General features: G+C 41.8%; 2 protein-coding genes across 3 annotated transcripts in view; both read right to left on the reverse strand.

Moving 5' to 3' along the window:
- Window positions 1-2,083, reverse strand: part of TKT (transketolase) — a 28,437-nt gene extending 26,354 nt beyond the window's left edge. The window contains exon 1 of the mRNA XM_024746353.1: window positions 1,889-2,083. Coding sequence (XP_024602121.1) covers window positions 1,889-1,995 — 107 coding nt within the window. The 5' untranslated portion in view covers window positions 1,996-2,083. The remainder of the gene's footprint in view (window positions 1-1,888) is intronic.
- A 15,878-nt stretch (window positions 2,084-17,961) lies between these two features.
- DCP1A (decapping mRNA 1A) lies at window positions 17,962-75,195 on the reverse strand. 2 transcript variants are annotated; one of them, XM_024746351.1, is made up of 10 exons: window positions 74,953-75,195; window positions 72,010-72,050; window positions 69,629-69,756; window positions 45,302-45,368; window positions 40,424-40,562; window positions 33,654-33,767; window positions 22,745-23,494; window positions 20,715-20,780; window positions 18,564-18,782; window positions 17,962-18,259 (listed from the first exon to the last, which is right to left on the reverse strand). In XM_024746351.1, the coding sequence occupies exons 1-10, from the start codon at window positions 75,085-75,087 to the stop codon at window positions 18,179-18,181; spliced, it is 1,740 nt and encodes a 579-aa protein (XP_024602119.1). In that variant the 5' UTR covers window positions 75,088-75,195; the 3' UTR covers window positions 17,962-18,178. The 2 variants fall into 2 exon arrangements, with proteins under 2 accessions (XP_024602119.1, XP_024602120.1); XM_024746352.1 differs by having other exon boundaries at window positions 17,962-18,214; window positions 74,953-75,104.
- Between the last annotated feature and the right edge of the window lie 68,984 nt (window positions 75,196-144,179).

Raw genomic sequence — 144,179 nt, forward strand, 5'->3', positions numbered from 1 at the left:
TGTAAATGTTATTTCATTTCTTTCCAAGTGCCTTCAAACTGACTGAGATCCCTTATCACTGTGCCTTATCTTCCCCTTTCAGGTTTCTCTCTGTATTCTGGCCTGGTGCTGCCTGCCTGCCCAAGAAGTCTTCTTGGTTAATGGGAGCCCCTCACTGGACAGCATGGAACAGCTACCAATGACCAGCTTGGGCAAGTCACTCAACACACTGGCCTCACTCTCCTCATCTATAAAATGTGGTATGACAGCATCTGTCTCATAGGGTTATTCTCAGAATCCATAGATTATATTAGCAATAGAGGATGCTCTGTGCCACACCAGGGATACTTATCGACCACTCAGGATCCCTGTAATTGTCTACAGGTTTTATCTAGACCTGTAAGATGCTCAGAAGTGTAACACTATTTTGTGTCCCTCCAGCTAGATCGTCAGGAATCTAGCTAGAGAGCTCCTAGCATACAGCAGGGCTCAACAAGGTTCTGCAGGGCAAATGATCCCCTGAAGTGGTCAAGGGAAGGGGATCCAGTAGTACTTACCAAGCGATATAGGTGTGCAGACCTACTGTGTGCCAGGCAGGGGAGAGGGCACCAAGAGTAAGCCAGATCCCTGCCTGGCCAAGGGGTACCCCACATAATCGGGTATCAGCCAGAAGCAAGAAGACTTGGCTGGGAAGGTTTCTGGAAACCATCCCCCACCCACACTTCAATATCATTTCATGAACCCATCACATGCTGTCTGGGCAGCCTCATGCCCCGCCCCAAAGGGCTGGAATCCTGAAAACCACTCAGTGTGTAGGCGCTACTACTGTTCCCATTTTACAGAGCGGGGAAACAGGCTCTGAAGCGACTCACTAGCTGACCCTCTCAACTACCCCACCTGATGCCTCCAGCTGCACAGTGGCCAGTTATCATTACTGTCCCTTGCAACTGGCCATCTTCAGAGAAGGCTCCTTGGGATGGGCAACAGCCTTTCTCCATCTTCTGAGCCATTAGGGCTGACGGGAAAGAACGCTGGGGGATGGGCCTCTGACTTGAGGAAAGTGCACCTGGAGGCTGGCCCTGTATGTTCACCCCAAGGCCCTGGGGCTTGGTTCTTGGTTCTCTTAACCTTCCAAGTCTCCCCTCTTCCACCCCATCCCCTCCTCCTGCCCCCACCCCAGAGGAGATCTTAGACCTTCCCTTCACAAGGGATGCCAGGGTTCTGCATCCACGTGGCCACCTTCCTCCTCACTCTCCACTCCTGGAGTCTCAGCACCCCTGCTCCAAAGCCAAGAGTGGCAGGAATGTGACTCTGAACAGGAATGTGAGGTGGAGAAGGGGACGGGTAGTTTGAGGTAGGGACAAGGCCGGGGCCCCCAGGCTCCTCTGCAAGATGAGGGGTTAAAACAGGTGCTCTCGAGTTGGGCAGCACGGGTTCAAATTCCAGATCTCGCCGCGTGCGACCTCGGGCAACTGACAAATTCGGAGCTTCAGTTTCCTCACATGTGGGTGGAACGTTACCAGTTACCAGGGAGGAAAGGGTCCTGGGGCCGCGCGTGCTGAGGGCACGGTACAGGGCTTGTCTCTCGGCGAGTGGGCACTAATGGTGGCCTTCCCGGCACGGCCGGCGAGGGGCCTCCGCAGTGCGTAGCCGCGCGTCCCCTGCGCCTTTGAGCAGCGGGGAATGAGGGGCCGAGCCGGCCTGAGGCCTGCTGGGAGCCGGGCCCCAGCGGGCGGAAGCCGGGCCGAGCGCGGGCGCGGCGGAAGGCTCCTCCGGCGCTGACCTGCGAGGCGCGCGCTCCGCCATGTGACCGCGCCCCCGGCCGCCTCCCTCGTGGTGGCACCGTGCAGCGCGACACGGAGCCGGCGTGCCCGCGGCCCCGGCGCCCTCGCCCTGCGCCCCCACTCACCCCGAGCCGGCCGCCGTGGTGGCCTGGATGGAACTGATGCGCAGGCGGTTGGCTGTGTCCTTCAGGGCCTGCAGCTTCTGCTGGTCTGGCTTATGGTAGGCCTCCATGGCGCGGCCGGGTGAACGGGCGGGTGGGGAGGCCGAGGACGCGGAGACGCAGCTCAGCGCAGCTGCCGGCAACTTGCTAAGGCTGGACGCAGCGCGGGGTGGCGTTAAAAGTGCCGGGAGCCGCCCGCAGGGGGGGGGACCCGGCATCACCCCAGGTTGCCCCGCCCCGCCCCGCCACCGGACCCGCGGAGGCAGCCCCGCCCCAGCCCTCCGGCGCTGTTAGGGAACCGAGACCGTCGGGAGCCTGGGAGTCTCTGGACCCAGCCCGATGCTGTCCACCCGCCTAACCTCTCCGTCCCTCTTTCCTTCCCTGCGGGGCAGCTGCGGGCTGCCAGGCTCCTGTGAGTCAGGCTGCACTGCCATGCCGGGATTAACCACAGACACAAATAATGTGATAATAACTGCAGGTTCTAGGCCCGGCTCAGGGTTCTTCTGTTGAATCGCATCTTCACTGCAGACCGCTCTCCTTCCTCCACAAAGCCCTGGAGTGAAACTGAGAGGGGAGGCTTCATTGATTGTACCTTAGTAAAAATGAGCAAACTGAAACTGGCAAGGTCAATTAAGGTCACAGGGCTGGTGCGTGCAGGGGGCTCTGCCCTAGCAAACACGCCCTATCCTCAAGCCCCAGCCCCAGAGAGGGACCCCAGGGCTTGAGGAGCCTGTAGGAGGATGAGGATTATGAAAATGAGAATACATATTAGTAGTAATGATAATATCAGTTAATGTTAACTGAGAAATTACTAGAGGCAAACCCTTCACAAGTTATTAGGGCCTAATAACACTGCTGACTCTTAGGGAGATCACTAGATTTGGTTTCCAGGCCTGTAAGGACAGGAGAACCCACCTCTGCTCTTACCAGGTCCCCTGGCCCCCAGGGGGACGAAGGTCCCCCGAGTGGGAGTAGGGAGGGGACCGTCATCACAGATGTTGTCGGTGGAGTTCACCCACCCCACATGCCCCAGGAGGCTGATACCCTTACCACGTCTTATACAGGAAGAAGCTCCATTTTACAGAGGACAGAGAAAGGTATCCCCTCAAATCAGTGGCTGAGGAGGGGGCTGCATGAGATCTGTCTGATGCTGAGCCCCTGAGCAAGCTGAGGGAGGCAAGCAGCCAGGCCTTCCTTGCCTGTGTCCCCTCTGTGTCTTTTGCCAACACTCAGAGCTCTGGGTCACGAGGGACAATGGACTGAATGTGACTGAGTCCCCCACCCCACTTCTGGGTGCTCCTTGGCTGTTCCTCTGCTGGCCTGGCTCCCAGATGCCCAGCCAGACCCTAAGCCAAGTGCATCTCATAGCACTTGGGTCCTGCTGGCCCAGCCCACGGAGGCCTGCCCACCCAAGGTTGGGTCCAAAGCTGGCAAGGGCTGAAGGCTGGAATGGAGTGAGACAGCCCCAGGGGTATGCCATGTCAGAGACCTGACATGTGCCTCTGCCCTCAGTCTGATAAGAAAGGACATACCTTTGAAACCCTTTGGAAGCTCTGTGCCTTCCAACTCTGGCCTTTAGAGCAGTGTTTTCCTGTTCCAAACCTCAATTTCTCCCTCTGCCCAATGGGACTAATCCTTGCCATTCTGCACCCACCCTGGTCTCTAATGGTGACACAGTTCTCTCCATGGCTCTGGGGATCCAGCAGTGATGGAATAAAATGCCCCTCCACCTGCCCCACTGTGGGGCTCTAGGGACCCCTGGGGCAGCTTCTTGTCATCCCAGGATTCCAGGTGAATAAGACCCAGTTTGGCATCACCACAGCCTTCTCCTCCTGCCCCGCTCCCCGACCCCCCTGGCCTACAAGGTCTGGGCGCCTTAGCTAAGGCACACTGCAGAGCCAAGGTCTAGCTCCTCCTGCTGCTCAGACCTGGGCACCCAACTAGACCCTTGGACATGAAGACCTCCACAGTGCTCGTGCCCTTCCACTAGGAACTCTGTGCCTGGGAGATGATGTTGAGGGAAGTTCCATGGGCAAGCATGTCTGCAATGGCAGCAGGCACGGGCTGGTGGGGCCCTACGTGGTCATTTCACCCAATCGGTGTGAAGACCAAGCCTCCTGAGAAATGGGGATACTCTAAAGTATCCCCATTTCTGACTTGCGGACAGAAATTGGAAGGGCCCGTGGGGAACTGTAGCTCCTAAGGGTCCCAATCACCAGACATGACAGTCCCCTAGTTGGCTGAGTCATAAGAATTGCCTGAAACAGTTATTCTACACACGAATCCCTGGTCACCACATCTAACCTTCTGAATCAGAATCCCTAGGGTGGGGCCTGGGACTCTGCATTTCTAAGAAGACACTCAGGCAATTCTGTTTTGGGGCTCTGAGAACTCTCCATAGAAAAACATCAGGGAGACCTGGACAGACCTGAGTTCAACGCCTCGCTGGTTACGCCATGGGGCTAAGTGAAGCACTGAAAGTCCAGCTGTGGTGGGGAGATGTCTGTGACATGTAAACAGAGTAAAGCAAGGTATAGAATAGCAGGTGGAGTGTGATCCAATTTCTGTCAAAAATAAATTAAAGTGTGCACACGCATGTGTGTGTGTGCATGCGTGTGTACCCATGCATGTGTGTATTCGTAAGTGTGTCTGGGCAGAACAGAGGCTGCAAGGACAGACTTCAAGCCATGGGGGACTTTGGAGGGTTGGACTGAGGGAGACTTTGGGTTTCTACTTTACGAATATCTCTTTGGCTGGAATTTAATGCTAGTGAACACTGTTGACTTTTATAATCCAAAAAAAAAGCAAAACAAAATTCCGTCTTGAAAAAAGCACTGTTGAGATTGGGAGATGCATTTTTTTTTTTTTTTTGCGGTACGTGGGCCTCTCACTGCTGTGGCCTCTCCCGTTGCGGAGCACAGGCTCCGGACGCGCAGGCTCAGCGGCCATGGCTCACGGGCCCAGCCGCTCCGCGGCATGTGGGATCCTCCCAGACCGGGGCACGAACCCGTGTCCCCTGCATCGGCAGGCGGACTCTCAACCACTGCGCCACCAGGGAAGCCCGGGAGATGCATTTTTTTAATTTTAATTTTTAAAATTAATTAATTAATGGCCGCTTTGGGTCTTCATTGCTGCGCGTGGGCTTTCTCTAGTTGTGGCGAGCATGGGGTACTATTTGTTGCGGTGCGCGGGCTTCTCATTGCGGTGGCTTCTCTTCACGTGGAGCACGGGCTCTAGGTGCACCTGCTTCAGTAGTTGTGGCTCGCGAGCTCTAGAGCACAGGTTCAATAGTTGTGGCGCTCGGGCTTAGTTGCTCCGTGGCATGTGGGATCTTCCTGGACCAGGGCTCAAAACCATGTCCCCTGCATTGGCAGGTGGATTCTTAACCACTGTGCCACCAGGGAAGCCCTGGAGATGCATTTTTATGAATGCGCTTTTTCTTGTAATTCTTCATGATTATGTAAAGCTGCCTCTGTGTTTCATAAGCCAGGCTGTTTCCTTGGATGTTTTTGAGTTGGGAGCAAACCTCCAGGCGGTGGGTGCTCACCAGTGGGAGGTCCCTCCTGCCCTTGCTCTGCTATCTACATGAAATTCAGGGCAGAGCTATCCTGATGTGCTTCTGCACATCCCCTGAGTGGACACCAATGAGGCGTGAACAGGTCCCAAGCAGCTGTGTTCCTAAATGACAGCACTGGGCATCACTTTGGCAGGTCTGGCCCACGTGCGGCTCCTGGGTCAGGCCTGGGCTAGTGCTGGGGGCCCTAAGTCAGCACTGGGCTTGCAGTGGAGGTAACACCCCAGTCTGGGTCTTCAGAACACTGTCTTTGACTCATATCCGGGGCTCAAAGCCTGTGGGGGCCTGGGATGGGTCCTTGTGTGAGGATGTGTCCAGCCTCGTGTCCACCAATGCGTAGCAGAGGGCCCACCCTTGGACACTCTCTAACGGGCTTGTAGGTTGATGAAGAATTCAGTTTTAATAAATCCATCTCTCCTCTCAATGCCGGCAATTTCCTTCCAGAGGCATTTTTGGGGTAAAGTTTCTTTTGATAATGTTGCCCCCAGGGACGTGAGATGACACACAGTTCAACTCACAGAACCTCTGATTTTTCTGATTTAACTTTTGTTTTTGTTCTTGTTTTTTAAAAACACTGCCCCCCCTCCAAAGGTAAAAGTAAAGTACACTCATTGTAAAAACCTGGAAGGTATAGAAAATTTAGAAGTAAACTAAAATTGTATGTAATACCACCCAAAGAGGACCACTGTTAAAGTCATTTGTTCGTTTGACAAATTTTTTTTTTGGCTGCACCACGCTGCATGCAGAATCTTAGCTCCCCGCCAGAGATTGAACCTGTGACCCTTCCAGAGGAAGCTCGGAGTCCTAACCACTGGACCGCCAGGGAATTCCCTCATTTGACAAATATTGATTTATTACAATTGTTTGAAGAAAATAAAACAGGGTCAAGGGTCAGGGAGAGGGGCTGGAGAGTAGAAGTGGGGGTCCCTTCAATAGGTGTTTGCTACTATAATTTCTTTTGTTTTCTTATTGTCAGGATCACATAAAATTTTTCATTTACAGTTTCCCATTAGCATTCCCAAATTCTTCAAAGACATCGTTTTTACTAGCTGTGTATTGTCCCATCATGGAGCTATGTCCTCATTATTAACCATCCCTCATTGATGAGTATTTGGAGTGCTTCCAGGTTTTCACCAAGATGTATTACCCTGCAGTTAACATGTGGTACCTAAATCCTTGTCCTCCTGGCAGCTTAGCTGGGAGTTTTCCCAGAGTTTTCAGTGGGAAACTGCTAGGTCAGAGGGTGGCAACCCTTCTAAAGCCCTTGATACACATTTGGCAGTCAGCTCTCCAGGAAGTCTGGTTGTGACTCAGTCACCTCTGCCTCTCAGCCATGTGCTTGGGGGAGAGGGCAGAGGGAGGGAATCCAAGACCTGCATGGCCTTGAGTGGATCCCTGCATGTTTCTGGGCCTCTGTTTCCTTACATTTGTAAAATGGGCTCATTCTCACAACAAACAGAGGTTTCTTCTTGTTTTCCCTTTCTCTGCCTGGGGAAAGCAAATTCAAGGTGGGGAGGCTACCCTCATTTTCACAGCTGTAAGCTCTTCCTGGCAGTGGTATGTAGGCAGCAGGAGGTATTAGACCCCCTTGGCCAGTGAGCAAAGGGAAAATCAATGAGAAGAGACAATTCTGAGATGAGTTTTATAGATGGTTTTCTCTAGGACACCTGCAGACTCTGGGACCGTGGGCACTGGGCAAGAGCCCCATGACAGGGAGGCAGCGGTGGGGAAAGGGAACCTGGACACAGGGGATAACTCACCAGCTCCTCGACTTTGCTAGAAGTCAGCTCTAACCCAGGTGCACGTGGCTCTCTCTCCTTCCTTTCTCATTTTATTGCTTTTTAAAAAAATCACAACTTGGGAATTCCCTGGTGGTCCAGTGGTTAGGACTCAGTGCTTTCACTGCTGGGGGACTGGGTTCATTCCCTGGTCGGGAAACTAAGATCCCATAAGCTGCGTGGTACTGAAACTGTGCACCTCAGATTGGGACTTGAATCCACATGCCGGGACTCGAACCCAGCTTAAACCCAGATTGGGACTTGAACCTACGCGCTGGGACTTGAACCAGTCAGGGTTTGCTTCTTTACTCCCAAATCTTCTCTCTGGATTCACTTTTCTTCTTGCAGAAATGTATCTTTTAATAATTTTTAAAAATAAATTTATTTTTATTTTTGGCTCCATTGGGTCTTTGTTGCTGCACGCAGGCTTTCTCGAGTTGCAGTGAGCGGGGGCTACTCTTCGTTGTGGTGCACGGGCTTCTCATAGCGGTGGCTTCTCTTGTTGCAGAGCACGGGCTTTAGGAGCGCGGGCTTCGGTAGTTGTGGCACGCAGACTCGGTAGTTGTGACGCCTGGGCTCGGTAGTTGTGGCGCACGGGCTCGGTAGTTGTGGCGCATGGGCTCGGTAGTTGTGGCGCATGGGCTTAGTTGCTCCACGGCATGTGGGATCGTCCCAGACCAGGGCTTGAACCCATGTCTCCTGCATTGGCAGGCAGATTCTTAACCACTGCGCCACCAGGGAAGCCCATCCTCTTGTCTTTTTTATTTTAACTAGCCTTGTAGGTGCAAAGTGGTATCTCATGGTGGTTTTGTCACTTACTGCTTAAAAAAAAATTATACAAATAACAACACATGTTCTTTGTAGAAAATTTCAGAATATAGCAAAATACTGTGATAGTCTGTTTTATATGTCATTCTGAAACCGTGCACCCCAAATTGGGACTTGAACTCACATGCCGGGACTCAAACCCAGCCAAAACCCAGACTGGGACTTGAACCCACATGGCCGGGACTAGAACCCGGACCAAACTTCCAGTCTTCCAACTGAGATGGCACACCTGGTTTCAGGACTTAATGAAGCTCAGGTTTTTGATGTCTCATTGCAGAAAGGATTCAGTGAGACAAAGTAATAGGTAAGAAGTGAGAAACACTCCACAGACAGAGTGTGGGCCATCTCAGAAGGTGAGAAAGGCACCAAGGTATGGGATTGTCAGTTTTTATAATGGTGGGTAATTTCATAGGCTAATGAGTGGGAGGAGTATTCCAGCTATTCCGGGAAGGGGCGGGGATTTCCATGAACTGGGCCACTGCCCACTTTTTCATCCTTATGGTTGGCCTTGGAACTGTCATGGCACCTGTGGGTTTGTCATTTAGCTTACTGATGTGTTACAATGAGCGTATACTGAGGCTCAAGATCTAGTGGAAGTCCACTTGTCCACCATCTTGGACCCATTTGGTTCTAATCCATTTATGTCATGTCCTCGGGCTATGTCATTCTTTCAAAGGTTGTGCCCTGCCTCCCTTCCCTCCTGTTTCAATTCAGCTAGGCTGTGTCCCCAATTATTCAATCAAACACTAACCTAGGTGTTGCTGTGAAGGTATCTTGTAGATGTGATTAAATCCCATAATCAGTTGATTTTAAGTAAAAGAGATTATTCTAGATAACTGGGTGGATCTGATTCAGTTGGTTGAAAGGTTGAAGAAGAAAAGTGACTTCTTCTGTGGCAGCTCCAGCCTCCTCTGCAGTCTGTGACTTACCTATCAGTCCCCTCGGCCCACCACCTTGGAGCAATCCAATTCTTTGCCACAAATCTTTAATATAGACCTACAGGTTCTGCTTCTCTGCTTGTATCCTGCCTGATACACAAAGAGGAAAACTTCATCCCCCATAATCCACCATCCAGAGGTCACAAAGGACAACATTTTGGTTATTTCCTTCCAGCCTTTTTTTTTCTTTTTCATCCATGAACATGAATATTTTAAGTAAGGTCATGATCCCTCTGGTTTATATCACCGTGCATCTTAAATGCTTTCCCGCAGAGTCCACATGCTTTTCTCCCCCAGAATTATTACTGGCGCAGAGGAAGGTCATCCACGGTCCCCACTTGGTTGGACGTTTACGTTGCTTCTGCGTTTATACTGTGTCAAACAATACTTGTGCTTTCACTATAGCTAGCACTTGCTTCTGGGAGAGAGGGCTTCTTTTCTGGTCATCACTGTGTGTCCTTGGCCAATCCCAGGACCAGATTGGGTGGTCGACCCTCTGAGTCAACCCCAAAGGCCGGGGCTGCAGGCACCTGGCACTCCTGAAAGGTGAGCACCAGCATGGAGCCCAGCGCAGCCCTGCCAGGCCTACTTTCTTTGCACACAAAGGAAAAGTGCCTAGTCATTGCAGCTTGCGGTTTGAGTAGCAGAGCCTGGGCACCTCCCTGGGTGGGGAGTAGGGAGCTGCCTCAACAGCCCCCATCAGTTCCTGTCTGGGTGTGCCATGCCAGGCGGGGCTTGGGCAGTGCTATTGACAGTCAGGGCACTTCTAAGGGCAGCCGGGCCCGCCTGCATGGCCTGCGGCACAGAGTGGGGAGAGATTGTCACCCTGTTCCCTCTTCTGGTATCTCCTGGTTTCCTTGAGCAAGCTGGGTGGTAGAGGTGGCTTTTGTTCCTGTGGATATTAAAGATGAACATTTTTGTTTTGTTGTGGGGAGATTAAGTGGATTTTCTCCTGGGCAGTTGTTGAATAGCTGAAGTGGTGGTTATTTAGGGTAGGGCTGCAGCAGTCTGGAGAAAGGCATGGAGAGGGATCCTTTCCCTGTTTAGAGCCACACGGCTCCTCCTGGGAAACATGAAGCCGTAACAGTGTTTGGCTGGGAGGAACAGTCAGCAGCCACAGGAAGTCCCAAACCCAGGTTGGTTGCCCTCCAAACACAATGGCTTTTTCTCCCCACCCCACCCCTAGAATTAGCAATGACATCTAGTCAGCCTTCCTTCTGGTGACTTTGATGAGGCCTCAATTGACCCTTTGATTCTCTCATGAATTCACTCCTTTGTTGCATTTACCAAGGCCTGTGTGCCAGCACTGTGCTAGATGTTTGGGGAAGAAGATGATCCTGTCTTGGTTCTCAGATCACAGGTCACAGGTCGGCAGGGGCCACATGGCCCTGTCCTGTGATCTGTATAAGGAATTGCCTGCTGAGACTGCAGATCAGGGAAGGCTCCAAGGAGGAAGTGACAACCGACAGCAAATTTTGAAATAACAGTATTCCCTGCCACCAAACTGTACCTGTGTCATGCTGGCATGGGTGATGGGAATTGAGACTATAAACGCATTTCAGATCTGGACCTCGGCTTCCCAGCTCGGCCAGTATCCTGGCAGGATGCCTCTGAGCCACTCCCACGCACCCCCCACCCCCCCCACCCCCGGCCTAGGGCTGAGAAAGCCCTCTGAAGAGCCATACCTGGGAGGAAGGGATAACAACAGGTGACTGGCAGCAACGCCACTGTCATTTCCAAACGTGCTTCAAAATTCTCCAGGGACCCGAGAGCTTTTTCCACGTTCCACAAACCCAGAGGGAGGTTTGAACGGAACACTTCCAGGTCAACTCTTGCCTCTGCTGCCCCCTAGCTGGGTGAACTTGGATGGATGGCCTTCGGCAAATCACTCAGTTGTCAGTTCCTTCACCTGGAAAACGAGGCAATGACATGTGTCCCCCAGGTGGTCAGGACGGTCAAAGTCACTCTATTCCACAGAGTGACGTGCATCCCTGCTCCCGAAATCGCAGTTTACCACGGAGCCAGGCTAAGGGGACAGGGTAGGCGTGTGTGGGGCTGTGCCCATAGTGTCCAGCACTGAGTCTGGGCCAGAATAGCTGCTACCCCCAGCCCCAAGGGTCAGATGGGGACCAACAAATAGGGTGTGTGTGTGTGTCTCTCTCTCTCCCACCTTCCCTCCTACCTTTCTCTGAGGTTGACGCACCGGCCCATCATTTAAGGGCTCCAAAGTCCTTGGGAAATGTTAATTAATAACCTTGCCATCCTGGGCTGGAGCGCAAACAGCTCCTCAGTCTCCTTTTGGGCAGGAGCCCAGTGAGTCAGGGCAGGCGATGGAGCGGGGCGGGAGCTGGCTCCCAGGTGTGTCAGCCCTGGACGGGCCCTTTGTGGGAGAGCGGTCGTCTTCTGGGTGAAGGGGAGCTGTGTCAGAGTGAAGACCAGGGCTCCTATTTACGGGGGCATTCTGAGAATTTGTGTAGTCATGCCCAAGCATTTCCATATTTAATATGGAACATCTGATTATAAATTACTTTAAAACTTCTCCTTTAGATCACAGTTAAGGTCTTATTTAAAAATTATGTAGGCATAGGTTACATTCTCTATGAATTCTAGGTCAAAATGGTAAAGGTGAAATGACAAAATATTTGTTTAAAAGGGGGTGAGGTGCCTGCTAGGGTGGAGACCACACAGGAAATGGGGGTGTTGGCCGGCAACATTGCTAGCGTCCCCTTTCCCATCAGGGGGCCTGTCGGGGTAAGGGTCAAACACGGTGCCAGCAGGACGGGAGAGGATGTCAGCCCTTCTGTCCAGGGGAAAGACCCCTGCCTGGGAGAGGCTGGGAGGGGCAGTCTGTGGGGGCAGGAACGTGTCAGATATAGAAACAACAAAACGGGGCTTCGTTAGCAAAATGTGTAGGGGTCCAGATTTTTGTACATGCTTCAGAAGCCAGGGCGCTATTGCCAACACTGAGAAATTCCACAGAACATGGCGGGCGGTTTGCTGGGGGTGCCTCTAGAGCTTTGCCAGGGCTCAGGCAGTACCAGACCCATCTTTCTGGAGGGGCAGGAACGTAGTAAGCAAGCAGCAGTTCCTGTGGACTGTGGCCGCCTTCTCAGCTCCAAATTCTGGGGCCCTTTTTAGACTGATGGGCTGACGTCAGTCTAACCACAGCCAGGGCCTCTGCCCCTTCCCAGGATGACAGGAAGCTGGTGTCGTGAGTGGCCCTTTCCCAAGGCTGCACTTTGAATGCCCTCCACCTCCGAGGGATGTGGGGAGGGTTAAAGAATACACATAGAGCACACAGCACACAACAAACGTCGGTTATGATTACTTGTGGGACTGTACTTCAAATATATTCCAACTTACGTGAAAGAAGTGCCTGTGAAACATGATGTGACTGTCATGCGGCCTTTGTATCACCTACTTCCGAGCCATTCTACCGCCGGGCATAAGAGATCTCTTAGTAGTCAGCTTTACTTTTAGCTAATTTGCCTGGTGAACCTGAAGAGATATATGTAAGCCCCATCCGCCCGCCCGCCCTGCCATGGGTTCCGTCTGCATGAGCGTGGCAGCAAACTTAGGTGGAGAATCTTGAATTGATCTAAGCCCTTTAGAAACCTGTTGGTGTCTTCCCATTACATTTGGGGGTAACAGAGACCCCAAAAGACACGGCCTGAAGGACAGAATGCAGGCTGGGCTCCAGCGTTTGCTTGGTTTAGTGACTGTTTCGCTGCTCTTCCCTTCAGCTTTCCAAGAACCTGGCTTCATCTTTAGAGGAAGCCCCATGGCCGGATTTCTAGCTGCTCATCCAGGAGAGACAAGCTGGTTCTTGTAGCTCTGACAAACACAGAAGCCTCAGCAATTTCTAACTCATACACTTACTCAAAGACCAGGTATTTTTTAAAATTAATCACTTAATTAATTAATATTTACTTATTTTATTTTTGGCTGTGTTGGGTCTTTGTTGCTGCATGCGGGCTTTCTTCAGTTGCGGAGAGGGGGGGCTACTCTTTGTTGCGGTACGTGGGCTTCTCATTGTGGTGGCTTCTCTTGTTGCGGAGCATGGGCTCTAGGCACGCGGGGATCAGTAGTTGTGGCTCACGGGCTCTAGAGCGCAGGCTCAGGAGCTGTGGCGCACGGGCTTTGTTGCTCCGCGGCACGTGGGATCTTCCCGGACCAGGGCTCGAACCCGTGTCCCCTGCACTGGCAGGCGGATTCTTAACCACTGCGCCACCAGGGAAGCCTAAGACGAGGTATCTTTTAGCAACAGCATGAACCAGGATCCATAAACGGTGAGTGAAAACATCATTAGAAACAACCAGGAAGCCTAAAATCCCAAACCCTACGGCTCTTGTTCACGATCCAGTGGCCTTAGTTTTTCACGAAATTCCAATGAACCTGGTTACCTGGTTTCCTAGGTCATGACAGCTGAAAAGCAGCACGTGAGTAGGTCACACTAGCTTTTACTAAACAGTGGTAATGTGTGACCTAAGGAATTATAGAAAGCAAGCTAGAATAATTTATCTTGGAGGCGATGGAGTCAAGAAAGAAGTTCTAGACCAGCCCTCTGGTCTGCTTGGCTTCAGGTCCCTAACTCAGTACTGGCTTAATAAGCAGCAGGCCCTGTCACTCTCGGCTTCAACTCCCTTCTCCCTAAAATGGGTTATTGCGAAGATCAGGAAAATAATGGACAGCAATGCTTAAGTGCTGGATGAGCATGCATTAATGATGACTGGGGTGTGTGTACAAAAGTCATAAAGCAAGGGTTAAGCATATGCTCTGCTCTAAAAAAGCAGGCAGGTATAACAAACATTTTAGAGAGAATTTCATTTGGAAACACACTTAATGTGAACAATTACTAGGGAGATATATGATTAACACTTTTTTCCTTTTCCCTATGTCCCATAATGATGACATTTTACTTTCTTCCCTCCCTCTTTCCTTCCTTATCATCCTAGATGCCTGGCACATATGACAACTCAACACACATAAACTGAGTGAATTTGGGAAGTGACCTGGAAGGTTAAGTCCCCTGTAAAACAGTGTTTTTGGTCATGATTAAACCTGTACCCTCCATCTGGGGAAAACTCAGAGGAATAAATGGAGTTGTTTTGTTCTCTCACCTCACTCCCTCTCAGCAGTAGGAGACTCTGGAAAAGTGTAGCAACTCATTCAAAAGTTCCTATTTCTGTAAATTCAATAAAAACACAATTAAAATTTAGTAGGTGCTAAAACTTGGTTTTGAACTTTTATTAAAAAAATATATTTGCAAACATATAAAATTTAGGATGAAAAATGCTCATCTGAAAACAGGTAATAACTTAATATTTGCAAACATACACGGATGGTATAAAATCCATACCATTAAAAATGTTAATGATGCTGTATTGCGCTCATGGAACAAAAATCTTGCTGTAACCCCAGAGCTTCTCATGCTCACATTTCAGGGTGCTGAGACTCTGGTACACTGAAGGTCATGAGAGCCACATGGCCAAAGCAGGAATACAGAATAAAAAACCATTTAGAACACATACTGCTAAAAACACGTTTCTTAAGGAATCACACAGATAAAAGGGAAACACAATTTTGCATTTTCCCCATTCAAAGTGAACGATATTGCATCATAGCATTTCAAATGAAGATGTCAAACACAAAACTGAGTGAAACATTGCACACATCTCTCCTGCTGAATTTGCTGAAAAACAGGCTCCTTGAGGCCCCGGCCCACTCAGGGAAATGTTCTCAAGCACAGCTTTAAAAAGCTCAGTGTAAGTTGCTTTACTTGTTTCAGATCTTAACGTTTTAGACACCTGAAAACACAGGGCACTATTGGTTCCAGAAGGCCCTTTGAATACAACTGAAGAAAACCAAAGACAAGTAAGAAAGAAACACGTGCTCAGCAGCAAACGCGCAGCAAGAATGCAGGACACACGTCCCTGTGATTCCTCGTCTTCACTCACGTGGACTGAGCCCACTCGTGCCTGTGCTGCCTCTCATTCCTCTGTGTTTCATTTTCCCCAGAGTTACAGTATGATGGCTAATTTTGTTTTTTAAGCAGTTAGGCACCTTCAATTTCATGTTGCATTGTTAGTAATACAATGGCAGTTATGGCCTCTACTACCAAAATGAGAAAATTTCAAACTACATTCTTTGGGGAGGAGAGTAATAAAGCTGCGTGGTTTAAAAATATTTACCTAGTAGAAGATTTGATGGGGTTTAAAATTTTTACAAGAAAACATGGGTGGAAAAAGAACAATTCTTGACATGCAAAATCGGGTCATATTCTAAACTTAGCCTGTGCATCCTCCGGCAGAGAAGGACCCAGGTCAACTTGGGCTCTTAACAAAACCCCACTCCCAAAAGCCTTCCAAAGTAAGCCATGGACACTCACATTCACATGCAGACGGCATGAATGCTTCTGAAACTGACAGTCACTTGAAAACCTAGGATTCAAAGTCACACCTTACAAACCTCGGGAGAGATGCACAATGAGGAGCTTCTTCCTTAAAGGAAAGGAGCAAGGCTGTTTGGGAGGTGGGAGTCCATTCAAAGACACCACATTAACTACAACCAAAGAAGAGTAGTGCCACCCACCCAGGTGAGGTGGGGGGCATACAGACAGTCACGGTGACCTAAATGCAGGTCACCTGAAGTTCTGCAAACCTAGCAAGAAGCATCTCTGTTTTGGTGTCCGTTTTGATTCAACTAAGGTTTAAAACTAAGATTCCAGTAAAGTCACTGCAGCAATGTAAACATGCAACCTAAACTAGCATGAGGTTCTGGACAGAAGCCTGAATGAGGAATAAGGCAACTGAACTGCGACTTTCGGGCCAGGGTCATCCAACTGCAACTGTTCAGGCTTGGCCTGACTTCTCTAGGGACTCATTCTGGCCTGAACTTCCTAGTCATCATGACGGGGGACTTCTGGCTTCTGAATTTTCAAAATGCTTTGAATACATAAATCTGGGAGTTGAAACAGGTTTACCCTTTTCAAGTCTCCATGACTTGGGCACTTAAAAATTTACTTTCACACTAAGGAAACCTTATCACAGATTCTCTTTACTGTCTGTCATATTCATTCCTTGGATTAAAGGGTGAAAATTAACAGATTTGATTAAAGACCCTCTTCAGGATATTCTCTCAACTCTCTTGTAATATCGTCCATACTCAAATCATCATTTCAATTCAAATGTCTATCATAACAAGAATCCCTCGATTCTTCCGCTTACCAAAGCCCACTGAGACTACACCTGGGATGCGAGCAAACCTGCCAGGGCAACTGTTTTCTGAGAACAGTCATGTGGCTCCCTGGACACCATCTCCTGGTGTCAGCAACACTTCACGTCTTACTGTAACTTTCTCTTTCCCAGGTGACACGCAAGCAATTCATTTTTGGTTGCTGAATTTACACACTACCTTTGAAAACAAACTATTCCTAATGGAGTATGAGAACTTAAAAGCTTCCCTGACTTCTGCGCAATTCACAAATAACTAGGTAAATGCAATAGAAGACACTAAACTGGGAAGCAGAAAAGTGGCCCAGGAAGCATGTTTAGATTAACAAAAGCCAATCAAGGTATTCTTTATGCTAAAAAACTAAGAGCAAACTAAAACAAGTATGTAATTCACAAGTAATTTTCTAAAATCTCAGCTAGAAAAAAAAAAATCTGTGGACTTATGATTGAGTTACCATTAAAGCTTAAATGATTGTTCCCGAGGAACCATTACATCTGTCAGCATTATTCACAGCTAATCCTTATGCTAGCTGGTTGAGCCAATTGGGTTTTACCCCATCATTAAATAGTGCTCAGAAAAGTAAGCAGTGCATCTTAATTGGTTAAATACTACAAAATGACCTGTATCATAGAAACGAAGACATTTTCATTCAAAGAATATCTTAAAATTACTATTGCTGAAATAAATCAAAATCTACATTAAAATATTACTAATCACCATTACATGCCATAAAAGAATAAATATAAATCATGGCAGATCAATAGCAGCATAACAAAGCATCTTTACATATTTTCACACTTCGGGCTGCAAAAGTACTCACAGCCTAGGAATACATTGGTAAAGTTCTGAATTTCACACTTTGTTTTTAACTCCATATTCTATAATAAAGTAAGGGCAGTGTGAATAACAGCTCCCTTTTCTGCATAGCTTTAAAACTATTCTCAGTAGACTTGAGGAATGGAACCAGAATGGCTTTGTCAGATTGGTCCACTGGTCCTTTTGTCAAAGTGTTAAGGAAAACAATTAACAATGACTTCTCACTGTGTTTAGACAGAAAAGGAAAATAAGGCTATGATTCACACACAAATGTAACATTTTCAAAACCACTGGAGAGTAACTTAAAGTGAAGATTTCTGATAGAATTCGGGCCTTACCAGTCCCAGCCTTTATTTCAAAGGTGTGCCACGCCTGCTCCCATACCATGACAGGGCCTGCAGGGCCCGATTCCAATGTATCCCCACACTGGGAGCCTGCTACATGGCAGCACTGGGGACACTTAAAAACAAAACACAATTAAGAAATTTCAGAACTTTTAAGGCCCAAGTGAGGCATTCATATAAAACATACTTCACTTGAACAAATCAGTCCTAATTTGCCAGCTTAAACTCTGACCCTTAAAACACGAAGCTACTTTGCACAGAGCTGACTTCTGCTCTGTTCTGAACTTGACTACCAGCCCAATGCTCACGTTTTTGGGGGGGGAGTGGAGGGGAGAGGGGTGCAGACTGGGCTGAACTCTGACTGCTGCAAGGCTGGTGACCCCTTTTCCCTAAGACCTTGAACGTGAAAGTGAGTTGAAAATCAGATTCCTTATTTCACAAACTTGCTTAGATCTGATGAAAACACCCACACAACTCAACACAATGGTCTTTTTTTTTTTTTTTTTTTTTTTTTTAAAAAAAAAGATTTTTTTGTCAAAACAAAGGTCTGCTGGTGATGCTTCACAGTGAAACCTCCATTATCACTGGGAACGTCACTTGGAAAACATTCTTAAGGAATGAGTCTCTTTCTCATAGGCTCAATTTCAGGATTCTCAAAACTCAATGTTCTGTTTAGAAGTTTCCATGATGAGGCCTATTGTTTCTGAGGTCGCCATTCTGCCTTCGGATAGACTCTGCTCCAGTCATAGGTTGTGGCTGTCTTTGTTCTTGGTCAGAACCTGCAAGTAGACTTCATGAAGCGTACTGAGGAAGCTGGAATCATTCTGGAAGAGATGGTAATGTCACATTCACCTCACTAGAGCTTACTTTCTTGATAACTGCTTAGGAAGAAGCTGTATACATGATTTGTATAACTAATTACCCAAAGAATCCCACCACCCAGAGATAACCATTAATATTTTGGAATTCACTCAGATCTTTTTCCACCTGGAGCATATGCCCAAGAAGAGAGAAACACTGGTTCTGGCTAGTCTTGAATTTTCTTTATGAGCTGATTTTCTAAGAAGTCATACAATTTTTTTATTTTTAAAGAATGAAATTCAAAGACGAAATTGATATCCTACATACCTTAATTAGATGTATTAATGTATCCTGGAGCTGAGACTTGCTGAGGATAATGGAAGGCTTTCTCTGATTTTCTGATGTTCCAACAGTGAGAGGAGAAGGGGAGCTTGCTTTCCTCTCAAGGTCTGAGGACCTTGTAACTGTCTGCTGGAAAACACTTGGGGACAGCAGGACTGAGGACACTGCTGAAGTTGTTGCAGGAACCAGTGGGGGGCCTGCCACCTGCAGGGGAACAATGGTCATTTTGCACCGAAGTGTGGAAGTCAGCAGCCACGTGGAGTAGTGGACGCCTGATAACAAGCATAAGCAGCAGGAGACTGGAGCCCAGAGTCCAGTGCTCACTATCTGGGGTTCAGATAAACATTCAGGAGCAGCATCTGGGCATTTTACGTCTGGTTAGGAAGCTTGTTAGCTGAAGGATAAAGAGTCCATTTACATGAGAAGGATGCCCTAGAGTTGTTATGAGAAGCCAGGCCCGATCATCACAGAAGGGGGACCTGATAAATAACAGCAGGGTATGCACAGTAAGAACAGTCCTGTGATACATCAAACATGTAAAGTTTTTCCATGAGGGGCACAGAAATGACTGGAAGAGGGTGTGAATGAACTTCCTGAGGTGATGGAAATGTTACATACCTTGGCTGGGTCATTACCCAAGGGATATATGTATGTTAAAACTCAATTAAAAAATCTGCATGTTATTATATATAAGTTTTATTCCAATAAAAAGAGAATTAAAAAAACCCAGTTATATGAAGCATTAGTTTCTTTCTTTTAAAAAATATTTATTTATTTGGCTGTACTGGGTCTTATTTGGGGCATGCGGGATCTTTTAGTTGTGGCAGGTGGGATCTAGTTTCCTGACCAGGGATCAAACCTGGGCCCCCCTGCATTGGGAGTGCGGAGTCTTAGCCACCGGACCACCATGGAAACCCTGAGCCTTAGTTTCTTTGGTGGTGTTCAACGTATTTATTATACCATTACAGGTATCAAAGATATATATATATTTTTTTTGCGGTACGCGGGCCTCTCACTGTTGTGGCCTCTCCCGTTGCGGAGCACAGGCTCCGGACGCACAGGCTCAGTGGTCATGGCTCATGGGCCCAGCCGCTCCGCGGCATGTGGGATCCTCCCAGACCAGGGCACGAACCCGTGTCCCCTGCATCGGCAGGCGGACTCTCAACCACTGCGCCACCAGGGAAGCCCCCAAAGATACATTTTTAAAAACATAAATCTAATACCTATCTCCTTTCATTTAGATGTACTTCTGGGCTAATAACGGCTAACCATTAGAATACACAAAAGAGTAATAATTAGTATTTTAAATAATTCTCACATTTTGATACAATCAACAGAGAGCTATATATTTTTTTCCTCCTATCTGTCACCCTCCTCATTTACAAATAGCCAAGAGCTTGCCATAGTTTTGAGAATGTGGTTTCTGGGTTCTGAGCCATTTGGTTTGTTTTTTTGGTGCAACACCAGGCTGAGAGCTTCCGCCAATCACCATGCAGCAGGACAAGCTACAGAAAAGACCCGTTAACAAGACCAGTCAGAAGCTGGCTATACTTTAAATTCTGAGACTTGAGGAGCGGTGTAAAGGCTCAAAGGCAAAAGGAATGTAAAAGTTTAAGAACTGAAAAAAATTAGTGTGCATGTCAAGGCTGGTAGGTGATGGAGGATGAGGGCAACTTTTAAAAAATGAGGCAGGGGAGACACAGCAAGACCCAGAGCACACAGGCCTGGGAGGCTTTGTCGTCAGAGCAACGGGAAGCCAATGAGAGCATCGTAGTGATGCTGCCCTCTGTTTACTGAGACACCACAGCTCTTCCAGGGCAAAGACAATCTCCTACACATAGGGACCAGGCTGACTTGCTCTCAGCAGTCGCCCATTCACAAACACTGAGTGAGTGCCCCTGCTGTGGTCCACCCTGCCCTCCCATACACACAGTCAGGGAAGACATCACTGCAGACAGATGCCTTGAGGCCTACAGAAGCCACAGCAATGAACTCTGCCTAGGGGAGCAGGAGGGGGCATCTAAGATGGGCCTAGGCTTGAAAGCTAAAACTTTTCACTCAAGTGACAGTGTTTTACTTCACACTCAGCAGAAGAACTTAAACATACTGTGCTCTTCAGAAAAAGGGAATCCTTACCGGGATGGCACTGGATAACATCAGAGGCTGGGCAAAAACTTCAGGATCCTGGTTTTGCTGCATAGACTGCAACGTTTACAAAGAAAAGATGAACAGGTGTAGCAAGTTTCAATTAAGATTTCTTAGTTACTGTGGAAAAATCCAGGTTAGCAGCAGTAAGGAATAGTTCAGACATGATCTGGTTCCTAGACTCCTGAGGGGAGAGGCTGACCAGAACTTGTGACGATGCAGGGTGAGAGCTCTGGGACAGTACCCGACCCCCTTCAGTTCCACCCGAGAACAGGGGTGCGTGCAAAGCCTTGAAAGTGTCTCTAAGGAAAAAGCTGAAACCTGTGTCTCTTATAAGAGCTGGGACAGCCCAAGCCTATTTTTGCTGTTGAGGCTGTAGAGATGCAAGATCCTGGCAGTGTGATACCTCCTGATAAGGTGATTTAAACTTTGGACAGGTGGCACTAAATAGTCTTCATACAGAGTCACAATTCCACATGTTAAATTTTATCCCCATTCACTGGGAGACAAAAAACCTCCTGTGCAGAGCAAATATATTGGAACTCAATAAAGCCCAAGGTCCTAAAATTCAATACTGCCACATAAATGAAAATGTACATGTTTATAAGCTTCCTTTGCAAGGAGGCATGCTGGAGAGCAGGGTGCCATCCCAGAGGGCAAAATCTGGAGGGGGTGGCATTCACCACTGCTGGTTGTACTTCCAGAACAACAGGAACAGTGGCAGCAGACACACTGCAGGGGTGTGATACCTAACTGTTAAACAGAACATTTTCTCCCCTCCTTATACTGCAGATAGAAACGGCAAAAAATGACAATTTAATGATGTAACCGGGACACTAGGTTTCCTCATTTTCTGTACAGAATTTCAATGGAATGGAAAAAATACTCCATTAACTAAGAAATAATATTCAATTATTATGATGGGCTCTTCTATATAATATTATTTGGTAAAATGTTAAGAGTTGGGGATTATAATTATTAAAGGGCATGAGACTAAAACCCTGAAAGGTTCTACCCCCTTTCAGTTCTGTGACCTTGCACAAGTCACTTCCAACTCTGACCTGACTTCCTCATTTGTAAACTCACCGACCTTATAAATTGAGGGACAAGCCTCTTCTTCACCCCCACACCCACTTCACCACTAAGTCCCACTGACCCTGCTTCTTAAAAAATCCACGGGTCCACACTCCCCAGTGCAGGCCCCCACCAGCTCAAGCCTGGGTGACTGCCCCAGCCTCCTTCCTGATGGGTCATTCTACTTCCATCTTCTCCTTTCCCGGCAAGCCACCCTTGGCTCAAAGCACTTAAAAGACTCCCCAGGGCCCTTAGAACAAACCTCTAACTCCTTGACACAATTTACAAAGTTTTGCTCATCAACAAATACCTGCTCCCCTACATTTCTTCCCATGTAGATCCAGCCACAGTGCAAGTTCAGCAAATGCCCTCTCATGTCCAGGCCTCTGTACGTGCTATTTTCCTTGCTTCCACATACTCTTCCTACCTCTAGAAGAGGTCTGGCTAACCTCTACTGAGTCTTCAGATCTCAGCTGAACATCAGTTTCCTGAGGAAACTTTATTTGACCCCAGACCTCCAAATCTGGGATGGTCTGATGGCAGCCCTAACGCTCCTGGCACAAGGCAGGCACTCAGTGAGAGGTACTGAGGGAGCCAGGGATGGAACAAAGATTGGGATAATCTGGATCCATGGTCCCGAGTCAAATAAGAACTTCTGGAACTGTTAGGCAAAAATAAACAAAAAACCCTAAAATGTACACCCGAGAAGGAAAATACAAATACTGTTTCTTAGTTTTTATCAGTTGAAATAACTTTGGGAAGTGAATTGAGTTACACCACCAGTTACCAATGGTCTGGCTGATCACTGCAGGGCTTCTCTCTCCTTTCTTCTAGCTCCTGACACACTCAACAGCTGTCTCTTTAAACAACTGTCTCCTGTCAATTAAAATCCAGGTCTTTGCAGTTTCATCCCATCCAGATACAGCCACCCACCCTCCTGCCAGTACCTGAAGGGGAGCAAGCACCATGTTGCTCAGGGAGGCTGAGGCTCTCGCTGCTGCTGTCTTCGTGGGAGGCTCTATGAAGCTCTCAGGCGTGGCCAGCTGGCCAGCTGCTGCAGAAAAGCTGGGTGCTACTGCACCTTTCCCAAGTGACTGTGTCTGTATTTGGTCATGCTGTGGGGTCAACCTGAGTTTCTGGAGAAGATCAACGCTTGGGAGGGATGTACTGGCTGTGTTTGTCACACTCAGCGGGGCCCTGAATGGGCTCTGGCTGGCAGTCAGACTGGTGTGGCTCAGCTCAGGGACTGGCTGACTCAGAAGTGGAGACCTCTGTCTAGGTGTGGTCTTCACTGCTTGCATCATGGTGGTGTTTCGGGGTAGGCTTGGGGGAGCCTGTCCAGTAGAAGCTTCTGCTGGTAGAGTAGGACTAAGCACAGGGTGCAACGGGATCGTATAGCTTGGGGCCTGCTTTTCGCTGGACTGTGTGATGGAGGCAGGAGTGATTAGCACCGGGGTGGTGACTTCAGGCTGGACTGAGTGGTGGGCAGCAGGATGGACACCCAGGTTTTCCGACTGAGGGGCCCCTCCTGGCTCAAAGGAAAATGGTAGGAACGAGCTGGGCTCTTTCTGGGAGGCATCTCCTGGCAGCTTCTCCACTTCTTCTGAATCCAGACCCAAAACTGTTGGCTGTTCCTTTGGCAAAGAGGTTCCAAATAATTCTTCCACTGTCAGATGTTTGTGTCCAGACGGAGCAGACTGAAAAACAAATCAAACCACCCAATGAAAGAAATCTCTTGCAAACAAGCGCATCTAAACTTCCTTTCCATCAACCAGAACAGTTTGCAGAAGCAAGGTTGGGTGGAGTCTGAAAATAGGAAATGGAACAAACTGAAGATGTCCTCAGGATTAAGGCCTAGGTACATCTATCTGGTCTCCCAAGGTGGTGGACAGAAATCTGCATTAGTAGTAAAATTCCAATTTTCCGGACTCTAGGTGGTAGCTTAGAATTCACCTTTTTTTTTGTTGGCAAACAGATATAAGGTGAAGGGGCAATTACTTTACTTCAAAGTTAATTGTGCCTAATTGCCCTATGTCAGTCACACATGGTAGGGAAATTACACTCAAGAGGACAGAGGGACCAAATGCTGATCAAGCAATCATACCTTTATTTTCATGACTTTTGACTAAAAGGTAGGCACTGCACCTTGAGGACTAGGCCTCAAATACCAGAAAATAAAATTAACTATTAAAGAAAATTAAAGTATAGCTGATACAACATTATATTAATTACAGGTGTACAACATAGTGATTCAATATTTTTATAGATCGTACTTCATTTAAAGTTATTATAAAATATTGGTTATGTCCTCTGTGCTGTACAATATATCCTTATAGCTTATTTATTTTATACATAGTAGTTTGTACCTCTTAATCCCCTACCGTGATCTTGCCCCTGCAATTTAACCATTTTTTAAATAGCTAGCCATTCCTCCTTCCTACTCCCGAATCACAGAATCCTTAAGAAAAAGCGAAGCATTTAAGCCTGAACACGTTACATTTACATATAGTTTAGTGATCTGGTTTATTGATGCCACTGCAACGACTCAAAGGAGAAATATTCGTGCCTCCCACTTGTGAGCTTTCCTGCCCCTTCCCTTCAAGGAGTATTGCTGAATTCATTTAACCTTCATTTGCTGAGTATGCACGGGGTGGCAGGTTCTGCTCTGACCTGGGCCCAAAGGACATACCAGGAAGTAATGAAAAAGAGTCCTACCCTGACAGAGCTTACATTCTCATGGGAGACAAAGTACTCTGAGAACACAAGCAGCCTCAACTTATGGTTTTATCCCTAAAGTGTATGGACTTCTTAGTTGTTTACATATATGTTTACATGAAAAAAAATTCACTGAAAACACATGATTTTCAGGGCCCCAGAAAGTCTATAAAGGCCTTAAAGTACACTGCATCTGAAATACAATGATGATAACACTATGGTATGATCCCATTTTTACAGGAAAACAAGCTCAGTTTTCCCCCAATGTTTGCTGCGTCCATTTGACAAATAATTAATGGTGTTAACCAGGTGCCAGGGGCATTGGGCTGTGAAGGGTGGGGAGAAGAAGAGAGAGGGAGCTTCTGGGCAGCAGGCTCTTAAGGGAAGGGGATTAGGGATCCCCTCTGTTGAGAGACAACAGGGAAGGGAGGACTGAGGATGCAGGGGAGCTTACACACGAGGGACAGAAAAAGTTTCAGGGGCGCCGCTGTGCACTTTCTCCCTGGTGTGAGGGCAGAAGCACCTGCTGGGTGAGACAGAGGTGGCCGGGAGAGCGTAGGTGGTGCGGAATAGCTGTTGTGGAGGAAGAGGCAGAAGCCTCCTCCAGTTGTAAAAAATTACAACTTCGTACCAAATTCATTATACCTTAGAAAATAGTCAATGAAGAGAATTCTATTAATATTAAAGCTAACATAATGTATCTTGGCAAGTTAATGTGACGAGAGGCTTTGTTTAGGTGAAGGAACTCTCACATGGCACATTCAGGCCCCCGCTAACAATGCTGTAGTGAGACTAGTAAGACTGTCTTGTCACAACACTTTCTAGCACTTCAAGGGATTTTCCAGATTCAGTCTCACTCTAAATACTAGGCAGCACTAACACCTCATCATAAACTGTGGATGTGAAGAACTGCAAAAGACTTTATATGGTTTAATATCCTTACATTTTTACTTCTGGAAAACTGCAGAGCTTAGGGTCTGAAATAACAAGTACCTAGGTTCAAGTCCCAGCTGTTAACTCGTAAAATTACAGCATTTCTATGTAGTGCGCTCATTTGAAAACTGAGGGCAACTGTGGCTAATTGCCTCACAGAGCTGTTGTAAAAATTAAGTTCTCGATATAATGTCTGGTGCCCAACAAGCATTCAATAATTGGGAGTTGGCTATTATCATCATTATATGAACCCAGATACAGTCTTTTTTTTTTTTTTGCTGCAAAAAGCTTTATTGTTTCCATTTGGTCCAAGGCTTGGGAGAGGGGGTCCAGGGTGGTTAAAAAGCTGCCTAGTGGCTGCAGAGACGGGCTTCAGGCAGAAGCCCTGACACCAGACGGGCTCCTCAAAGGCCACTGGGCTCTGGAGGCTCTTAATCATGCTTGAGGGTGAGCCTTTCGAAGAGATACTCGCCCAGCCCAGCCTGGGGACCAAAGAGCTCGTGGAGGTTGGTCAGGCGGTGACTCATCTTCTTCATGAGTTTCACCTCCTTATCTAGGAAGTGGCTCTCCAGGAAGTCACAGAGGTGGGGGTCTGGGTGGGCAGAACCCAGGGCATGCAGATCCAAAAGGCCTCGTTCAGGTTCTTCTCCATGAGAATGGCAGCTTCCAAAGTGTCCTGGGTTTGTACCCCACTCATCTTGAGATGGCTTCTGCATGTCCTCGAAGAGGGCACGGCTGCCACACTGGTTTTGCATTTTCAAGAGATGCTGGGCGCCCTTGCACTTCTTCCCCACCAATTCACAGAAAAAGTGGCCCATGTCCTCCAGAGCCACGTTGTCGTGGTTGAAATAGAAGCCCGGAGAGGAGGTAGGTGTAGGAGGCCCGCAGATGCATGCTGACCAGGCAGCTGATGGCAGCCTCCACCTTGGTGGAATAATTCTGACGAATCTGGGAGCTCAGGGTTGATCGGTAATAAGGAGTTATGCTCAAAAAATGGTGTTAGCTGGTCCTGGTGGCCAAGGATAGCTGAGTGGCTGATTCTGAAGGTTGCGACTGGAAAAAAGGTTGGAGGGTGGTCGGAGGCTGGAGCAAGAGGCGTCCCTGGGTCTCTTCCGTCCAAACACTGCTGAAGCAAGAGACAGATCTGCGGGACTGGTGAGCACATTGCCCCACATATACTCTTAACAGCAATTATGATAAATCTGTGTGTGGATATGTTTTAAAGAATATCAAATAATATGTGGGGATATTAAAAATCTATTAAATCCTTTTAGAATATCATCCCCTATAATGCAAAATAATAACAACAAAACCACTTGATGGGATATGGAGGCTGTGCTATTATAAATCACCCCATTGTTCCCTGAGGCAAGGAGTCATTAAAGACACAGCTGTTTGTTCAGAATTCACTGGTAATGTTTCAAATCCATTCAAAGTAATCCGAAATAGACAATGAATTCTGATATGGGACAGATGTCTCTTTCTCTCTGTCCAGACCACATAACTGTAGTAGAATGCATAGGTTCCAACCCCAGGCTGAATACTGTGATCTACTCACTTTTGGATCCCTGGCATCATAAATGTCTGCTGATGAGCAGAGAGACAATTCCTTCCCCCTTCCCATTTCTAAAAGTTATGGTAAAATATACATAACAAAAGTTACCAATTTAACCATATTTAACCATATTTATACCTAAGTGTAAAATTCACTGGCATTCAGAATATTCACAATACTGTCGATTTACACAAGTTTTTCATCAACCCTAATAGAAACTCTGTACCTATTAAACAACTCCCTATCTTCTCTCCCGGTCACCCCCAATGCCCCACCCACAGACCCCGGTAATCTCTATTCTACTTTCTGTATCTATAAATTTGCCTACTCTACCTACCTTGTTTAAGTGTAATCATACAATATTTGTCATTTTGTGACTGACTTAATTTCACCTAGCATGTTTTCAAGGTTCATCCATGTTGTAGCAGGTATCAGAATTTCATTCCTTTTTATTTTTATTTTTTTGGCTGCGCCTCGTGGCTTGCGGGATCTTAGTTCCCCAACGAGGGATCAAACCTGTGCCCTCTGCACTGGAAGCGCAGAATCCTAACCACTGGACCACCAGGGTATTCCCAGAGTATCATTCCTTTTAAAGGCTGAATAACACTCCATTGTATGTATATACCACATTTCGTTTATCCATTCATCTGATGATCGACAATTTGTTTCCACCTCTTGGCTGTTATGAATAATGCTTCATAGAACATTAGTGTAAAAGTGTCTGTTTTAGTCCTTGTTTTCAATTCTCTCAGGTACATATCCAGGAACAGAACTGCTGCATCATATGGCAATTCCACATTTTAACTTTTTGAGGAACCGCCAAACTGTTCTCCAGGGCTGCTGTACCATTTTACATTACCATAACACTTGGCCTTTTGTGTATGTTATTTGGAGAAGTTTCTATTCAGCCCTTTGCCCATTTAAAAAATTTATTTATTTATTTACTATTTTTTGGCTGCATCATGCAGCATGCAGGATCTTAGTTACCAGACCAGGGACTGAACCCATGCCCACTGCAGTGGAAGCTCGGAGTCTTAACCACTGGACTGCCAGGGAAGTCACCCCTTTGCCCATTTTTGAGTTGTGTTAATTCCTTTTTCACACATCATGTTTAGAACAAAATGGTGAAGACTGCTTGGCAAAAGAAGTGCTGGAAAACTACACTAATTCTTATTCATTAATGCAAATTATGTAGTTTTTTTTTTGCCATGCCACACGGCATGCAGGATCTTAGTACCCCAACCAGGGATTGAACCTGTGCCCCCTGCAGTGGAAGCACGGAGTCCTAACCACTGGACTGCCAGGGAATTCCCAATTACGTAGATCTTAACCACCATATTCTTTTATATATGTGTGTGTGTATATATATATATATATATATATATAAACACGCGCAAACCAACATTTAGACATAACTACTTTAAAAAACACAGACCACATTGGGACTATCTTGCAGAAACTTAAGAGTCTTTTCCAGGGAAGAATACTATTTTATGTTATAATAAAAGGAGCAATCAAACAATAGGACATGGAGACGCCTCACCATGAAATACACCTTAGGCTTCATAAATGACACGATCCAGGTAGCAATTTTTACCTATCTAGTGGAACACAAATCAACTTTTGAACAACTAACATTACCCACATTTACATGTGAAATGTTTCTACACTTACACTTAAAAACTGGTATCTCTAGGGACTTTCCTGGTGGTCCAGTGGTTAAGAACCTGCCTTCTGATGCAGAGGACATGGGCTTGATCCCTGGTCAGGGAACTAAGATCCCACATGCTGCAGGGCAACTTAGCCCACGGGCCGCAACTGAGTCTGCACGCCGCAAGGGAAGATGCCGCATGCCACAGCTAAGACCCGACAGAGCCAAATAAATAAATAAATATTAAAAAAAAAAAATCACCTTCCAAGATGATTAGAATGGTGAATGTCTTATGGGGCTTGATGATAATGTTTATTTCAGTATAGAAAAACAGGGCTTACTTTGAAGTATAAATTTAATAAATATTTACTGAATTAATATATACATCTAAGACTGTTGAAAAAAACTGGTATTTTTTTTAAAGTCTCTCTAAATCCTCCATTTAAAAAAAATATATATATTTATTTATTTTCTTTCTTTCTTTCTTTTGGCTGCGTTAGGTCTTAGTTGCTGCACACAGGATCTTTGTTGAGGCATGCGGGATCTTTCGTTGCAGCACGTGGGCTTCCCTCTAGTTGTGGTGTGCAGGCTGCAGAGCTTGTGGGCTCTGTAGTTGTGGCGCAAGGGCGGGCTCTAGCGTTGAGGCACGAGAGCTTGGTAGCCCCACAGATCTTAGTTGGAATCTTAGTTCCCTGACCAGGGATCGAACCTGAGTCCCCTGCATTGGAAAGTGGATTCTTTACCACTGGACCACCAGGGAAGTCCCCCAAACTGGTATTTCTAATGGTATGAAATCTACTTCATATTAAAAAATGGGACTTCCCCGGTGGTCCAGTGGGTAAGACTCTACACTCCCAATGCAGAGTGCCCGGGTCTGATCCCTGGTCGGGGAACTAAATCCTGCATGCATGCTGCAACTAAGAGTTCGAATGCCGCAACTAAGGAGTCTGCATGCTGCAACTAAAAGATCCCGCATGCCTCAATGAAGATCCTTCATGCCGCAATTAAGACCTGGCACAGCCTAAATAAATATAAATAAGTAAATAAATAATGAAACCATATGGTAGAATGCTGAACTCTGACGGCAAAAGCAGCAGAAAGTTTCCAATTTCTCCATGCTGCCTCCCTGCAGCTTCTGCCAGGCCAGAGACAGATTCTCAGACTTTCTCTGGAATAGGGTGTGTGGTAAAGCTTTAGGGTTTCAGAGGTATCTCACATGAGGCAGAATAAATGAGGTTACGAGAGCAATAAGAGTTATCATAGACAGAACGCTCATTACACATGAGGCCCTGTGCTACACACTTTACACGCATTACTCTATTAATCGGTGAGGGCAGTGTACTATCATTATTGCCATTTTATAGATGATGACCAAGTTACAACAACAGAACCAGACTCCAACCTAGTTCTAACAAGACAGTCCATGTTCTTAACCATTATGCCACCATCCTGAGATGTCCATCAAGCAGATGATAGATTACCTACTCAACTGAATGGTGATATGATCCTCTGGGGAACAGAGGTGCAGCTAAGACCTGAATATCTAAGAGGTGGATACAAGTCAAAAGGTACCAACTTTTGGACATATGTAACTGGCTGAATCAGTCGCAAGAGGCTGAGTAGGCAGAGCATGCGTCTCCACACAAACTCCCCAAAGCTTTATAGTCTCTGAGTTGGACAGGACCCTCTCTACACTTCTCTGCCTCGGACAAGAAAAACTGGCTGCATTCCTCTAGTAGCTGGGCTTATTTATTCATGGATTCATCTTCCATCATCCATAGAAAAGGTGAAATTTTATTCTTTACTCATCTTTAAAGACTGGATTCTGAGTTCTGTAATGCCTCACTTAAATCAAGTTTTAGTCTGACCATGCCCCTGGGAAATGGAATTCAATGAGTGACACCATGTATGGTACTCAAAAAAAATTCTAATAAACTGTATCAGGGGACTTCCCTGGTGGTCCAGTGGCTAAGACTCTGAGCTCCCTATGCAGGGCGCCCGGGTTCGATCCCTGGTCAGGGAACTAGATGCTACATGCCGCAACTAAACATCTCGCTTGCCACAACTAAACGATCACACGGGCTGCAACGAAGATCCTGCATGCTGCAGTGAAGATCCCGCGTGCCACAATGAAGACCCGGCACAGCCAAATAAATAAATAAATATTAAAAAACCCCCAAGAAACAAAACAACAACAAAACTGTATCAGGTTTTCCATTGTTCCTTCCTCACCCCATAGCTCTTGCTGTTTAGAGAACTTCATATTTCTGTTTGGATTTATTGTGTCCGTGTCAGATTTCCTACCTGATAGTGCCCTGGGCACACTAGAAGATACGATTATTGTTAACCACAGGAACCAAAAAAACAATACAAAACAAACTAGAGAAATAGTCCCAAGGGAATTTTAATAAGTAAATTATGAAACTGAAATAAAATTTAATACTAGTAAGGCTCGACAGCATTACTTGCTCCTCAGCACTAGATGGCAGTGTTACTAAACCAACATACAATCTGCATGCAGGGCCGATTATGGATTTTAGCTAATTGTAGACATGGCTCTGACAATATCCAGATCTCAATATTTTACAAAATGCTGTCACTTTGGCTATAAAATGGAGTTTCTGGGGGTCCATTTCTTCATTTGGATCTCACAGTAAGTCTGTGAGTTAGGCACTGCAAGAATCCTTAATCCCATGATTCAGAAGGAAAGGGGAAGTGACTGGCCCACTGGCTGATAAACCAGACCAGAAGGAATCTGCTCCTTCCCTTGCTGCCTCTCTTAACATATATTTTTTAAAAATTAAGTTTTATATAGCACTGCTTTTTTCTTTGATTTTTTAAAAACACAGCATTGCTTCTAATATATGTTTGACCTTTAGGATCCTAAGTCCAAATACAGTAAAAATGGAGCAAAGGAATGTGGTATACAAAATGTGGTTTAAATTAATTACCATCTACATACCTAAAAACTTTATAGACACATCGCTGACGGGAATGTAAAATGGTACAGCCTCTCTGGAAAACAGTATGGCAGGGCAGTTTCCTATTCAACTAAAACATGCAATTACCAAATTACCCAACATTTGCACTCTTGGGCATTTATCCCAGAGTAAAGGGAATTTATGTACAAAAACCTATATACAAATGTTCATGGAAACTTTATTCATAATAGTCCCAAACTGAAAACAACTCAGATGTCCTTTAACAGGTTAATGGTTAAAAATGTTAATTCCACTCAGCAATGACAGGGAACTATTGATATACATAACAATTTCAATGAATCTCCAGGAGTTATGCTGAGTGAAGAAACATAATCCCCAAAGGTTATATATTATATGATTCCATTTATAGAAAATTCTTGAAATGACAACATTACAGACCTGGAGACAGATTAGTCACTGCCAGGGGTTAGGGATGCCAGAAGAAGGCTGGGAGGGTGTGACATGTAAGTTAGTGCGATAACAAAAGGGCAACACAGAGGATTCTTGTGGTGATGGAAGTCTTCTGTATCTTGACTGTGGTGGAAGACACACAAAGCTCTACATGAGATAAAATTGCATAGAACTCAATAAACACATGCACATACACACAAATGAATATGAATAAAACTGAGGAAATGTGAAAAGATGGGTATATTGTATCAATATTCTGGTTGTGATATTGTACTGTATTTTACAACCTGTTACAATGGAGTAAATGGGTAAAGGGGACATGGATCTTTCTGTATTATTTCTTACAACTGCATATTAATCTATAATTATCTCAAAATAAAAAGTTTAATTAAAAAACTATGGTTTTCTGGGACTTCCCTGGTGGTCCAGTGGTTAAGACTCTGCTCCCAATGCAGGGGGCCGAGGTTTGATCCCTGGTCAGGGAAGATCCCACATGCCATGGAGCAACAAAGCCCGTGTGCCACAACTACTGAAGCTTGTGCGCCTAGAGCCCATGCCCTGCAACAAGAGAAGCCACCGCAATGAGAAGCCCGTGCACCACAACAAAGACTAGCCCTGCTCGCTGCAACTAGAGAGAGCCCGCACGCAGCAACAAAGACCCAACGCAGCCAAAAAAAATGGTGGTGAGGGACTTCCCTGGTGGCGCAGTGGTTAAGAATCCTCCTGCCAATGCAGGCGACACAGGTTTGATCCCTGGTCTGGGAAGATCCCACATGCCATGGAGCAACTAAGCCCATTCGCAACAACTACTGAAGCCCATGTGCCTAGAGCCCGTGCTCTGCAACAAGAGGAGCCACCGCAAGGAGAAGCCCGTGCACCGCAATGAAGAGTAGCCCCCGCTCATCACAACTAGGGAAAGCCCAAGTGCAGCAACAAAGACCCAACACAGCCAAAAAAAAATAATAATAATAAATGAATAAATTTATTAAAAAAACAAATAAATAAAATAGGGTGGTGAGAGAGGCTCTCACCTTTATGGAAGACACTAGAGATCTGAAGGAAGAAAGGAAGCAAGCTACTTCTAGGAGGGAAGTCTTCCAGGCCAAAGGAACTGTAAGTTTAAAGGCCTGTGCTGAGGCAGGGGCATGTGTGGCACATTTGTGGAAAGGCAGGAAAGCCAATGAGGCTGGGAGCAAGGCAGAAAGGTAGAGGATGAGGCCAGGGTTAGGGGGGCCAGATCAGGTAAGGCCTTGTAAGCCACTGCCATGACCCTGGCTTTTATTTGAGTGAGATGAGATACCACTGGAGGAAGGCCATGATCTAACTTATGTTATACCAGGATTACTTTGGCTGCTGGGTTAAGAATAGGGGAGGGAGTGGCAAGGGCAAATGCTGGGAAACCAGACAAGAGGCTATGGCAAAATCCAGATGCAAGATAGTTTTACATGGACCAGGGGATATGACATGAGAGGATGACATTACATTGCCGCTTGTACATACATACTTTGACAGATGAACAACAAATCAAACTTGTACTGCATTAAAATCCTTACAAAATGTTGACTCTGTTAGGTTACCTTAGGTGAAGTTAGGGCTTTAGCTGTACAAACCTTATCTTGGGACCCGGATGGCGTCTCTTCTAGAGTCTCGGTGCTTCCCAGATTGGAGATCTGAGTACTTGGCTGTAACCCAGGGCTGGAGATATTTGAATTGCCCATCTGATTCTTAAATTAGAAGGAAAAGTATATCAGGTGAAAAGCTTGCTATTCTTTGGCTCACAAAACAGCATTCAAGGTTACTAGAAATATTATTTTAAAAGTCAAGCATAAAATCCCCCCAAATGTTTGCTCTGGACCTACATGTAAATTAACCTGTACAATAAAATTTCTAGAAAGCCGAGCAACTGATTTTAGACAATAGTGTTAGTAACAACTGCTATTTTTATAAGCCCTTTAAGGAAAAGCAAATAGCATTACTTTATCATGTACTCTTTTCCATTTTATTTTTTAAGTTAATATACGGTGAAATTAACTTTTGGAGTGCACAGTTCTATCTGTGTACCTATCGCCACAATCAGGATATAAAACATATTGATCAACCCCCCAAAACTCCCTCGTGCTATCCCAATGCAGTCATGCCCTCCCTCCACTCCTGGTAACCAGTGATCTGTTCTCTGGCACTAATTCTGTCTTTTCGAGAATGTCATATAAATGGAATGCTGGCTTCTTTAACTTAGAATAATGCCTTTGAGATTCATCCAAGCTGTTGTATGTATTGGGCTGGCCAAAAAGTTCGTTTGGGTTTTTTCTGTAACGATCTTAAAGTTTTTTAATCATTTACCTATAGGAGGACATTTGTGTTGCTTCCAGTTTTTGGTGACTATGAATACAGCTTCTACAAACATTCATGTACAGGTTTTTGTGTGGACAAAAGCTTTATTTTCTAGAGTAAATTCCTAGGAGTGGTAATTCTTGGTCATATGGTAAATATATATTTTTTCTAAATTTTTGTACTTTTATTTTTTACATTTAGATCTACTGACCCATTTTAAGTTGATTTTTGTATAAACTGTTACATTTAGGTTGAGGTTCATTTTTTTGGACATATGAATGTACAAGTACTCTAATGCCATCATATATTTAAAAAATTAAATTAAAAAGGTCTTTAGGGACTTCCCTGGTAGTCCAGTGGGTAAGACCCTGCACTCCCAATGCAGGGGGCCTGCCTGGTTCGATCCCTGGTCAGGGAACTAGATCCCGCATGTATGCCGCAACTAAGAAGCGTGCATGCTGCAACTAAGACCCAGAACAGCCAAAATAAATAAATAAATTAAAAAAAAAAGTCTCTAAACATCACTATCACAGATGACAAAATATTGTAATAAAGTGTTTAAAAATTCCTGTTAACTTGTATCTTTGTTCTTAGAAAGAATCCTAAAAAAATGATCACTAGATGGACATGGAATTTTTAGAAACTTATGTATTTAGGCTATATAATCGAGCATCTAGTGAGCATTATCTGTGTCAAAATAGACACCAAAACCAGTTTAGAACAGTCAAGGGACCGGACTTTTTAAAAACAGAAGCTCCAAACTTTAGTTCAGAGACAGATTAACTTTCTTGACACCATATTATAAAGATATGTGCCTAGTGCAGGAGTAGGTACTGAATGTGAAATGAATGGATAATATGCATTTTTTTTCTATTCAAATGACTTAGTCCTTGTATTATTTCAGAACACCATTTACTCAATGTTATGCATTTAAGCAGAGGTGAAATAGTCTGTGAAAGCTTATGAACTGTCTTATCTTCTAACATACCTCTTTGTGCAACACCACCATCAACCAGTATCAACACCTTATGGGGAATCATTGGAACTGAATTGTATTAGAGAAAATATAATGGGTTGGCCCAAAAGTTCGTTCCAGTTTTTCCACAAAATGTTACGAACTTTTGGGCCAACCCAATATAAACTGAAAACACTGCTCACAACAAGTTCTTAAGATGGAAGGTGCAAATGTTCAGGAGCATCTTTAAAATTGGAAATTTTCACATAAAAATCCTGGCTTGTCATTTTTCAGAGAGAAGCTGAATAATCTGGCACACCAGCCCATTTGGTAATGACTAGTTACAGCTGAGCTGCAACTGACCAGATGACACAGGGACAGGCTCTCTGTTGGTTTTACTTCCACTCTGGCTCACTGTGGGCGCCACTGTGGCCCACGTGGTTTTGGGACATGTGAGTCTGCAATACTTACTTAACTGAACATAAGCTGTAAGAGGGGGTGTACTTTAAAAGGTTTCCAGAACTTCAAATATTTTATTACACTTATGCACGGCTGTTCTCGGAAGGTTTGTTTGTCTGTTTATTTATTTACTTTTGAGGGTTTATTTTGGGTTTGTTTGTTAATGATAGTAACCAGTATTCATAAGAATTGGGGGAAATGCACAATCACAAACGAACATTTTTTTTTTTTAATTTTGTTTTTGGCTGCGTTGGGTCTTCGTTGCTGCGCACGTGCTTTCTCTAGTTGTTGTTGAGCAGGGGCTACTCTTTGTTGCGGTGCACGTGCTTCTCATTGAGGTGGCTTCTGTTGTTGTGCAGCACAGGCTCTAGGCATGCGGGCTTCAGTAGTTGCAGCATGTGGGCTCAGTAGTTGTGGCTTGCAGGCTCTAGAGTGCAGGCTCAGTAGTTGCGGTGCACAGGCTTAGCTGCTCCGAGGCATGAGGGATCTTCCTGGACTAGGGATCGAACCCGTGTCCCCCGCATTGGCAGGTGGATTCTTAACCACTGCACCACCAGGGAAGTCCCACAAACAAACTTTTGGGAAGATAATTTTACAGTATTTGGTAAAAACCTTAAAAATGTCAAAATCCTTTGATTTACCAATCCCATTTCAAGTAACTTATCTTAAGAGAAAATTAATGCTAATTAATAACAAGACAGCTACCAAAGGTATACTTCTGAGTTCTTAAACAGAATTAGAAAAATCTAGGATATTGTTTATATAAGGCACAGAAATAAAAATATACAACTATTAACATCACAGTTTGCTTTTTCAAAAGCTTTTCATTCTACCAAATGAACTCTCCCAGGGACTCTCTGTGAGATAAATACTGTCACAAAAAGATACTGTTCTTTGGAAAAAAAATAGGTTACAAAAAAGTTAATGAAAAAGTAGTTTTAAAACTAGTTAATAAAACTGTGTACTTAAATATTATCACACACATTGGGACATATTTAGACAAATTTGTAGAAGGGTAAATAACAAGGCATTAGTAGCAATTATTTCTAGGTGGTGGAATTATTTTTTTTCCCGTTTATTATAATTTTAAAATATAAAGTTTTCTATAATTAATATGCACTGCTTACATAATAAGAAAAATAAGTGTTCCTATTTTTTTAAGAACAAAAAAATCCCTACCAAAATCTAGGATTACATCCTGTGGCTAGATGTGACTCAGAATGGGCCAACCTTAGTCAAGGCCTGTGTTTCCGCTATCTTTCTTTACATTAAAAACAGGAAAGTTGGGGGACTTCCCTAGTGGTCCAGTGGGTACGACTCCGCACTCCCAATGCAAGGGGCCTGGGTTTGATCCCTGGTTGGGGAATTGGATTCCACCCCACGTGCATGCCGCAACTAAGAAGTCCACGTGCTGCAACTAAAAAGATCCCACATGCCGCAACGAAGATCCTGTGTGCTGCAGATGGGACCCGGCACAGCCAAAATGAATGAATAAATAAATAAATGAATGAATGAATAAATATAAAAAAAACCCAGGAAGTTGGTTAAAACAAACTACTATAGGACTTGGGGAGAAAATGTTTATTATAAAGTGTTTTTATTTTCAAATAGTCTCTATTATAAATTCCTCACTCAAAAGTCTGAAATTTCCAGACTTCCCTGATGGTCCAGTGGTTAAGAATCCATCTTGCAATGCAGGGGACGCCAGTTCGATCCCTGGTTGGGGAACTGAGATCCCACATGCCAAGGGGCAACTAAGCCTGCATGTCACAATTAGAGAAAAGCCTGCACACCACAACAAAGCAGAAGAGCCCGTGTGCCGCAACTAAGACCCGACGCAGCCAAAAAAAAAAAAAAAAAAAAAGTCTGGAATTTCATTCACTGTATTATATACACTGGACAGGGAAGATTTAGAATTGGGATTAAATTCCATCACTGAGGCCTAGCTTGTACCCCTGCCCTTGAAACTATCAATCTCCCAAGTCTCTACCTAAAGATAAAGGGTCCATCTGGAACCATCGGCACCAGAGAAGAGCCCATCCAAACACTAAGATGTGAATTCATGGGCCACTGCTAATACTAACTCCATTTGATTAGATGATAGGCAAGTGCAGACAAGAAACGAAACTCTTGTTTAAGGACGCGCCACCTATTTATGGACTGTTTTCAAAAATAGAAAGAACATATTATGAAGTAAATATCACAGATTTAACTAAATTCCCAAAGGTTTAGTCTTAATCCAACCACAGAAATTTCATTTATTCCACACCATGGAAGAATTTTCTTTACAACAGTAATTACTGCACTTTCCATATTTTCTACTTTTGCAATGTTTATTAACTAGAAATCATGTCAGATTTTTTTTTTTTTTTGCGGTACACGGACCTCTCACTGCTGTGGCCTCTCCCGTTGCGGAGCACAGGCTCCGGACGTGCAGGCTCAGCGGCCATGGCTCATGGGCCCAGCCGCTCCGCGCCACGCGGGATCTTCCCGGACTGGGTCACGAACCCGTGTCCCCTGCATCGGCAGGTGGACTCTCAACCACTGCGCCACCAGGGAAGCCCCGTGTCAGATTTTTATTCTGCTCATGTGACCTAGAGTTCCTTTACAGCTCTGTGTAGAAAAACAAGGCTTTAGTTCTTTCTTTCCTTTGGAGATTACTCGCTTCTCAGCCTGAGGGGAAAGGCGAGCCATCTCCTGGAGTGTCTGCTCCAGTGTACAGTGCCTATACTTCCTATCCTGTGTGGCACCTTGATCTACTCATCACTGGGAAGAGGTGACAGAGCTCAGAACTTATTCGTTACTTGTTGTCAGAACACCAAAAGGTCTGTATAAAAACAGAACAAGGCATCTATGTAGATAACCCATATCTCATTAAGGATATGAGAGGGAATTTATGGTAATATATGGTAACCTAAAAGTTTACAAATGATTCTTGAATCTAATCTCATCTAGTTTCCGAAGAATCAAGGAATTCATTATAGAGATGACTGCTTTTCCTATATTAATTTTCACAGATCCACAAATTCTTCGTAATTCTCTATGAGACACTGAGGAATTTGGTACAAACTGAAACTTCTCATGGGCTCTCAGTACATTTCTCTGCCCAGGAGGTGGGACCTTTGGTGTCTGAACATAGAAGATTTGTTGTAGTTTATGGTGAATATGACTGTTTTTAATTAGAGGCAACTACCTTCTAGAGCACTGCTTCCAAAGTTTGTTCCCTGAACTCTAGATTCTTGAGATGTTAAAGGGCAGTATGTGAAAAATGGTCCTGTAGTCAAGTCAATCTGGAACTTGAGGTTACTGTTTTGTTTATTGTGGGACATCTCAGAGTCTTGAGCACTGTAACGCCCCAAGAAGATGGGGGAGGAGAAGCCATTCTAACAATGTTTTCTTAACTCATTTGACCAATTAGAACCTCTTTTCAAGGACCACCTGTTAACAATGTAGAGGCTAGTGTTAGAGAACTGTTAAGGGAGCTACAGTCTTAGTGTTTTTCACACCTTGTTCCTTTAACTTTTGGTGAGATGAAGATTAAACAAAAAAAGCTTAACTTAACCCAATGTTAGTAAAGAGTAAGATGACAATTACAATTCTGCTGAAACAAAGTGCAGCAGTGGAAACCTTCCACCTCACTCCAAGGAAGCGTGGGGCTTTGAAGTGCCGATGTCAGGAGAAAAGCCAGGACAGTTCCAAAGCCACAAGGTTTGAAGACCACTGAGGAACTGCCCACTGCTTGGCACATAGTGGACAGTTCATAAGTATGTATTGAATAAGTTAATGAATGCACCACAACTTCCATTTAATTCAACTTTGGGGAGAAAATGTTATTGATTAACTTTTAAACTAAAATACAGAGAGGGACTTCCCTGGTGGTCCAGCGGCTAAGACTCCGTGCTCCCAACGCACGGGGCCCACGTTCGATCCCTGGTCAGCGAACTAGATTCCACATGCCGCAACTAAGACCCGGCGCAGCCAAATAAATAAATAAATATTTAAAAAAACACAAACAAAACCCAGGGAATTCTGGTGGTCTAGTGGTTAGGACTCTGCACTTTCACTGCTGAGGGCCTGTGTTCAGTCCTTGTCGGGGAACTAAGATCCCACAAACCATGTGGCGAGGCTTAAATAAATAAATAAACTAAAATACAAAACAGAAAGAAAAAAAAAGCATTCTAGAAAAGCCTCTCATTTGGGTAATATTCCAAATGATGCTTAATGAGGGTTGTGCGCCTAGCACCAATTACAGACCATAAATTATACGCTTTGGTATTACAGGGTGCAAGTTATCAGAGTACTTTTCAAAAACTACATAAATTCCTAAGACCTAGCAGAGCCTGCAGGGTGGAAGAAGAGGCGTAAAACCTTTCCAGAACTACCTGCTACAGGCTAACTCCTGCAGTCCAAGATCATTTTTTCCCACAGTAATTTTACAGGAATAGAAAAAGAGCATTCTAAATTTTCTGAGGTAAGAAAATGTCTTTCCTTATCTTTTAGGCTTAAAATTATAAGACATGTTTTCTTTTTGAAATACTTATTCCCGCTGGCCCTGGAGGTGACTTCCCCAGCCCACGAGCCTCCCGCAGGTCTCCTCCTCCCTTTAGTTCTCCCACTCAGCATGCAGAGTCTCACCCTCTCATACTCATCCTTGGCTCTGCTTAGCATCTCCAGGATGTCGATGGGCCTGTGGTCACTGCAGCCGTTGGCCTGGCTGGGACTCTGCTTATCCCGAGCTGCTTGCTGGGACCGCCGTGTCTCCTCTTCTACCACGCTACAGGAGGAGAACCAGGTTTTAGAAAGACCTCTTTTGATACAATCTGACCCAAGAACTCTTTTGCTGTCCATCTTCCAAGGATACAGGAAGAATGCCACACGGTAACATTGTCCTCACAATACAAAACACAGAGCCTCGGTTACCCCATCCCAGGAGTATTCGACTACCTACTTCGCCACCTCACTCACAACAGTACCAACCAATATATTTCACTGTCAGAAGGCCAAAAATACAGAATTCCTTTCCAGAGTGGGTAGAAGTAGGTACCTTTAAAACTCTACTGAATTATCTCATTCTCTCTCTTTTTTAAAAGTATGTCAAAATCAGTCAAACTAACTGGTGAAGTAAATTTGAAAATGGACAATGCCACCAAGACCAAGGAAGGCTGCACAGTTGAACAACCCCTGGGGAGAGTGTGTATTGATAATGGGGTAGCAAGGAGAAAGATCAGCTTCTTGAAAACAGAGGTCTTGGTGAATCTTCAAAAGTTAACGATAGCACTACAAGCAAACAAAAGATTTCCCTTGTTCTCTCCTTAAAAAATCACTCAGTGGGTGACTGAGGTTAGGGTGACTGTGGTGATGCTCTTTATTTTGATTGGTGCTGCTTAAGCTAATTCTGCACTTGAAAATATATAAAGCATGAAAAGTCAAGGTCTAAGTCGAGGGTTGCGGTCTTCAAATCTATCTGAGGGGTTTCATTTCTTAGGAACATCCTCTCTCCCCTGCCGCATATTAAAGTCTGAAGCAATTATAGCAAAATGTGAGAAACTGAAAGCTGGGTGGTGAGCACATGGATATTTTATTGTTTCTTATATTTTTCTTCAAGCTTGAAATAAAAGTAATAAATTTTAATGAGGCAACTAGTCTTATTTTCTTTTAAAGATCCATTCAGGTTTCAATCCCAACTGTAATGAATAGGCCTACCTGCCATGGGATATTATAGGTACAGCCAGAACTTGATAATCATATTAATTGAGAACTTTCAGACAGTGATGATGACAGGCAATAAAACAATTCAGTAGCAAAAGGCTTGTTTTTATGGACTAAGAGGAGTAGAACAACAACAGGCCACCCAGTGTCAGCTTTACTGCTTTAAAACAGCCTGTCCAGGAACTCCCAGTAGTGTGTGTGGGATGGTTCTTTTATTTGAAAATACTGGGTTAAACAATATTAAACAGATTCTTTTTTAAACAGCAAAAACATTCTGAGTTTTTAACATGCTAAAATGTATTACGATTCTCCAAGGATGGGCTTATAGATTTCCCCAAATTTATTTGACTGTAGAATCTTCTCTTGAAGCAGGATTCTTATTTGGAAAGTGCTGCTTTAAGGTAATGGTGTCATTTCTCTATTTAGATTCTTACAGCTCTTAATAGGATTATTATTTATAAAACAAATGTAGAATCATGGACTTGATGGCAGACTGAAAGAAGACAGGCATGTGATATGAGGATCAGACCAATTAGAATATTGTTTCATTTATATCCATACTGGTAATCAACTCTTGGGAAAGAAATACTGTATTGTGACAACTGTGAGGCCTGTTGCAAAGGAAAAAAAGACTAGAGAGATCTACATTGGTTATTTCTTGACGGTAGATTACAAGCGATTTCACTTTCTTTTTTTGTACTTCTCTTCATTTTCCATAATTAACAGGCACTCTTTTAATAATCAGAAAAAAGAGTACTATTAAAAATGACTAATTAGTTAATACTCAGTCATAGGCCACATCAGCCTGAATCCACCTTCTTGCTCTCCTACATAGCTTCTCAGTTCTTATTAACACCTTTTGGAATAAATCAATTTTTTACTTGAAGAATTTTTATTATATTGTGGCTGTCAAAACAGTGATAAGAACTAGATTTAACAGAATGGGCAATAATGGGCACTTTTATTTAGATGCACAATATGCCCAAAAGAATTTTACCTGTATTTCTGGTTAAGAGAGGTGATATTCTGAAATATGTAGCAAATAGAGGCTGTATGCAGGCAAAGTTAGAGCAGAGAAGGATAAAGTAACCTTTTTATCTTTGGTGACCAGAACACCATTTATCACAAAGTTAATGTTAACATTAGGTATTCTCTTCAGCCATAAATAGGCCAGACACTTGAAAACTCACTATCAACAGTTTCATGAGGGCATTCACTAATCAGTTTCAATACCACCCCTGGTTCTAGTAAAACAAGCTTAAAGCTTAAGCAAATGTCCCTCTTTTGGGCATTTCTAGTGAAGGAACCCTGAATGTCCTTCTTTTTCCTTTTTGCTTCCTGTTTCTACTTTCTCATCCTATTTCTAGGCTCAATACAATAGTTTCAGATAGGCCTTCAGTCTTCTGCTTTATCTACATTCTGAAGTCTTGCCTTAGGTGCACCTGTCCTGAGAGAGAAAAAAGCTCAAAATGGTTTCCTGCAAATAGCTGTTAGTTCTGCAAGAGCCAGGTTCTCTCACTTTGGGCCCAAAAGCTCTCAATCTGCAGGAGAAAGTATATATATTAATATATTCCAAAGCATAGATATTTAAGAAAAATATTCTGGATTTCAGGACAACCAAGAATCAACAAATCTTTGTCTTCGAAGTTATCAGAAGCTGCCTTTGCTGTCACTTTCAGAACTACAAAATAGTCAAATAAATGGGTTTGTAAAAAAAAGTTTATCTTTTTTTTTTTTTTTTAGAGAAGAGTTGTTCTAAAAAGAAAGTCTGGTTCTAGAGAGCCAACAACACATTTTCAAATGAATGACACAAGTTCATAAGGAACAATGTCCTTGGGTTGCACACAGTAATAAACATGGCCTGCCAGTGGCTCATAGCTACAGCAAACAAAGCAGGAAGCAGATAAACATCCAATTGAGACATGTTAGCAGTCCTGGACTAAAACGTGGCCTTAGCCATGTGCACTTCTTTTAAAATGCAAATATACCTGGAACTGAGATTTTGGGCCTAATTATTTACACTTTTACAAGAATTAGTTTAAAATTAGACTGTTAAAAAGAAAATTAAGACTGTTTTCCCCCAGGCATGTAGGTAAAAACCTTGCAGGAGAGCAAAGGGAATTTTGATTTGACAGAGGGGAAAGAGAGGTCTGCATTTCTGAGGAGATTCAGGCAAAAATTGCAAAGGAAATATAAGTGCACCAGAACTTGCCGCCCACTGCATCAGTTTGTCCAGAGCTCTGTAGCTCCTCAGGCCCCTCTAGCACCTAAGTGTCTTGGGCTCCCAGAAACCAGAATGGCAATACCAGCAATACAGATAAGCCACATGAGGGGTGGCTTCTGTGGGCCAGTCTGAGAAAGCTCGATGAACCATCCCTCAGAACATCAATCCAATGAAAATTACTTTCCAAATTCCAAGATTCTGGTTTATAAGAACTCTCCTGGAACATAATCCATTAGAGGATTGGGGACTACTAAACCTAGAATCTGTGTCAAAAATAAGTTCTCTTAAAGGAAGTAGTCACGGATGTGTGCAGAAGTTCTCTATCAGTTACTGAACACAGTTCTACCTGCTACAGTGGAAATCTGGAGAGAACCTAAGTCAGATCCACTGCATGTGGTGGTTAGGCTGTGCACTGGATATGGAGGATACCCTCTGGAGCTAGGCAGTTCAATGGCTCTAACCACATGTTTAACAGTTAAATTATGATCTGTCTGCAGGACTGAATACAATGCAGTCATTATAAATACTAGAATGCCCTGGAAAAATGCTGTTGACATGAAAAGTAGGATGTACAGTATGATCTTACTTTTTTAAGTGTAAAGAAAAAAGTGTTGCTTGCCATTCCAGTTTAAGAAACATCAAGCCTATAGCTACTGCAGTTGCCCACAGAGAGTGTGCCCTGAGAGGAATTCAGTAATGGAGAAAAACAGGAAACATTCTGTGCTCTGGATATACTGGTCCTTAGATTAAGATGCATATCTAAGGAATCATTTCAATGACCCCAGATTCTTGCATCTTCTCATACATAGAAAAGCACTAAAATCATCAACTTGAGATGTCTGTTCTTTGCTATTGGCAGTAATCTTTTGATGCTTGACTACATGTTTTTCTCAGCAAAAAAGTTCATATATCCTCATTCTTTTGGCATTCCATTCTCTAGCTCCCTTTTTTTTTTATTAAAGTATTTTAAAATTCTTGTTACTATTGCTGAGGGTCATATTTTGAATTCTTTTTTTTCTTACCTTTTTGGTTTAAAAACAAAGTAGTCTTTAGCTGGTTTCAATTATGTAAATATATTTTTTCCTATGGTATTTTCCTCTTGGTGGTAACATCTTAAGTAGATGATTTTTTTCTGATGTATATATATTAAAAAAAAGTTCATATATAACTTGGCTCCTCCTTTACCTCCTGGGAGCAATTCCTCAGAGCTCTCTGAGAGGCTATCTCCCAGGCTATAGCGCTCAGTAAGGCCACTGAATAAAAATTAACTCACAACTTTTATGTTGTGCATTGTTCTCTCAGTGGACATAAGAAATAATCACACACATCAACCCAAGGTACATGTAAAGAAAAAGACTGGAATCAAACAGACAAAAACGGTAATGCTAGTAAGTAGTAGGATTATAGATAATTTTAGATTACTTTAAGCTTTGCTGCCTTTTTCAAAACGTTGACAATAACAGGAAATCAGGGGAAAATACGAGTTAGTGGACTCCAGTAACAAAGAGAAAGGGGAAAAGTCATTTTTTCATCTCCCATATATCACTAATTAAATCTATGGTGTAAACAGAAATACTTACTCGGCCATGAGTTTGGCTATGCGGTGACAGTCATTCTTGTCATAAAACCAGATACTGTATATTGACACTTGAAAAACAAAGAAAAAAAAATAAGGGGAAATGAGGTTTCAATACTTGGGTAATATGTAAGTAATATATTATCACCATAAAATGTCACAGAATTTACCATGAGGACCTCAAACTGTTAACAGTTACTCTAAAGAAAAAAAGAGCCTCCCCGCAAACTGTTTAATAATAAAATTATTAATAAAATTAGGACAGCTAAAATATTCAGATGAAAATTGCAAATATTTTTGGTTTTAGACATCATTACCAGATCTCATCAAGCTTAAGATGCCACTAAAGTACAAGATAAACTATTATTTTATGTATTATCAAGAAAAAAAATGCTGCCAATTAAACTAAGAATTAACATTGATTGTGTGGAAAGGGAACGTTGCCTACCATTCCAGTAAATATCGTATGTTGCCCTAGCCTGCCATCAAGCCACCAGCCACTGCAGCGCCCCCTACCCCTCTATGGTGAGCCCTAAGGCAAATTCAGGATGGAGACAAACAGCAAACATTGTGTGCTCTGGATACTGGCCCTAGATAGTTGCATATCTAAGATGCCTATCTAAGGAATAATTTCAATGGGCCCAGACCTTGCATCTTCCCATACACACAAAAGCACAAAAATCATTAACTTAAGGTATCTATTTTTTGTGATTAGCAGTAATATTTTGATGTTCAACTGCATGTTTTCAGCAAAAACTCCTACATATCCTGGCTCCTCCCTTACCTCTTTGAAGCATTCTTCAGAGTTATCTGAGAAGCTATCTCCTGGGCAATAGTCCTCAGAAAGGTCTCAATAAAATTTAACCTGCAACTTTTAGGTTTTGTTTTTCTTCACTTGATAATTGTAAAATACTTTCCAAATTGATAGTCAAATGTGGGGGAAAAGGTGTCTTAATTGTTGAAAAACCATGTTCCAAAACCAAACACCAGAACGTTTATGAGTCTCTTGAAATTTAAAAATATAAAATTAATACCACATTACAGTAAAAACAAAGCTTTAAAAAACAAACACCAACTCCAGACCCATCCTATGATCGACTCTATTCACACGTGAAATGGAAGTGCCCAGGCTGAGCTCCATATCACACTTCTTTTCCAATCTTTTATTCCCAGTATGGTGATTACCACTAAGAAAGCCCCCACAAAACACTGAATAATAAACAAGCTCCTGCTGTATAGCACAGGGAACTATATTCAATATCCTGGGATAAACCATAATGAAAAAGATAATAAAAAAGAATGTATATATGTATATAGCTGAGTCACACTGCTGTACAGCAGAAATTAACATCGTAAATCAATTATACTTCAATAAAAAAATAAAGAAAAACACTGGTGAATGGATAGATGAACTTTATAAAGATGACTAAATATAAAACTACTGTAAATACTTTTTAAAAAATATTTATTTCTATTTATTTATTTTTGGCTGCGTTGGGTCTTCCTTGCTGCACAAGGGCTTTCTCTAGTTGCGGTGAGCGGGGGCTACTCTTCGTTGCGGTGCACAGGTTTCTCATTGCAGTGGCTTCTCTTGCTGTGGAGCACTTGCTTTAGTAGTTGTGGCACGTGGGCTCAGTAGTTGTGGCAGATGGGCTTAGTTGCTCTGCAGCATGTGGGATATTCCCAGACCAGGGCTCAAACCCTTGTCCCCTGCATTGGCAGGCGGATTCTTAACCACTGCGCTACCAGGTAAGTCCAAAACTACTGTAGTCCAAAACTGCTTTTTTAAAAAAATTTATTTTCTTTATTTTTTATTTTTGGCTGTGTTGGGTCTTCATTGCTGCACGGGCTTTCTCTAGTTGTGGTGAGCGGGGGCTACTCTTTGATGCGGTGCATGGGCTTCTCATTGCGGTAGCTTCTCTTGTTGAGGAGCACAGGGCTTCAGTAGTTGTGGCACGTGGGCTCAGTAGTTGTGGTGCATGGGCTTAGTTGCTCCGCGGCATGTGGGATCTTCCCAGACCAGGGCTCGAACCTTTGTGCCCTGCATTGGCAGGTGGATTCTTAACCACTGCACCACCAGGGAAGCCCCAGATACTTTTTGAATTTATTTTTTTACTTGAACTTTTAATTTTTATACAATTTTTAAAGGTTACTTTCCATTTACAGTTATTACAAAATTTTGGCTGTATTCTCTGTGTCGTACATATAAATACTTTCTGGATAAGGTAGATATACTGAATACATAAGTCAAAATAAACATAGCGATAGGCATGGCTCATTGCTATCATGTGTACCCACTGTGACACAGCACATCCCAGGTTGCAGCCCCTTTCATACTTACTGTGACTCTCTGGCACAGGAAGGGCAGATATGCTTTTATTTTTTTTAATTAAACTTTTAGTTTTGAAATAATTGTAGCTTAACATGCAACTGCAAAAAATAAACAGAGATCCTGTGTGCCCTTTGTTTGTTCCAGTGGTAACATTTTGTAAAACTATAACATAATATCACAGCCAGACTACTGACATTGATAAAATCAAGATACAGAACATTTTGGGACTTCCTTGGTGGCCAGTGGTTAAGACTCTGCCCTCCCAATGCAGGGGGCCCAGATTCGATTCCTGGTCAGGGAACTAGATCCCACATGCATGCCACAACTAAGAGATCGCATGCCACAACTAAGGAGCCTGGAAGCCACAACTAAGGAGCCCACCTGCTGCAACTAAGACTCAGCAAAACCAAATAAATATTTTAAAAATATATATTAAAAAAAAGATACACAACATTTCTGTAACCACAGGGATCCCTGTTGCCCTTTTATTGCCACAGCCATCTCCCTTGGTACCCCTCCCCCATCTCTGACCCCTGACAAGAACACTAATCTGTTCTCCATTTCTATAACGTTGCCATTTCAAGAATGTATTATAAATGGAAACATAGAGAATGTAACTTTTTGCAACTGACTTTTCTGTCTCAACATAATTCTCTGGATATTCATCTAAGTTGTTGCTTGCATCAATAGTTTGTTCCCATTTTTTGCTGAATAGTATTTCACGGTATGGATGTACTAGTTTATTTAACCATTTGTCCACTGAAGGACATCTGGAGTGTTTCCAGTTTTTGGCCATTATGCATAAAGCTGCTATGTTCGGGTATAGGTTTTTGTGAACCTAAGTTTTCACTTCTCTGGGTTAAATGTCCAAAAGTACAGTTACTGAGTCACAGTAGTTCCATGTTTTTTAAAGAGAAACTGTTAAACTGCTTTCCAGTTTTACAGTGGATGACACATCTAGTCTCTGTGCATCCTTGCCAGCATTTGTTGTTCTATTTTTACCTTTATGCATTCTGATAGGTGCATAGTGGTAACTCATGGTGGTTTTAATTTACATTTTCCTAATGGCTAACGTTACTGAACGTCTTTTCATCTGCCTGTCATCTGTATATCCTCTCTAGTCAAACGTCTGTTTATGTCTTTTGACCCATTGGATTGTTTTTTAAACTGTTGAGTTGAGAGTTCTTCATATATTCAATATACCAGTCCTTTGTCAGACTTGTGGTTTGAAAATATTTTCTCCTTTGTCTGTAGTTATTTTTCATCCTCTTCACGAGGTCCTTCCAGAGCAAAAGTTTTTAATTCTGACAAGGTGCAATTTATGAGTTTTTCCTTTTATGGATTATGCTTTTGATGTCAAGTCTAAAAACTCTTTACTGACCCCTAGATTCAAAATTTTATCCTGGGCTTCCCTGGTGGCACAGTGGTTAAGAATCTGCCTTGCCAATGCAGGGGACAGGTTTCCAGCCCTGGTCCAGGAAGATCCCACATGATGCGGAGCAACTAAGCCCGTGCACCCCAACTACTGAGCCTGCGGTCTAGAGCCCGTGAGCCACAACTACTGAAGCCTGAGCGCCTAGAGACTGCTCTGCAACAAGAGAAGCCACTGCGATGAGACGCCCATGCACCGCAATGAAGAGTAGGCCCTGCTATCTAGAGAATGCCTGCATGTAGCAATGAAGACCCAAAGCAGGCAAAGGTAAAATAAATAAAATAAATAAATAAATAAAAATTTTTATCCTGTTTTTTCCCTAAAGGGTTTATAGTTTTACATTTAAGATGGTGATCCATTTTGAAGTTTTTTGGGGGAAAAAAAGGTTTAGGTTAAGGTTCTTTTTTTTCTTTTTGGTGCAACTGTTCCAGTATTATTTGTTGAAAATGCTCTCTTCTATTGAGAGATCTTTTGTACCTTTGTCAAACATGAGTTGGGCATATTTGTGTGTGTCTATTTCTGGATTCTTTATTCTGTCCTATTTATTTGTTTATCCCTCTACCAATACCACATCATCTTGATTACTGCAGCTATATATAGGCTTTAATATTGGGAAGAATAATTCCTCCACTTTATGCTTCTTTTTCCAAGATCGTTTTAGCTTCTAGGGTCTGTGTCTTTCCATATAAATTTTAGAATAAGTTTGTCTATGCCTAAAAAAATCCTTGCTGGGATTTTGACAGGACTTGGGAAGAGCTGACATCTTTAGTATGTCAAGTCCTTCAATGCACAGATATAGCACATCTCTCCATTTATTTAGGTTTTGATTTCTTTCATTTTGTAATTTTCAGCACATATACCCTGTATATTTTTTGTTACGTTTACCCTAAGTATTTAATTTTCTTTGTAGAGATTATGAATGGTATTGTTTTTAACTTGGGCTTCCACAGGTTCATTGTTAGTATGTAGAAGTCTGATTGATTTTTGTGTGTTGATCTTGTATCCTCAGACCTTACCAAACTCACTTATTAGTTCTAGGAGTTTATACATAGACAATCATGTCATTTGTGAATAGAGACAGTTTTATTTCTTCTTTTACAATTTGTAGCCCTCTTCTTTTTTCTTTTTTGCCTTATTGCAGTGGCTAGATCTTCTAGTGCTCTGTTGAATAGCAGTGATGACAATGGATATCCTTGTCTTGTTTTCAATCTTAGAAGGAAGACATTCAGCCTTTCACTTATGATATGGTGGATTAGAGTGACTGATTTTTAATACTGAACAAGCTTTACACATTTGGAATAAGGCCCATTTGGGCATAATTTATATTTCTTTTCTATATATTGTTGGCTTTGCTAATATTTGGTTAAGGATTTTTTTCATCTAAGTTCATGAGAGATACTGGTTTGTGGTCTCCTTTTTTTTTGTACTGTCTTTGTCTTGTTTGGGTATTAGAGTAAATACTGGTCTTACACAATCAGTTGAGAAGAGTTCCTTCCTTTTCTGTTTTCTGGAACAAACTGTAAAATTAGTGTTAATTCTTCTTTGAATTCTCCAGTAAAACCATCTGGGCCTGGAGATTTCTTTTTTGAGAGCTTTAAAATTATGGATTCAATTTCTTTCATGGCTATAGGACTACTCATGTTATCTATTTTATCTCGGTTGAGTTTTGCAGTTTGTTTTTTTCAAGAAATTGGTCCATTTCTTCTAAGTTGTCAAGTTTATGAGTATAAAGTTGTTAATAGCATTCTCTTATTACAGAGGATGTGTAGTGACATTGTAAGCAGATACGGTAGGAGGTCCCAGGAGAAAGAGAACCAGGCACAGCTTTCTTGACAGAAGAGAAGCCATTTTTGGACTAAGACATTTTGTGTTCTAAACCTGGCCACCATGCTTGCCCCTGAACAGGTCCCAGTAACTAATGATCTTAAGGGAACAAAAGAGTGCAGAAATAAGCTATTATCAGGCAAGAGAAGTAACAATAACAAAGATAACATATCAGTCTTAGACTCCCTGTTCTGTTTCAATGGTTAAGACTAGCCTGAAAAGCTCAACCACCAGATCAACTGAAACCTAAGGAATGATGATGTTGACCTTTTCTGACCCTCAATCAACTGTAGAAGCTTGGACTCTGTGAACCACTCAAGCCCCTTCATGAATATGCATGTATCCTTAGCTTAAAACTCCCCCAATTTTGCTGTTCAGGGAAACCCTGCTTTGGGAAAGCCCAGTAGCTCTTAATTGCTGCAAGTAATAATAAATCCTTCCGGGTTTCCCTGGTGGTGCAGTGGTTGAGAGTCCACCTGCCGATGCAGGGGACACGGGTTCGTGCCCCGGTCGGTCCGGGAAGATCCCACATGCCGTGGAGCGGCTGGGCCCGTGAGCCATGGCCGCTGAGCCTGCGCATTCGGAGCCTGTGCTCCACAAAGGGAGAGGCCACAACAGTGAGAGGCCCACGTACCGCAAAAAAAAAAACCCAAAAAACAAACAAACAAAAAAAATAAATCCTTCCTTCTACTGATCTTTGGCTTGGTTTTGTCTTTTGGCTCGACACCCACCAAGAGGCAAACCCAGTTTTGGGGTAACAACGTCCACTATTTCATTCCTGATATTGCTAATCTGTGTCGTGTTTTTGCTTTTGTTAGTCATTACTAAAGGTTTATCAATTTTATCGACTTTTTCAAAGAACTTTTTTTTTTTTTTTTGCAGTACGCGGGCCTCTCACTGTTGTGGCCTCTCCCGTTGCTGAGCACAGGCTCCGGATGCACAGGCTCAGCGGCCATGGCTCATGGGCCCAGCTGCTCTGCGGCACGTGGGATCTTCCCAGACCGGGGCATGAACCCGCGTCCCCTGCATCGGCAGGTGGACTCTCAACCACTGCGCCACCAGGGAAGCCCTCAAAGAACCAACTTTTTGTTTCATTGGTTTTTCTCTATTTTCATCTTTTCAATGTCACTGATTTTTCTGTTCTCATCTTTGTTCTTTCCTTACTTCTGTATGCTTTGAGTTATTTTATTTTGTTCTTCTTTTCCTAATTTCTTGAGGTGGGAATTTAGTAGACTCCTAGGCAGTGTTGCTTGAAGGGGTGAGAGAAGTTTCCCATGGCTAGGCCATCTGGTATGCCTTTAGTGGGGAGCCTCTGACCTTCAGAGATGAAGACTGCTACCCAGGCCAGGCTGGTTGTGATGTGACTCCTCCCCTGCTCCCACCACACCTTCATGAAAAGGAGGGAACATATTACCCCAGTGGCCACTTATTGTCAGTAGGGCTTCCAATCCTTCCTGCCAGTTTTGCTGGGATCACCTGGTATTGTTGGCAGGACTCCCATTTGATCTGGGAGAGGAATGAGCCTAACTGGGGCACCCTCCTTTGCTACACTGGAGGTCAAGAAATACCAGGCCTGGGTCCCCTTCTTCTGTTGGGTGGGAGGGTTGTAAGACAACATGCTGCTGTGTTGTTCTTTGAGTTCTGGGTCCTGCACCAGATCATCTTCCTCTTTCTACTGTTCAGAGTTTTCCTGATTGTCTTTTGTGTTACTTCTGGTTTTTACAGTTGTACTTAACAGGGTAGAAGCAAAGAAAGACAAATCTATGCCATTTTGTTTGGATCATTAGTCTCATTATGTATGCTTATGGATAGAAAACTGAAGCTCATGGAAAGACTACATGACATTAATAAATCAGAGAAAAATAGCCTTATAACTAGAACTCAGGTCTTCTCATTCCTAGGCCAATAATCCTGTCGCTATACACCCAATGCCTCATTAGTTGAAATAATGTAAAATATTTTGTAGAAACAAAAGAGTTAATGGGCTCCAATTATGCTTGAAGACTAAAGCAACACATAAAAGAATAAAGTATAAATAATTGAATAAGTTAAAAATTATACACAGACTTACAGAATATAAAAAATATAAATGCTAGCACAAGAAACTTTAAATAAATTAAAAATCCTTTTTTATAACTACGATTTGAATTTCATCAACACACATTAACATATATTGATATTACCAATACACATTCATTTAGGAAGCCACTGTTAATAAAAGCTTTTTTTTAAAAAAAATTAAGGTATAAACAACATATTATATTAGTTTCAGGTGTACAGTGCAATGATTTGATATTTGTGTATACTGCAAAATAATTACAAGGCCAGTTAACATCCATCAACCACACAGTTACAAAAAAATTTTTCTTCTTGTGATGAGAACTTTTAAGATCCGCTCTCTTAGCTACATTCAAATATGCAATACAGTACTATTAACCATAGCCACCATGCTGTACATTACATTCACATGACTTATTCATTTTATAACTGGAAATTTGTACCTTTTGACTTCCCTCGCCCATTTTACCTACCCACCTCAGGCAACCACAAACCTGTTCTCTATATCTATGATCTCAATTTTGTTTGATTCCACATATAAGTGGGATCATGCGGTATTATTTTTTCCATCTGACTTATTTCACTTAGCATAATGCCCTCAAAGGCCAACCAAATGGAAGGATTTCATTCTTTTTTATGGCTGAATAATATTCCATTGTGTGCTCAGTTCTCCCAATACCATTTATCAGAGACTGTTCTTTCCCCATTGTGTATTCTTGGCTTCTCTGTCATAAGTTAATCAGCCATACATGCCTGGGTTTATTTGTGGGCTCTCTATTCTGTTCCATTGACCTATGTGTGTTTTTATGCCAATACCATACTGTTTTGATTACTACAGCTTTATAATATAGTTTGAAATCAGGGTGGGTAATGCCTCCAGCTTTGTTGTTCTTTCTCAAAATTACTTTGGCTCAGCACTTCCCTGGTAGTCCAGTGGTTAAGAATCCACCTTCCAAAGCAGGGGACGCGAGTTCAAGCCCTGGTCAGGGAACTAAGATCCCACGTGCCGTGGGGCAACTAAGCCCATGTGCTCTGGAGCCTGCGCGTCACAACTAGAGAGCCTGTGTGCTGCAAGGAAAGATCTCACATGCCTAAACGTTTTAAAGATGCAATGTAGCCAAATAAATAAACAAAATATTTTTTAAAAAGGGGGGGCTTCCCTGGTGGCATAGTGGTTGAGAGTCCGCCTGTCGATGCAGGGGACACGGGTTCGTGCCCCGGTCCGGGGAGATCCCACATGCCACGGAGCGGCTCGGCCCATGAGCCATGGCCGCTGAGCCTGTGCATCTGGAGCCTGTGCTCCGCAATGGGAGGGGCCACAACAGTGAGAGGCCCATGTACCGCAAAAAAAAAAAAGAAAAAAAAAGATTTCTTTGGCTCTTCAGGGTCTTTGTGGTTTCATACAAATATTAGGAGTGTTTGTTCTATTTTGGTGAAAAATGTCATTGAAATTTTGACAGGGACTGCACTGAATCTGTAGATTGCTGTGGGTAGTATGGACATTTTAACGCTATTAATTCTTCCAATCCATGAGCATGGGATATCTTTTTTTTCTTTTTATATATTTATTTATTTATTTATGGCTGCATTGAGCCTTTGTTGCTGTATGCAGGCTTCCTCTAGTTGTGGCGAGCAGGGGGCTACTCTTCGTTGCAGTGTGCGGGCTTCTCACTGCGGTGGCTTCTCTTGTTGTGGAGCAGATTCTAGGTGTGCAGGCTTCAGTAGTTGTGGCACATGGGCTCAGTAGTTGTGGCTTGCGGGCTCTAGAGTGCAGGCTCAGTAGTTGTGGCACATGAGCTCAGTTGCTCCGCGGCACGTGGGATCTTCCCGGACAAGGCTCGAACCCGTGTCCCCTGTATTGGCAGGCAGATTCTAAACCACTGTGCCACCAGGGAAGTCCAATGTGTCTTCTTCAATTTCTTTGATTAATGTCATAGTTTTCAGTGTACACTGAAAGCTATTTTAATGGCGAATTTTTTGTTTCACCCTGAATTCAGGTCATTACATTCTATAAAAGACTTCGTGGCCAATCACAACTTTAACAGTTTCTTTTCAATGGAAATAAAAGTTTAATTGGCTTTTTTATTGCCATTGTAGAGTGAGATAAAACACTGATATACAGAGTAAGTGAATGGTTTCATTTTAATCAATGAAGATCATGAACATGGATTTTTTTTTTTCCCTACTCTGTTCACAAGGGGATTTCTCTGACCCCACATCTGGCCATGCGTCCTACCATGAGGCAGCTCAGGCTTGCTTTTGTTTCCTGAGCCGTCAGCCTGCTGTGAATAGTTCCCTGTGTTTGGAATCCATTTTCATCGCCCCTCTTCTGTGCACAGAACTTCAAAACACTACCAATGCTTCAAACAGAGTCAATATCCTTGAATAATAGATAATTCTGGAATATTTTATATGATGTAAGTCGACAGATTAAACTTACCTTTGACATCCCAATGGAAGAAGCACAGAAGCAACCCTGTTACAGAGGAGATAATTGCTAAGCATTATCTACCACAGGCTCTTAAGTTATGTTCCTTGCAGCTAAGAATTGCTCCAACATAGAGTAAATTGGATTGGGGTTCTGAAAAGACTTCATATATGGCAATCACACACAACTACCTTTCTCTAAATATGCCTCATCTGACCTTGGCTAAAGAACACACAAAATACAAGAGGCCAAATACAAAAGATACCAATATTTCTCTAATAGACAATCCCATACAACTTAGAGTGATGAGAAAAAAGGATGATATGCAGTACATCAGGCTCAGAGAGGAACACACAATATTACTGGGGGCTAAGCAGAGGCATTTAAGTATGTTTTCATAGGGGATTTGCAAAGCAAACTCTTAAGAAAGAATTCCATATCAATAATCAAAGTAAGTCCACCCGAGCTGTCAACTTACTTTGACAAATCTTTACTTAAGCCCTACCCCCTTTCCTTTGAAGAAATACACTATAATTTAGAAATAAGATGCACACTTTCCACGCTTGTACATTATCAAGTAAACGGCCAAAAAAGAGCCAAACACTTTCAAAGGCATGCTGCAGAAGAAATAAAGATAAGGAAGCCATAATGATAGCTTAATGGGTAAAGGATAAGAGTCACACTCGATTCTGCCAAAAGCAGACGTGTAGAGGTTCAGACACGCATCAAAGAATCAGCTCTGTCTGCCAACATATCAAATGCTCAGTGCATGCAACTGGCAAGGAGGCCCAGGGAGCTGCCACTAAGCCTGTCACTGTCACTGGTGAGGAAAGACAGACAAGTTCACCAGATAGCTAAAACCATGGAAGACCTTGTCTCTAAACCAAAGCTAAGTATTCTTCCCTCAAGAGAACTTACACTCTAAGGCCCAACACATTTTTGTCAACAATTTGCTTGCTGAAACATCGTGATTAATTATACCACAGAGGATTTAGGGATGTGGCAATACCGTATAATTTTGCTATGGTAAATAATAATGGCATCCTGCTTTATAAGTGGCTTTTATCAATATGAAAGCAAATTATTTAGTTATTGGACACCCATCACATATCATGGCTGTTAACCATTGTCCCAAGTAAGTCAGGCTGTTACTGAAGAGTTAGGGGGTGTGACAGGACATTTAAATACCTTTATGTTGTACTTCCATAAAAAATAGCAAAGTGCAGAAAAGTATATTCAAAATTAAACATTTCCATTGCTTTTCTTTTTTCTAACTTAAAAAAATTATTTATTTTACTTATTTTTGACTGCATTGGGTCTTTCTTGCTATGTGCAGGCTTTCTCTAGCTGCGGTACATGGGCTTCTCACTGCGGCAGCTTCTCTTGTTGCAGAGCACGGGCTCTAGGCACGTGGGCTCAGTAGTTGTGGCTCGCGGGCTCTGGAGCACAGGCTCAGTAGTTGTGGTGCATGGGCTTAGTTGCTCTGCGGCATGTGGGATCTTCCCAGATCAGGGCTCGAACCCATGTCCCCTGCATCAGCAGGCGGATTATTAACCACTGAGCCACCAGGGAAGCTCTCCATTGCTTTTCAAGTGACAGCCCTTTTCTTTTGAAAGTATGAAAAATACAATCGACAAAGATTAAAGTTATTGGATTGTTTAATACTGATAAATTTTAAAAAGCTGAAGGGCAAGACATCCATTTCCCTAGAGAGTCCTGTTTGAGGATCCAGGAGCCAATTATGATTTGATGTTATACCTCATTTTGCTTCTCATCTGCAGTGGCATATGGCACACACAAGATCAAGGAAACCCAAATTAATTTGGAGCCTTTATAAAATCCCTTGAGACTTCTAGAGATTCTGTGAACTGTCACAGAGCTGGGAATCACTCTCATGCACGTTGTCTTTTTATTCATTTATTATTTAGATCTGATCTACTTTCTAAAAGGATTTGAGGAGGCTGAAAATTTTCTCAGTATGGTGCCAAGCAGAAAAAGGGGTTTGATAAAGCTTTTTGGGGTTGAGTTATAAAATTATTATAAAATTTATGAAGATGACACCCACAAAGATCCCCTAGACCGGGGAACAAAAACAAGAAAATGTACTTTCAACATAACCAAAAATATTTACCCTAGAATGAGGAAGACCCTTCTGATTATAGAAGTACTGTTAAGAATGGAGTAGATGATACAAACATAAGCCTGCCCTGACAAGTGAAAAAGCAAATGCCTTGACAGATCATTTCCTTTAAGACAAGAATAAGCCTGGTGGCTCCTTATCAGTATCAAAAGGTTGGGAAAGAGAGAGAAGAGAAAGTCTCTGAGGTGGGGTGGGGTTTAGAACACACACACACACACACACAAACACACAGAGGAAAAGGGGTATGGAGACAAAGATTGCGGACCTGGGATTACGACTGGAGACTGTGGTAGGTGGCAAACAGGCAGGTGAGGCAATGCTGTGAATCTATAAGTAAGGCTGGTAAGTGTAACTGGGTTATGTCAGCAGCTTACCTTTTTTGGACAAAAGAACACACATATTAAAACACCACTGAACACTAACATGGCAGAGAAAGAGCACACCTTCTAAAATTTAAATTATAATGTCCATTTAGTAAACACTGATTAAAAGACTTAGGCCAGGAAATTAAAAATGCTATTTTGCAAGCTCTTCGGTTTGTTTCTAAATTTGGTTCCCCTCTCTAAATTAAATCAAGTCCAAAAATATTTACCAGCAATACTGCTTCCAAAGTCCCTTTTAACACTGTAATTTCAGTATAGGATTCAGACACATGAAATGACCACTGAATGTTTTGGGGGACTAGGAAAATAAACCCCAAAATATCACAACTGATGATTCCTATTTATAAACTTTTTATTCTTTAATGATGGGCAACCCTGAATAAAATAGTGAATCACACTAGGGTTTCACCTCTGCTGTCAGGATCTTTCACCACTATTGCCACACAGTACTTGCCACTCCCTAAGGCAGAGCTTCCCCTGAGCTGCAAGTGATTATGGGTGTGCCAAAATGTTGGATTCATCCAACCCCCACTAGTGGTCTATTCATCCCAGTGTCCCACACAAATCCATATTATCATTTTTATGTATCACAAGGGACAACAAAGGGTGGGAAGCATGGCCCTTGGCTTCCATGCAGCCAAGTTCCTGTTTCCTGGGCTTCTAAAAATCTACACTTAGGGGTTTGGGAAACAGGTCAGACAGTGGTGTAAGAAAAGGGGGAACTTCTTTTCTCTCCTTTCTCTAACTTCTCTCCTACATGTTTTTCTACCAATTTACTAAGAGATTATCCAAACCAGGGTTGTAAGGCAAATGCCGAAGGGGGTATAAGAGACCTCAGGGTGTGATGGATCAGCGAGGCTCCGGTGAGCAGGCCCTACCCAGCACTCTGCTGACTGTTAGTGCTTGCAGGAATGCAGGTGCTGTGTGGCCATACATGCCATTTTATCATAACAAGAAAAGGTAGAACTCCAGATGTGTGTGTGTAAAATACCCCAATTTAAAAAAAAAATTTAATTAATTAATTTATTTTTGGCTGCATTGAGTCTCTGTTGCTGAACGCAGGCTTTCTCTAGCTGCAGCGAGCAGGGGCTACTCTTCGTTGCGGTGCGCAGGCTTCTCATTGCAGTGGCTTCTCTTGTTGCGGAGCCCAGGCTCTAGGCACACGGGCTTCAGTAGTTGTGGCTCGTGGGCTCAGTAGTTGTGGTTTGTGGGCTCTAGAGCACAGGCTCAGTAGTTGTGGTGCATGGGATTAGTTGCTCTGTGGCATGTGGGATCTTCCCGGACCAGGGCTCGAACCCGTGTCCCCTACATTGGCAGGGGGATTCTTAACTGCTGCGCCACCAGGGAAGCCCAAATGCCCTAATTTTTAAAATGTTGGTAGCAAATGCTTATCCTATGCCTTCCTCTAACAAAAAGAAAAAGTTGAGCATGCCTAGAAGCAGTGACTTTGCAAGTAGCTCAGATCTGCCTGGACCCTCCGGGAGACTGAATGTCAGAGGGCTGTCTTGAGGTTTATTCTGCCCACTCCAGAGTGGCTTCAAATCTTCCTGGACAAGTGGTTACTCTGTTTCAATTTTTCACCTCCACAGTGTGCTTCCCTATATTAACACAAGGTGAAAACCTATACAACACATAGTAAGAAGTTTCTGCCACTTAGCTATAAGTAAATGTTGCTTTCCTTTTTGAGTTCTTGAAAGAGAAAACATTAATTACCTAAAAGAAATAAGTGGAGCATACATGGTTAACTTTTTAAATCTTTACAATTAAGATAACACTATAATTAAAAAAAAAATGATAAAAATTGCTTTTCCCCTGACAACACTACTTTGGGCGGGGCGGGGCGGGGGGAAGCCAGTAATTAATTAGGCATAATGAAAAGAATCTGCTTTGGAAATTCTGACACATTCACAGGCTCACGAAGTTAACAAGAAGGTACCTGATGGAGCTCTACTAGAATACTAAGTGGTGGCCTATGACAGGAAGCATTAGAGATTTTTGATATGTCTGACCTAACAGTGTCACCAGATCAGCCTTAGAGTCTAAGTCACTGTTTTCATGGTGTTTTTTACCTCTTCAATCTACAAAGGTGGCAACAGCAAGGCTCTTTATCTTGGTTCAGAAGGCCAGACTAATGCAGCGCCACAGATCCTTCTTCTTTCACTGATTGCAGAATCATACCAACCACAGCAGCTGCTGCTGATGGGGGAAGACTGCCTGCCTTTCTTCAGGCTAAGTAAGAAGCAGTGTGCTGGATTCAAAGATCACAAAGAATGAACTGTGTAACTTTAAAAACGGTTTATAAATTCCTCTTTCAGTCTCGACGTAGAACTCACATTTTCTGAGTTGACAAATTGTAAACTTCTCTTGCAAGGAAATTTCCTGCACTGTGCTTTAAGTCTGAAGATTTGCGCCAAATGCCAGCAGCCACCTAGCACCTCTACTGTTCCGAGTCTTGCCCTTGAACTGAGAAAGGACAAGCAGAGACCAAGAAACACACACAAACACACACTACAGTACTTCTCCTACTAAAACTTTCCATTTGGCAGCTACATTTTCAACGCTATGGAAATGAATCTCCCTGCTTTTTCTAGTGATCTAATTTTAATTAAAAATGCTGTATATCAAGAGACTGATGCCCGATATAAAGGAAAGGTTACAAGTGAAACGGAAACGAAGGGGTACTTCGCACAGGTTTTTGGAGGTAAGTTCTTAAAAATATTAAATAGCAATAATACTTTTATATTCAATTGTTTTGTTATGGTGATCTGTTGTTGTTAAGCTGGTTACAGAGTGAAGCTTTGTTGATTTTTTCAAAAGTACTTCTGGATTAAAAAAAAAAAAAAAGTACTTCTGGATTATAGAAAACATTTTAAAATGAAAAGTGGCATTCAGTGAGAGATCCATGCCTTAAGGTGTTGGGTGGAGGAAACATGGAGTTGTCCTTGTTAAAATGATTATAGTTCAGTAAAAAGATGTCAAGTCTAACATGCACACAAAGTAAGATAATTGCTTCTCTTCTGGCTAAAACCACCACCACTAACTTGTCTAAGGACAGAATAAAGTTAGGTGTGAGAAGAGAAAATCTAGACTGTATACTTCTAATTCATGAATCAGTATTGCTGTTAAAAATGACCAGGAAAAACAACACGTAAATACCCTCACAATCCCTCTGGTGGATCACATTTTCACTGTAACGAGCTTAATTATTCAAATTGGCAACTGTTAAGTCTCAAATCACAGATCTTAAATCATTAATTTTTACCACTAATTATCAGGGTTGTTTCAGGAATAAATATGCGCAGCATTGGGATTAATATAGTAGCATATTTCTTTAAGAATCTTGACCTTTACCAGAAAGGCAGAGGTCTGACATTAAAAGTTCTAACACAATTTAAAGACTTCTGCTTATAATTTTCTAATAAAACAGAATCTCAGAACTAGAAACATACATAAAATTCTTTAAAAGTACACAATACTGTTAATCAAAATGATATACCGTGTGGTAAAATGCTTAGCAAAAGATATTTAATAAACATTAATGAATTAAGATGTGCATCTGAATTAAATAATCACCTTGTTTGTTTAAAAACAAAGCAAAGGACAAAATAAATAGTTTTTGCAAAAGAAAATCATTAAATGCTAGAATCGATTTTACAGAGCTTAGTGGTACCACAAACCTTTATCTTAATATTTTCAATTAACCAGGTCATACTGTGAACTGTCTAGCTGTAACAAAGAAAAACCAGTTTTGCTTGCTTTCACTTTTTTGTTGATTCACATACCAAATTTTGGATTTAAAAAAATTGCTCAGAACCTACCTTACAAAATGGCCTTGGGGCATGTCATAATTAAGTCTCTCACACACACACACACACACACACACACACATAAATAACAGATTCCAGGTTGCCACGTTCATCCTGAGAGATACCCACAGAAGTGGAAATCAAAGCACCGCTGACATTGATCTTGGGGAAAAGAACCTTCGAAGAGAAACATACTTAGTGAGGCATGTTTCTTGTAGCAGGTGCTCACCAAATGCTTGAAGGAAGAGTGGATAATAGAAGCACAATTTCCTCACTGTGGAGATAAATGTCCTGTGATAAGATCAGAAATGTATAGATCGTATGGATGCTTTTTCAGAGGCCGGTTGCTATATGGAGAACTACTCTAGTACCATTTACTGAACCTGACAGAACATTCTTCTCAGCATTTTTTAAGATGTGATGGAAGAGATTTTAAACTACTGACCCAGTTATTTTATTGAGTCCATTTATTCCTGACTAAGTTTTGTTACACTGCGTTTTTTCCAGGAAATTGTCCATATAATCCAAGTTTTAAACTTACAGGCAGAAAGTTCTTCATAGTGGTTTCTTATTTTTAAAAAGTTCTTTGCAGTGGTTTCTTATTTTATTCTCTATCTTTAGTTGCTCTCTATATACAGTATATATTATTACTAGTATTGCCTATTATGCCTCTCCTTACTCTTTTTTTGTTGTTGGATCAATCAAGTTATAGGGGAGAGTTTTTTGTTTTGTTGATTTGCTCTACTGTTCTATTGCAATTCCTACTTTCTGCAATTAATTTCTACTCATCTGTATTTTCCTTCAACTTAAAGATTTCTTTTTTCCTCTATAACTTTTGTGGCTGGGTAGCCTACATATGGTATTTTTTATAAAATTCTATACAGACTTGAAAAAAGTGCAAATTCTTGAACTGCTAGAAGCAGGGTTCTTTATATGTCCATTAGATCAAGCCTAACTGTGTTGTTTAAATATCCCATAACCTTATTAAATTATCTGCCTTATCTGTCAATTACTGAGGTGGCCTGTTTAACTCTCCCATTATAATTATGGATTTTAAACATTTGATATGTAATTCTGACAAATATTAATACAAGGTAATACCAGTCTGGAATTGTTTTACCTTGCAGGTTATTTACTCCTTTTGTCATTATGTGGTAACTTTTATTCCTGATGATGTTTCTTACCTTAGAATCTATCATGTGTGATTTACATAGTTACATCAGGCTTGTTTGGTTAATAGTTACCTTATATCATTCTATCCCTTTACTTGTTTTTGAGTTTTAAGTTTTTTTTAAAACAGCATTTTAGGCAAATTCTGTATCTTTATCCAATCTCAGAATCTCTTTTAACTGGCAAGTACAGTTCACTTAACATTTGTTCTAAATACTGATTTATTTATTTCTGCCATTTTATTATAACTGGGCTACTTCCCATGGTTTCTATTTATGTTTTTCCTATCTTGACTTATACTGGCTTAAAATCAAGACATCCTATTTTTTGTTCTGCAGTGATTACCCTGAATCTTTTGGGTAATCACTTGGCTTAAAGTCTGTTGTTTGGGCTTCCCTGGTGGCGCAGTGGTTGAGAGTCCGCCTGCCAATGCAGGGGACACGGGTTCGTGCCCCGGTCCGGAAGGTCCCACGTGCCACGGAGCGGCTGGGCTTGTGAGCCGTGACCGCTGAGCCTGCGCGTCCAGAGCCTGTGCTCTGCAACGGGAGAGGCCACAACAGTGAGAGGCCTGCGTACCGCAAAAAAAAAAAAAAAAAAAAAAAAAAAAGTCTGTTGTTCATCAATTTATTTACCCTCTTCTCAGTCTTGGGATGCTTTATGTTTGGAAAGCTTTTATCTTATATTATTGCTGTCTAGTATTTTTGCTTCACTTTTTTTTTTTTTGCGGTACGCGGGCCTCTCACTGCTGTGGCCTCTCCCGTAGTGGAGAACAGGCTCTGGACACAAAAAAAGGCAGGCGTACTCTCAACCATTGCGCCACCAGGGCAGCCCTGCTTCACCTTTTTAATACCTCTACTCAAACTAGTCATTTTATTGTTTTATACAGTTAATGCTTATTTTGATGTACCTTCTTTTCTTTGCTCATTATGGTTGTTGCTTAAATCTCATTACTTCTGTGTTCAATCTCCTTATTTCTGAACTATAGCCTTTAGAACTGCACTGGTAAAATTAAATTAATTAAACTAAATTAAGAATTAATTTACAATTAAAAACTCAGTTGTACTAGGCACATTTCAAGTGTTCAATAGCCACATGTGACTAGTGGCTACCATACTGGACAGGATTGCTTTGGAAGTGTATACAACAAGGGTCTGGGGAGACAACAGTTCTGTTTTTGTTGAAAAATGTCTTTATTTTGCTCTCTTGAATTACTGAATTGTTTGTTTTTTCCTCAGTACTCTGCATATATTATTCCCGTCTTTCAAATTCAGTAGCTGCAATTAAATATGCTGTCAAACTGGTGCTCTTTGTAAATAATCAATCTCAAGCTTGGTTGCTTCTGTCTTGGCCTTTGATGTTTTACCATCTGTCCAGGTGTGTATTTATTTCTATTTACTTTGCTTGGGGCCTTATTTTACTGCCTAAATCTGAGACTTCTGTCTTTCATGGATTCTGGAAAATTCTCAGTCATAATCTCTTCAAATATTACCTCTCTCTATACTTTATCATTCTGAAATTCTTCTCTGTCATATGTTAAACTTTCTAAGACTTTCCTATCCTATCCTCTCTTTCAAATTTTCCATTTTTTCCCTTTCTGGAATGCATCCTGGATAATTTTCTCAGATGTCTCTTCCAGTTCCCCAATTCTCTTTTCAGTTGTTATAAATTCACTGTTGAGTCCAGGCAGAGAGTTTATTTCAATAACTAAAATTTTAATTTCTAGAAGTTTTACTTGGTTATTTTTCAAATCTACCTATCATTTTATTTTATAATCTACATCGGATATTCATATCCATTAAAGTCTCTATCTGATCATTTCATTACCCAAAGTTTCTGCGAAGGGTTGGCTGTTTGTTTTATCGTAACTTTTACTGACTGAATTCTTTCTTTGTATATATAGTAATTTTGGACCACGAGGCTTGTCAATAAGATGCCTGGGCAATCTGGATTAAGAATATTTCTCTCCAGAAACGTTTAGTATTTGCTTTTGCCAGATGTTCTAGAGTACTCAACAGCTGATGATCAATTTTATGTTAATTTTTTGGCCTGGGTAAGAAATTATACCAAATGAATGATATAACTTGAATCTCAAATCTGCATGAGAGAGCTCATGGTTACAATTTTCAGGGGAGACATTTTCCCTCTAACTCATAGCCTACACTGAGGTAGATTAGCTTGCCTGTCATCTCCCTAGGTTCGCGGGGATATCTCTGATATCCTTCTAATTTATTAATATATAACTCATTAGGGCACCTGGGTGAACGTTGGTATGTACGTCTCAGCTCCAATGAGCCACCTCGTGAGGGGTCAAGGTCTTGTCTCCTGATCCCATGTAATTATAATGGGGTCCTTATGTTAAGGAACGTTCCCTATCCCCAAGAACCCTTTAACCAGCTGGCAGCTGGTGTCAGCACACAAGCTTCCCACTTTGGCTTTCGGTTTTCACTTTGATGCTGACCCATTAAAATGCCCCCATTCCCTTTCAGGCTATACTATACATTTAATATTTTATATAGCATTTCTAAGTGTTTATAGGAGGAAGATTTTCTGACATCATATTGCTGGACAGGAGTTTTTCTTTGATATGCCTATGCCATAACTCCTGTTCGCAAGAATGGTTTTATAATCCAGTTAGCAAAATGGATTCTGTTCACAAATGAAAACAGATCAGCAGATTGGTAGTAATGCATATGTTTACACAGCAAAAGAATTATGATTTTTCAACTAATCACAGATAAAATGAAAACTATCATAAGTGTTTTTAAGGGAGATGTGTCCACAGATTAAAACAGCATTACATTATCCTACAAAATTTTAGCCAGGAGGGGGCTGTGTGTTCCAGCACACCATGACCCACTGATCAGAGTTTTAAAAAATTTGTAGCCTCCAAGATTTCTCATCTTTAACATATATTTATATATCTTCAACTTATCATACCGCAGGCTGTCTAGTAATTGCCCTTACAACATTTGAATGTAATATTTGTAAAGGTAAACAGAGTTCCCAGCTTGTCATGGTGCTAATCAGAAGGGATGGAAAGAAGCACACTATGGGCCTAGGTTATAAGAGAGCCTGTATAATATTAAAGCCTTTATGATTCTTTCACTAATAAGATCATTTGGCTTAAGTCCAAGATGGAGATAAAGTCTATAATATTTTATATTTGTAAGTGCCTGACAAAAAACCTTTACATATATGGTGCTCTCTTAAGATAAGCAGGTCAGATCAGTGGTTTAAGTGATTTATCCAAGGTTACAGTTGGTAAAATGGCAAAGCCTAGAATAGAATTCTTGTCTGCAAACTAAATTCCACGCAGAAGAATGTTACCATGGCAAAGCCACCCTCAGGGATATCTTCTGCAGCCTTTGTATCTAGAAATCATTTGTAAAATTTAAAAAGGAATTACTAAATGAGAGGCATAAAAATCTAATCTAAAGCTTCCCAACTGCTTGTTCAGTTCAGGTATGGCATAACAAAAGGGTGTGTTTCTGCATGGATCCATGCTTTAGACCTCTGTTGTCCAATATGGTAGCTACTGGTCTCGTATGGCTATTCAAATGCAGACTGATTAAATTAAATAAACTTAAAAATAATTTTTTTCTTGGTCACACCAGCCACACTTCAAGTGCTCAACAGTCACATGTGGCTGGCTGGTGATTGCTATACAAGACAGTACCCATATAGAATCTTTCCATCATCACAGAGTTCTGTTGGATAGCACTGCTCTAGAATGTGGATTGATGAAGTAATGTTATCATTGTAGCAGAGTAGAAAGAACATTGGTTTTGAAGCTCAACAGACCTAGATTTGACTTCTGCCTGTCACTTATAACCTCTGTGACTCTTGAGCAAATTTCTTAACTTCTCTGGGACTCTTGTTTCCTCATCTGTAAGTTGGGAATCAGAAATAAGGTGCTGGGAACATCATTTTTGGTTAATAACTACAGAATCTGCAGTCTCCACAACCCTCATTGGGGTCTTGTGGCTGCCCAAAGTCCTTGCACAGTATACAAAAATATACTGCTTCCAAAAGGTTCAAGAGAATCACCAAAGCTAAGCTTCTGGAAGGCATAAGCATTTCCTCTGTAAGATTTTACCTTTCTCTTGGGGTGGTGGGGCTAGGGTGTGTGGGGAGTGTATAAAGAAAACCTAGGGAATTCCCTGGTGGTCCAGTGGTTAGGACTCCACGCTTTCACTGCTGTGGGCCGGGATTCAATCCCTGGTCGGGGAACTAAGATCGCACAAGCCGCAAAGAATGGCCAAAACAAACAAACAAGAAAAACCACTCAAAAAAAAAAAATATAAAGCAAAACAAACAATTTAGAACTGGAAAAAGTTATAGCTCAATATTCTCTCAACTCTGAAAACTGATTTAAGTGGAACTAGATCTGAGGGTGTAACTTGAGTAAAATGGGTCAGGTGTCTTGGTGGTATTTTCCAAAAGAAAACAACAGAAGAGCAGCTACAGAATCATGTACAATTACCTGTATACACAATCAGACACTAATTAACTTTTTATTTAAAGAACAATCCCTAAACAACTCAATAGCCTGCTGACCTGACAAGACTACTTTTTACTTTTAAGACTAGGTAGACAAAACATATACTCAAGAGAGGCCTGAACACTCCCAGAATCACTTTATGCTGCCTCTGTCACTTCTCCCCGATACAGCTATTCCTTTAAATACTTTCCCCAAGCTCCTCCTCTGGACTGTTTCTAATATATCCACAGTATTGTGCTTGACCTTTTCAGGCTTTTCTTTGGTCTGAAAGCAAACTGATGTGCTCTTGAATTTCTAATTAGCAATATCAGAAACTGTAAGGCCCTTGACATGATTCAGTGCCTCAATTAACCGAGGAAGGGAATGACCTGGTTAAGTGAGTCTTCTGTTTAACTAAGGAAACCTTTGTTTCAACCTCTTGTTGAAAATCTTTCTAAAATAAAAAGCAGTAGTGCACTTTTTCCCTCAAGAATATTCTAATTAATATAAAAAACACTCCTGACAATTTAAGGTCTTATTACAGCAAATCAATCTATGACACTATAGTGCGGTTAAAGTTATAGTATTGATCCCAAGTAACACATGAGAAATTTACTAGATTTTCACAAAATAAAACCTAACATTAGCCTGTTTTTTTTTTACAATTTGCTTTCATTTTTTCCACACATGGACTATAGAAATAGTTCCAGATATTTTAGGCTCCGATTAAATTTTGTTTTATCAACACAACATTGTACATCAACTATACTCCAATAAAAATTAATTAAAAAAAATTTTGGTTAATCATGGTTCACTTATATTTGTGTTATCTTGCACTTTCAACTTCACAGGAAACTTTACTTGTTAAAGAAATATAATGAGATTCACTTCAGGCTTATGCTAAATGGTAATCAAGTCCATGGGCCTCTGATAATTTCCCCTACTGACTACTTTACTAATCAAACTTTTCTTAGAGGCAATAGCTAGATTAAACTTTCAGGTAATAAAAAGCAGAATTAAACCAATTTTCCTTAAAAAAAATTGGATCTGTGTTACTTTGCAGAATTTCCCCTTTAACAGAATGGTCAGCGTAAAGAAAACAGCTATTTGAAGTAATTCTACTGTAACATTAGTTTAAATAAATCCACTCAAACCATCTAAGAGAGGTAATTATCTGGACAAATAGTTTACTGAAAAGTCAAGAGACAGATTTTATTTCACTTAAAAGTGAGCTACAGAGAAGAATTTGGGGTTTCTAGCTTCAACACAGACCTTGTCATTTCTCATTCAGGGAATGAAGAGATGCATAATTTCTAGTAGTTTTTTACATTTTATACTGAAGACATTCCCCCCATACCAGTTACCTCCCAGTCAAGTGAAATTCAAACTTTTACTTAAGGAGCAAAGTTATCTCCAGCAATCTCCTTAGATGATGTTTACAGCACAATCACCTTACCACTGTAACCAGTTTTGATATCCCTACCATCAATGCCAAACAAATCGCCCGTCTTCTTTCCTCAAACACTCATACTTTCAATACCCATGCTGAAGTACAGGAACCAGGTATACTTTTTAGTGCTTTCCTTCTTGAAAGGGCCACTCTAGCTTTGCTGACCACACCCAACCATTTTTAGAGTCTATAAAATGCCTGAAAGGACCCTGGACTAGGAAGCAGAAAAAAGGGTTACAATCCTCACTCTTCAACTGAATAGCCGCCACTCACCTCAGGGTCTCAGCTGACTTAACTGCCTGCCTACCCCATAGGTTATTATATTATTAACATTAAAGTACAATAGCTCTTGGCCCTGCACTTTTACCTAACAGATACTCAACTAAATAAACAGATCGAAAAATACCACAATCAGGGCAAAGATAGTACTTTCTTTGTGGACAGAAATATCAGTATCTGTCCTGTGTCTCTTAAACTAAGTTCTGTTGCTCAGGGGCATGGCAGCCAATAATACATGTTACAACAAAAACAAAGGGTGAAACTTATGTTCAGAGAACAAACAACAGGAATATAATGTAATGCTATTATATGGAATAGTATAGTTAACTAAAATAATGTAATAAGTTACTGTATACAAAAGAGTGTTTCAATTTTAGAAGCCCAATTTAAAAGCTCTGATCTTACTAAGAGACTCATTTATAACCACAAGAGTATAGACCATATTTTTTATTGTACCTTTAATTTCCAAGAATAATGTGCTGACAGAAACTGAAGTCACTCAATTTTAACTGCAAACATATGCACTGTAGTTAACAGATAGATACTCACAGCTTGCATTTCTATATAGTAGAAATGGTTCATGGAGCTGAAATTCCAAGTCTTTATTCACTGGTTCAACTAGATTGTGCATATTCAGTCGATTCACAATGGTAAAACCATGGTAAGGTGAAGCTGACCTTAGATTTAATAGAAGAAAAAAAAATCTGTTATTGTTCATTTGCAGAAATGTTATCTACCTCTTTATTTCCATTTTAAAGAATGAATACAATATTGCATCATATAATATTATTGGCACTTAAAGTTGTAAACAAAAAAATCTAAGTCAGATCATACCCCTCCTCCTCTCAGAAGCTTTCTCGGTCCATCAGAGTAAAGACCAAGGTCCTATCTAAGGCCACCAAGGCCTCAGGTGATGTGTGCCCTCTTGACTTCATCTCCTATGCCTCTTCCCTGTTCCTCCTGCTCCAGCCACACTGGGCTCCTTGCCATTCTTCCTACAGGTATGTTTCCACCTAAAGACCTCTGCCTGGGCCACTGGCCTAGAATCTAGAGTTATCCCATTTTCCTCAAGCCTTTGGTAAACTGTCCTGTTCTCACTGAGGCCACTAGAGAACTACCCTTTTTAATGCTCCCAAACTCAATACCTCTAATCCTCCTCTCTCTTTTTCCATACCACTTATTATTTTTTGTATTTATTGTCCTTCTCCACTAAACTGTAAGTTCCATGAAAATAGGGTTGTCATTTTTTTAGATATGTCCCAAGACAGACATATAGTATATGTTTAATAAACATATGCTCAATAAAAATATAATTTATTTTAAATATGTTGCAGGATTGGTTATAATTATTGCCCACCATTACAATGATTTTTCTTACATCCAATGTGAGAACTATGGAAAAACCTGAGTTACAAAGAAAATGCTTCGAATCCTACAATAAGAAACACCCTTGGTTCTCATATCAGGATGATTCAGCATACGATCCTTTAGATATTTCTCACTTGTATACAACACTTTACGGTTTCTCACTTGTTTCTCTGTATACACTTGTTTCACTGAATTCTTTAGGTTTTCTGATTCCAAATCCAGGCTTCTTTTATACTAAGGTCTCTCCAAATCGACATTCTGACATCCTGGTATATATTTATCCAAAGTCTATAAAATGTTCTCACATTTCCCAAATAGAGTTTCTCTGGTCTCCTTTTATTACAATCAATACTGTGTAAGCCTCCATAAATTTCATTAAATCAAGTCGCTCACTAAACTAAATTTCATCTTCTATAACCAGTGGATCTGTACTCTACTGTAACAATAAGGCCAGCAAAGCACTTTCCAAGTACCAACATTCTAACAACAATTGAAGAGCTTCTAGACATTTATATTGGTAATGAAGACAAATAATGTAGGTGAAGGGTAAAGTGTTTTTTTTTTTAAAGGAGAAAGATGAATAACAGCAAACAAAATGTCAAAAAATAAAAAGTAACATCAAAGCATATACATTTAAAGGAAGAAAAAGATCAGTATTTTTAGACAAGATCTCAAAGTTGTACAGCAAAATTTAGAAGAATATTTGACAAATTCTTGTTAATAACCATCAGTGGAGAAATGGAGAAAGGCAATCCATAAAAGATAACTCACAATACACACACACAGGAAAAGAACCAGGTATCAGTAATAACTCCTGCTGAGTTCCCTAAGCTTTAGAAACCAAAGGAAGGAACCTACCTCAGTCAGAGCAAGACCTAAGAGGGATCCAGGAAAACAAGGAACTCCAATGACTAACATACCCTGTCAGCTGCCTTTAGGCCAAGAAAGTTGCCGAACAAAACACAAGCTGCATTTACAAACCAATCATTTTTTAAAAAATCATGTTTTAAGACGGTAATTCTCAGAAAAGTTAAAAATAAAAAATGTGCAATTATGAATAATCTAGGCTTTCTAAAGGACTCTCAAACTAAAAATACATATTACTACAGACACTGACAAAATCCAAAACTTTTGTGGGTAGATGGAAAGGGGACAGAACCAGAGTCTTAGAAGATAACTTTTTGTTTAGTAATCACACAACAGCTAGTCCATCTATTCTCTTTTTCTCAACCATTTTTCTCAATGTATTCTATTTTTCTTAATATGGGGGGAGGGAGAAAGGCAACTGCTTTAGACTCATTCTTTACTAGAAAATGTTTTCCATTTTGCTAGGTTCCTAAATAAATTCTAGTTCTGTTTGATTCTGAATCACAGGAAGTGTCAAAGAAACGACATTACTTGGTAAGGATCTCACAGCAAGGGATGGATGAATACTTGAAGGGTCAAGCAGGAAGGTCCCAAAGACAAATATACGATAGGGTTGAATCACTCCATATGACACCATTCACCATCAAATTAAAAAAAAAAAAAAAATTAAAAAAAATTTTTTTAAAAAAGCTTACCTTCGATATACAAATAAGGTCCCTTCTATATCAGTCTTCTCCTATAACAGACAATGAGACAATTAGTTTTTTTTCCCATAATCTAACCCCAAGTAGTCCCAATGGAGAAGAAATACTTCATGTTTAAGATCAACTTATTTATTTTAAAATTAATCACTTTGAACAGGTCAAGTAGGTCTTCTCCACAGACTACTATTACCGGTTTCTTTTGTATCCTTTCTATTCTACTGATGTGTATTAACTGATATGCAATGTTCTATCTAGCAACACGCCTGTATCTGCAGCAATTTCCCTTTCCTTTTTTAAAATTTAAAGGAGAAAAATTCTAGAATTAGCATTCACTTTTTAAAACTAAAATGTTTTAGCCAAATTTCTTAATTTTAAAGCCAAGGTCCTGTATAAAGCAATTTCTTCACCTTTAAAGTTTATCAGTTACTAGGGGAAGAAAAAAAACATTTTCTTATAGGGCACTTTGTTTCATCATTGGGGGATTTTGGTATATTTTTATGAGTAGCAAATTTAGTTAAGAGTTACTGTCAAACACAATTAGTTTGTTATTTTTAAAACTGTGTTGAAGAATCATGAATATTGAAACTATACTCTGTCTTAGTGTAATTCTTATAGGTCTTACAAATAATTAAAAACTGTTTTTTAGCTTAAAGTAAATGTTTTGATTAACAAAGTACAACTCATCATCCTTCATTTGCTGTGACAAGAGCGTATTTAGGTTTTAAACACAGTTACAGGGGCTTCCCTGGTGGCGCAGTGGTTGAGAGTCCGCCTGTCGATGCAGGGGACACGGGTTCGTGCCCCGATCCGGGAAGATCCCACATGCCATGGAGCGGCTGGGCCCATGAGCCATGGCCGCTGAGCCTGCATGTCTGGAGCCTGTGCTCCGCAACGGGAGAGGCCACAACAGTGAGAGGCCTGCATACCGCAAAAACAAACAAACAAACAAAACCACACAGTTACAATGTTTTTAAAAAAGCAAAAGAAAAACACATTAGTCTACAGTTCACAGCCCAGACAGGACCTAAATGGTTTAAGGTAATCAACAAACTTGGCAAACTTAAATGTCAGCCATATAAAATTGAATTTGCTGGGATGAAAAAATAATTTAAAAAAATATTTACCATCTTGATTTCTTCCAGGAGTATTGCCCTAGCTTAAACATCATAATGAAACTTTTCCTTACTAAAAATTCAGAGGCTTTTTCTTGCCTTTCAAACTTTATTAGTGCAAGAAATTGGTAATCAACAGTTCCACAATGAAAGAAAACTTGCCCAAATAAACCACTGTGCAAAGTTACAACTCACTGTAAAATAACAATGAGAGAAGAGACTTTGGTTATACTCCATGTGCCATGACCCAAATGAATGATGGCAGCTTATTTTTCAGTTCAGGTTATTATAGCTTGTATTTCATATTTAAAGGTGAACAACACAATTAAAATTCCAAAATATTGGAAGTCTGTGACAAACTAGAGATAAAAGCCTAAGTCCATGCCCCAAATAAGTCCATGCCCCAAATCTTCACCATCTGTCTGCAACCCATATTACAAAAATTCATACCTAGAGCAAGAAAAATGATTAAGAACGATTCAAACTAAAGCAATGTCTAAAACAGCCACACTTAAAAAAAAATCTATAATTTTGTTCTCTTTAGCTTCCCATACCTCCTCCTTCTCTTACAGGAGGTGAAGGAAAGAAGATAAAGTAAAGCAAGATGACTTTGAAAACTCTCTTCATATAAATTAACTGTTTATAAATGCCAAATGATTTTTCACAAAATTACTAATTAACTATAACCTATGTATCTGCACTATGTTGGAAAGGACATACTACGATAATAATCTTTCAGTTTTGTTAGTATAAAGATTTCAATTGTTACTGAAATGTTAACGTCAATCATTAATTCGATCCAACAAATATTTACGGATTATTTCCTAAGTAAAGCCTATATAGCTGAATGAGTTAATCAAGAAGGTTCAATTTTTTTTTTATGGGAAATTTTGTTACCTTTATTTGTTTGGCCACTTGCACGGCTTGTGGGATCTTAGTTCCCCGACAAGGGATCGAACCCGGGCACCCTGAAGCGGAAGTGCGGAGTCCTAACCACTGGACCGCCAGGAAATTCCCTAATTATGTTATTTAAACAACGGACGAAGCTTCAAACGGGCTAACAAGTCAGTGAACAAACTGAATGCAACTTTTCGGATCCTCTCCCGTGCAAAAAAGACAAAAAGTACTTAGTCTGATGGGTGCATTCAGAGGTGACATCACCAGCAGCATTGCTGAACAGACACAGGGTCTCTTTTCCAAAGGTTTCAAGGTAATCCAATTAACATGGAAGTCATTTTCCTAAGCGCCTTGAAATCTTTTCCAAACTCTGGAAATACAGTGTAGTTCGATAAATGCAGGACTTATCCCCAACCCCTCTCTTCCAATAATTGAAACTAACTGGATTTCAAGCTCTAAATCCAAATGACCTCTGAGAAGGGAGCCCTTATTTATGTCTATTGGGGGGAGAGAAGGAGTGTTTATTTTATAGATTATGTACATATACTTTATCTAATAACGCTCAAAGCTTCAAACACAATCTTTCAGGCATCTTTATGACTCCACCGGTCTCATATCCTCTAACACACCTGCAAAAAAGGCAAGTCGCCCACATCCTCGAACCGGACCCCATGGGACTGATCCTCTTCCAACCCTCCCCTCTATCAGCTTTTCCCCCGGATGTTTGGACCTACTTCTCTCGCTCCTCTCGCCCAATCTCCGGCTCCGCCGACACCCCTCAGGCGCCAGCCGGACTCTTCTCCAGTCCCTGGCCTCGCCCCTGCCGCCCTGGCTTCCCTCATCGGCCCCCACCCAGAACGGTCCCCGCGGCCCCTTTAAGAGGCGGCGGCCGGGCGGGCGACTTCAACGGCCTGGCTGCACTCACCCACTGGTTGGCCTTGGGGCAGAAGGTGTACAGTGCGACCTGGCCCGTGAGGTCTGCGATGCTGGTGATGTAGGGGTCGTGTTGCTTCAAGGCCGCTAGGCTCATCTCTTGCCCAGCTCGACTCAGCGACTCCATCTTGAATTCCGGAACCTAGCCCCTCTGGCGGGGGCGGAGTCGCGGACAGGAAGGTGCCATGGAGCCAAAGTTCCCCCAGCTGCGTCAGCACCCTCATCTTCCGCCTCTCAGCCGGGCCTCGCGGCGAGGCGGTACGTCAGCTATTATGCTCCGCTGCGCCCACGCCCGGGACGCTGGGTTCCAGTGGCGTCAGGTCCCAGTGGACCTACAGTCCGGGCTGGCGTATGTCGCCGCGTGGCCGAGCTGGTAGGCCGGGACTCAGTTGCTTCTTTTCCGCTGGCTGAAAGGTCCCGGCGCCCGGATGAAGGCTGCTCGGGAGCTTTCTCAGCGTTCCTGCCGGACTAGGCTCCCAGGGCCGCAGAATGGAAACCTCGCTGTGGCAAGGCAGTGCTCCACTGGCAGTTTAGAAAGCACAGAGAAGCGGAGAGGAAGGAGGGAGGGAACCCCGAAAATTACCCCAGATCTCGGCTCTCTTGGTGTTTTTATGAAGGAAAATTTTGATAAAAGCCAAACTAACCCTCCTGTAACTATACAAGAGTGTCTTTTATTATCCACGTTTACTTATTTTCCTCGTCTGAATCCCACGAAAATATTTCTATCCAGTCTTGGAAAGAGCCCGTGAAGGCTTGAGTTTGTCTTGGATCGTTTAAAGCTTTAAAACAATAACTCATTCTTTTAGCAAACATCTGTTGAGTATTTTAAGGCATTTTAAAGGGCCAGGTACTAGCTGAAGAGGAAAACAAGGCTTGTAAGGTATAGGGAGCTCTGCCCCACCGCCGACTTGTTAAAAAAACATTTTCTTATAGAAAAGATACCCCAATGGAATGGAAAATTTTTGACAGAAAAAAAAAAAGAAAAAGAAAAAGGATAGTTAGTTGTATTGTTGATGATTTTACATCCCAAGGCCATTTGTTAATGGAAAGATACTTCATGTCTTACATTCTTTGCAGAATCACGTTACGTATACAAATGCAGACAAGGAAACATGTATCATTCATTTACCGTTCATTAAGCAAGTATTTATTGAACTCCTAATTGTGAAAGGGTAGCCCCCTGGAAGCTTCAAAGACAACTTTCTAGCTCTGGGAGAAACTGAAAGAAGTAGGGGCAATGCTAGAGACCTTTCACTTGAAACCCAGATGATGGAGCCAATAACTTCATCTGGTCAGGAAAGTATAGGAAAGCTTCATGGAGGAGATGCTGTTTGAATTAATGTTTCAGGGATGAGTAGGAATTCATCAGAGAAGAAAGGCAAGGGCTTCCTTTCATCTCACAGTCTAATGGTAGAAATGTGTTCATCCTCATTTGCTGGTTCATTTAATTGAAGCTGGGTGGAGAAATCACTGGCTAGTTGTTCCACACTAGTCAGGGGGGATCTGGTATTAGAATCCAGGGACTACTGCCTGCTACCCCAGGGTCCTTTTATCCACACTATGGCTGCCTTTCTTCATAGTGGAGGCAGAGCCCTACATCCCCTCTACCTACTTTTTTTTTTTTTAACTTTTTATTTTATATTGGAGTATAGTTGATTAACAATTTTGTGTTAGTTTCAGGTGTACAACAAAGTGACTCAGGTATACGTATATATGTATCTATTCTTTATCAAATTCTTTTCCCATTTAGGTTGTTACAGAACATTGAACAGAGTTCCCTGTGCTCTACAGTAGGTCCTTGTTGGTTATCCATTTTAAATATGGCAGTGTGTATATGTCAATCCCAAACTCCCTGACTATCCCTCCCCCCCACCTACTTTCAAGGGAACATTTAAACAATCTGTACCCTAATTTTTTTTAATTGTATTTTTTGAATAAGTAATACATTCCCTTGTTACAGAATTCAAAGACACACCTGAAACAGAATTTAGGTGTTTTTAATTCTTATTTTTTAATTGAGGTAGAGTTGACATATAACATTATATTAGTTTCAGGTGTACAACATAATGATTTGATATTTGTATGTATTGTAAAATGATCACCACAATAGTCCAGTTAACATCCATCACCACACATAGTTACACATTTTTTTTCTCATGATGACAACGTTCAAGATCCACTCTCTTAGCTACTTTCAAATACGCAATACAGTATTACCTGTAGTTACCATGCTGTACATTACATTCTTGTGCCTTATTCATTCGTTTTTCTCTTATGTAGATTTCCTGAAATAATCTAGGACATTTCCTTTTTTATTTATTAAATATATATTTTTGATTGAACAGGGCTAGACTAGTGAAGAACACCAAGTTATTTTAGGGAGTTTTCATATTCAGAATAGAAAATTGCTTCGAAATGCATGTTTGCATGGCCCCAAACATGTTAATGTTGACTTTGATGCCCTATACAGCTCTTAAGATATATTAAAGAGAATGTGAGTATTTTGGAATTGAAAATCTTATTTACTTTGAGGCCTGACTTTGCCTTATATTTGTGAATGAAACCTTAAGACCTTTCCCATGTCTTTTAGACCAGGGGTCCCCAACCCCCAGGCCTCAGACCTGTAGTGGTCCAGGAACCAGGCCGCACAGCAGGAGGTGAGCGGCGGGCTAGGGAGCGAAGTTTCGTCTGCCCCTCCCCATTGCTCTCCATTGCTCTGAACCATTCCCCACCCCCCACCCCATCTGTGGAAAAATTGTCTTCCATGAAACTGGTCCCTGGTGCCAAAAAGGTTGGGGACCACTATTTTAGACGATAGGCTTTGAGAGGTCAGAGATTCCATCTCAGTCTATTAGGTCTCCAGTACCTAACACAGCCCCCGCAAAGAGTAGACTCTCAATAAATCCTGGTGAATGAATGTTGTCTTAAAACCCAACTCCCTTAAGGCCATGGAAGAGACTTGTGGGAGGGGTGGGGAGGTGGGTGGCTGGGATCATGTGATCAGAGGTGGGAAGGAGTCTTACTCTGCACTGGAAGACCTTTGGTAACATTTGCGTTGTGTTCCATGAATGAAAGTTTTTTAATAAAAATAATTTAAAATATGAAAACCTAAAACCCAATCAGTCCAACCCATGTGTCTCCCACTCTGAGTGGTTCTGTGGTAGAAAATAAAACTTGCCATTTAAAACCATGGGCTCTAGGTCCACGATGGTGGACAAGTTGATTTCCACTAGACCTTGAGCCTCAGTATACCCTCATTGTAATACATCAGCAAGCTAAATGACACACCCACAGGAGCCATGGGAGTTCTGAGGCTGACCATAAAAGGCCAATAAGTGGGCTGTGGCCCAGTTCCTAGAAATCTCTGCCCCTTTCCCAAAATTGTTGGAATGATCCTCCCACTCATTAGTCTATGAAATTACCCAACCTATAAAAAGTAACCACCCCCACACCTTGGGGCCTCTCACCTTCTGAGATGGCCCACATTTTGTCTATGGAGTGTGTATCTCCCTGAATAAACCTTTCATTTAAAAAAAATAAAATCATGGGCTGTAAGGTAAAGGGCACTAAAATACATCTACCAGCTGTGTAGCTTTGTCAGTCCCAGACTTCCCATTTCTCCAGTGTCAAATCCCAAGTCCTTGCCATGGCCTAGGAGGAGACATCGCTGGGCCTGGTCTCTTGCTTTCTTTCCATCTCCATTTTCTGTGAATTGCTCTTTCAAATTTTCCATCCCAGCCCACTGACTGACATGTGCTAAGTGAGTCTAGTCTCAGGGCCTTTGCACTTGTTGTTCTCCCTTTCTGGAACATTCTTTTTTTTTTTTTTTTTTTTTGCGGTATGTGGGCCTCTCACTGTTGTGGCCTCTCCCATTGCGGAGCACAGGCTCCGGACACACAGGCTCAGCGGCCATGGCTCACGGGCCTAGCTGCTCCGCGGCATGTGGGATCTTCCCGGGCTGGGGCACAAACCCGTGTCCCCTGCATCGGCAGGCGGACTCTCAACCACTGTGCCACCAGGGAAGCCCTGGAACATTCTTGTCTCTGATGTCCCTGTGACATAATCATGGCTCATTTCCTCACTTTCTTCATAGCACTTATCTGTGAGTTGTAGTTATTATATTCACTTATGTTTCGTCTGTCTCATCAGCTTAGTGAAGCAGGAACCATGTCTGTCTTGTTTACTACCACATTTTGACACAGAAGCCAGGCTTAATAAGTATTTGTTGGATTAAATGGAATGTTAAGTTGATTTCTATCTACCACATAAACCTGAGAGAAGGGATGGTTGTTTCAGCTCTACAGCCAACAAAACATTTGTTTGTCATAAGTATAAACAAATAATCATGATTGATTTACTTGTATTATTAATATAATTTTTTGTTTCTTAGGCTCTATGCTTATAGCTTTTAGTATAGCCCAGAATTCAGCATCTTTTCACTCTTGCAACTTTCTCCCTGTCAATTTTCTCTCCATCTCTGTCTCCTCTCTCTTTCTCTCCTCCCTGTCCCCTTCTTTCTCAGATTTTTTTTAATTTTTAAAATTTATTTATTTTTTGGTTGTGTTGGGTCTTCGTTGCTGTGTGTGGGCTTTCTGTAGTTGCAGCAAACGGGAGCTACTCTTCATTGCAGTGCGTGGGCTTCTCATTGCAGTGGCTTCTCTTGTTGCAGAGCACGGGCTTCTAGGCATGTGGGCTTCAGTAGTTGTGGCACACAGGCTCAGTAGTTGTGGCTCATGGGCTTAGTTGCTCCACAGCATATGAGATCTTCCCAGACCAGGGATCGAACCCTTGTCCCTGCATTGGCAGGCGGATTCTTAACCACTGCGCCACCAGGGAAGTCCTCTTTCTCAGATTTCAAAGATTTATTCTAAAAGTATCTGCTTAGGGACTTCCCTGGTGGTCTAGTGGTTAAGACTCCACATTCCCAATGCAGGGAGCCCAGGTTCGATTCCTGGTCAGGGAACTAGATCCCACATGCCACAACTAAGACCTGGCGCAGCCAAATAAATAAATAATTTAAAAAATAAATGAAAGTATCTGCTTATTACTGTTTACCTTTGTAGGCAGAGAAAGCAAGCTAACTAAATTTCCCAAGGTCCAATAATGATTCATTTGCTAAGTTGGAATTAGCATCTTCTAGCCTTGGTTTCCAGGTAGATCATGTATCTTGCTACTATTCTGCCAGGCACACTCTTAAATTACACTGGATACACATGAGTGAAACTTGTTTTCCTTATGCTGCTGTTTCACTGTTGATATTTATTTGACATGATTGATATCCAAAAGGTTGTGGAGTTACTATAAAACTCCTTACCTCGTCCTTGCCAGATGATTAGGATGGTACTTCTTTCCTTCAGTTTCTCCAGAAAGGCCTCTGACCTCTGTATTTTATTTATTTATTTATTTTTGATTTGTACTTTATTTTATTTATTATTTTTTATACAGCAGGTTCTTATTAGTTACCAATTTTATACATATTAGTGTATACATGTCAATCCCAATCTCCCAATTCATCCCACCACCACCTCCCCCTCCCCACATTCCCCCCTTGGTGTCCATACATTTGTTCTCTACATCTGTGTCTCTATTTCTGCCTTGCAGACCTGTTCATCTGTACCATTATTCTAGATTCCACATATATGCATTAACATACAATATTTGTTTTTCTCTTTCTGATTTACTTCACTCTGTATGACAGTCTCTAGGTCTCTAGGTATTTGTTGTTTGTAGATTTTCTTTTTTTTTTAATTAATTAATTAATTTTTAAATTTTCGGCTGCATTGGGTCTTCATTGCAGTGCACGGGTTGTCTCTAGCTGCCGTGAGCGGGGGCTACTCTTTGTTGCGGTGCTTGGGCTTCTCATTGTCGTGGCTTCTCTTGTTGTGGATACCAGGGAAGCCCTGTTTGTAGATTTTCTGACGATGCCCATTCTAACCGGTGGGAGGTGATACCACATTGTAGTTTTGATTTGCATTTCTCTAATAATTAGTGATGTTATAATAGTGGTGAGAGTGGACATCCTTGTCTTGTTCCTGATCTTAGAGGAAATGCTTTCAGTTTTTCACCATTGAGAATGATGTTTGCCGTGGGTTTGTCTTATATGACCTTTATTATGTTGAGGTAGGTTCCCTCTATGCCCACTTTCTGGAGAGTTTTTATCATAAACCGGTGTTGAATTTTGTCAAAACCTTTTTCTGCATCTATTGAGATGATCATATGGTTTTTATTCTTCTATTTGTTAATATGGTGTATCACATCCATTGATTTGTGTATATTGAAGAATCCTTGCTTCCCTGGGATAAATCCCACTTGATCATGGTGTATGATCCTATTAATGTGTTGTTGGATTCTGTTTGCTAGTATTTTGTTGAGGATTTTTGCATCTATTTTCATCAGTGATATTGGTCTGTAATTTTCTTTTTTTGTAGTATCTTTGTCTGGTTTTGGTATCAGGGTGATGGTGGCCCCGTAGAATGAGTTTGGGAGTGTTCCTTCTTCTGCAATTTTTTGGAAGAGTTTGAGAAGGATGGGTGTTAGCTCTTCTCTTAATGTTTGATAGAATTCACCTGTGAAGCCATCTGGTCAGACCTGTGTATTTTAAAATGTTACTCTATGAAAGTATTTTAAGTGGTGCTAGATGTTTTCTAGAATTACATTTCTGATATGTTGAACTAGTTAAATCTGTCAATTCTGGAGCAGAAATAATAATACTTTCAACTAGGGAGAAAGAAATGGCTTTCGCATACGGAATAATGTAGTGAGAATAAAAGAACATGGGATTAGAACAACATTTAGTTCATCCCTCTATTGCCAGGAAAGATTGCATTTAACATGGTGTTCTTGATAATGTTCTTTGGTAGAAAGTTCTATGTTGTTTACTGTTACTTTACCCAATGTAATGTTTCAAATTACCAATAACATAGCAATGTCATAAACAACAGCAGGATATTTAACTGATACACTGCTTATCCATGGAACTCAAAGTGCTTCATATGTACACTGTGGAAGGAAGATAAAAATGGAGTCGGTATTGCTAAGAGAGCTCTCTAAATTGCAGCAAGGAGGCCACTGAGGAAGTATGACTTATGCATGCCTCAGACTGTATGGAATCTGACCTTTTGACCACTTAGTGTCCTAATGCAATCATCCAGAACATCTACCAGAAACTCAAGATAATTATCAGACCCTTACCCTAAAATAACTCATCATTACTTAAGGGCAGATATTTCCCTTCTTGCATCAGAGTCAATCACAATTCTTGCCAGGAACTTTAACAACGTTGTGGCTTTTGTCTTTAGAAGCCCCTGACTCTTTCTCTTCCACAGAACACTCTTGGTTTTACCCATATCTGTGTCTCCGGAATTCTAAGACTTCAAATAAACTCTTTTCTTATTTGCAACCTTATTATTTATTTTCTTTCTTTCTTCTTCTTCTTTTTTTTTTTTGTCGATGATAAATATACACAAGCCCTCAAGATTGGTACATGGGTGTAGACAATTGTACATGAAGGAGCTCAGAGGCCCAGGATTAGTTGACCTGCCTCTGGCGGAGATTGTCTGCCATTCACCAACAATCCTTTTATCCATTTCCATTGACTGAGGCACAGCTAGGCTTCACTTACCAAGCTTCTTTGGCTTCCCTTTGCCTCTATGACCAAAATCAGGCCAGTAGAATATTAGCAAAAGTGCTGTGTGTCTGCTCTAGGCCAAGGCTTAAAGGAGAACCTTGCCCTTCCAGACTTTGTTTTACCCCTTCTATTGACTGGGTCAGGCCACTCTGAGGACCTGAGGAATGGCAGAGAAAAGGGATGAAAAGAGCTGACACCCTGAATCACCACACAAAGGACAGCTGCCTGCCTAAGAAGGTACCCTTCTCAGACTATTATAGGAATGACAAGCAGGCTCTGTTAGGTTTGCATGATATACTTCAGGGTCTTTTTGTTACCGGAGCCCAGCTGATCTGAACTATTTTACCATCCAGGTTGTTTAGAAAGTACCAATAACATTTCAATTTTCTGAAGTAGAATTAAAACGAAGCATATAATTTACCAGAACACTTCTTAGTGCTTTGACAACAAGTCAAGATTATAAAAGAATTCAAGCCAAAACTCTGCATTTACAATCAGTTATAGGCACAAATTTGCAGAGTCACGAAGTGGCTAAGGACTAAAATATTTTACCTTATACCATTAGAAAACTGATTTTATAATTCCATCATGAAAAACCTCTGAGCCAAATGGTAGACTGTCCTTATCAATGGGAGATTCCAAGGATATTCTCAGACTTCTTTTTTTACACCCTTATTTTTCTCAATTAAAAGGCAAGCATTTATATTTTCCTTGTAATTAGATTTTGGGTTTAAGTTTTTTATTTTATTTTATATTAGAGTACCTTTGATTTAAAATGTTCTGTCATCTTCAGGTGCACAGCAAAGTGATTCAATTATACATATATCTATTCTCTTACAAATTATTTTTATTCTATGCTATTACAGAATGTTGCGCAAAGAGCCCTGTGCTATACAAGGGGTCTTTGTTGATTATCTAATTTTAAAAAGGCAGGGTGTGCACATCAATCCCAAACCCCCAATATATCTCTCAAGCTGCCCACCCCCCAAATTTCCACTTGGTGACCGTAGGTTCTTTTCTAACTACTGAGACTTATTTCGGTTTTCAAAATTAGGTCATTTGCATCAATTTTTAGAATCCACATATAAATATGATATAATATTTGTCCACTCTGTCTGACTTACTTCACTTCGTATGATCTTCTCTAGGTCCATCCGAGATGCTGCAAATGGCATGATTTTATTCTTTTCTAGGGCTGAGTAGTATTTCATCGTAGATGTGTAGCACATGATCTTTACCCATCCATCTCTGGGTAGACGTTTCGGTTCCCTCCGTGTTGTGGCTATTGTAAATGGTGCTTCAGTCAATGGCAAGTGCATGTAACTTTTCCAATCCTGGCTTTCTGCAGATATACACCCAGGACTGGGCTAGCAGGATCACATGGTAGCTCCATTTTTTTGTTTTCTAAGGAACCTCTACACTGTTTTCCACAGTAGCTCTACCAATTTACATTCCCCCCCAGTAGTGTAGGGGGTTCCCTTTTCTCACGGTCTCTCCAGCATGCATTGTTTCCAGACCTTTAGAGGATGGCCACTGTGACTAGTGTGGGGTGATAGGTCGTGGTAGCTGTGATGGGCATTTCTCTAAAAATTAGCAAAGTTGAACAGCTTTTTCTGTTCCCGTTTGGACACAGCGTGCGCGTGCAATGTGCGGGTAGAAACTGGCTTATTGAAAGTCGGCCCTGTTTGATTCTTTTTTTTTTTTGTTTGTTTGATTCTTTTGCGATTACCCACCCCAGGACATTTCTTGAGGGCAGGTGTTATTTCCAGCCCCGCAGGCCTTGTGAGTATGAAGCGTCCAGAAGCCCGGGTTGAAACTTGTCGTTACGGGCCGTGGCCACAAGGTGGCAGCATTTCATCATGCCCGCCTCCGGTTCCTCTGGCCACCAGAGCCTTAGCCAAAGTGGTGTTCCTGGGCTGGAAATTACGGTTGAATGGGCCTGCAGAGACACCCAAAAGTTTCTGTCTCATTGCTTCTTCCTTCAGTCCCTCCCCCGGACTCATCCCAAGGCCTGCAACACCCCGATGTGCTGTCGGCTGAAGGTGGGGCGGTGACTCTAAGGAAAAAGGCTGGAGTTGGGAACCTTAGCAGCAGGAGACGTGGACACCAAGGGACCTTTCCAAGCTCTTCCAGCCCAGAGGGTCCAGCATCCTTGGGTGCACTCAGTCTGCTTTAGCCATAGGAGGGCCTGCCTGGATGTGGAGTTTGTGGTGCCATCCAGAGGGGATGAGGCGCTCCAGGTTGGAAAGGAGGCTCATGTGCCTGCACATCCTCCCCAGGTCCCTCAGCCCTATGGTGGGCCAGCCTTGGCTCCCAGGCTGCTCAGACTCCAGGGAGGTGACAAAAGCCTAGGTAACCGGAGCCTGAGGAGAACATTATAAGAATTTCTTCCTGGGTTTGTTTGTTTTTTAATTTGATTTTATTTTTCTATTGGAGTATATTTGATTCATAATGTTTGTTTCTTTTAGTTGTACCACAAGAGGACTCAGTTATACATATAGATATATTTATTCTGTTTTGGTTCCTTACCCTCATAGAGTTTGACACAGTGTTTAGTTAAATTTACTATGGTCTGCAGTTGGTATGTGTTTATTATTTATTATATATATATTAATATGTTCGTGTTAATCCCAGTCTCCCAATTTATCCCTCCCCACCTCCTTTCCCTTTGGTAACCATAAGTTTTTTTTTTCTAATTCTGTGAGTTTGTTTTAGTTTTATAAATTAGTTTTTTTGTTTCTATTTTTAGATTCCACATATTCGTGGTATGATATGATGTTTGTCGGTGTCTGTCTGCCTTACTTCACTTCATATTTACATCTCTAGTCCATCCATGTTGGTTAAACTGGCATTACTTCATTCTTTTTTATGGCTGAGTACTATTCCATTGTGTATATGTACTACATCTTCTTTATCCATTCATCTCTCAATGGGCATTTAGGTTGCCTCTATATCTTGGTCATTGTAAATAGTGCTCCATTCAACACTGGGCAGCATGTATCCTTTCGAATTATGGTATTCTGTGAAGATATGCCCAGGAGTGTGATTGCTGCATCATTTGGCATCTGAATTTCAATTTTTTAAGGAACCTCCACAGTGATCTCCATATTGGGTCTAGCGATTTTCATTCCCAGGAACAGTGTAGGATTTTTTTTCCCACACTCTCTCCAGCATTTATTGTTTCTATCATTTCTTTTTTTTTTTTTTAAATTTTAATTTATTTATTTGGTTGCGCTGGGTCTTAGTTGCAGCAGGCGGGCTCCTTAGTTGCGAATCACAGGCTCCTTAGTCGCGGCTCGACAGCTCCTTAGCTGCGGCACGCAGGATCCTTAGTTGTGGCATGTGAACTGTTAGTTGCGGCATAAATGTGGGATCTAATTCCTTCACCAGGAATCGAACCCAGGCCCCCTGCACTGGGAGCACAGAATCTTAACCACTGTGCCACCAGAAAAGTCCCAGCATTTATTGTTTCTGGACTTAAAAAATATATATATATTTATTTATTTGTCTGTGTCAGGTCTTCATTGTGGCACATGGAATCTTTCATTGTGGCACATGGACTCAGTAGTTGCGGCATGAGGGCTCTCTATTTGTGGCGCACAGGCTGTAGAGTGTGCAGGCTTCATTGCCCCGTGGCATGTGGGATCTTACTTCCCTGACGTGGGGTCGAACCCGTGTCCCCTGCATTGGAAGGCATATTCTTAACCACTGGACCATGAGGGAAGTCCCTAGACTTTTTGATGATGACCATTTTGAGTGGTGTGAGGTGGTACCTCATTAGAGTTTTCATGTGAGTTTCTCTAATAATTTGCATGTTGAGCAGATTTCCATGTGCCTTTTGGCCATCTGTATGTCTTCTTTGGAGAAAAGTCTATTATAGGTCTTCTGCCCAGAAAATGCAATATTTCTTAAGCCAAGACCATAAGAAGAGTTTTTGTAAGGCATCTCTCTGTTGTGTCAACTCTGAATGCTGATAATTTCTTTGTGACTGTCCAGATAAATATGAAAGCCTGAGAAGCACTGGTAATAGAACCTATAGATTCTCTCCATGGATTCTCTCCTATAACTCCCCGATTTTAATTCTGGGTTTCTTCTAGGCTTATATTGCCATTATTCATTTATTAATATTTATTTTTCTGGCATAATTAACATCATAATCATTTTTACATGTGAATTTAATTCATTTAATGAATTTTAGCTCCCTCGAATCTAAAATTTGATTGTTCGGTGGCCAGGGAGTATTCATAAGTTGTTGATCTCCTATGGTTTGCATCTGTACAGAAGTATCTGTAGGAATTAATTATTTATATTTATTATACCCTCCCACTTTGCGGTAAAACCACAATGTTACATAGTTAAAGGGTTCAATGCTTTCTGTTTTTCTGTTTACATCTTGTCCTAATTTGCCTCTCTGACATGTGGTCTACTTGAGACAAAACTGACGTACGAGTCATTGGGAGTCTCTCTTGTGTAAACCACTCACTATACGACCTGTGGAGTGAGAAATGTGGTCCAGATACAGTGTATGTGAACTCAAACTCATTCACCCTGAAGGCTCACGTATTAGGAAATCCTATCTTTCCCAATTCAAGTGCACTTACAGACTTTGATGTCACACAGGATCATTAAAAATCACTCTGAATTACTGAACCGCTATAATTTAATGGAGATTAACTGTCGCAATATGAAAAGCCAGTCACTCATCTGTATGTTGTCTGCAGCCTTGAATTTAATGAGTATTACCTGTTCTGAGCCTTGAAGGGATCTTGATATTCATTATCTAAAGAGAAGCACATAAATTATACTTTACCACTCAATAAGCATGAACCCGAAAGGTAACAGAATAACCGGTTTCTCTTGCACAATAAAATTATTGCCACTACTGTGAAAAAAGAGGTTGAACTAGGTCAGGAACAGTTCTTTTTACATTGCTCAAGAACACTAGAAGGATTAAAAATTTATAGATTACCTCCTAGAAACAATGATCTGGTAGAGAAATGTAATAAAACACCCACTCTCCTGTATCTTCCTAAGCTGCTCCCTGCCATTTCATTTTGCGATTGTGTTAGTGTGACAACTTTCTGAAGCTCTAGAAACTGTCTTTTGGCAAAGATGAAGATTTCCAAAGCAAAAGATTTTTTATGGGAAATCCAGAGGCAGACGGTGTAGAAAGGTAATGTTAAAATGGGAATCAAATAGAATCTCATTCTGTGTATACTCTATATATTCGTATTTTTATTTTACTTAGGTTGCTGATAAGTACAAGCCAAAAAACAATGAAGGTGAAGTAAAGAGTGGTATTAATAGTATCATACAATAGAAGTATCCTTCTGGCTACGAAAAATGCTATATTGTTATTTTTATGTGACATCTTCGAGCAGCAAAAGCTGACAAAGTTACTTCTTAAAAGAACTGTATCTAGTTTTGAAAAGTCTTTTATTAATGGTTCTTTAACCTTTCAGACACTTCTAAGTCTTTGTTGTTGTTTTTAAAGAGTATTTTAAAGCACGTATATTTGTATTATATTTAATGCTGGAAAATAATCTAAGTGGGCCCGTTTAGTGATAGACGTAACTTAGTTTTAAGGGATGTGGGGGGAGTTGGACATTTTATTTGTAAGTGTCTGAAAATCGTGTGTTTCCTAAGTATTGATGGATGTTTTCATATAGAAAAATTTTTGTTTTCTGACTCAGTGATTCCTTTCCTATCTCTGTTTTCCTTTGATGGCCTTTTATTCTTCCATGATGAACCGCTTGAGAAGATACACAGTGTCAAGCGTTCCATTGATCTGTTTTTGAGCTAAATTGCCTTGTGGTTTAGCAAAGGTAATGGAAATATGATTAGTTGGGTGAAACATTACTGTACAGACATTTTCTGCTTTCCACAGATTCCTGCATTTAAAGTAATCTACAGAAAACTAAGGCTTCGGAGGAAAAAATGCCCATCCACAGTTTATGCTAATAGAATATGTGCAAAAAAAAAAAAAAAAACTCGAATTTTTTAGTCAGTGAATCCCTGAGGATTGAGGTACATCATCTGTTGAAAGCAGCCAAGAGGTCTGTTGAAAGGCATATCACATCAGAGAAAAGAGCTGTGTAGCTTGCAATTGCTTGAAATACATCAGCTAAACCGAACTAAAAGATAATCTCAATGTCATATTTTGGCGTGCCTTCTCAGAATAAACAAGGAGTTTTTTCTTCCCCCCAAAGAAGACAACTGATTTTTTTTTTTTTTTTTTTTTGCGGTACGCGGGCCTCTCACTGCTGTGGCCTCTCCTGTTGCGGAGCACAGGCTCCGGATGCGCAGGCTCAGCGGCCATGGCTCACGGGCCCAGCCGCTCTGCGGCATGTGGGATCTTCCCGGACCGGGGCACGAACCCGTGTCCCCTGCATCGGCAGGCGGACTCCCAACCACTGCGCCACCAGGGAAGCCCCAACTGATTTTTAAAGTGTTTGGAATAGCATAGATCTTTCCTGGTGTGATCTGGAAAGGTCTTTGAAAAAGGTATCATTGACCATAAAAAAGGAGCAGTCTTTGGGTTTTTTATCCTTCAAACTGGAGATGGGTTGTGCAAAAGAGGTTTCAGAGGCAAAGCCAATGAGTTTGTTTCAACCTTCTTCTGACAGGCAGAGGGTAAATGAATTGATATTAACATCATGAAAGAGAAGAGAACTGACCTTTTTATGAAAGTATGGGTTGGGTCTGCATCTATTAGACCTAAGTATTTCATAGGTCTGAGCAGAGCAAAGCCAGCTGCTGACTGCAATATTGTGGTGTGGCCGGGCCTTCTGTTGTAGGGTCACCCGTCCTCCAAGATGCAGACGGGGTGAAAAAAGAGCATTTTGAAAGCTGAGGGGAAAACACAGACCTGACTTCCTTTTGATCTTCTACCCAGCTTTTGAATCCAGTTTTATTTAAAACCATCACCATCAGATGTATATACACTAAAATACTTGACTTTTAACTTTATTTTTTTATTTTTTGGCCCTGCCACACGGCATGTAGGATCTTAGTTCCCCGACCAGGGATTGAACCCACGCCCCCTGCAGTGGAAGCGCAGAGTCTTAAGCACTGTACCGCCAGGGAAATCCTTTGACTTTTAACTTTAAACAAAAAATATAAGCAACAAACCCGTGAGGACTCAGTAGCACTTCATCCAATAAATAGTTAGGCACTTTGATTTTGTATAGAATTAATTGACCAAACAATCTTGACCCAACAGTTCCAGGGTAAGAACATTGATAAACTACATCCAAACTCTGCCATGATGACAAAGCACCACATTCTGGTACTTTCATCTTTTTTTTTTTAAATTTATTTTTAATTTATTTTTATTTTTTTTTGCTGTACGCGGGCCTCTCACCGTTGTGGCCTCTCCCTTTGCGGAGCACAGGCTCCGGATGCGCAGGCTCAGTGGCCATGGCTCATGGGCCCAGCCGCTCCGCGGCATGTGGGATCTTCCCGGACCGGGGCACGAACCTGCGTCCCCTGCATCAGCAGGCGGACTCTCAACCACTGTGCCACCAGGGAAGCCCGTGAGTGGTTTTTTTTAAATTAATTTTTTTTTGGAGTATAGTTGATTTACAATGTTGTATTAGTTTCTGCTTTACAGCAAAGTGAATCAGTTATACATATATATCCATTCTTTTTAATTTTATTTATTTTTTAATTTTAATTTTTTTGGCCATGTAGCTTGCAGGATCTTAGTTCCCCGATGAGTGACTGAACCTGGGCCCTCGGCAGTGAAAGCCTGGAGTCCCAACCACTGGACCACCCAGGGAATTCCAATATCCACTCTTTTTTTTTTTTTACATCTTTATTGGAGTATAATTGCTTTACAATGGTGTGTCAATGCAAAAGCTTTTAAGTTTCATTGGGTCTCATTTGTTTATTTTTGTTTTTATTTCCATTTCTCTAGGAGGTGGGTCAAAATGGATCTTGCTTCCACTGTTTTTTAGATTCTTTTCCCATGTAGTTCATTATGGAGTACTGAGTAGACTTCCCTGTGCTATACAGTAGGTCCTTATTAGTTATCTATTTTATATATGGTAGTGAGTATGTCAATCCCAATCTCCCAATTTATCCCTCCCTGCCTTTCCCCCTTTGGTAACTATAAGTTTGTTTTCTACATCTGTGACTCTATTTCTGTTTTATAAATATGTTCATTGTACCATTTTTTTAGATTCCACATATAAGTGATATCATATGATATTTGTCTTTCTCTGTCTGACTTGCTTCACTCCGTCTGACAGTCTCTAGGTCCATCCATGTCACTGCAGATGGCAGTATTTTGCTCTTTTTTATGACCAAGTAATGTTCCATTGTATAAACCTGAGTGTTTTTATGCTAGATTGGATGAAGAATGGAAGTCGTGGAGAGATGATGGGATGAAGGGTATGAGCTAAGTGTAGCAAACTGGGGGAAACTCAGCAAGGCTTGTTTGTTCAAATTCCTCCCTGTGTCCCTTTTTCTTCAGAGATAGCAATGCTCCTTCCTCTGGGTATTTGGAGAGCACCTCTCACGTGAGGGTTTTATGACCTGCTTCAGGGAAAGGTCAGAAAGTCCTTCCTGTGCAAGCCGTTTCTCAAGCTCTTTCAGGTAGAAATATCCAATATGCCAAGGTGCCCTATTTTGGAGTAGCATGTCCTGAACCCTGTCACTGCCATAGAAATATTCATCTCTCATGTCGAACATCCATACAAATTATTTCCTTTAATATGCAACCCAGGGCAAGGAAAGGATGTTTATCCTTGTTTCATCTAAGGGAAAATGGGTGCTCTGATAGTGAAGTGACAGAGCCTGTCTCCACACAGGTGGAGCCAGCACCCACTGGCAGGGTGCCCATCCCACAAGACCACTCTGCCTCACTATCCATAGACGCTGGAATCTCAGCCACTTGGCGTCCAAGGAATCATGTAGCAAAACCGATAAACAAATGCTAATGTACCAGTGGTGGTTTAGGGGACCATTCCCAGGTAACCCACTAGCTGCTTTCATAGTGAATGTTTCAGGAAAATATGAAAGATGGTTTTGGCAAGTAAGATCATGGAAACTGGGCTGTGAAACAAAAAAAAGGAGAGACAGAAAAATTCTGGCATCCATAAAATTTTGTTAGATGCATTAAAAAGTTTTGGGATGCTTTTGGGAAGACCTTCATGATTGACTTAACTCAGTTCTGTGACTGGAGTTTTCTTTTTCTTGGAGCTGCCACAGGCTTCCTTGTCTCTTGCTCCTTCACTGCTGAACAACTCAGTATATTCCAAGTGAATCTTGAAAGCTCTGTCCTGGCTTCCCTTCCTCTCTGCCAGTGGGCCGTGCAGAGACTTCCATGCTCTGAAGCTCCCATTTAATGGTCAGCTCTGGATATCGGGGGCTGATGATTCAATCTGTGAAATGTCCAGGATCTTTACTTTTTTTTTGGACTATATTAAAACATTGAGATATAATTGACAGAGAAAATTATATTAGTTTCAGGTGTACAACATAATGATTTGATATTTGTATGTCTTGCGAAATGATCACGGCAATAGTCCAGTTAACATCCATCACCATATGTAGTTACAAATTTTTTTTCTTGTGATGATAAGTTTTAAGATCCACTCTCTTAGCAACTTTCAAATATGTAATACAGTATTGTTAAGTATAGTCTCCATGCTGTACATGACATCCCCAGGACTGGTTTACTTTATAACTGGAAGTTTGTACATTTTGACTCCCTTCACCTCATTCCCCCTGCCCCCTGCCTCTGCCAATCATCAATCTGTCTTCTGTATCCATAAGTTCAGTTTCTTTGCTTTATTTTATTTTTTTTTAGACACCACATACAAGTGAGATCATACAGTATTTGTCTCTCTCTGTCTGACTTATTTCACTTAGCATAATACCCTCAAAGTCCATCCACGTTGCAAATGGCAAGATGTCCTTCCATTTTATGGCTAATAATATTCTATTTTATAAATATTTGTATATATCTTCTATTATATATATACATACCACATTTTCTTTATCCATTCGTCCATCAATAGATGTTTACTTTTTTTTTTCTTAGTATTTCTCTGCTTATTAGAGTCACTGGGGGTTCAGAGGGGTAGTTAGAAGGGGTACTGTTATAAAGCAGTATATGGTAAGTGCCAAATGAATGGTCCTACTATGCCAGCCAGGGCTGTGTTCCAGATGAAGGGCACTCAGAGAAGCCACACGGAGGAGCAGAGTCTGGGCCTGAGCTTCAGTGGTGGGCGGGGTTAGGACGGACTGAGGGGAGAGGAAAGGATGCCAACTCCCTTCTTTTTCTATATGTTTTCGTTACAGAGAAAACCATATGGGTTCTCTTTGGGGTTACATTCTTGAATAATATTTCTTGGAACACTCTCGGAAAGAATGTTCTCCTTTCCTCCTGTTTGCTGGGATATGCTAAAGCAGTATCTCACCAGTAGCTTTAAGATGCCCAACATCTGAGCATTTCATATCAGAAAGTCAAGCAAGAACTCCAGTCCTGGCTCCATCGCGCGATGGCTGGCACCACCGGAGAAATCATTTAACTTCTCTGGATCTGTTTTCTCATCTGAAAAAATAAGGTTAATAATTTCTACCTCCCGGGCTTGTAGAAATTGGGAACTTTGCCCACACTGAGAAAACGTCGGCAAATTAGCTAACATAGTGCCTAACACATAGGAAGGGTTCTGTCAATGACAAGGTTCTTGTCCCTCCTTATAGGCCATAAATAACAGATTTGTTTTTTGAGTAGGGAAGAGACATCATGGCTCCTGACAGCATGTGAATAAGGTGGTACCTCTGCTGAAATGCTTGTCTCTGGAATCGTGGTCAGCCTTTCTGGAAACCTAAACCTGACCTCTTGCTGGTGGCCGTCCACAGACGCTGTTCCTTGTCTGGAGAATGAATGGGGGCCCCAGGGTCACACTTCCTGGTACATTGCCATCCACAAGCCTCAAGAGCCCCGGAACACATGTGCGCTGTCAAGAAGATCAAAGGACAGCAGAGTTCAGGACGGAAAAGTGCTGAGGCCAGGCATATATGTTAAAGTGAGGATCTTTGTTAGCCAAGGACAATTGCGTATTGCTAGGTAATCAGAAGTTTCCCCGTGAGCTAGCCCAGCATGGAGTTACAGTAATTTTTCTTGCACATATTTTTCTGGGTGGCCTTCTAAAGCCCTTTGATAGTGCAATCAGATGGGGCAGACACACTGGTTAAACCTGCTCTCTACTAAGAGAGGGGGAGTAATGGCTTCTGTGCTGTATTTAATTAATTAAAATATCTTACTGGGAAAGTGGCCATCACGAGGGGGAGAATCTCTTTTGAGAGCTTGTTGTAAGCCTAGGAATTGAAGAAAGGGGGAGGTTGCATTATTACAAACCCCCTAGCAAGCTAAATAACATCCATTTGAAGGCTAAATAAAATTTCAGAGTGAATCAGGTATACACCTTTAAGTCCTGTGTCTTTATGCTCTAGGGTTTCTGTTGAATTAATAATAATAATAACAAGAAATGACAAAATACTTCCAGTCAGAGAAACGGATCCAAGGCAGAGAATCCCCTAAAACCCCCAAAGGTAAATCTACCTGTTTTAATATTTTCTACTAACATGGGAAGGGAGGCTCCTTTGTGGCTCTGAGGAATTGTCTCCACTGGGCAACCAGTCTCTGGCACAGCAAGGCCACTGTCTTCCAAGTCTGCAGAGGCCTCTGTTCTCTATTTCTTCCCTGAACACTCAGAGTTAGTAAAGAGGGATTGGATTCGTGTTTAAGAAAGTGTTTATTCTTTGGGAGATGAGGTTAGGGTTGGTGTTGGGAACAGGGCCTTGGAGAAGCTCTTAGAGGTGAGAAAATAATGTTATTGTTACTACCCTCTTTCCCTCTTTTTCTCACCTTATTAAATAGTGAAAAAAGGGTCACTTTTTGGAAATGCTTGAAAACAGCTTTTTCACACTCTAGGCAGCAGACTAAATTCTTGTTCAGGGTGGCCTTTGGGCTGGAAAGTTGGATAGTCACTTGGTGGAAAAGGGAAATTAAAGGCAGTTTTAACCATGTGAAGAAAAATCTAGGTACAGTCCTTTATTGTTACTTATTGATGGTGTTATATGCAGACTCCATTTCGATGGGGATCTGAGCCTTTGTAGAGTGATGTCCTAAGACACTTCAGGAAAGGATACCCTAATTAGAGTAGTGGACTTGAAAGGTGGTAGAAGAAAGATTTTCTTTAGGGGGTGTTTTTTTTTAATAAGTTAAAAAAATTTATGTATTTATTTGGTTGTGCCAGGTCTTAGTTGCCGCAGGCGGGCTCCTTGGTTGTGGCACATGGGCTCCTTAGTTGCGGCACGTGGGCTCCTTAGTTGTGGCATGTGAACTCTTAGCTGCGGCATTCAAGTGGGATCTAGTTCCCTGACCAGCGATCAAACCCGGGCCCCCTGCATTGGGTGTGCAGAATCTTAACCACTGAGCCACCAGGGAAGTCCCTTTAGGGGGTGTTTTTGCCACCCAAAAGCCATAGGGTAAACTTTCTCTGCCCCTGAGGGTCATTATATTTCTGAAGTTAATGATTAATTGAGGTGATGAATCCTGCGTCCCCTCTACCCCTCCCTACCATATCCAAAGCCTAGGGTTTTTTTTTTTTTGGCTTGGTTTTGTTTTCAGTGTAAGTAAGGATTGAGCATCAGTTATCACTGTGTAACGTAGGTCAAACCTTAATTTCAATATCTTTTGTGTTGAATAACTATTTCAATGGAAAATGAAATTTAATTCTCTTCTTTTTAAAAACATTTGAAACAAAATATTTCAGGGTGTTCAGATTGCCCAAGATAGTTGAGCTCGTACTGAGATATCCCTAAATATCCAGTTAGGCTGAGAAGATTTGGCATATACGTTAAAAGTTAGAGTTAATTAAAAGCATGTTGTGACACTGATTAAAATCGGGAGATGAAATCATGATTGCAGTGGTTTTTAACCTGGGGCCTGTGAATGGCCTTTAGAAATTCTCTGACTGCCCTGGGATTAAAAGCAATGTTTTGTGTGTCTGTGCTTTTGTCTCAGAAGGGGATTGGTGGCCTCCATCAGATTCTCAAAAGGGTCCATGTCTCCCCAAAAGGTTAAGAACCACAAACATTTAAAAATGCCCAGTACATAGAATTAAATTTTTAAAATTGATAAAAAGAAACTTCTCTGGTCATCTATACCTTCTCTTTTTACATTAAAGGCTTAGAATATTAGATATAGGATATACAACCTATAAAAATTCATTCTAGTATGAATTTTAAATCCCAATGCAATGATTATAAAAATTATTTCACAAATAGAGAAGCTCGAATGAAAAGGAGATGCCTTGTCTTAGGATGTGAGATGGCCTTAATAAATTCAAATGAAAAATTTCCTGGGAACTGGAGGACTGAAAAGATGGACACCCTGGTGCTGTGGGTGGAAAATGTCACCTGAGCGCCACTGGGAGGCGCTGTGGCACAGGGAATAAAAGGAACACAGGTCTAATGAGCCCTCAGCTTCCAACTCCAGTGAGACCGTGGACAGGTCATTTAATCTCACACTGGGTCAGTTCGTTAACTGCAAAATAGAGATATTCTGTTTCAGTGAGACTAAGGTATGATAGCAAAGCGCTTTTTAAAAGTACACCATGGCCATTAAAATAACTGTTGATAAGGATTGCCAAGATACATCATAAGCATAGAGAGTAAGGTGCAGAGTAGTTATAGTATGATGGTTTTGTGTATGAATTTTTATCCAAACACGTATATGCTGATAATATATGCCATTATGATTATTATTTACTAGAAAGGTAAACAAAAAACTGTGGTTACTGTTGGGGAACCAGGAGTGGGGAGGTATTTTTTTCTGTTAAAAATATTGGGACTTCCTTGGAGGTCCAGTGGTTAAGAATTCACCTTCCAATGCAGGGGACGCAGGTTTGATCCCTGGTTGGGGAACTAAGATCCCACATGCCGTGGGGCAACTAAGCCTGTGCACCACAACTACTGAGCCCGGGTGCCTCAACGAAAGATCACGCATGCTGCAACTAAGACCCGGTGCAGCCATAAATAAGTAAGTAAGTAAGTAAATAAATAAATAAATAAATAAATAAAAGGAGAGCTGATTATAGAAAGTTAAAAAAAATATGATCCCTAATTTCACTATTTAAGAAAATACTAATGGCATATTTGGGCAGTTGGATGATGGGCTGTTGTTTTAATTATTTTTATTTTCTCTTAAAAAACTAAAAATAATTTAAAAAAAGACAATAAAAGACCCTTAGGAAAATAGTGACTCGGAGGTGTTATGTGGGATTATTATTAATGAAGAATAACCATGGCTGATTTAAGGTCTGATCATTGGAAGGAGGGTGTTTTCAGGAAGATGCTTCCCAAGGATGAGGAAGTACCCCAGATTCACCTCTCTAGGTCCCTTAAATAGAACAAACTTGGAAACGGTTTTCTTCTCTAAGAAACCTATGTTCCTGTCCAATGTGGCTGTGAGACTTGTGCTGGGTTTATTTGCAGGTAACAGCCTAACGCCTGCACCAGAGCATGCCTCCCTCTCCCATCGTTCTCCCTTCATACTGGGTCATCCTCACATCGGAACACTAACTTTCTCCAATGTCGCTATTTTCAGAAAACCCTCCCGACTTTCAGAAAACATCAACCCCACATTCTCTTCTTGCTGCCGCCCCATTTCTCTGCTTCTCCCCTGGCTTCTCTAGAGCAGTCCGTACTTGCTCTCTCCAGGTCCTCTCTTCCCATTCTCTTTCAACTGGTTTTTGATGGTGAGTTTGAAACAGATATAACTGTAGAGCAGATAGTAGAATGAACACAAGGGTGCTCCTCACCCAGCCTTAACAGTGATCAATCATGACCAATTTTATTTCATCTACACCCTTATTCATTTCTCCTTTCCCATATTTTGAAGCAAATTTTATATAGCATATCCCTTTATCTGTAAATATTTTAGTGTGTGTTACTAAAAGATAAGGACCCTTTTACCATAACTAATACCTTAAAAATTAACTATTTCTTGATATCATTAAATATCTCATCAGTGTTGAAACTTCTAATGGTCTCATCTCTGTCATAACTTTTTTATAGGGCTTGAAACAGGATTCAAATGTCCATATAATGCATTTCTTCTTTTTCTCTCTGTTTCTGAATCTGTCTCTCTTTCTCTGTCTCCCCTCCCTTGTAATTTGTCTGTCGAGGAAACTATGATCCTTTTCCTTTAGAATTTTTCATAATCTGGATTTTGCCAATTGTATCCCTGTGGTGTAATTTAATGTGTTTCTCTGCCCTCTGTATCTCCTAAGAATTGGTAGCTGAATTTAGAGGCTTGATCAGATACAGGTTTGATTTTGGGGGTGTGGGACGAGGATGACTTTATAGCTGCCGGTGTGTTCTTCCGTCAGGAGGCTTATAAAGTCTGTTTGCTTTTCTCCTTGAGATGCTAGTTGCTCTTGATGATCAATGCCTATTTCTATTAATTCATTAGGGGTTCCAAAATATATTAGGTGATATTCTAATTTTATCGTTCCCTTTTCATTTATTTATTTACTAGCTGGAATAATTCGATTTTTTAAATTAAAGAAAATTTATTTATTTAGGTTGCACCGGGTCTTAGTTGTGGCATGCGGGACCTTTAGCTGCGGCATGCGGGATCTTTAGTTGCGGCGTGTGAACTCTTAGTTGCGGCATGTGAGATCTTTGTTGCAGCATGTTTAGTTGTGGCATGCGGGACCTTTAGCTGCGGCATGCGGGATCTTTAGTTGCGGCGTGTGAACTCTTAGTTGCGGCATGTGAGATCTTTGTTGCAGCATGTTTAGTTGTGGCATGCGGGACCTTTAGCTGCGGCATGCGGGATCTTTAGTTGCGGCGTGTGAACTCTTAGTTGTGGCATGTGAGATCTTTGTTGCAGCATGTTTAGTTGTGGCAGGCGGGACCTTTAGCTGAGGCATGCGGGATCTTTAGTTGTGGTGTTTGAACTCTTAGTTGTGGCATGTGAGATCTTTGTTGCAGCATGTTTAGTTGTGGCAGGCGGGACCTTTAGCTGAGGCATGCGGGATCTTTAGTTGTGGTGTTTGAACTCTTAGTTGTGGCATGTGAGATCTTTGTTGCAGCATGTTTAGTTGTGGCAGGCGGGACCTTTAGCTGAGGCATGCGGGATCTTTAGTTGCGGCGTGTGAACTCTTAGTTGCGGCATGTGAGATCTTTGTTGCAGCATGTTTAGTTGTGGCACGCGGGACCTTTAGCTGCGGCATGCGGGATCTTTAGTTGCGGCGTGTGAACTCTTAGTTGCGGCATGTGGGATCTAATTCCCTGACCAGGGATCAAACCCGGCCCCCCTGCATTGGGAGCCTGGAGTCTTACCCACTGGACCACCAGTGAAGTCCCTGGAATACATTTTAAAAGATAAATTTATCTTCATTTACTATTTGGATACCCAATGCTACAATTTATATAAGAAAAACAAGATAAATTCTTTGATTTTTAAAAAATTCACCAGTCTCAGAATAATGAGTTGGTCCCCTAGCATCCTCAATTTGGGTTTTCTGGGTGATTTTTTTCAAGTATTATTATGAACTCATGTATTTAAACATATTAGATGTGTTTCAGTTGTTATTCATATTGATGCACGAATTTTCCCATTCTCACTCTCTCTTAAACTCACTTCAGTAATCCCCACCACTTTTGTCAGTGTCACCATTGGCCTACATGTCACAAAATCCAATAGTCAACTCTGAGTCCTCTTTTTTAAAAGATTTTTTAAAACGGAGATATACCACATACCATAATATTCACTCTTTTAATGTACACAGTTCAGTGGGTTTTTAAGTTTATTCACAAAGCTGTGCAACCATCTCCATTCTCTAACCACAGAACACTTGGCCTTCCCTGGCTGTCCAGTGGTTAAGACTCCGCGCTTCCACTGCAGGGGGCGTTGGTTCTATCCCTGGTCAGGGAAGTTCCACATGCCATGGGGTGCAGCAACCCCCCCCAAAACAACAACAAAAACACCCAACGAAAACAAAAAACAGAAGCCAGAACACATTCATCACCTCACACCCATAGCAGTTAATCCCCGTTTCTCCCTCCCCCAGCTTCTGGTAACCACGAATCTACTTTCTGTCTCAATGGATTTGTGTATTCTGGACACACTATATAAATGGACTTGTACAGTATGTGGCCTTTTGCGACTGGCTTCTTTCACTTACCGTAATGTTTTCAAAGTTCATCCGCATTGTAGCGTGAATCCTGAGTCCTCATCTTGCCCTGTCAGGAGCATTTGACGTAACTGATCATGTTGTTTGTTCTTTTGACTGCTGGAGCACCCTCTCTCTTACGTTCCTCTCACCACTCTGGCTGCATCTTCTCAGTCTTCTTTGATGCTTCCTCCTTATTGTCCAGTCCTCTTAATGTCGGTGAGCCCGGGGCTCAGACATCAGACCTCTTCTACTTCCTTTTTTTTTTGGGCTGTGCCACGCGGCCTGTGGGATCTTAGTTTCCCGACCAGTAATCGAGCCCGTGCCCCCTGCAGTGGAAGCGTGGAGTCTTAACCACTGGACCGCCAGGGAAGTCCCAGACTTCTTTATACTCACTCCCCAGGGGCCCTCATCCAGTCTCATGGGTTTATATCCCATACAAATGCCATCAACTCCTGAATTTGTATTCCTAGCCAGGACGTTTCCTCTGAATTCCAGAGCTATAACTTCATCTCTTTTTGGATGTCTCACGTGCATTGCAAAAGCAACGTGTCCAGAATTGAACTCCTGAGTCACCACACCCTCCTGCTTTCCAATTTGTTCCTCCTACAGCCTTCCATCTAGATGCTTTGACCAAAAACTTCATAGTCATGCTTGACTGTTTTTCTTACTCCCCACGTCACATCTATCAGCAAATCCCGCTGGCCTTTCCTTCAAAATACATCCAGAATTCAGCTCCTTCTCATTACATTCATGGCTAAATCCCCTTGTCTAAGCCCCCGTCACCTCTTGTAGGATAATTGCAATAAGTTCCTGACTGGCAACCCTCTGCCAACCCCTTATGGTATATTCCTAGCAGCTCGAGAGATCATTCTATAGCCTAAGTCAGATCATGTGTCTCTTCTGCTCAGAATTGTTCAGTGGATCCCCATGTTGGGCAGAATAAAAGCTGAAGTTCTTACAGTGTCTTACAAGCCCTCCGTGATGCGCCCTCCCCTCACTCCATCACACTTACTTCCTGCTGCTCTCTGCCTTCCTTTCTCTGATTCATCCTCACTGGATTCCTTGCTATTCCTCATAGACAACTCACACGTTCTCACCTCCAGGCCTTTGCACTTACTGTTTTTCTGCTAGAATGCTGTTCCTCCCGACACCTCAATTCCTCATCTTTCAGTTCTGTGTTTATATGTCACCTAATTGATGAAGCTCACTCTATTTAAAATAATAACTTGTACCCAAACCCTTCCCCATTCCCTATGCCACTTTCTCTGCTTTTCTTTTTTTCCAAAGCACTTACCTACTGACACATACACGCACCCATAAATATATGCATCCACAGGTGCACACATTCTCCACCTGTGCCTGCATACGTGCACACACACACACCTACTTGTTTACTTGTTTATTTGCCTATTACCTGTCTTCCCCACTAGAAGGTAAGCTTTGTGGATACAGGAACGTAATTTTTTTCCCTGCTGTATTCCCAGCACCTAGAATAGTACTTGGCAAATCATAGGCTCTCAATACATTTTTATGGAATAAGTGAATGAATTGTGTGAATACTTCTTTCCCTGACAGAGACAAATGGCAAGAGCAGGAACTTTAAAGCATTATTTTGGTGCCTTCTGCTTCTGCTTCCTTTCTAAAACTCAGCTGGTCAGGAATGACACAGTCCCTCCAAGCTCTGGGCTCACACAGATTCCTCCTGGACGTTTAGTCAGCACGTCTTCCCCTTTGATCTCCCGCAGCATCCCTGGGGAGTCAACATTTAGGCCCATCTGCGAGCCTGGCACAGAGCCTTCCTTCCCTCCAAATGTATGGATGATTGGCTTTTGGGTAGAGATGCTAAACAAAGAAAGGAAGATTAGCTTTTGGGCTATGGATTACTTCCAAAAGCTAAATGTGATAGAAGCGCTATCACAAAGGCTAGCGCACACAAGTAGCTTGAAAAACTGGCTTGAACATTTCTGCTTGCTACAGATAGAGGAGAAAAGAACTTCTAAATGTAGAATTTCCCAAACCATCAGACTTTTAGAATCAGGAAGGCATTTCCTTCCCTCCCACCCTCCCATAGCAGAGTCAGAACCCAAACTCAGGTTTCCTAATTCTCACTCTTTAGAATATATTATGCCACCTTGCCAGTAAACAAGGAAATAGTCAGGAAAATGCTCAATTAAATATTTTGGGGGAAGTGAACCACTTAGGTCTCAAAAAGCTCAGTGCCAGCGGACAAGTAATTAGAGTATCACCCAAGAGATGGAAAAATGAACACTTCTTGGTCTTTAACCACTCTAAAGTTTCCAGTTTTCCTCTCTAATCCTGTAGATTTCTCCCAAGGCTATTTATTTTCAGTTCAAATCATTATTTGCTCATTTGCTTGCAGACAGTTTATATCCTTCTTTGGGCAAGAGAGAACAGAGAGGGTCACAAGGAAAATGTGTTATTTAAAAAAATTATTACAAAACAAATTTTTAATTTTTTTGGCCATGTTGTGCAGCTTGCAGGATCTTAGTTCCCTGACCAGGGATCGAACCCAGGCCCAGAGCAGTGGAAGCATGGAGTCCTAACCACTGGACTGCCAGGGAATTCCCTACTACAGAACAATTTTAATGTACATTAAAATTAATAAAAATAGCTGACATTCATTAAGCATATTGTGTGACAGATGCTATTATTATTTTTCATACATTATCATATTTAATCCTCATAACCTATGAGGTAGGTACGATTATCATCTTCATATTATAGAGGCAAAAACTGAAGCTTGGAGAGATTAGGTAACTGGAATTGGGTTTTCTTCAGTCTCAAAAGATGTTTTTAATATTATGTCAGTGGACAGCTCTTCTGCTACTGACATACCCTTTGTCTTTCTATGGCTTAGTGGGTATGGGATTGTACCAGTGTATACAGTTTTCTGGTTTTTTTTATGTTAATTGTTTCTAGTGGTAGGACCATATATTATATTTATGTAGACTTGGACATACAGACAATTATAGAAAAATATATAGGCCACATATATAATTTGAAACACTCATACTAAATCAGGACACACAAATTCTTCAAAGGAGCTCCTCAGACATGCTGAATCCAGGATTTGACTCCAGTGACTACTTTCTAAACTCTTACGCTTTGGAATATAAAACTAAAATATATTTTGCAAGTTTTCTTTGTAACTCATAATAAGAGAATTTTGGTATGATAGTTGTCTTACATAAATCAAAACGATTTATTAAAATGACATTTTACAAAGGTATAAAACTCTTAGGAGAAGACATAGGTGTAAATCTTCGTGATGGTGTAGTAGGCATTGGTTTCTTAAATATGACACCAAAGGCATAAGCAACAAAAGAATAAATAGACAAATAGAACCTTTGCAAAATTAAAAATTTTTATTATTCAAAGGACACTATCAAGAAAGTGAGAAGACAACTAACAGAATGGGAGAACACATCTGCAAATCTTATCTGATAAGGGTCTGGTATCTACAATTTATAAAGAATATTTACAACTTAACAATATAAAGAAAAACAATCCAATTTAAAAATAAGCAAAGGAAATATAAGTGAGGGAGATTAAGAGGTACAAACTTACAGTTGCAAATAAATGTCACCTGTATAAAATGTACAGTGTGGGGAATATAGTCAATAACTATAATATCTATATGGTGACATATTGTAACTAGACTTATCATGGTGATCATTTTGAAATGTATAGAAATACCAAATCACTATGTTGTGTAACAGGAACTAACATAGTGTTGTAGGTCAATTATAATTCAACAATAAACAAACCAACTCATAGAAAAAGAGATCAGATTTGTGGTAACCAGAGGTAGAGGGTGAAGGGGAGGGGGAATTGGATGAAGGCAGTCAAAAGGTACAAACTTCCAGTCATAAGATAAATAAGTACTAAGGATGTGATGTACAACATGATAAATACAATGAACACTGCTGCATGTCATATATGAAAGTCATTAAGAGAGTGAATCCTAGGAGATCCCATCACAAAACATTTTTTTCTATTTCTTTAATGTTGTATCTATATGAGATGATGGATATTCATAACTTATTGTGATAATCATTTCATGATGTATGCAAGTCAAATCACTATGCTGAGATCTTTTTTGATCCACCTCCTAGAGTAATGGAAATAAAAGCAAAAATAAACAAATTGGACCTAATGAAACTTAAAAGCTCTTGCACAGCAAAGGAAACCATAAACAAGATGAAAAGACAACCCTCAGAATGGGAGAAAATATTTGCAAATGAATCAATGGACAAAGGATTAATCTCCAAAATATATAAATAGCGCATGTAGCTCAATATTAAAAAAAACAAACAACCCAATCCAAAAATGGGCAGAAGACCTAAATAGACATTTCTCCAAAGAGGACACACAGATGACCAAGAAACACATGAAAAGCTTCTCAACATCACTAATTACTAGAGAAATGCAAATCAAAACTACAATGAGGTATCACCTCACACCAGTTAGAATGGGCATCATCAGAAAATCTACAAACAACAAATGTTGGAGAGGGTGTGGAGAAAAGGGAACCCTCTTGCACTGTTGGTGGGAATGTAACTTGATACAGCCACTATGGAGAACAGTATGGAGGTTCCTTAAAAAACTACAAATAGAACTACCATTTGACCCAGCAATCCCACTACTGGGCATATACCCAGAGAAAACCATAATCCAAAAAGACGCATGCACCACAATGTTCATTGCAGCTCTATTTACAATAGCCAGGACATGGAAGCAACCTAAATGCCCACTGACAGATGAATGGATAAAGAAGATGTGGTACATATATACAATGGAATATTACTCAGCCATAAAAAGGAACAAAATTGGATCATTTGTAGAGACATGGATGACTCTAGAGACTGTCATACAGAGTGAAGCAAGTCAGAAAGAGAAAAACAAATATCGCATATTAACACATGTATGTGGAACCTAGAAAAATGGTACATATGAATCGGTTTTCAGGGCAGAAATAGAGACACAGATGTAGAGAACAAATGTATGGACACCAAGAGGGGAAAGCGGGGGGGGGGGCGGGGGGGGGATGGGATGAATTGGGAGATTGGGATTGACATGTATACACTGATGTGTATAAAATGGATGACTAATAAGAACCTGCTGTATTAAAATAAAAAGAATTTAAAACAAAGGACACAGGGATGGGGAGGAAGGGTAAGCTGGGATGAAGTGAGAGAGTAGCATTGACATATATACACTACCAAATGTAAAATAGATAGCTAGTGGGAAGCAGCTGCATAGCACAGGGAGATCATCTTGGTGCTTTGTGACCTCCTGGGGGGTAGGATAGGAAGAGTGGGAGGGAGATGCAAGAGGGACGGGATATGGGGATATATGTATACATATAGCTGCTTCACTTTGTTATACAGCAGAAACTAATGCAACATTGTAAAGCAATTATACTCCAATAAAGATATTAAAAAGTAAAATAAAACTAGACTATTATAAAAAATAAAGGGAAATAAATGGAAAAAAATCACTATGCTGTACACCTTAAGCTTATACAGGGCTGTATGTCAATTATATTTCAATAAAACTGGAAGAAAAAAATAAAAATAAGCAAAAGATCTGAACAGACATTTCTCCAAAGTGGATACACAAATGGCAAGTAAGAACATGAAAAGACGCTCAACATCATTAGTCATTAAGTCAGTAAGTCAAAACCACAATGAGATACTACTTCATACCTACTAGAATGGCTATAATAATAATAAAAATAATAACGAGGGAAAATAACAAGTGTCAGTGAGGATATGGAGAAATTGGAGCCTTCAAACATTGCTGGTGGGAATGTGAAATGCAGCAGTTACTTTGTAAGACAGAATTGGCAGTTCTTCAAAATGTTAGAGTTATCATGTGACCCAGCAATTTCATTCCCAGGTATATACACAAGAGGGTTGAAAACATATGTTTTCATATGAAAACAAGCGCATAAGAACTTGTACATGAATGCTCATAACAGTATTAATAGCCAAAAGGAGGAAAAACCCCCAAATGTTCATCAAATTATCATTGGATAAACAAAATGTGGTGTATCCATGCAATGCAATATTATTCATCCATAAAGAGAAGCAAAGTACTAATGCATGCTACACCATGGATGAACCTTGAAAACATTCTGCTAAGTGAGAGACGCCAGACAGAAAAGGCCACATATTGTATGATTCCATTTATATGAAATGTCTAGAATAGGCAGATCCATAGAAACCACAAGTAGATTAGTGGTTGCCAAGGGATGGGGGGAATGGGGAAATTGGGAGTAACTACTAACAGATAAGGGGTTTCTTTATGGTGTGATGGAAATGTTCTGCAGTTAGATAGTGATGATGGTTGTACAACTCTGTGAATATACCACTGTGTTATACATTAAAAAATGGCTAACATGGTGAATTTTATGTTAATTGAGTTTTATCTCAGTTAAAAAAAATGGCATTTTACAAGCTTTAAGTGATGCGTATATTTGAATAATCTTATTTAAATTAGATTTCTGTGCTCTTTATTGCAAGCAAGCATTGCCTCTTTTTGTATCTGTCAGAGTTTGAGTTTTTTAAATTAATTTTTATTGGAGCATAGCTGCTTTACAGTGTTGTGTTAATTTCTGCTGTACAGCAAAGTGAATCAGCTCTACATATACATATTTCTCCTCTTTGTTGGATTTCCTTCCCATTTAGGTCCCCACAGAGCACTGAGCAGAGTTCCCTGTGCTATACAGTAGGTTCTCATTAGTTATCTATTTTATACACAGTAGTGTATATATGTCAATCCCAGTCTCCCAATTTATCGCACCCCACCTTCCCCCCTTGGTATCCATACATTTGTACTCTACGTCTGTGTTTCTATTTCTGCTTTGCAAATAAGTTTATCTGTACCATTTTTCTAGATTCCACATACAAGCGATATTATACGATATTTGTTTTTCTCTTTCTGACTTCCTTCACTCTGTATGACAGTCTCTAGGTCCATCCATGTCTCTGCAAATGGCACAATTCCATTCCTTTTTATGGCTGAGTAATATTCCATTGTATGTATGTACCACATCTTTCTCCATTTCTCTGTTGATGGACATTTAGGTTGCTCTCATGTCCTGGCTATTGTAAATAGTGCTGCAATGAACATTGGGGTGTGTGTATCTTTTTGAATTATGCTTTTCTCCGAGTATATGCCCAGTAGTGGGATTGCTGGGTCATATGGTAGTTCTATTTTTAGTTTTTAAAGGAACTTCCATACTGTTCTCCATAGTGGCTGTATCAATTTACATTCCCACCAACAGTGTAAGGAGGGTTCCCTTTTCTCCACACCCTCTCCAGCATTTATTGTTTGTAGATTTTTTTGATGATGGCCATTGTCAGAGTTTGATTTTGCGGCAACGCCAGGTTGGGGTTAGGGCATGTGCTTCTTGAGTTGTATCCGAACGTCACTGTGGTTGCTTTGCCTCGCCTGCTGCCCAGCTAATTTTATAGTGCTACCTTCAGAAGGCAGGGAGCAAACCTGGTCATCACCAAAGTTGGGTCTACATAGTGGCAAAACATGTGATGACTTTAATCTAAAAATCAAGCTGGAAATAATAGACTCTTAGAATTCTAGTTAGGATTGTGTTTGCCCTTGGTGGGGAGAGGCATGGTTATGACTAGGAAGGAAACATGGAGGAGGTTTCTGCAGTGTTGGGCATATTGTGTATTTTGACTTGGACACTGGTTCATGGGTATGTTCAATTTGTGAAAATTCATCCAGTGGTATGCTTATGATATGTGTACCGTTCTGCATCTTTGTAAGTTTCAATAACAAGAAAACAATTCAGTTCAACCTCCATATACGTGTTTATGATATCGACAAACTGGTGTGATTAAATGGGGACCAGAATCCACTGAGTTGACCTGCTGCTGTGGAGGTGACACCCAGCCATGGCCATTCTGAAAGTTTGTTGCCAAACTTCGTAGGCGCTCTCTGAGCTCTGCATCAGGGCCCTGTCCCTGAGGCAGTGAGTGCATCTTAACCATCTCATAATCATTGTTTTGAAGAGCAAGGGCATGGCTAATGAGTGGCTCCTGTGCATTGGGGCTGCTGGAATATAAACCTCCTGGATGACGTGATGCTCCGAGCCAGATACGGAGCCGCCAGGCAGGCGTGCCCCACTCCCTGCTCTGTCATCACTGTTAGACGTCCAGAAGCTACGTACCGTCGTGCTTGCTCTTTCCACCCGGGCCCCAGAAATGTCCTTATGGGCACCGACTACAAACAGATCAGATTGGCCTGTTCATGGGTTCAGGCCCACAGTCCCATATCTAAAATGTTTGGTGCTGGATGTATTTTAGCATCCAGACATTTTGGGGTTTTAGAAAGGTGATACATTGCCTCTACGGTATATTATGTAATACTGCCAACACGGCCTGGGGCAGCAGTCTGTAATCAAAGTTGAGTATTTGGACCAGGTGGCATAAAGACTACAAATGGTCTCCTGTCAGTTCAGGCCAGGGCGTTCTGTCAAATGAGTTTGCCTTAAGCCTTAAAAAGTTTTTGGATCAAAGAAACAAAAAAATGAAAACAAATTTTAAATAGAAAAGATATTCTTTTTTTTTTTTTTTTTTTTTTTGCGGTACGCGGGCCTCTCACCGTTGTGACCTCTCCCGTCGCGGAGCACAGGCTCCGGACGCGCAGGCTCAGCGGCCATGGCTCACAGGCCCAGCCGCTCCGCGGCATATGGGATCTTCCCGGACTGGGGCACGAACCCGTGTCCCCTGCATCGGCAGGCAGACTCTCAACCACTGCGCCACCAGGGAAGCCCTAGAAACGATATTACAAACATTTTTTTATAAAAGAAAAAATGTTTTGGTTTTCAGAGTTTGGGGATTTGGAGTTGCTCATGGGAGAACATAGATCTGTATCAGTCAATTTACCATTAAGCGCTGAGTCCCTGTTCTTTCCAGAGGGAGGTTTCGATGGGCTGAGTGGGCAGGGGAATGGGGAAGGGTATCAGATGTGGAGGAATGTCACAGCCTGCTCAGGCTGAGGCTGTGCCTCTGGGTCAGTAAATGGAGGTGGAAGCGTGGCCAGAAGTTACCCTTGATGAGGTGGGACAGAGATGCTTGGTGGAGCACAACCGTTTTCTGGATTCGCCTCTCCTCCGCGGCACCTGCGGAGCTGTCAGTGCTCGTTAACATTTCATCGATTCCTGCAGCTCACAGGGGCCTCCTGGAGCATCTAGCTGTAGCCAAGCTTATGATGTAAAATTTAAGGAGACTAATATTTATCTAAATTAAGTTAATTATAAGGATGATAAAGCTCACTTACACATGTGCTTTGAGGAGATTAGCATTGAATTCCCTACAAGAGGAGCAGGAAACAAGGAGCCTTTCCTGGAAAACGGATTTGTCACCATTCCTGCTGATCACTCAACAGCATGTAAATTCACTGTAGGAATGGCTTCTAGATGTTTTTCTACAGGACTGTCGATAGAGGTTGGAGGGGCATAAACAGACAAGTCTCATATCACATTGGGAAAATGTCCCCCATGATCCCCAAACATGCTAATCTTGGTGTAAACTGTTTAAAGGGAACGATAAAGAAAGTGATGATGATGGTGTGTTTACGTGTGTCTGCAAACGGAGGGTGGTAGCCAGTGCTGGGGGTGGCTTGTAAGCTGATCCTAATTGCATTTGGTGATTACATTTCACTGTGATGTAGTATTTTTTAGTTCTCTTACAACCTCAGAGATATTTTCCTGTCTCCCTCTTGCACCTCCACCATCTTCTGCCCATCATCGTATCTCATTTGGATCCATCCAATAGATGTTTGTTTATGGAGTGCTTTTGGTGGTGCGGGAGATACCACAACGGTGTAGTAGGTGCTAGGGAAATAAAGCTGTTAAGACATGGTCTTTGCCCGCTAAAGCTTTTGGCCTGGCAAGGTAGACAAATGACTTCAACAGTTGTGTACATACAGTAGGATAGGGTAATTCCTGCAATAGGAGGGTTCATGGAGTGTTATGTGGGCACAGAGGAGGGTTATCTGAATCAGCCTGTGGGGCTCAGGGAAAACTTCTTATAGGAAATGATGCTTTGGGTTGACTTTTTTCGTATTGCTTCCCATTATAAACAGTTGAAATAAAATGCACAGATGGTAATACATTTCAGTGCATTTTGATCTTTTATTTATTTATTTTTTTGCGGTACGTGGGCCTCTCGCTGTTGTGGCCTCTCCCGTTGCAGAGCACAGGCTCCGGACGCGCAGGCTCAGCGGCCATGGCTCATGGGCCCAGCCGCTCCGCGGCATGTGGGATCTTCCCAGACCAGGGCACGAACCCGTGTCCCCTGCATTGGCAGGCGGACTCCCAACCACTGCGCCACCAGGGAAGCCCCATTTTGATCTTTAATCAAGATATAAATCATTTTCATCAGCACAGAGCATTCCTTTGTGCTCCTTTCCAGCCAGCGCTCCACCCCAAGCCACCGCCTCAGAGGCAACCAGATGAATGGTCTTTGGTCTAGACATTTACAATAGGAAGAGTGGAGGAAAGGCAATTCCACGGAGGGAACAGCGTGCAAAGGCATGGACATGTGAGCAATTGTGGTGTATGTAAGGGACCTGCTGTCCTCTGGTCATCGTACCTCTGGGGCTGAGGGAATGTCATCTCTGTTGGATGGAAGTTTGACAGAGGTGAGGCTAGGAGCCAGGTCACTAAAGGATGGGCAGTCAAGTAACTTGACTTTCATCTTATAAGACAAAAGGAGTATGGAAGAGATTCAGGCAGGGTCGTGGTACTAGTACCAAGACCAGTGAACTTAATTTGTTTTTTTTCCTAATTAAAAAATCCCAATCTTTTTTTTTTTTTTTTTTTTTGGTACGTGGGCCTCTCACCGCTGTGGCCTCTCCCGCTGCGGAGCACAGGCCCCGGACGCGCAAGCCCAGCGGCCATGGCTCACAGGCCCAGCCGCTCCGCGGCATGTGGGATCCTCCCGGACCGGGGCACGAACCTGCGTCCCCTGCATCGGCAGGCGGACTCCCAACCACTGCGCCACCAGGGAAGCCCCCAATCTTTTTATTGAGATAAAATACACACAACATAAAATTTACTGTCTTAGCCATTTTAAAGCATACTTTTCAGTGTTATTAAATACCTTCATACTGTTGTACAACCATCACCACCATCCATCTCCAGAACTCTTACCATCTTGCAAAACTGAAACTCTACCCAGTAAATAATAACTGCCCATTCTCCCCTCCTCCCAGTCTCTGTCAACCATCATTCTACTTTCTGTCCATATGATTTTGACAACTTTAGGTACCCCACATAAGTGGAGTGATACAGTATTTGTCTTTTTGTGGCTGGCTTATTTCACTTAGCATAATGTCCTCAAGGTTCATCTATGTTGTAGCATATGTTAGAATTTCCTTCCTTTTTAAGGCAGAATCCTTTGTACGTATTCAGTATTTTGTGTGAATGTATTTTGCTTATCCTTTCGTCTGTTGATGGACATCTGTGTTGCTTCCACGTTTTAGCTATTGTGAATAATGCTGCTATGAACTCGGGTATGCAAATATCTGTTTGAGACTCTCATAATTCTTTTGGGTATATACCTAGAAATGGAATGGCTGGATCATATGGTAATACTTTGTTTAATTTTCTAAGGAATCATCATACCGTTTTCCGCAACAGCTATACCATTTTACATTCCCATCAACAGTGCACAAGCGTTCCAATTTCTCCACATCTTTTTTTTTCATAAATGTATTTATTTATTTTATTTTTGTCTGCATTGGGTCTTCGTTGCTGCTCGTGGGCTTTCTCTCGTTGCAGCAAGTGGGGGCTACTCTTCATTGTGGTGCACAGGCTTCTCACTGCAGTGGCTTCTCTTGTTGCAGAGCACGGGCTCTAGGTGCGCGGGCTTCAGTAGTTGCCGCACGCAGGCTCAGTAGTTGTGGTGCAGGGGCTTAGTTTCTCCACGGCACATGGGATCTTCCTGGACCAGGGCTCGAACCCGTGTCTCCTGCATTGGCAGGTGGATTCTTAACCACTGAGCCACCAGGGAAGTCCCTCCACATCTTTGTCAACACTTGGTGTTTTCTGTTTTTTGATAGTAGTCATCCTAATGGGTATGAAGTGGTATCTCATCATAGTTTCGATTTGCGTTTCCCTAATGATGAAGACCTTACTTTTAAAGAGATGATCCTGGCACCCAGTGTTTGGGGAAATGGAAGAGGACATTGAGTAGAGGCAGAGAGACCCTGTTAGGAGTGATTACAGTAACCTAGAAATGATAAAGGCCTGAGCAAGACAGGAGGTGGTGGAAATGGAGAAAAGGAAATAGATGGGAGAGGAGTTAAGGAGATAGGCTCTCCAGTACCTGGTGATTAGGTAGAGGTTGACTTTATAAACTAAGGCACCTACAAAGCAGTACATGCATGGTATTTCCTTTAGTAACACCAGATTGTGTGCCTCCTCATATTTCCAGATTTTGCTTATTCAAAATTACCAGCAGGTTAGTGGAGAACACTAGAACTCAGATCCCTGGCTCCCAGCCCAGGTAGGGAGACGGTTTTTCTACCATATTTTTAGGACCCCTTAAATAGCTCAGAAATGGGCCAGTTGTTATTCTTAAATAAATAATCATGGGCTCCCTTCCTCAAGGAGTGACTGTATACCAGTTCAATCTATGATTTTTTCAACCTATAATTTTTAAAGAACGGCTTTATGAAGATATGATTCATATACTATGCAATTCACCCATTTAAAGTATATAATTCAGTGGTTTTAATATATGGGCAGATTGTGCAGCCATCACTATAATCAACGTCAGAACATTTTTTCACTCAAAAAAGAAACCCTGTTTCCATTAAGAGTCACTCCTAATTCTCCCCCTGCTCCCGGCCCCCAACCCTAGGCAACCACTAATCTACTTTCCATTTCTATAGGTTTGCCTATTCTGGAATGTTCACGTAAGTGGGATCACACGCTATGTGGTCTTTTGTGACTGACTTCTTTTACTTAGCACAAAGTTTTCAGGGTTCATCCATGCTGTAGCATGTATTAGTACTTTATTTCTTTTTATTGCTGAACAGTATTCCTGTATGGATATGCCAAATTTTGTCTATCCCGTTCATCAGTTAACGGACATTTGGGTTGTTTTCACTTTTTGGCTAGTATGAACAATATTGCCATGAACACACATTTACAAATCAATCTATGATTTTAAATGGGAATGGCTACCTTATGAGATTGTTGCAAGAATAAAGTGAGAGGCTGCATGTAAGGCACAAATACAGTGCTTGGTACACAGTAAGTGCAAAGCAAATGTTGACATCATACGATGAGGGTGGTAACAATGGTGATAGGTGTCTCTGTTAGGAGCTGGAGGTTAATGGCCCTCAAACATTTCTTTCTCTCCCTTTGTCCTACTCCATGGCTCCACTTCCATCTTCCCCTTTTAGTTTCTCCTTCTTTTCTTCCATATTCCTTTCTTTTCCCTCCTCAACTCATATCTTAACATTATTGGTGGTTCCCTGATGGATTGCTTAGCACCTGGTAGCCTGAGGACAGAGCCACAGTCTTTGTTACTCTTTGAGAATGAACGTGACAAAGACTTGGGAGCAAGAACAATGATGGACAGGAAATTACTGCTGGGAAATTCTATACGGATTTTTTCGGATTTCACAGGCTCTTATTTGGGTGGCAAAACCTATGTAATTGAATATTACTCAGCCATAAAAAGAAATGAAATGAGTTATTTGTAGTGAGGTGGATGGACCTAGAGACTACCATACAGAGTGAAGTAAGTCAGAAAGAGAAAAACAAATATCGTATGCTAACACATAAATATGGAATCTAAGAAAAAATGGTTCTGAAGAACCTAGGGGCAGGACAGGAATAAAGATGCAAACGTAGAGAATGGACTTGAGGACATGGGGAGGGGGAAGGGTAAGCTGGGACGAAGTGAGAGAGTGGCATGGACATATATACACTACCAAACGTAAAATAGATAACTAGTGGGAAGCAGCCACATAGCACAGGGAGATCAGCTCCGTGCTTTGTGACCACCTAGAGGGGTGGGATAGGGAGGGTGGGAGGGAGACGCAAGAGGGAGGAGATATGGGGATATATGTATATGTATAGCTGATTCACTTTGTTATACAGCAGAAACTAACACACCATTGTAAAGTAATTATACTCCAATAAAGATGTTTAAAAAAATAAAGGAATAGGAATCAAGACACTGTGGTTTTTTAGCAGATGCAAATTATTACATAGACAATGGATAAGAACAGGGTCTTACTGTATAGCACAGGGAACTATATTCAATATCCTGTGATAAACCATAACGGAAAATAATATGAAAAATATGCATACATATAAGTGAGTCACTTTGCTGTAGAGCAGAAATTGATACATTATAAATCAACTATACTTCAATAAAATTTATAAAAGAAAACAAAAACCTAATATAAGTTTTTCAGCCATAATTATTTGTCTTACAGCTTCTTTTTTTATATTCAAATGCTCAGAGATTTTTATCTTTTAATCAAAGGAGTGCTTGGGTGTTTTCTATACTGCCATGCAAGATAATTATTTTTAATAGGTAATTATCTCTTTTTCTGAATTTGTTGGTATTTTATCCATTTTTAATTGAAGTATAGTTAATTTATAATGTGTTAGCTTTAGGTGTACAGAAAAGTGATTCAATTATACATATATATATATACATCTATATATTCTTTTTCAGATTCTTTTCCACTGTAAGTTATTACAAAGCATTGAATATAGTTCCCTGCACTATACAGTAGGTCCTTGTTGTTTATCTATTTTATACACAGTAGCGTGTATACATTAATCCCAACCTCCTAATTTATCTTCTACCCCCACCCCCCTGCTATCTCCTCTGGTAACTGTAAGTTTGTTTTCTACGTCTTTGAGTAATAGCTATTTATCTTAATATTAAATAAATTATTCTTATCAATTCAAAGAAAATAGAAAGTAACTGTGGAGACAATTGGCATTTTAAAGTTCAAGTGGTTAAAACATTATGAGGGCAAAGTTTTGTTTTATTGGTAGGAAATTTTTAAATTCATTCCTCTATATAATACAGTAATCTGTCTTTTTATGTGAAGAGAGACAAGCATCTAATTAAATAATACTGCTTGACATCAAACAGTTCATCAAATATTTCAATGAAGACAGTTTTACGCTCAGAGTTGCTGTTGGATGGTGTCTGCGTTTGAAACTCCCTTTCACATTAATTCAGTATGTCATCCGTCTCTCTCTTTGACTCACACAAAGGAACAGAGATGAGTCTTTTCTGTCGGGGGACCTCAAAAGCAGAAGCTGAACTGACACTGAAGAAGATTTGAAAAAAGATTCATCAGGCCTTTTTGAAAGTGTGTTATGTGGGTGCACTTTCCTCTGACTAAATTGATAGTTTATTTGCTTTTGAAGTCTGGAAGGAAAAAACAGTTACCTGAAAGACACTCCTCATCTCAGGAGCAAAGCTGGCTTATCTCTGGGGGTTCTTAGTGTGTTGTTGACTGGTGTTGTGAACTGCTTTTCCTTACTCTTCTCCAAAGAAACCTTAGGATGCAAATTTATTTTTAAAATTCAGTTGTTTTTTGTGCTTCAAAAAGTGAACTTGTATGAGTAACCACTAACAATGGTGTGTTAGTTTCTGCTGTATAACGAAGTGAATCAGCTATACATATACATATATCCCCTTATCTCCTCCCTCTTGCGTCTCCCTCCCACCCTCCCTATCCCACCCCTCTAGGTGGTCCTCAATGTTTTTGTGCCAAGATGAAGGGAATATAGACAATGAGAGCTTGCCAGAAGGCATGCTGGAAATATCATTAAATATAGTCATATACTATTTCAGAAGAACTAAAAGACATTAAGAAAATTATAAAAGACATAAAGAACCTTATTCATCAGAATTAGAAAAACTTACAAATGAGGTGACAAAATTCAAGACAGAACTAGAAATAAAAGGGAAAAAAATCATTTTAGAAAAGACCAAACCAAAAGGAACAGTAGAACAGAGATAGTAGAAGGTAAAAAGAAATATAATTTAACAGTTAAAAAGAAATGAAGAAGAGAAAAAAAAAGAGAGAAAAAAAAAAAAGAAATGAAGAAAGAAATGAAAAGGACTTGAGGGAAGTGATACATAGGAGATAAGAAAGGTCAGAAATATGGATAATGGGAGATAAGAAAGGTCAGAAGTACGGATAATGGGAGGGGAAGAAGTCCAAAGAAATGGAAAGAACAAGTGTTAAAAGTGAAAGTCAAGAAAACTTTCTTGAAATATTTCCTGGAATATTTTGAACTACAGATTGAAGGAGCTACATTGACCCAGAACTGCGAATACCAGGACACATTCTAGAGCAATTGCTGGACTTTAAAGAAAAATAAAAACTTTCTTTTAAGGCACAAATAGCATGTGACTTATGAAAGAAAGGAAATTAGATTATTACCAGACTTAATTTTCAAAAAAATTTTTATACAAAGGTTTTATATAAAACCTTTTATGTGGAAGGTTACTTTCCATTTATAGCTGTTACAAAATATTGGCTATATTCCCTGTGTTGTATAATGCATCCTTGAGCCTATATTACATACAATATTTTGTACCTCCCACTCCCCCACCCATTTATTGCCCTTCCCCCCTCCCCACTGTATTACCAGACTTTCTGACAGCAAACATTTATGCCAGAAGATGGAATAATATAGGAAGATACTCGAGGAAACAAAATCTGAACAAAAAGTTTTATATCCAGTAAGATTGACACTAGCTGTGGTCAACATGCAAGAACTCGGGGAATATTGTTCTCATGGGCCCTTATTAAAGCGTCCACTAGATATCAAGTCCACCACAAAGATTAGAGAGACGCTGACACAAGAACTGGCGGTGAGCATGATACACACGGTTGCTTGTAGAACTAAGACTTAATGAGGGTTGAAGGCAGGAGATTGTAATATCTAAAGGTTATGTGAACTGTCAACACAGATCTAGTACAACCATTAAAAAAGAGGAGAGAATGAGGTTAGCCTAAGAAAAACATTTTTTTCCAAGATTTTTTTTGATGTGGACCATTTTTAAAGCCTTTATTGAATTTGTTACAATATTGCCTCTGTTTTATGTTTTGGTGTCTTGGCCCCAAGGCATGTGGGATCTTAGCTCTCCAGCCAGGTGTTGAACCCACTCCCCCTACATTGGAAGGTGAAGTCTTAAACATTGGACCACCAGGGAAGTCCCCCAAAAACATTTTTTAAAGTGTTTTCTCTAACCATAATTTGTGATGGTATTATTATTCCAAGACTGTTGTACAATTATTATAGCTTAGAGTAAATGATGGGATATTCTAATTCTATCAGCCTCTGGATCCTTGAGACTAGGATTCTTGGTATGGAAGAAAGGGTGCAATCCCCTAGTAACAATGAGTAGCTCTAGTGCCCAGAGTATGGCCCTGAAATACTATGTTCCACTAAAAGAAGCTAGGGCTTCTTGGAGAAATGGCTGATTCTAGATCTGGAGTAGGAAATGTACAAGATGAACTGGAGCATCTTGATATAGAATGGGGCAGGAAGGCTATCGAAGACTACTAGAGGGGCAGACAAAAGGCTCAGGAGCCATTCTGAAGAGGCTTCCACATTATTAGTGAGAATAATGTTGAAATATGTTTAAATCCATGATTTTATAGTAGTATCTAAAAAGAAAACTAATTGGTCACTTCTGAGGATGATAGATAAGCAATTCATTATTTTGAAAACTGAATAAAAACAAAGAATCGACTGTTTATCTTGTTTCTCCTTTATGAATTGTGCAAACACATGGGTCACCAAATGGTATATGAGGGGAAGTACCTCTTCATTAGATGATTCCCGCCAATAAATAAAATCAATGTGATAGAATGTCACCATTCCAACTATCTCAAATGAACTAATTAACCTAGTCATTGAGCACTAACTGCCGACATTAAAAGAAAACAACAACCCTGGTGAAGGAAGGAATACCCCACCACTTCACCTTGTCAAAGAGAAGGAATCTGAGTCTCGTTAATACTCTGGATCCGGTGGCCAATTTGCAGGAAAAAACAGAGGACAGAGGAATATGCTGACCTGTACCATAAGCAGGCAGTCATAGTAGTCCAGATTGGAGGAAACTGCACAGGTTAAACAGCCTAGGTCCTTCCACAGATACACTGTAAGGGAAAGAAAGGGATGGAGGGGGATATACCAAGTTAAAAGGGGAGCAAACTAAACTACTGTGCCCACTGGGGTGATAAAACCATAAAGTAACACAAGAAGGTGATGATATTTTTAGAGGGAGAGTTGGAAGGTGTGATTAGTATGGGGTACACAGAGACTACTTCACCAAGTGTTCCATTATTAACACACTACTATACTTGCTTTATCACATATGTAGCCAAAGCTATCCCTCCATCCATCCATCAATCCATCTTAATTTTGGATGCATTTAAAAGTAAATTACAGGGCTTCCCTGGTGGCGCAGTGGTTGAGAGTCTGCCTGCCGATACAGGGGACACAGGTTCATGCCCTGGTCCGGGAAGATCCCACATGCCGCGGAGCTGGGCCCGTGAGCTGTGGCCGCTGAGCCTGTGCCTCCGGAGCCTGTGCTCCGCAATGGGGGAGGCCACAACAGTGAGAGGCCCACGTACAGCAAAAAAAAAAAAGTAAATTACAAACATTTGTATACTTACCCCAAAGTACTTCAGTACTCTAATACTATTAACCAGATCTTAATCGTTACTTACAGTTTTTTCTTTTGATGTAAAATTTACATGAAATGCACAAATTTGTAGTGTACATCCACTGAGTTTTGACAAATGCATACACCCATGTAGCTCCTATCAAGATATACATTACCATCACCCCCAAATTCCCTCATGTTCCTTCCAGTTCTCTAAAATCTGAATGTATTTTTCCTCAAATGATTAAATTCAAGAACAAAACTGATTTCCTTTTGAGTAAAATGAAAGAAAAAAAAAAAGCCTGTTTTACTTCCCCTTTCCTTCCCCCAACATCACTAAATTTTGTAGATATATTCCAGGAATCTCACTTTGGATTATTGTTAGCAGTACTGAGAGGAAGTCTAGAATGGTGGTTAAGATTTTGGAACCAGACCGCCTGGGTTTGAATCCCAGCTCTTTCCCTTATCAACAGTGTGACATTTCTATGTACCTTCTCTGCCTCAGTTTCCTCCTTTGAAAGATGGAGGTAATAATAATACCTTCATCAAAGGGCAGATCTGAGGGTTAAATGAGGTGGTACAGTCGGCCTTCCCTATTAGTGGGTTCCGCATCCACGGATTCAACCAATAGCAGGTCAAAAATATTCTAAAAATTCTAGAAATTTCCAAAAAATAAAATAGTAAAACTTGAATTTGCCCCAGACTGGCAATTATTTGCATAGAATTTACACTGTATTTACAATTTTTTACATAGCAGTTATATTGTATTAGGTATTATAAATAATCTAGAGAAGATCCAAAGTGTACATGAGGATGTGTATAGGTTATACTCAAATACTAAGTCATTTTACATAAGGGACTTGAGTATTCATGGATTTTTGGTATCCTCGGGGGTCCTGGAACCAATGCCCCATGGATACCAAGGGACAACTATATATGTAAAGCACTTACAACAGTACCTGGCACATAGTAAACAAGACATGTGTTTACTTTATTGTTATTAAATTACCATTTTACACTGTGGATTATTTCTTTCAAGAACTATTCTGATGATTGCATTCAGATTTAAAATTACGCTAATGGGCTTCCCTGGTGGTGCAGTGGTTGAGAGTCTGCTTGCCGATGCAGGGGACGTGGGTTCGTGCCCTGGTCTGGAAAGATCCCACATGCTGCAGAGCGGCTGGGCCCGTGAGACATGGCCGCTGAGCCTGCGCGTCCGGAGCCTGTGCTCCGCGACGGGAGAGGCCACTGCAGTGAGAGGCTTGCATACTGCTAAAGAAAATAAAATAAAATAAAATAAATAAAATTACGTTAACAAGAATTAAATTAACAACAATTATTTAGACTTAACTGGATTCGAGGGTCTATTGGAGGCATTCGATGGTTTAACTATGGGTCATCCTTGCAATCTGGAACCATTTGTTCTAGTGTCCTTCAGAGACCATCCATCTGGTGCAGATCCCATGTGGTGTTGAGGAAGCCTCGTACCTTCTCTCTTTAGTTTCCTTTTCTGTGAGGTGTGAGGAGCACCAGAGACTCATACAGGAGATTCATCAGACTCATCACAGGAACTGCTTGGTTATAAATTAGATTATTCATATGAAAACTTGTGGAGGTCTTCGGGAAATCGATACTCTACAAATGCCTGTGATTGCTGTTATTTATCATTCTCCAAGTGAGTCAGTCCTTTACATCAACCCGGGCATGCTAACTTTAGCAGACAGGGTCAGCTTGCAGATCATCCATAACTGGTGTCCCCTTTTTTCTTCCCCCTTGAGTCATCCTCCCCAAGGATGCCTCCATCTTCACCACCACCTTCCAGCCATCTCTCCTGTACGACACGGTCAGCCACCATTACAACAGTTCCAGCCCATCCAGGACTCTCACAGAGGCCAGATCTACCTTTTTCTCTATGAGGGAGCAGGAAAATACCTACCGTTTCTTTGAAATAGTTAGCTTTGCAGCTATGGAATTGAGGGCAGTCATTTGGAATTCTGTTTGATTTTACTGTGTGCATGTTTACTCTTCTGTGATCAAACCTCTGAAGTTTACTGACAGAATGTGCAACAGAAACTTTGTTCCATCAAGATGGATTTTTTGGATAATGTTAAAATTATCCTTAATTTCTTCTTTGTCTTAGACAAGCGAACCTACATTTAATAGTGGTGATGGCTGCACAAGACTGTGAATGCAATGAACGCCCCTGAATTGTATACTTAAAATGATTAGAATGGAAAATTATATATATTATTATATAAATATATATAAATCATATCTTTATATTATAATATAAATCATATATATAATACATATATGATTTAACTGCAATAAAAAGAACGTGTTAGACTTTGGAGGTCCTAGAGCCCACTGACAAAGGCTGGTAAGGGGGAAGAAATATGTAAGTTACTATTATCCTTTACTGGCCTGAATCTGTAGAGGATCTGTACTCTAGGTAGTTCTCCTGAGCAGCCTGTGTTTAGTGGAATCTTAAACAATTAAGACAAGGTGTGTCGGGGACTTCCCTGGAAGTCCAGTGGTTAGGACTCCGCACTTCCACTGCAGGGAGCACGGGTTCGATCCCTGGTTGGGTAACTAAGATCCCACAAGCTGCGCGGTGCGGTCGAAAAGAGACAAGGTTTGTCAAATTTGAGGATCTTTAAGTAGAACTTTGGTTCTCAGCCACAAAGTCAGCTGACTGTGGTGTGAATAGGTGAGCGGGGAGAGCTTTGCATTATTAATTTTCCTTCCTATGATTTAAATCTGATTACCAGCTGTGGAGTGATAAAGTGGATGCGCTAATCTAGAGAAGAAAGAGCTCAGTGTTTTCAGCCAGGGCTACTGGAAACCCTCGTGTAGACCTTATCTGACCACTCCCTTTGTGCTCCTGCATTCATTAAGCCTCTGTCCTTGGGCCATCTGCAGTCTCAGTAAAGTAAAATGCTGACTCCACTTCACCATGGGGTTAGTCACACCCTAAGTGATTGGGGACTCCGGAGAAGTAGCCTAACCCATGAGGTGTGTTCCTTTTACCAAGACCCACATTCCCAGGGCCCCTTAGGTTGCACAAATAAAGCTGTTTTGATGGCCTGTTGGCTGAGTTATCTTTGAAGTTTGGCTATTGAATGATTAATTTGGCCTTAGCCTGAAAAAAAAAAGAGGACATTAATATAACTTGTGAAGCATTAAATATACTATTTTCGAGAACGAGATCCTTTATATAAACATTTGCTACACATTTTGCATATGCTTACGTTGAACTATTAAATGTGTCAGTTAAGTTCTTAGGCATTACTTACAGTTTTAATATATCTGGGTGTGTTGAATCCCAAGCAATCTGTATCCTAGGAAGCATCTCACACTGTGAATTGCCAGCTGGGAGATCATTCATTCATTCATTCAGCATCAGTCAGTTAGCATGTGCAAGGCCCTCTGCTATGCCTTGAGTCCAGATCTAAAAGCACTCTCCCTACCATTCTTACTGCCACCAGTACGCCAGAAGCAGGGGACTTCCTTGGGAGGCCTTGGCAGGATGCCTCACCCTGAGAGAAAGCTGCTGTTCCCTAGCAAAGCCTAGGGTCGTTTTACAGACTTCCCAGGAATTTAGAGAACAAGGTGAGCAGGTGCTGGTATTAGGTGTATGATGTCTCCTTTCATTTTAATCATATAAATAAAGGGTTTTCTTTTTTTTTTTCCTGGGTTTTAAAACTGAAGTGTAGTTGATTTACAATGTTGTGTTAGTTTCTGGTGTACAGCAAAGTATTTCAGTTATACATATATATTTTTTCCAGATTCTTTTCCATTATAGGTTATTACAAGATATTGAATATAGTTCCCTGTGCTATACAGTAAATTCTTATTGTTTATCTATTTTATGTATAGTAGTGTTTATCTGTTAATCGCATACTCCTAATTTATCCCTCCCCCACCCTTTTCCCCCTTGGCAACCATAAGTTTGTTTTCCATGTCTGTGAATCTGTTTCTGTTTTGTAAATAAATTCATTTGTATTGTTTTTTAGATTCCACATGTAAGTGATATCATACAATATTTGTCTTTCTCTGTCTGACTTATTTCATTCAGTATGATAAACTCTAGGTCCATCCATGTTGCTGCAAATGGCAATATTACATTCTTTTTTATGGCTGAGTAATATTCCATTGTATACATATACATCACACCTTCTTTATCCATTCATCTGTTGATGGACACTTAGGTTGCTTCCATGTCTTGGCTATTGTGAATAGTGCTGCTATTAACATTGGGGTGCATGTATCTTTTTGAATTAGAGTTTTCATCTTTCCCAGATACATACCCAGGGATTGGTGGATCGTATGATAACTCTATTTTCAGTTTTTTAAGGAACCTCCATACTGTTTTCCATAGTGGCTGCACCAATTTATATTCCCACCAACAGTGCAGGAGGGTTCCCAATAAAGGGTTTCTATTTGTTTATTTATTTATTCATTCATTCATTTATTTATTTTAAATGGTTTTCTTAATTTTCCACATCACCAGGCATTTTCTCCTAAACATCTCTTGAAAGCAGACAGGCTTTTATCTCCCCCATAAGGTGGAACCTGAGATATAGCTTTTATCTCCCCCATAAGGTGGAACCTGAGATATAGCTTTTATCTCCCCCATAAGGTGGAACCTGAGATATAGATATGAATGGGCCAGCTCAAATCATGCAGCAAGTCACTGACAAAACTGGGGATCCCAGGTTCCAGGAAAGGATGGCATCTCATCCATCCCTTGAGGTCCTGACCGTCTCCTCTCCTTTGAGAAGCCTTCCTTCCCCTTCCCAGTCATTACCCGTCTCTCCACCTCTTCCCTATAGAACCCAGCCTCCAGGCTCCTGGTCACACAGTTTTGTACTGTGTCTCGTTTCCACAACTAGATTGTAGGCTTCTTGAGTCTCTCAAGCAGAGTGTAGCACATAGTTGCCTTCTATGGCAACCCTTTCGTATCTTTCTATCTTCTCTAATTCTCCTTCCAAAATGTATCTGTGCTTTTCTATGTCTCATCTAGGAAGGGAAAGTAATATTCTCAGAACACCTATGGTCTATATTACAGTTATGATTGGCTATTTTGGGACAAAGCCTCTTGTTTGTGTCTTTTTTTAAAATATAAATTTATTTATTTATTTTATTTTTGGCTGCATTGGGTCTTTGTTGCTGTGTGTGGGTTTTCTCTATGTGCGGCGAGTGGGGGCTACTCTTCATTAAGGTGTGCGGGCTTCTCATTGCGGTGGCTTGTTCTGTAGTGGAGAACAGGCTCTAGGCACGCGGGCTTCAGTAGTTGCGGTACACGGGCCCTAGAGCGCGTGCTTCAGTAGTTGCTGTGTGTGGGCTCAGTAGTTGTGGCATGTGGGCTCTAGGGTGCTCGGGCTTCAGTAGTTGTGGTGCGTGGGCTCAGTAGTTGCTGCTCACAGGCTCTAGAGTGTAGGCTCAGTAGTTGTGGCTCATGGACTTAGTTGCTCCGCGGCATGTGGGATCTTCCTGGACCAGGGATCAAACCCGTGTGCCCTGCATTGGCAGGCGGATTCTTAACCACTGCGCCACCAGGGAAGTTCCTCGTTTGTGTCTTCTAGTCAAATGGAGCAATTCTCCTTTTGTAGGGGCCTTAAAAACCCCAAGGCAAAGGCAGAGAATTAAGGTCTAGCTAGAAAACATAGTTTTCTTTTTTTAAAAAATAATTATTATAGGAGTTCCCTGATGGCTTAGTGGTTAGGACTCTGGATTTTCACTGTTGTGGCCCAGGTTCAATCCCTGGTCAGGGTACATCCTGCAAGCCACGTGGCATGGCCAAGAAAAAGTTATTACAAAAAATTTGATGTTTAACTAAATATGTGTATATGTACACACACACAAACATGTATGTAAGTTATGAAGGTCAAAAATAAAATACCAATGAAGCTGATATTCAACTTAATAATAAAATGTAACCAATACTATTGAAACTACCTTTGCATTTCTCCTTTATTTCATTCCTCTGCTTCCCCAAACCTACCTGAGTGAATCACTATCCTGAATTCTCTTCTTCATAATTTTAATACATAGACATATATCACAAAACAATGTATTATTTAGTTTTACATGTTTAGACTTTAGATAAATTATATCATAGAGTGTGTTTTGGTATCTTGGTTTTTTTTTTACTTAGCATTATATTTTTCAGACAAATGTTACTGTGTGTAGCTGCAGTTCATGTATTCTTACTGCTGTATAATATTCCACTGTGTGAATATTCTGCAATGTTTTAACCATTCTCCTGTTGATGGACACTTTGGTTGTTTTCAGTTTTTTACTAATAATGCTGCTAGAACATTCTTGTCCCTGTCTCTTGGTGCAAGAGTCTCTCCAAGGTATTTGGCAGTCCTTGGTTGGATTTACCCTTAGATCTATTTCTTGCCCTTCTGCTGACCTGCTTTGTATTACAGGAGGCTGACCCCTGCAGGCTGTGTGCTTCAGGCTTTTGTGTCCACTGGGTTTGGTGAGTGGGAGGCACTGGGGGGAGATTGGAGGGACAAGGAAGAGAGAAGTCAGGTATTTCTCCCCGTCTGTCTTGAGCAGTATTTCTGGAAATGGCTGTGGCTGTCTCCTCCTGGCTCTAGGGTCTGGACAGGCCGTTGTGGTCCAGCTTCTGCCAGGTGACTGTTGTCCATGCGCTTCTAGAACATTGTTTTCTCCCTTTGTCCCTTGTGACTAAGAGTCATCAATCTTTTCTTATAAAGGGCCAGACAGTAAATATTTTAGGTTTGCAGGCCACACAGTCTGTGTCAGAACTATTCAACTCTGTGAATGGGTGTGGCTGTGTTCTAATAAGACTTTGTTTACAAAAACTGGAAAACATGTTTGTGAGACTATTTGATAATTGTCGTATAAATTCCTGAGGCTGAGTTTTATTCTTTCTGTCTTTTTTTTTTTTTTTTTTTTTTTTTTTTGAACACATATACATATATCTCCATATCTCCTCCCTCTTGCATCTCCCTCCCAGATTGGATGATTTTTAAGATCTGTCTTCAAGTTTGCTAACACATAGTTCATCCATTAAGCCCATCCAGTGAATTTTTCATTTCAGTTATTGTTCTTTTCAGTTCTATAATATCCATTTAGATCTTTTAAAATGTTTTGTTTTATTGCTGCGATTCCGTATATGTTCACTCAGTAAGACAATATGCTCCTTTAAGTCCTGGAACATACTTATAGCTGCTTGAAGTTGTCTGCAAAATCCAACATCTGTGCCGACTCGGGGTCACATTTTCCTGTTTTTTTTTTTTTTTTTGCATGTCTAATACTTTTGAACTGCATACTGAATATTGCTGCTGATACATTGTAGAGACCCTGGATTTTATTGTCTTCATTTGAAGAGTGGTGATTTTTCCTCTATCAGGCAGTTCAGTTACCAGCAGGTCACCTTGAATTTGTGCAGAGTTAGTTTTATGCTTTGTTAGGATAGATCTATACAAAGCTCATATCTGTGGCAAGCCCATTCCCAGCCCCTTGACCTTGGCAGGATTCCCCTCAGATCTTGTCAAGACTGCTGACTGGTCTTTTTATTCCATATATATTTTAGAATCAGCTCATCAAATTCCTAGTTATTGGGGACCTATCATGTTTTCAGCTAAAGAAGAGTGGTTTAAGAATATGTGACGTGGTCTTTGTTTACAATGAGCTTACATTTAAATTGCAGAGAGGACTAATATCCATGAAACAGTGAAGAGAATAAGATGGTATGTAAAGTGCAGGATTGTGTGGAATTTGTTAGACACAGAGGAGAAACCCAGAAAAGAGTTGGATAAAGAAGTTAGAAGAGATAGTGAGATTTCAGAGAGGGTGGTGGGGCTTGGAGGGTGAGATGAAGAAGAGAAGGGGCGGTGTGCTCAGAGGTGATAGAAATAGAACTTACCTGAGTGTTACTGCATCCCAGCTTACATATATTATCTCATTTGTTCCTCAAAGAACACTACTGGGTAAGACACGTAATAGTCTTATTTTAGGGGATATAGAGGGAAAATGATTTGCCTAAGAATCTAGTTTGTAAATGCTAGGCTGGAACTTCAGAGCAGATCTTCTGCTTTTAATCCAGAACCCTTTCCACTGCATCCCCTTAGCTCTTCATATAAAGAATAGTTTCGAAACAAAGCCAGGACGCCTGGAACTGTGGTTTGTGTTATGCACGTGACTTCTCCCTTCCCCAGAGCATGTCAGGAATCAGGACAAGCTGCTTGATCTGTGACCCTGTGTAATGCTTTTAGCATCCAGGCCGACTCAGCCAGGGGGCCTGAAGGGGAGATTAGGGGGAGAAAATAAGAGAGGCAGGTGAGAATCACGTGACCTCTAAAAGATCTTGAGTACCTCTTAGGAAATTAAATTTAATACAGAATCCTTATATTGATACCATGGCTCTATTATAACAGGCTTGTTGTTTTTCCTTAAAAAGAATGTCACCCAAAGGGGAAAGGGCAGGGGTGGGATGAATTGGGAGATGGGGATTGACATGTGTACACTATCGATACTATGTATAAAACAAATAACTAATGAGAACCTACTGTAGAGCACAGGGAACTCTACTCGGTGCTTTGTGGGGACCTAAATGGGAAGGAAATCCCAAAAAGAGGGGATATGTGTATATGTATGGCTGATCACTTTGCTGTACTGTAGAAACTAACACACCATTGAAAAGCAGCTATACTCAATAAAAATTAAAAAGAAATGAATGTCACAAAGTAATTCTATATTTTTATCAGACAAAATTCGCGGTACCATCGTTGCCTCTGGACTTGCATTTGGCACAACATGGATCTGGGCTCGGAATGCGTCCTCCCGCGCAAAACAGCTGAGGCTGTAAAGTTGACAGTCCTTTCCAGCAATTTCCCTGTCTTCATCTATTCCCAACACTTCAACTGTTGAGTCCCATCTGGTAGCCAGTGCCCTCTTGATGACTCTCCCTCACTTCTAAGCAACAGCAGTGTTCAAGATTGAATGTGACTGAAGCAGGCTAGGGTAAACTGATTTGTGATAAGCTATTTTGATGTCTTTCAGGAGCATCTTCATTTAAAAAAAAATTTTACTTATTTATTTTATTTTTGGCTGTGTCGGGTCTTAGTTGCCACACCTGGGATCTTCGTTGTGGCACGCGGGATCCTCCACTGCTGTGTCTTCTCGTTGGGTGCGCCGGCGTCTCTCTCGTTGCGGCGCGCGGGCTTAGTTGCCCCACGGCATGTGGGATCTTAGTTCCCCAACCAGGGATCGAACCTGTGTCTCCTGCCTTGGAAGGCAGATTCTTAATCACTGGACCCCCAGGGAAGTCCCCAGGAGCAGCTTCATTTAACTGAAGCAAAGCTTCAAGTGGAAGAGCTAAAGGTGTGCAATGGTGGACTTTCCAGCCGTTATCATTGTTGGGTGGGAGGTGGACGGCAAATTAGAGAAAGAAGCTTTTGTTTTAGTCCTTCACTTTATATCAGAAGTCACATCAAATCAGCAAGCATTTATTGAGTGCCTGTGAGAGGCAAATCAGCAAACTTCTACTGGATGCCTACAATATGTCTCACCATGAGATATATGGTTTAATCTTGAGAAATGTAGGGTCTATTAGAGATGATGTAACTTGGGAAGTCTTAATTTGGCGTCTTTAGATATTCCATGACCTATCTGAAATTCATGCAGTATTTGATGCATGTGAGTGTAGGTATATATGTATGTATATATATTGGTGGGGGGGGGGAAGGGTCCAGATCATTCATCAGAATCTCAAAGGAGCCTATAGCCACCCCCCTTCCCCCAAAGCTTAAAAATTACTAACAAGAGTTCCCTCTTCTGTCTGCATGTAGACTCAGGACTACGGTAGAGGTGGGCTCATTTCTTTCTCGAATAGTGATGTCACAGTCAGGATTTGGAGTCACATCTCAAGTCTCATTCCAGCTTCGTCATTGTTGCAGGTTAGATCGGGAAACAGATTCTTCAACTGAGATTAGCCTTCAGGAAGTTTATTTGGGAGTGCTTTTGGGATTGACACTTGTAAAAGGGAAGGGAAGAAAGCAGGATTGGGCAGAGGGAGAAGCTTTGATGCCATCTCAGAGGATGCTGTGGTTGATCCCATGGGGACCAGGGGGCTTGGCCTTTACACCTCCCACTGATCAGTGATTGGACGAGGAAGTGTGACCTTGGGTGAGGCGGCAATCTCCATCTAAGACAGTCCCAGCGGCAGGGGTCTGGTGGGGACTAACAGTGGAGGGCTTCCTGCTGGCAGTCCGCCCAGCAGTGTAATTCCTTCCTTTTCAGTGTTCATAAGGGTCTAGCTCTGTGCTGCTCAGATCCACTTCTTTTGTGTAAGGTCTGGGGGAAACTCCTCCAGGATTCGAATTGGACTGTCCTCCTGGGTAAGCTGATTTTACTGATGTGGCAGTAAATCTTTGTAGTCTTTATCTCCCACCCCTGGGAGAGCATATGTCTTAAGTCCCCCAGTGTGCTAGCCACTTGTCCATCTGGTCTGACTATATAATCATCATCTGTATGGAGCATCAGTGTGATGTTCTGTGGTGTTTTCAGCCAGACCACCAGGTCTGTTCAGAGAGTGGGTGAGTTAATATAGCTCTGGGGCAGGACTGCAAATGTATCCTGTATACAAGACTATAAATGTATACTGTTGTTTGTTCTAAGTGAATGGGAACCATTTCTGATCATCTTTTCTAAGAGAGATAGAAAAGAATGCAATTTGCGGATCATAGCACATACCTGAGGCCGCGTTAATCTGCTCTACCGAAGACAGGCACATCTGGGACAGCAGCTGCAATTGGGAATACTGCTTGGTTGAATTTGCAGTAGTTTCCTTTCATACTCCAGCATTTGTCTTATTTTTTGCAGGATCCCAGATTGGTAAATTAGATGAGGACATGATGAGGACCATCCTCTCTGCATCCTTTAGATCTTTAAGGGAGGCACTGTTTTTTTGCCAGTTCCCCAGGATGCCATATCGATTTGGATTTACTATCTGGGCTTATTTGTAAGCCAAGGGGTGGTGGTCAGTTTCAGAGTTTTCACTTGGCCTTCCCATGATGATAGCTCTTACCTGACAGGCCAAGAACTGATATGGAAGTTCTACCAAATAATAAGCGTGTTCTTCCAGTTATACATTTGGGGATCCAAGAAATGACTGTTACATGGGTCGTAGACCCAGTGGACTTTCTGTGAATAGGACCTGGCCTAGGATTTCAGTTTTTACCTAAATCCCATATGACCCCACTGTAAGGGCTGGGGTGGGAGTGCTTATGCTGTTTTTTTTTTGTTTTGTTTTGTTTTTTGCGGTATGCGGGCCTCTCCCGTTGTGGAGCACAGGCTCCGGACGCGTAGGCTCAGTGGCCATGGCTCACGGGCCCAGCCACTCCGCAGCATGTGGGATCTTCCCGGACCGGGGCACGAACCCGTGTCCCCTGCATCGGCAGGCAGACTCTCAACCACTCTGCCACCAGGGAAGCCCTGTGCTGTTTTAGGTCTCTGGAAACTAATGTCAATTTCGACCCTGTGTCCAACAGTCATTTTGGGCAGTTCTCTTTCCTCAGTGCATGGTTATCTGAGTAATGGCTCTAGAGGCCCATGTGGAGAGAAAACCTAAGGAAACATCACCATGTACGCTTGCCAGGATGTTACAGGATCCTTCCATTTGGGAATCTGTCTTCTCTTCCAGGCAGTTATTTCTGTGTCAAAAAACTAGCTCAGGTTCAGAAACCCGGCAAGGGACCATGATGTTTTACTGGGGTAATGGACCTCAGCTTCCTGATTATCCATCCTTGATTTATTTTGATTTTACAGTTTGAGTGATACATTTATTGGGGTCCCACTTATTTTGTCCTTAGGGATCCTGTGTTCTGTTCATCATCTCCTGAACTCTGTGTCTCAGGCCTCTTGGCCTCCCCCAACCTTGCCGCTCACTGTGATAATTACATCCACCTTCCCTCTGACTGTTAAGCATTGCCACCTGGCCGCGGAGGTAGGGTAAGGTGGTAGGCGTGGATTGTACCATCCCATCCTCATTGCTATTAATGAGTTGTTTTGTAATGGCATCTCTCCCATCGGCTCTGGCCCACAGAAGGCAGCCACCGTTGAACTTCTCAGCTTTGGTAAGTGCTGCATCCTCTGGTGGGTTTTCTGGCCTCCCATCCATCTAGCGACACCCACCCCAGCATTTCAACCCTTCTTCTGTGGTCTTCCATGGCAGTTCTGGTATTTCTACTTCACTTAATGGGGCTCATCGCCTTTTCTATGCTTTTAGGAATCATGCTAGGAATGTGTCGGCACCATTTCTTGGGATCCTTGCCAGGGTGTTACATCATGTATCCCAGGAGAGTGCTCTCCAAACGATAAACTCTCCATTATTCAGCCTTGTGTTCTGCCCTCCTTGGTGGAGCACGCTCAGGATGCAGCCCTGTGTGCCTGCCTCACTCCTGCGTGCTGGCGAGGACCTGCAGCTCCTTGGTGGCCCCTTCCTCCCTCCCCATGGCCAGATCCTTTTCCCGCACTTCGCTCCCAGCTGCCTGCACTTAATATTTACGGTTACAAAGCTGGAGTTTGTTGTGACTTAAACCTTGTTATTGGCCTAATGATGGGAAGGGGAGGTGAGGTTGAATCCAAAACACGTTGTTTTGCTGGGGAGAAGCCTCTGTGTCACCTCCAAGCGACAGGGGAGTGCTATCCCCTAATAGGGAGGAGTGGGCCACTTCAGCAGGTTCAGAAGTTTAGGGGAAATATAGGAATTTAGCATTTCCAGGTGGATCAACCCAGATGCCTCCATCCTATGAGTCATGGTCCCGTTCTTTCCCAACCAGGACTCTATCCTTGGTATAGCAAATCTATACTGGTCGGGACTTTAATGTACCTTGGAGCTCAGCTGCTCTTACTATTAAGTCCTGGGACCAACCCTCAGCCTTTTCTACCCTCCCACTACAGATGATGACAGCCTCTTCACATGCTATTTAAGAGGCCATCTGGCTTTTACACTCAACTTTTTGCTTTCTTAATTTTTTTTTTTTTTTCTGGCTGCACCACACAGCATGTGGGATCTTAGTTCCCTGACCAGGGATCGAACCTGCGTCCCCCGCATTGGAAGCGAGGAGTCTTTACCACTGGACCACAGGGAAGTCCCTACACTCAGCTTTTAATTGATGATTAATCGCTCTCAGCTTTTCATTAATTAAAAAAAATTTATTAATTAACTAATTTATTTTTGGCTGCATTGGGTCTTCGTTGCTGCGTGCGGGCTTTCTCTAGTTGTGGTGAGCGGGGTCTACTCTTTGTTGTGGTGAGCGGGTTTCTCATCGTGGTGGCTTCTCTTGTTGCAGAGCACAGGCTCTAGGTGCATGGGCTTCAGTAGTTGTGGCACGTGGGCTCAGTAGTTGTGGCTCACGGGTTCTAGAGCGCAGGCTCAGTAGGTGGTGCATGGGCTTAGTTGTACCGCGACCTGGGGGAATCTTCCCGGACCAGGGATCAAAGTGTCCCCTCCATTGGCAGGCGGATTCTCAACCACTGTGCCACCAGGGAAGCCCTCATTATCTTTTTCCATAGTGTCAATTGTGTTTAGCAATAGCCATGCAACTTCATTACCCTTACTGTTACTATTTCTCTAATGCATGATACGTCACGCCAGCCAATGCCTTTCTTTCCACCAGTGTAGCATCCCAGTTCACCACAGATGAAATTTTAACGATTGCAGTGCTACCTTATGCCACCTAGTACCACACAGTCCCCCTAGTGATGGGATCCTCATTGCCAACTGGGTCATCCACTTCGAAAATCCTAACCTGATGTCCACTTTCTCTGACTATGCCTGGTACCAACTTAAGATTAGCATACAAAACGTTTATTAGGAATTGCTCTCAGGATCAAAACCTGTGGAGGGGAAGGGAAATGGAGCTGTGATGCAGTCTCAGTGGAGGCCTCGGCTGACCCCAGAGGGAGCTCAGAAGCTGAGATCCATGACCCTTTAGGATTGCCCCAAGTTGGGGTAAGAGGGCTTAGTCTTAAACCGCCATGTCAAAAAGTCATTGGATGCAAGATGCTTTGGTAAGGGGCCGTGAGATTGCAAATGCGGCTGTCATCAGCCAGGGTGATTTGTGTAGGGGCTCACAGCTGAGGGCTTTTGGCTGGCAGCACTCCTAGGACCTGGGAGTGACTTTCATCCCTGAAGGCAGATCAGTGTAGAGCATCACAGCATCCAACACAGGCACTACTTAGGATTTTTAAGATCTTGAAAGTGACATCTCCAGACTCATCTGCCTTTGTTGATGAAATAGATGTGATTGTCTTCATAATAAAGAATAAATAGTAAACTTAAAGACTAAATGCTCTTTTAAGGGTGGGCAAACTAGTCGGGAAGTGAGAAGAACAGGCTCTGACTCTGTGGTCTTGAGCAAATCATTTCACCTTTGAGCCTCTTTCCTTCTCTGTGAACTAGAATGCCAGTCCCTGCCCTGTTTTCTTCTGTTGATTGAGGATCTCATTAGTTGTTAGACAACATATTTGAAAGTGAACTCTGATTTTAAAGCTTCAGCCAGCCCAGCACGGTTCCCTGTGCACAGTAGGACCTGCTACAAGTGATAGGGGTTGGAAGGATTCCTCCTTTTCCAGAAACGTTTCCCTACAGTTAAAATTGTTTTCCACTGGAAGTCTTTTCAGAGTGCTCAACCCTTGAGAAAGAAAGCGTATTAAGTTGCTATCACTCATGCACACCCTCCTAGGATGTTGGGAGGAGCCTCCCGATGTGGAGAGGGATCCCAGGAAGGAGGTAGGTGAGAATGTTGAAAATACACCAGTGGGCCCTGGCTCTACACTGACATGTGCCCCACTGGCTAGGGTAGCTAGGTTGAGTGGGCTGTGGCTCACTGGTTTGCTCACGGGAGGTTTGGAGCCCTCCTACAGCAATAAATGAGCTTGCCTATTTTTCTAGTTAGATTCTAAATCATCTGTGTTTCTGCAGAAACCCAGAGTCCCTCAGAGGTCTCCGAATCCTGGCACTCCTGGCAGTGTGTGTTAGGGACTGACTGGGCAGGTAAGGAATGGACAGGAAGTTCCTGTGACCGAAACCTTCATCTCAAGGGCCTGAGCTCTTGGTAATCATACCCTTCTCAGGCTGGTGTTGCTACACATCTGTTTACAGTTATAAGGCGAGGGAGTACCAGCAGGCACTACCCCAGACCCTCTCCTGGTGCCCTGAAGTAAAGCGCCAGCCACTGGCCACCACTCCAGAATCTTTGCATATTCTCACTTTGGGCCACTTCTCCACATGGGCACGACCAAGAGCTCTGCTCGTAACTCAACTCACAGGGAAGATTTTTTGTCTCTGCTGTCTTTCAAGACCAACTCTGAACGTGGCTGCAATACAGTTGCTGTCCATTTTCAGTTTGTATCCACATACAGCTTGTGACCAAACATTTAAAAAATTGAAATGTAATTCACATACAATACAAATTTGTAAGTCATTGGAAAGCCAAACTTGGGCCTTTTCCTGCTCTTTCAGCTGCTTGTGTAGAACTCCCTGTATGGCCATAGATGCAAGCTCAGAGGGAGGCACTGGAGCAGCTGTGGTGGGTGATCTGGGGACTGTGCCCTCTGTTTCTGCTCAAGCTCAATCACAGATGCACATTTCATCTTATGATGGGCTGAGGCTGGGCCTGTCCCACTTTATGACTTGGCAGGTCCAACAGATGCAGCTCTTCATGGACAGCTATATTGGTTACCCCAGGGCCAAGCATTTTGTCTCTATCAGGACCCCCTCAGGAACTGTTTTTCAAGAGGCATAAAACCCTCCACTGCAGATGGCATGGCCTTGCTCCAGAATCGCAGGGGGCTACATTGTGATTCTCTCACCGGGGATTACCATAGACTCCACAGCGTGTCTTTTTTCCACCACTAACACCCCCTGCATGATAGGGTCCGCTGGATAATATGGCCCAAGTATCAGGACAGGTCTGTAGTACCTGTCGTATAGCCCTTTCCTGCTTTGGGCTCCACCCAAATCAGGCATGCCCCTGATTATTGGACCTCTAAACACTTCGCTGAAGTGGCAGGTCCCTGATGCTTCAAGAGGTTTATCTTCCATCCCTGCCACAAGTGTGTTTTATCAAGGCCTCTAGTGTACCACAGCTTTTGCTCATCCTGTCACTGATGGAATGTTTTGGTCTGATGTTCTGTGGGATGGTCAGGTGACCAGAGGGCTTCTGACTATATCACGATAGAGGGCAGGAGAATTAACATAACCCTGAGGCATTATTATAAATGAACATTGTTATTGGTCCCATGTGAATGCTGAATGGGAAAGAATGCATTAGCCAAATCGAATACACATTCTGTACTTGAGGCCTTGTTAGATTGATCTAGCATTAATCCTAGGCCCAGAGCAGCAGCTGCAGTCGGGACTGCTACTTGGTTGAGCTTGTAGTCTACAGGCATCCTCTGGGAGCCATCCAGTTTCTGCAGGGGCCAGACTGGTGAACTGAAAGTATGGTAGGTCTTCCATCCTGTAGGTCTCTAATGATGATACTAATCTCCATCCCTACTAAGTGATATTGTGTTTGATTTACTATCTTGGCTTGTGGGACTCAGTTTCAGAATTTCCACCTGGCCTTTTCCACTCTGATAGCTCTTACCCCGCAGGCCAAGGACCCAATGTGAGGGTTACTGCAACTGCCACGTATATCACTTCCAATCATACAGTCAGGGACTGGGGCAATGATCACTGGGTGGATCACTGTGCCCACTGAGAGCTGGATGATAGCCAGGATGTACTTACTACGTGGCTTCGCCTGAGATAACAACAGGGGCGCGTGATGACGCTTTGGGTCCCCAGGTATCAATGTTAACTCAGATCCTGTGTCCGGTAGTTCTCAAAAAGCCTGGAAACTTTCGTATCCATATAATCACATGAGTAAATGGCCCTAGGTCCTTTGCAGAAGGAATCATTACAGTATATACTTGCTGTGCTATTGTGGGTCCTACATACCTGTCCGCCTCACGTCTTTTAAGGCAGTGGATTCCAGATCTACAAATTGCCTTGGATCTGGGAGCTGAGAAGGGAAAGTGACTTTTTACTGAGGTGACCACCCTCAGCCTCTTGTTCCTCCATGCTTGCCCTTTCCCCCTTATCGACGTTAAATTAAATAGCATTCTTGATGGCTGCCTATCTATTTCACCTGCAGGAACACTGTGCTCTCTTAACTATCTCCAAACTCTCTGAGTGTCAAGCCCCCTTGACTGCCCCCCGGGCCACTGTGACTTTGGACCCCATCATCCTCATAGATATTAACAAGCCTGGCTCTGTGATGACCTTTCCTATCATGAGCTCTGGCCCGCCGAGGAGAGCCACCACTCAACTTAGTGATGCCAGGTGGATGGAGAGTCCTCGAGCCAAAGCTGCCTGTTGGAAGAGTGTGTGCCCTGCTGGAATGAGCCCGCCTTAGTAGCCCTGCTGTCCTCAGTCATTGGCTGGGAGCGGCCAGCAGAAGCCTGGCACAAGGGTGGTGGCCAATCTACAGCAGGAGCAGCTGGGCCATCAGTCAGTTATGCTCCCTGCTGCAGGCGGCCTGGGCACTTTCCCTGGCCGCTGCACAGCCTCTCTCAGGAAGCATCCAGGAGTGGAGAAAGCTTCTAGCTTATAACATGGTAACAGGAAGGAACAACTGTGCCAAAGTCACTAAGCATAGCTTCTGGGGTTTTTTTTTCCCCTAAAATATTTCTAAACAAGTCACTTTCAAGCACTAATTCTTCTATGTGCCCGACCTTTAAAAAATTGAGATATAATTCATATACCGTAAAATTCACCTATTAAAGTATACAACTGAGTGGTTTTTTTCCTATATTCACAAAATTGTGCAAGTATCATGAGAGTCTAATTTCGGAACATTTCATCACCCCCAAAAGAAACTCCATACACATCAGCGGTCACTCCCCAGTCTTCCCTCCCGCCTAGCTCCTGGCATCCACAAATCTACTTTCTGTCTCTATGTATTTGCCTCTTCTGGACATTTTATATAAATGGAATCACATATATGGCCTTTTGTGTTGGGCTTCTTTCACTGAGCAGAGTACTTTCAAGGGTCATTCATGTTGTAGTATGTATCAGTATTTCATTCCTTTTTATGGTTAAACAATAGTCTTTTGTATGGATATACCGCATTTGGTTTATCCATTCACCAGTTGATGGACATGGGGATTGTTTCCAATTTTGGGCTATTATGAACAATGCCGATCTGAATATTTGTGTACACATTTTTGTGAAAGTACATTTTCAGTTCTCTTGGGTATAAGAGTGAATCGCTGGGTCAGAGGGTAACTCTGTGTTTAAATTTTTGAAGAATTGCCAACCTGTTTTCCAAAATGTGTGCCCAATGTTTTTATAGGCATTTTGGAAAAGACAAAAGTGAAGATAACCTCTCATTCCAAAGAATTTACAATTTACAGTAAATGAGGAGATGAGATTAAGATGCATACATTAAACTATAATGATAATATAGCTTATAATTAAGAGCCAAACCATGTAGCTCTAAATTAAAAATGGATCCACAGTCCTACACACTCTCAGAGCTGGAAGGGAAGGATGAATATGTCTGAAATAGTTAGGGCTATGCCGCTGAAAGCCTGCATTTCCACAATCCTCTCCAACAAGACCGGCATGGGACCACCCGGGACAAAGGAGTAGCAACTGCTTGACACTCTGGAAAGCCTGCCCTGTGTCAGGGATGTTTTCTGCTTCCTTCATTTTACATTATTTTTAAAGATAAAAAATAGGATATGGTAGACATAGTTTGAAGTTATGTTTTTGATATTTTCTCCAAAAGTGAACATAAATTTGAGTAAAGCTACTTCCGTTCTCTGATCTGGTCTCCCTTGTGACATATGGTACACATTTTGTTGACTCACTTGTTGGAGTTATGGTTAAAATCTGTGGCCAGGAGCAGAGGGAGAGCAACTAGTTCACAGAAGAAATGAACCCTGACCTAGGCACTCGGGGCCATGTTAAGCAATAGCTTGGGACATTTTCTAGCTATGCTAAAACAATATTGTAGCATTAGTATTCTGTCTCCTTCTTCCTTCAGAGGTCTTCTTAATGGATGGAGTCAAATGCTTTCCACTTGCTATCCATTTATCTTTCAGAGAGCAAATAAATGATAGGATGGGAGTTATTCCTACTGAATTATTCTGAGATACTTCTTAAGTAAAACCGGCATCACCTCTGGTCCATTTCATGTTGATGTTTGCAGTTGATTTCCCGCTCTCTGAATTTTGTAACTCTTCCTCTGAGCATCCAGACCCTGCTGTCCTTCTTAGAGAAATCAGCCGCCATTGGCCACCCTGGAAGCCTGTGCTCCCCTCATGCTGTCACCTGCAATTGCTCACCCAATTTGTCCTTCACAGAGAGATTTGTTCTGAACGCCACACACCCTTCTTTCTAAGCTCCCTCACCTTCTTATAAGGCTGACATTCATTCTGAATTTTCAGTAAGAAAATATAGGGAGTGGGGGGAGAAAGAAGCCTTTTCTCTTTGTGCACGAAGGAGCATGTTCTGTATCCCTTTTTGAAGGAGCAGACTTGATAATGGACTGGTTCCCCCCCACCCCCGCCTTGTTAAAATTCTCATCTTTTAGTATTAAAAAAAACCCCAATTGCATGGTGAATTGTCTTTATTTTCTCCATGACTAAACACTGCATTTTTCAGCATTTAACAAGTCATTGTTCTGAAAAATTGGTTTCAGATCAGACCCTGCTTCCTAATGAGGCAATGACTCTGTTGGTAATACATTTTTTTCCCCGGGACTGTAAACAGCAGCAGACATGAAAAAAGGTATAAAAGATGGATGGGAAATAAAATTATGCAATTCCCCCTTTCCAGTGGTGTGGTGTCTGTGAGTAATAAAAGACTGGTGGAAGGCTGATGGGGTCTTTGATTGAAATTCTATCTATCAGAAGTGCTAATTAAATAAGTACTGCATAACCAGCCCTGGCCCTTGTTTGTTGAGGACCCAAGAAAAGGAGAGTTGCTGCAATCTAATCTGGGAGGAAAGTTTTATTTTTTAAATTTATTTTATTTAAGTATAGTTGATTTACAATGTTGTGTTAATTTCTGCTGTACAGCAAAGTGATTCAGTTATACATACATATATCTTTTCTTTTTCATATTCTTTTCCATTATGGTTTATCACAGGGAATTGAATATAGTTCTCTGGGCTACATAGCAGGACCTTGCTGTTTATCCATCCTATATAGTTTGCATTTGCTAATCCCATACTCCTAATCCATCCCTCCCCCACCCCCTCTTGGCAACCATGAGTCTGTTCTCTACGTCTGTGAGTCTGTTTCTGTTTTGGAGATAAGTTCATTTGTGTCATATTTTAGATTCCACATAAAAGTGATATCATATGGTATTTGTCTTTCTGTTTCTGACTTACTTCACTTAGTAAGGTAATCTCTAGTTCCGTCCATGTTGCTGCAAATGGCATTATTTCACTCTTTTTTATGGCTGAGTAATATTCCATTATATATACATAATGGAATAATATAATATATATTATATATAATATCACATCTTCCTTAGCCATTCATCTGTCGGTGGACATTTAGGTTGTTGCCATGTCTTGGCTATTGTGAATAGTGCTGCTATGAACATAGGGGTGCATGTATCTTTTCGAATTATAGTTTTGTCCAGGTATATGTCCAGGAGTGGGATTGTTGGATCATATGGTAGTTCTATTTTTAGTTTTTTGAGGAGTGTCCATACTGTTTTCCCTAATGGCTGCACCAATTTACATTCCCACCAACAGTGTAGGAAGTTTCCATTTTCTCTACACCCTCTGGAAGGGAAGTTTTTAATCTTGTTATTTCTGGACTTCCTGTCTCTATCACATCGAGTCCAAACCCTTCTCTTTGTTTAGATATCTTTGGTAATCTGTTGTTCACCTGCCCTTACACCTTGACTTCCCACTTTCTTCCCCAAAAGGAGCTCTCTTAAAGTCTGTCTGGTCTTCTGGGCCATTTTCATTGGCTTTTGCTCATTGCTTTCCAACTCCCTCCTTCCAAACCCCGAGCTTTTCATGTTTCAGATTCTGATTCAAGTTACACTTCTTTTGGCAGCTTCCCCAATCACTACAGCATTTCCTGATCATTTTAGTCTATTTTCTCAACTCTACAGTACAGTCTATGTTAAATAATTTGATTCTTGCTTGTTAAGTATTCTGTATTGTTCAATAGTTCCAAGTGCCCCTTGAAAATGTCCTTTAGAGTTGAGAAAATATATTAGGTTGTTTGTCTTTCTCAGAGCACTTAACATTTATCTAGCAAATCAAAAATATTTATAAAGTGCTTATTCTGTATCAGGCCCAGTTCAAGGTACGGGAGACAGAGTTCCTGCCCACATGGATCTTACACTCTAGTGGGGGAAGCCGACAATACACAAACCAAATAGATGATCTAATGCCAGAAGCGTTCTGAGACTCTCTGTCTTTTTTTAAATTTTAAGTTTATTGGAGTATAGTTGATTTACAATGTTGTGTTAGTTTCAGGTGTACAGCAAAGTGATTCAGTTATACATATATAATACATACATTCATTCTTTTTTAGATTCTTTTCTCATATAGGTTATCACAGAATATTGAGTAGCATTCCCCATGCTACACAGTAGGTCCTTGTTGGTTATCTATCAATACATGTAAGTTCTAAATAAATCACTCATTTTGGAGAACAAGTGGAGACCAATTAGAGAGTAATATAGTGAACAGCCTCATGCAAATTATCTGTGCCTTTTACAGCAGAACTGTGGTAGCATCTTGGGCATTTAATTTTGTGATGCTTCAGTTTCTTCATCTCTTCATCATGCTCATGTTCCATCCCGTGTACACACATGACCACATCAAACACAGTATCATCATCCCCTTCTGCACTCCAGTGATCATCCTTAGCTACTTGCATATTCACTGGTCTACCAACTGTTCAAAGCCAAGCCTCTGATAATTATTCTCAGTTTTGATTGCTATTGGATTAAAGGGACTTCAGAATCAACTGATCCACTCCCTCACATTATAGGTGGAGAAATTGGGTCCCAAATTGTATGTGTTTTGCCCTAAAACCATATAGTAACTTACTGGCAGAGTCAGAACTATGATCTGAACTTCAGATACTTCCCCCCACCCCCACCCTATGATTTCACCATCTCATCTGAAATGGCTCCTGCTTGACCCTTACAGGCTGCCAAGGTCAGTGTTAGCGCCTATTGTATTTTCTGATATGGGACTCTTTTCCTACCAAATAATATACTCTCAAAGCTCACCTTATTCAAGCCTCTAGCCCTTCTGTGTACTGTACTGCCTGGCACATGGATGTATCCAGTAAATGTTGGATGAGTGAAGGTATTAGTGATTTATTTAGTTAGTTAGTTAGTCTTTTAGTGAATAATCCAAGTGTATTTTACTTTTGCAAGAACTACATTTTCTAAAAAGTGATGTGTAAGATGAATTTCAGTAAATAGAATGTGACTTTCTTCTTGATTCCCATTCAGAGAAGAAAGATGACTATCTTTATTTCTAATTTGTCTTTGATTCAAAAGTAGTTCCTTACATATTAAGCTTTAAGTTTTTTCCCTCTAGCTCAGGGACTTTGTAAAGCTGTTCATGGCATGTAAGATAACAGTGTCATATACTCAAGAACTGCTACTTAGAATCACTGTGATTAACTTTGAGTACGTTGAGGCATGATTTATCCTGTCTTTCCTCAACCTATTATATACCTATTTACCACTCCTGGATTTCCCATATTGAATTTTCTTAAAGTGAGGCCCACCTTTGGGATGTGTGTGTGTGTGTGTGTGTGTGTGTGTGTGTGTGTGTGTGTTTTGAGAACCAATGCCAAGGTTAGGGTGACCGAGGAGAGAGGAAGAGGGAAGACGTATAAGGCTCATCATAGAACAGTCAGTGTCAGAATAAAAGTCTAGAGAGCAGGAAAGAAGACCAGGAGGTAGACCAAGTCACAGTGGATAGAGCCTTGAGTGCCAGGATGAGGAAAGGGCATTTAATTTGGTAAGTATTTGAAGAGTTTTAGCAGAGTTTATAATACCCTTGATCCTCCCTCCAGTGGGCTTTCTAGCTTATTCTTTCTACATCCACTTGCAGGTACACACCCACTGAAATGATGAGCTACTTGCTGTTCACCAAGACTCCCTGTTCTATTGCCTCTGTGTCTCCACCTTCTCTCCCATCCCTTTATTTATGGCCCATGGTAACTTATTCTTGAGGTTTCACCTATCATTTCCTCCAAAGGTCTTCCCTGTCCCCTAACTGAGTTGGACCCTGGTGCAGGGTGCCCCCTCCCCCATGGTCATCTTGTCATACCACCCATCTCTCTGAACTCTAACACTTGCTGAATTTTCTGTATCCATCTCCAGGTAGGAAGCTCCTTCAGGGGGGGCTGTGACATACTCACCAGTGTATTCCAATTGCCTGGCACATAATGGTCCAAGTATTTGATGCATGAATGAAAGAAAGAATGAGCAAATAAATGCGTGGATGGAATGATATAATTGGTCCTGCCCTTTAGGATCCTTACCTGGCAAGACAAATGGAGAAAAGGGAGAAAGACAGGTTAGGCAGTTCCTATGGTATTCAGGTGAAAGAGCATGAGGCTTAAACTAGTAGCAGAAACAGTACAAAACTGGGACATAAGAAAGTTTCAGAGGAAATCTAGCAACTGATTGAATGTACAGAGTGAGGGACCAGGTATAGTCTAAGGGCTGAGGTTTTGAGTTTATAAGAATAATGGTACCCTGGATGGAAATAGAAGGAAGAGCTGGTTTGGGGTGGTAATGGTGGGGGGATAAAAGTGTGGTTTTAGACACATACATGTATAATATTATCTATTGAAGCTAATTTTATGGTTGGTTTTCCTGATTCTTGAAAACGTACCAGAATTAAGCTACTCATGCTTGAATGGCAGGTCTGGCCTCTTCTTCATCCTCATTGCCAATCCTTGGATTGTTTGAAAGAACCTACCTTCCTTTTTCAGTGTGGATTTCTAGGTTACTTGGGAAACTCAGCTGTTTTTTTGCACTTCAATCCAGGCAGGATCCTGTATGCCCAGGAAATTAATATTTTGAGCCTGACTCAAGATGGTTGGAATTAAGCCCATTTACATGAGCGTTCTCTCAAGTGTCATAGCAATGGCCATTCTTCTAGGACAGTCCCTATGACTAGTGACATTACCTTCCTTCCCTGCCTCCAGGTCAGATGGGTGCTGAGACTGCAGGGGTGGGATGCACTGGTCATGGCAATGCCACTGCCAGGTCTGATGGCACATGAAATGTCTTCTCCAGTAGGATTACTCTCAGCTTTAACATTTGGCAAAAGACTGCTGCTGAGGACGTTTGTCTTTGGCATTTTTGGTCACCTTCTCTCCACATCCTTTCTTAATGACTTTTACAACTTTGACACTCTTCCCAGTGTCTGATCCAGGCAGGAAGATTCTCTAAATTTCTGGGCCACTTAAAAAGAATAAGATCATACCATTCAAGTGTAGGTGTTAATGTTGGACATTGTTTCACCTCCCTTTCTCTGTGGCATTCCTATTTTAACAGTGGTTAGATTCTTGGTAATACCTGAGAATATTGGAAAGTTGCTTGGTCTGGTGCTATGGGCCCTGAAAGTAGAGAGGGGTCCTGGGTTCTGGTCCTAGCACTGTTATTGACAGACTTTGTAACCTGTATAGATTGAATAGGTATAGCCTCAGTTTCTTTACTATGAAAGGAGGCAGTTAAACTTAATCAGTGGTTTTCAGCCATACTATTGTCTTCTCTTTTACTTGAAGCTCCTCTTTTACTATTCTGAAATGGAATTCAGAGATAATATAATCTACTTAACATACATGATTTTAAAAATCAATATAGTATCTTAACTGTAACAGAAAAAAGAAAAAAAAGGAAAGTATTTTATATAAAACAATATGTATTTCAATATGTAAATGCTCAGGCCCACCTACATCAGAAGATATAAAGTCATCGGATATCTGCAGCTATACGTAAAATCACCATAAATGTGACAGCTACAAATGCTGCAACTCTGTGTGGTGTTGGCATTCATTTATCATTTTTATTGACCATCAAATACAACTAGCGGTATTGCTGTCAGTGATTTGACTTTCCAAAATGGTGAAGGTTTCTTGGTAAAGTTCCAAACAAAATAAAGCATGATCTTCCCTTCTGGGTTGCTTTCCTAAAAAAAAAAAAGTCAGTATATATTTAAACTGTGCAAAAAAAAAAAACCAAAAAAAAAAATCATGTGCTTATATGTAGAAAGGAGTTTTGTTCTAGGCTCAGATAATTAAACACACACTTTCACTTATGTAATTGGCTGGCTGGACCTTGGGAAGTCAGAGGAGGAGTGAGACAGTTTTCTGTGGGTGGGACTCTTCCCTACGGTGCAGGATGTTGAGTGTCCCTCACCACCCCTACCAAATGCTAAGAGGTTCACTCCAAATTACTGGGAGAACAACAAAAACACCCACCACAATTTCGAAAACATGCTGGAGTGGGGGTAAGGGGGTGCAGGCAGTACTGCCTCCCTTGAGAATTACTGGACTAGATGATGTTCTACGTCTGTGGAAGTTCCACCAAGGGCAGATTCAGGTATTACGGGAC

Source organism: Neophocaena asiaeorientalis, unplaced genomic scaffold (assembly GCF_003031525.2).
Source record: "Neophocaena asiaeorientalis asiaeorientalis breed wild unplaced genomic scaffold, Neophocaena_asiaeorientalis_V1.1 scaffold251, whole genome shotgun sequence".
In the NCBI taxonomy this organism is placed as follows: domain Eukaryota; kingdom Metazoa; phylum Chordata; class Mammalia; order Artiodactyla; family Phocoenidae; genus Neophocaena; species Neophocaena asiaeorientalis.

Bases quoted from the DNA above. Each gene is read 5' to 3' on its own strand.
- DCP1A (XM_024746351.1), bottom strand. From the start codon at position 75,087: ATGGAGTCGCTGAGTCGAGCTGGGCAAGAGATGAGCCTAGCGGCCTTG. The intron at 40,563-45,301 runs GTAAGTATTTCT...CTCCTCCTGTAG, and splicing joins ATAGCCAAACTCATGGCCGA to CGTGGTAGAAGAGGAGACAC. The intron at 18,783-20,714 runs GTAAGGATTCCC...GTTCCCCTGCAG, and splicing joins TGTTATCCAGTGCCATCCCG to GTGGCAGGCCCCCCACTGGT.